Here is a 118,817-nt window from a genome sequence, read left to right on the forward strand (position 1 = left end):
ATCTATTTTTCTTCTATAGCATAGAATCAAGGATATTGATCAATGAGATTGACTAATGAGAACCCGCCTTAAGATAGTATTTTAAATAATTTTAAAAACTGAAAATCAGTGTCATATAAAATGGAAAAGCAGATGTTTTGAAATAAACTCAAAGGTAGAAAGAAGCTTGACAAACCATTAACAATCTAAGCAAAAATATAATGAAAGAATAAAAAATCCCAAATTAATCCTCCTTTACTCTTTTCTCTATCGTAAGGATGTAGTGGAGTCTGCAATTCGCTTGACTATTTCTGCCCAATTATCTCTCTCCTGAGCGTGTTTTTTTGCTTCGGAGAATCAGTAACCAGTCATGTCCTGTATTTGGTCCTATCATCGTACCTGGAGATCTTCCTCTGGATCTTTTGCCCGCTATGTTGCCTTTAACTATTATTCGTTCCATGTCTTCTCTTCTTCTAGTTATTTGTACACAATATATTAGTATATTTTGGTTAATAGCTGTAGTGAGTCTAGTGTTAAATTCTTCTAGTATTGAATTATTTGTGTGATGTGCGGTCCATGGTATGCGCAACATTCTATGGTAGACTTAAATTTTAAATGCCAGTATATCTACGCTTCGAATAGGCTTTTTGATGGTGTTTTTTGTAATGTCGATGTTCTTCTGTTCTTTCATATTTTTGTAAGTTTGACTGATCTGACCATTATGAGGTGTCGACGGATCTTGTTTTGGCACCGTCCACCGTTATTGATGATGGAGACCAAGTAATTAAATTGGATGACCTCTTCGTTCTCTACCATGTTTTTTATCTCTGTTTGGTTGTTTCTGTTTCTATCGATGATCATTACTTTGATTTGTGGTATACGCTTGTTCAATTGAAATCCGTCTGTGGTCAGGTTAGTTTTGGAAACAATTGTAATCATTCAACGAGGTACTGCAATGTCAGTGGCGTGCGGTGACTTTTTCGAAAGGGGAAGCGATTCAATAAAGATATAAAAATATTTTCTTAAGGGTCGAGGGTCGAGCAACTTTCCACCTGATAACACTCTGATGCGCAGGGGCTCTCTATCAGCAAAGTACTTAATTATGTGAGACTTCCTGCGTACAAGGACTCACACACTAAATCCGTGACGCGTGAATGCGTGAGGCACTCTATTCCCGCTATTTCTAGTGACTAGTGACCTATCATTGATCTGTATTGCTAGCTCGGGCCTTGAGTCCTTGCGCCGGGCTTGGTTTTCTAAAGAAGAATCCTATTTAAAAAAAATATACTCCGAGGCATTTTCCACAACACACAACTTTCACTAAAATGACACTTATTTATACTCGAGGTCTATTCTCCTATCAACTTCTGATAATTGTTGAATGCAGTCTTTTTTAATGGATAATAGGGCTAACTTTCAAAGTCTGTCTTCGCTTGTTGAATTTCTTTTAAACTCTTAATTTGAAACTTTTAATGCATCTTAATACTGCAAAACTTCGTTCAACTGATGCACTTGTGGCTGGGATAGTTAGTAGTACTAATTCACACAACTTGACCACTTCACACAGCGACTTGTTTAAACCAGTAGTTATAAAGAAATCCCAGATTTCTGGGTATTTCTTTATCATTCATGTCAGTTGTTTCATAAATGATACTTAACTGAGAATGCAAAGCTGGGATATCAAAAAATTTTCATTATTTAATCGTAATGACATAAATTCCTCTGTGGGAAATTTTGATGAATTATAATTAGAAATATTAAGATTATATATAATTCTACAAATTTTAAATCGTTAAAATTTTGAAAGCTAGAATTCATTTGTTGTAGAATATTATCAAAAGGTCTCTTTGTTTCCTCTGTTTTCTCTGTCTCTCTGTCTCCGAAATTATCAATCTTCATTATTTTTCTTTCATGTTCAAACCCCATATGTTCAGTTTTATCCCAAATATTTTTAAACTGCTCTCGTTTTTTTAATTATCGTATTAATAAAGTCATCAATTTGTCTTATACAAAATGCAATACCATTTGATTTCTGTAAAATGTCAAATAAAAGATCAATAAAAGGAAATATCTCTGCAAAAAATTTAAATCGAAATATTCTTTAAGCGAATGTATGTAATACCTAAGCACCCCTTAGCAGCAGTAACAGTCGGAGCATCTCACTTTCGGGAAGGCGATAGGACGAGCGCTTCCATAACATACCAAAATTCGCGCGACTAGTGGGTGCGGTCATTGAACCCTGACCAATTTTAAAAGGGACAACTGCATGACAAGCGGCGATTTTGAGATGCGCTTCTGCCAGGAGTGGACCAAATAGTTGAATTGTGTGTATATTGAGTTCGTTCGTACGCGATTATTAATTTTTAATATTTTTCAATGCCTATTGGCTAGGTAATATGTAGATTATTTGGATTAGGGAAAAAATTTTATTATTAAATATTAATTAATAATATATTTTTTTATATCGACGAATAAATAGGGAAGCGGCGCTTCCCCCGCTTCCATGGACCGCACGCCTCTGTGCAATGTTGATTATGTTTTTAAACTTCACAATGATTGGGTCCTACCATTTGTATTTGACTCCGATTTTAAGTATTGTGACAATGCGTATCCAACTGTCCAGGATTGGTGTCGAAAATTTAAGAGGGTAAGAAAAGAGACCAGTAATAAGCCGCGAACAGATTATTGAGTACTGTATTAGATGTATTGAGTACTGTATCAACAGAGAGAAATGTAGCATGTATGGAAGTTTGGATTAGAGAAAATCGTCGAATTTCAATTACAGCAGTTGGATCCCTCGTTTTTTGCGACCGGACTAAAAGAGCTTGCGAATGGGTTTATTTTTGCATACATACAGGGTGGGGCATTAGTGTGACAAAGTCCAATTACTCGTTTGTCGTAAGAGATATGAAAAAAAGTTATTCACACAAAAGTTGGGGAACGGATAGGACCATAATTTAAAAATATTTTCAGATATACAGGGTCACCGGTATTGACAGGGTGACACAAATTTATGTTATTTTAAATAGAACGCCCTGTATATTTTTACATTTTTGAATTTTCCTCGACGTCTTCTTTCTCAAAATATAGGGTTTTGTAATATTATACGAGGTAGTTTAAAAGATAGTTACGTTTTATTGTTAATTTCGTAGCAATATTCACACCCTGTAGAATTGTGCTGATTTGACATCAAAGTTTCTGTTTATGATCAAACGATTTTTAATATAGTCTACTGTTGTTAAACACTTATAATATAGCGGAAAGATTAATATTAACATACAGGGTTGGTCAAAACTCGGAATGAGTATTTTCTGAGTTTTCTTAAATGGAACACCCTGTATTTTAGTATTCTAATGAAATGACATTTCATGGTACTTTTTTATTTCTTAAGCATTCCCTATACCTAAGTGCTTTAATTTTTGAGTTATTCATGATTCTTTAATCCAAACTTTAATTGCAACAAAAATTACGTGAAATTGTATTAGGTGGCTGTGCAAATATCCAATCGAAAATAACTTTTTGAAAAAAAAGTAGATATTAACTTAGACTGATCCTAAATTTTTTAATTTTGGATGAGATATCCAAATACCTACGTAGTTAAGATTGTTGGTGCGTAAAATATAAATAAAAAGATACAAGATTCTACCTAGTTGGCTATGACAAAAAATTTGCTGAAACATTTGACATTATACTATCTTTATAGTTCCAGTTGCTTTGTTACCATTACTAATATGAATTTTTCTAATGAGTAACTGATGAGTAACTGATCAAAATAATTTTTGTGCTAGGAGAGTACAACAAAAATGTGTTACTAGCAATAAGAATTTTTCATTAGCAATTCGCTGATAGACGAAAACCAAGAAGAGAAACTTTTGAAAGTACACTAAAACGATTTTAACAGTCTAGGTCTAGATAGTTAGATTATAAGAACGTTCTTCCTAATATGCAGATCCTCAGTTACACTATGGATTGCACTTAATTCATTTTATTCATTTACAATCGTTTTTATTCGACCAGGTTTCTGGTAATTTAAATATCCAGTCCGTTAAAACCGTTTTAGTATTATTTCAAAAGATTCTCTGCTTGGTTTTCGTTTATCAGGGAATTGTTGATGAAAATTTCTTATTGCTAGTAGCACATTTTTGGTATACTCTCCTAGCACAAAAACTATTTTAATCAATTACTCATCAGTTAATTATTAAAACAATTAATATTAGTAATGGTAGCGAAGCAACTGGAACTATAAAAATAGTATAATGTCTAATGTTTTAGTAAATTTATTGTCATAGCCAACTAGGTAGAATCTTGTATGTTTTTATTCATATTTTATGCACCAACAATTTTAATTACGTAGGTATTTGGATGTCTCACCCAATATTAATAAATTAAGGATCAGTCTAGATTAATAACTACTTTTTTTTGAAAAATTATTTTTGATTGAATATTTGCACAGCCACCTAATAAAATTTCACGTAATTTTTTTGCAATTAATGTTTGGCTTAAATAATCACGAATAACTGAAAAATTAAAGCACTTGGTATAGGGAATGCTTAAGAAATAAGAAAGTACCATGAAATATCATTTCATTAGAATACTAAAATACAGGGTGTTCCATTTAAGAAAACTCAGAAAATACTCATTCCGAGTTTTGACCAACCCTGTATATTAATATTAACTATATTAGACTATATTAAAAATCGTTTGACCATAAATAGAAACTTTGATGTGAAATCACTACAATTCTACAGGGTGTGAATATTGCTACGAAATTAACAATGAAATGTAATTATCTTTTAAACTATCTGGTATAATATTACAAAACCCTATATTTTGAGAAAGAAGACATCGAGGAGAATCCAAAAATGTAAAAATATACAGGGTGTTCCATTTAAAAAAACATAAGTTTGTGTCACCCTGTTAACATGGGTTACCTGTCAATACCGGTGACCCTGTATATCTGAAAATATTTTTAAATTATGGTCCTATCCGAGCCCCAACTTTTATGTAAATAACTTTTTTTTGTATCTCTTACGAGAAGCGAGTAATTGGACTTTGTCACACTAATGCCCCACGCTGTATTACTTTCTATTGATGACTTCGTAATGATCTCTTTTAATAACTTTCTTTGGTCAGAAGTTGAACCTTCTGCAAGCAAGGTCATACTAACATTGTTTTCGACAATGAAGAACCCTTGCTCATAGAGTTTATAAAACTTAGAGTGCATATTAATCAAAAGCTGTATAATCAAGCTTTAAACAAGCTCCATTTAGCAATAAGACGAAAACTTCCAGGGTAACAATCACGTGTTGTCATGATCTGTGTCACTGTGTCTGTGGTTTGAATTCTCTTGCTAGATATTTTACTTTTGAGAAAAGTTAACTAGATTCTTGGCGGTCAGCATGTTCTAGTTGTGCTCAAACCCTTTAGTATAATTATTTTTGTCCCCTCTGCATAAGTGTTTTATAGTTCTATTGAATTTGATGTGCCACTTCTAAGTTTTCGCGTTTCTTCTACAAGGTTCAGAGTCTCTTCAGTCATCCAATGTTCTTCCTGTCTATTTTTTCTTTGAGGTTTGTGTTGTTGCTAGCTTGAGTGATCCAATTCTTTGTGAATTCCCACGTCTTGTCAGGGTCTATGGTAGTCACTCAGTGGCGTAACAAACTCCGTCGGGGCCCTCCCGCAGAATTGAAAATGGGGCCCCCTTTAAAAAATTACTAAATGCGACTAGTGTAACAAACACTTTACAGCCCAGAAAATGTACGTGAAATACGGCGATACCGTGTAATTTTCAGTGTCACCAAGTCACCACCGAAGTGGTCAAGTCAATACTTTTCGAGTTATTTAGGAGTGAAAATGTTTATTGTTAAAAAAAATACGTTTTCAGGCGGTTTTTCGCAAATAACTCAAAAAGTAAGTATGTATTTGATCGAAAAAAACATTCTCAGCAAAAATGTAGCTTATAAAAAAATGAAAAAATTAAGTCTATCGACCCAGTAAAAGCAAAGTTGTAGCTCATGAAAAATTGTTCTTATTCGTCAAATTCCAAATCGAATATTTAATATAAAATAACCAAAAAATGAAGCATTTTTCGGAGTAAGCTCATTAAAACATTTTTAAAGTGTTTAAAAAAACTTTATTTTTTACAAAAGTTTCTAGCATCAAAATTAAGCGAGCTGTGCTCAAAATACAGTTAAAACCTTTTTTGGTTGAAAAAAATTGTGAAATTCTTTCTCTATTTAGCACCCCAAATGAAACTAATCATTACTGCTTTACAAATTACTTAACTTTTTTTTATATGACTAGTAAGTTTCACCGGTTCAAAGTGCTATTTTTGAAAGGGCTTAAACGAGTCAGTAATCACGAGTGTATGCAAATTTTGAACAGCCACATCTTAACCAATTTTTGTCTTACAGAAAAACAAAATAAAGCACAAAATATTTACAAAAGCAAAACCTACATTTCTTTACTGTTTGAGTTTTTTCGTATCACTAATACTTTATAAGTTATTTTGTTTCGTATATTTTTATGTACGAATAAGATCAATTTTTCATGAGCTACAACTTTGCTTTTACTATGTCGATATACTTTATGAATACACCATTTTGTTTTTGTTTTTTTATAAGCTACATTTTTGCTACAAGCCGCTGGAAAACGTGTTTTATTTGTTGAAAAATAAACATTTTCACTCTCAAATAACTTGAAAAGTATTGACTTATATAAACTCTATAGAACAAAAATTGATTAGAATTAGTCAACTTATCAATTTCCGGACTTATTTAAACGTATGTTTTTCACCCGAAGATGGCCCGAGAGTCATCCCTTTAGCCCTCCCAAGTAAAAGTAACCAACGACACAAGTCCAACTTTGAAATTGAAGTTGAAATTTAAGTAGAACCTAAATCCAAATTGTCCAGCAAATCCGTCGTGGCGCTGATAATCACACTCCAAAACGGTCATTTACTGGGCTACTACTGCTACTAGTGTATTCATGCACTGTTTATGGCAACTTACATTTTTCATCTATGCGTAAAATAATATAATAACACAATTTTACATATATTACACGACAAGATGGGGCCCCTGACATATTGGGGCCCCCGCAAGCTTCATGCTACGGGGGCCTCTGTTACGCCCCTGTAGTCACTAGCAGGTGGGCTTTTGCTCATGCTTCTCTAAAATTTTCTGGGTGTTTACGAGACAATTTTTGTCTCTTATTTGTAATTTCCTTACTGTGTGATGCAATTCAGCTTATTAGATTTTGTGGACGGGACGCGAATTTACAAAACCTATACCATGTCAGTCACGGCAGCGACTGAATTCGAGTAGGGTTTGTATGCAGAATATTAGTTACATATCCTATGCTATTTCGGTCCAGAAATTAACTGTATTGGTGTAGGATTTGCAAACGAAATTTTTGGTTATTATTTAGCAAATGTCTATACTATTTCAGTCATGTAAGTAAAACTAATCAAATATTTACTAAGTGGATTTATTATTATATCATAAAATTTGGATATGTTTTGAAAATTAAAATGAATAATACATATTTGGATAATATTAAAAATTAAAAACAAATGAATAATTACTAATGTACGAATATATACTTTATATTCGTATATTGACTTTACGAAAAAACGATATTCTTCATAAAAAGTTCTGCATGGTCTAAAACCGAAGATGCAATCATCTGATATTAAGTTTTATTAATAGTATATGAGAGATGTCAAAAAATATGAATTTCTTTCAATAGTAACCTATCTTTATACAGAGAGGGGCTAAATTATGGAATAAATTCATTTTCTCTAAAATGGACGACTTGGGAGAAAAATACCGAAACAGGTCGATTTTTATTTTTAAATTATAATTTTTTGGCATATATTTCATAATAGTGACGTCGTCCATCTGAGCGTGATGACGTAATCGATGATTTTTTTAAATAGGAATATGGGTCGTGTGGCACCTCAATTGAAAGGGTGTTCAATTCTCTATTCAGTAATATAAACACAAATATCATTATTTATACAGGGTGGCCAAAAAATAATTTTTGAATTATATTAATTGACGAAAAAAGAAGAATGTATGCAATTTATTTAAATCAAAATACTTTCTATCGCTGTCAGAAAATAGAAAAACTCTTTATTTGGCAAATAAACATTGGTTTTTGGCTTAAATTAAATGTTCAAACTGCCAAGAGGTATATACGTGGGAGGCTGTTTGTGATTTAATTTAAGCAAGAAGAAATATTTATTTGTGAAATAAACATTTTTTCTATTTATTGATAGCAATAAAATGTATTTTGAGTTAAATAAATTACATACATTCTTCTTTTTGCGTCAATTAATTTAATTCAAAAATTATTTTTTTGGTCACCCTGTATAAATAATGATATTGTTTATATTACTGAATATAGAATTGAACACACTTTCAAATGAGGTGCCACATGACCCCTATTCCTATTTAACAAAATAATCGATTGCGTCATCACGCTTAGATGGATGACGTCACTGGTATGAAATATATGCCAAAAAATTGTAATTTAAAAATAAAAATCGAACTGTTTCGGGATTTTTCTCCCAAATCGTCCATTTTAGAGAAAATGAATTTATTCCTAAATTTAGCCCCTCTCTGTGTAAAGATACCTACCTACTTTACTCTTAACAGAAATTCATATTTTTTGACATCTCTCATATACTATTAATAAAACTTAATATCACATGATTGCATCTTCGATTTTAGACCATTCAGAACTTTTTATGAAGAATATCTTTTTGGCGTAAAATCAATAATAAAAAATTTTTCCATATGGTTCCAACTTACACGGACATACTGTATATATTCTTACATTAGTAATTATTCATTTGTTTTTAATTTTTAATATTATCCAAATATCTCACAATAAAACACTGAAAAACGTTTGTTTTCTATACTTCCACAAAATTTATTACAACTATGTTATTACTACAGCTGTTTCGGCAAAGTGCCTTTCTCAAGTGATATATTTTACAATGTGTTTGCCTTTTTAAGTCTTTAACTGAAGAGGTTGAGGAGTGGGGAGCTGTTTGTCTCGAGTTGGTCATTCAGAATTATATCTGTATTTTTCAATTTATTAATTTCCATTGATTCGAAAAGTGATAGCTTAAGGCCTTTATTTTGAATATGTAGAATTTGAAAATCTTCATTGAAAGAATGATTATGATCTAGAAGGTGAAGGGCGTATGTAGAAGTGTCTGTTTTTCTATTGTTGAAAGCCCTTTTGTGTTCTGCTATCCGTTTGTCAAAAGTTCTGCCAGTTTGACCGATGTAAGTTTTCGGACAGTCACCACAAGTTAGTTTGTACACACCACTCTGTAGTTGCTTTCTCTTTCGGCTTTTATTGTTTTTAATATGTTTGCTTAAGTTGTTGTTAGTTCTGAAAGCTGGTGTTATTCCTTTCTTTTTTATGTATCTGGCTATTTTTGTATTTATTTTGCCAGTATATGTGAGAGAGCAGAAGGTACTGGGTTCTTTCTGTGGTGGTGGATACACTAATTTCAAGGCTTTCTTATGGAGTTTTTGGTTTAAAATGTTGTTAACTGTTTGTTCGTTATAGCCATTGTTTACTGCTATTTGTCTAATGATATTTAGTTCTGTCTCGAAGTTATTTTTTGTCATAGGAATTTCTGTCAGTCTATGTATCATGCTATGGTAGGCTGCTAATTTGTGTTGTGTAGGATGGGATGATGAATTGTGTATAGTTGTGTCAGTATGGGTAGGTTTATGATATAGGGAGAACTCATGTTTGTTGTGTAGTCTGGTAATCGTTACATCTAGAAAGTTTATGGAATTATTCTGTTCTGTTTCTATTGTGAACTCAATATTACTATGAAGTGAATTAATGTATGATAGAAATTGGTCAAGTTGTCTGTTAGTTCCTGTAAAGCAGGCTAGTATGTCATCCACGTATCTCCACCAATATAAGAACTGTTTAAATACGGGGTGTTTAGAAATTGTTGTTTCAAGTTGGTTCATAAATATATCTGATAGTAATGGGCTTAGAGGATTACCCATAATAAGCCCTGCACTGTTGTTTGTGTAAATTTGATTATTGAATTCAAAATAGTCTTGATTTATGCAAATTTCAAGAAGGTGTAAAATTTCAGATGCAATGATCGGATTTGTACTATGTTCTAAAAGGTTTTTAAAAGGTTCTAAAAGGTAAAATTAGTGTATATTAGTGAAACAGTATTAGTATATAGACATTTGCTCAATAATAACCAAAAATTTCGTTTGCAAATCCTACACAATACAGTTAATTTCTGGACCGAAATAGCATAGGATATGTAACTAATATTCTGCATACAAAACCTACTCGAATTCAGTCGCTGCCGTGACTGAAATAGTATAGGTATAGGTTTTGTAAATTCGCGGACGGGACAACATTTTCTTTGTCATTGATTACTGAGATCCTTCATCGTTTACTGACAAACTAATAAAATAATAAAAAAGTGGAAGTTCTTTTCATTATTACAATAATTTTCTCTCCCTTTTCCTTAACTTTTATTTATTATTAGGTTTCTTAGGTATTCTTAGGTATTAGGTTTCTCTCAATTGCTTCCTTCTTTCTCTATCCTTCATCGAAAGTTTATCTTCCACGTCCACGCTCTTATGTCATCTACCCATCTCCTTTGAATTTTCGCTGAGATTATTCACGTCTTTCTTAGAGGCTCATTGACATTTCATGCTATCTTTTGACTTGTTCCTGTGGCGATGATATTATAATCTTTATCTATATTGCTTTTTCGAAATTGGTTGAAATGAAGCATATCTTTCGTTGACTAGTTGTTTGGTAATATTATATTATCGTCTCATGTTTTGATGTTCTTGGGCAAAATTTTTTACCTATTGTCTTTGCTGCCTTCTCGACAATTTCATTCGCTTCTTTAGAACTTTCTTTTTCATTTCTTCTCTGCTTCTGTTATGGTATTTAGTGCTTCTAAATTGATGTGTTTGTGGCATTCTATATTGTTCCACGTATCTCTAGATATACCGCTTATAACTATTTCTTCACGTATTTCTTTGCGTCCAGAAGGTTTTCACTTGTTTCCACAAGGGCATAATTTTTACTATTTTTGTCCTGCTTTTGTCCATTTCTGCTGGCAGTTCCCGTACGAATTCTACTTTTAAGGCAATTATCTCTAGGATTTTACTATTTTTAATAAATAATGAGGACAATGCAAAACTGCTTTATTAAAAAAACTTATAAAACAAGTGTTAAGCGTAATTAAAGTATTATTTTACAATACTGTAAAAATATATAAACAAGCACTACATCTAGAACGAAACATAATATACAACTCTGAAATATGTTATATAACTATAACATAAACATAACAAAGCAAATAAACCATACCACATTATATTTAGTTGGCGTCACTGATATATATGACGCCACCAATAGTTAACAAAAATTTGATTAGATAGGTACATGGATACGGCAATGAACGGATTGGTTCCAAATTTTATATACTTAGGACAAACTTAGAGAAATTGTAAAGTAGCACCTAAAGAACATAAAAGAAACTTTAACAAAAATATCATCGAAAACAATGATGATCTATTAACGATTTTAATGAATGTACATAGTAGGTAGACATGAATAGTTTTTTCCTACAAATATATTTTTTACTAAATAATTCTAAAAAATATTTAAAATCCACGTGTTTTTTGTAGTATAGTCGGTGTTGACCAAGTTTATTTCTAACATTACTGACATATTTTTTTATACCCAATACTTTGTTATCATTAATTATTCTCCCATCCAGAAGGCTAGATGTTGTAAAAAAGTGATGCATGTTTTATTTGTTATAATAAACAGATATAAAAATATTTGAATTTTATCCAAATCTAACTAGAAATAAAATCTGATTAATATTCTTAACGTTAATCAATACATTCTATATTCTAAAACTAACTAATAAAAATGATAAAAATACTTTAAGAAACAGTAATGTTAGTACTTCCGTGAATGTTATGTACTTCTTTAGATGTAAAATTGACAACAATCTTCTTAACACCTGCATTCTTAGCTGTGAAGCTAGCAGAAACAGTAATTGTTTCTTTTGCTTTTACATCCACGTGTTTAGTGCTGACTGCTTTCGTTACTCCTGGACCCTCCAAAACATAGGAGCATTGCGTCAGTGGTATTTCCAAAGGATTATGGAATCTAAAATAAAAAATTATTTCAACTTAACTATATATATTTTTTTTTAATATAAAACCTCTCTTAAAACGAGGGACAAATCAGACCCGGAGCCGGAGAATTACAGAGGAATTAATTTATTAAAGTATTAAACACAACATTAAAATTAACAACAATTGATACCAAACAAACTGAATGAAATTATTACATTAGCAGAAGAACAACAATATTTTAGGTTGGGAAGATCACGCACCTACGCTATATTTATAATGAGGCAAGTTCAAGAAAGAATCATTAGAATTCAACAAAATCAGTCCCAGTGGATTTAGTTCATACTTTGGGAAAATACTCTTTGAAGTATCCTGATAAAAAGTTCTCATGAGTACATCTCGATCGTATGGAGGATTTTCAAGATACAGAGGCACAAACTCGGAAAATTATAAGATTTACCGGGTATTCCAATTCCATGAGTTACTGGTTATCTGGCAACATGTAGAAGTTTAGGTTAAATAAAAGTACTAGTAGTCTAGGATTTTTTCCTGGCTATCCAATGGCTACTTTTACTTTGACCTTGACCTTCAACTGACGTCATCTTCTAGAGTTTCGAGGGTTTTCAGCATTAAATTGATATAAACAGATTACTCATGGGCTTTTGGGATCGCTAATCATGAATATGCCATTATAATTGACCTCCGGAGGACGTGGTGGCCAGGGCCACTGCAAGGGACGTCATCTTCTAGAGTTTCAATCGTTTTCGGCATTTAATTGATGCAAATGAATTACTAGAGGGTTTTTTTGAGGTCGCTAAACACGAATATGCCACCAGAACCTCCAGACTCCCGGACCACCTGGCTTTCAACGTCAATGAAAGGGGCTCCTGGAGTTTCGAGGGTCTTCGGTACTAGATTGATGCAATACTCATAGATATTTGGAGTTGCTGAACACGAATACCCGGAAGATTCGAAACATTTCGGTACTAAATGAATGTAAACTGATTACTCACAGGTTTTTGGGGCTGCTGAACGTAAATACGCCTTCAGATCCGACCCACGGAGCACCTGGTGCCTAAGGCAGGTCTTCTTCTGGAGTTTCGACAGGTTTCGTCATTAAATTGACGCAGATGGGTATTATTCATGGGTTTTTGGAGTTGCTGAACACGAATATGGCTTAGATAAAAGACTCTGGAGTATCTAATGACCACGATGAATAACACTATCAAAATAGAATATAGTAAATCGATCTTAAAATAAATAAAGGAAAAACATTGTCAGATATAAAATGAGTTTTTATTTGTAAATAATTAAAACAATTGAATAGCACAACATAGTTATTTTAATAAAAATCTACAAATAGCAAAAAAGCTTTTCACCAATTTGTAAGCTTTCTTTGAACAGCAACTTAGAAAACCTCCGAGTACTCGGTGTGTACCAATCCGTTTGCCTCAATTTAGTACCGAAAACTCTCGAAACTCCAGAAGATGACGTGCCTTAGGCGATAGGTGCTCTCCGGTGCCTGTTCTGATGGCGTATTCGTGTTCAGCAACCCCAAAAACCTATAACTAATCTGTTTGCATTAATGTAGTACCGAAGGCCGCATATGAAATGCCTCCCGAAATAGGATTTCTTACCTGTCGCTAAAATGGTCACATACGAATTGCCTCCCAAGGTTTAAATAAATTACATGGTTCTAATCTTTATGTGAAGGTGAGACGTTGCCGCATCTTCGTCCCTTTGTAAATTTTTGTCAAAATTGGTATTTTGTTATTTAATTTATTTTATTTTCAACCTTTATGTATTAAACATTATTGACACTAGGCGGTATTTATAAATTTTAACTAACTTATACATATATAACTAGTTTTATAACCATTATAATATATATATTTTATTATAACCATTATTTTTTATAATAAATAATTTAACAAAAAATACAAAAACATATTAAGTATTTTATAGATTTATTAAAAATAACATAACAAAAAAACTTATTTGGAAAATAATACAAAATGTGTATAGAAATATAAAATTACAAAATATTTTTCCTAAATGTATGTGATACTACTTTGTCAAATTCTAATCTATTTATTTTACATTCTCTTAATTCTAAAATTTTTTCATTTAGAAAATTTATTTTTGCTGTACTTTTCGCGACAATTTTTTTTTGGTGTCTAAACAGAATTCATTTTAATGTAGGTATTTATTTGAAATTGTAAAATTACATCAATAAAATTATTAATGTTATGATGAGGGCAGTAGAAAGAAGAATTATACTTGGAATGAAAACTTTCGCATGGGTTTGTGGTTCTTTGTAAGGATGAAGAGTGCTCAGCCCAAAGATGTGGAGGAAATGTCGAATTTTCAGATATGTAATTATCAACAAGATAATCACAAAACTGGGTGACTCTTTCATCGACTGGTTTAATTTCTGCCAAATCTATATAAAAAAATCGCTACCATCTTTAGGATGTAAGAATGAAAGACCAAAAATATAAATAAGAAAATGCGTAATTTCGGTTGAGTCAACACCTTCTTTCTGGTATTCTGGAGCTAATCCCAGTGCTTGAAACTTTCTATACCATGCCTGACCCAAATGAAAACGACATCCATGAAGATCTGCTTCAGGATATCCCATACGAATACCATTATGAATGGAAATTTCAAAGTCTGAAGTTATTACTTTAGGGGATACAGGACAATTAATTTTAAAAATTCGTCTATGATATATTTAAAAGCGAGATAATATGAAGATGACTTTTTATCTTGAAGTAAACAAAAGACAAGAGGAATATAATGTCCATTTTTCAAGCCATGTATACTAAACAGATGAGTGAAAAAACGAAGACTGTATTCAAAAGTTCCGTCAACATATCAATTGGAAACAGTCGAAAGAAAACGAAGATTTGAAAAACATGTTAAAATAACAATATGATAATCTTTGTCATTTTTAATTATAAAATTTTCATTTCTATTTGTAATAATAGAAGATGAATCAAGAGCTTTATGAAATTCTAGCATAATATAAATTTTGTCTCACCCTATTGATATCATTGATAGTAAATGTCTCTATATTTGTCTTCTTAAGTTCTTTACAGATGAGCTTCATTGGTTTTTCGCTGAGATCTTCCACGGCTGCTCTTTTTATTGAATTGCTTACGGCTTTTCTATTGTAAACTTCGGCAGACAACTTCTCGTGGTTATGATCTAATATTGATTCAATTATCGTATTTTCACATCCCTGTGTTTTCACAAAAATGCTTTGCAGGTTTTTTTAGTACATGTCCACCATTTTACTGTATCTTTGGCCAACATTTAAAAAGATTAAGGTAAAAGAGTAAAAGTACCTATTCATGGCATTGTTAAGAAGAGATAAGAATCGTAATTGGAATTACCCAGAAAATACCCAGAGAATATAAACAAACAAAAAGATTAAGGTAAAAGTACCTATTTATGGAATTATAAATATGGAAGAGATTAGAATCGGACTTGGAATTACCCAGAAAAGCTGGATATTAGATTATCGGGTAACAACTTTCTTTTCTAAAAAGAAATATGTCGTACTGTGAAATATTTATATGAAACAAATTTTATGTAGGTACAGTGCAATAAGAATTAGAAAAATCAAAATAAATAGATACTACCTATTTAAATTTTGATTTGGCAACATTCTGTCATTATACAGAGATTAAATAGACAAAATATCAGCCTAAATGATTAACGAAACGGAGGCATTTCGATTGTACCTGGGAGGCATTTCATGTATGAAAATATTTACCTGAAAAAGTGGGAGGCATTTCGATAACGCCGGTACCGAAGACCCTCGAATCTCCAGGAGCCCCTTTCATTGACCTTGGAAACCAGGTACTCCGGGAGTCGGTTCTGGTGGCATATTCGTGTTTAGCGACCTTAAAAAACTCCCCAGCAATTCATTTGTATCAATTAAATGCCGAAAACCTTTGAAACTCTAGAAGATGACGTCCCTTGCAGTGGCTCTGGCCACCATGTCCTCCGGAGGTCAATTCTGATGGCAAATTCGTGTTTAGCGATCCCAAAAACCCATGAATAATCTGTTTATATCAATTTAATGCCGAAAACCCTCGAAACTCTAGAAGATGACGTCCGTTGAAGGTAAATGTCAAAGTAAAGGGCGCCATTGGATAGCCAGGAAAAAATCCTAGACTACTAGTACTTTTCTTTGATCCAAACTTCTACATGTTGCCAGATAACCAGTAACTCATGGAATTGGAATACCCAGTAAATCTTATAATTTTACGAGTCTGTGCCTCTATATCTTAAAAATCTTCAATACGATCGAGTTGTGCCCATGAGAACTTTTCATCACTATACTTCAAAGAGTATTTTCCCAAAGTGTAAACTAAATCCACTGGGACTTTATATTACGTGGACTGTAAGAAGTAATTTGACAAGGTCAAATTAAAGGGCGTTATCCATTTATTTTAGGCAAGAGAGATACCTCTAGGAATAATTAAAACGATCGAAAATATCTACCAGAACAACACAATAAAAGTGAAAGTGGAAGAAAAACTATTTGAACTAATAGAATTTGACAATGGGATATGACAGGGGGATTCCCTGAATCTTCTGTTGTTCAAACTGATCATGGATGAAATAATAAAAAAAGTAAAAGCTAAAAAGAAGACCAAATTATGAGAGAAAATGAACTTTAAATCAACAATCTCTCAAAATGAAGATGATTTTCAACGTACGTTGCACCAATTTATCTAATATAACCGCCAGAAAATGTAACGTGTGGAATGAGGATTTTCCAAAAAAAAAAAAGACAAAATGCATGGTTTTAGCAAATGAACTAACACGTAAATTAGAGCTGGAGGCTCAGATAACAAAACAAGCGATGGAGTTGAAGTGAATAGAGTAAGTGAGTATAGCAAACAGAGCCGCAGGTTGCCTGAATGAAAAAATATGGAGAAATAAAAATATCGAGAAAAAAATAAAAGGCAGAATTTACAAAACAGTCATCAGGCCAATAAATACGCGGCCGAAACACAACCTGATACAGATAGGACAAAAAGAATGCTCGAAACAGCAGAGATGAAAACATTTCGAAAAATCGATAGTAAGACACTATGTGATTGAGCTAGAAGTAAGAGATGCAAGTGGAGAACATTAATAAATGGGTAAGAAACAGAAGAGTAGAATAAAACGACCACATAAGCCGAATGACAACAAATAGAGTACCTAGTAAAGACGGGGAGAGACCATGGGCGCCCATGCCCATGGGCAGGGGGCCGTGCCCCCCCTAGCTTTTCGGGTGCTGTTAACTATATGTAGTCCAGAAAGCCACTGCGCATCCGCTAGGAAAAATATTCTAATTCGGATTTTTTGCACAATCTTACTCAAAAAGGACTCCTTTTAACAAATTTGCTTGTTGCCAGGACCAAAAGGTGGTCAACAATTTTTTAAACGTTTTTTTTTTGTTTTTTTCCTAATATTATTTTTTTTGCATGGAAAAAAGTTTTTTAGATTTTTTAAATCATTCCAAACAGAAAAGGTCTTTAGTAGTCCTGTCGCCAGGGGGGGTACAACGGCCTTCTTAATTCAGATGGACTTACCCAAGTTTTTTTTATGTATTTTGGCCCGTAGAACACGAATTTTTTGGGTAACAGTTGATCCGGATGTCGATAAGATTGTTATAAACAAAGAAGTTGAGGAATTACATAACAGCGATTTCTCGCAAAACAAAACAATTTTTTGTATTTTTTGGGTCATTCTAACCAAAAAATGTTCCTACAAGTTTTTTCGTAGGATGCATAGTTTTCGAGATAAACGCGGTTGAACTTTCAAAAAATCGAAAAATTGCAATTTTTGAACCCGAATAACCTTTGAATAAAAAATAAAATAGCAATTCTGCTTACCGCCTTTAAAAGTTTATGTCAAATTTTATCTGTTTTGAATATTTGCATTGCTAAAAATTTATTTTTTGATTGTTAAAAAAAGCTATAAACACATAGTGTTTCCCGTGCCTAATACATGCGTTGTAATGCATGCTACGTAGAAATAGCCCCGCTTGCACTTTTATATCCTCTACCTACTCATTCGATTTTAAATGAGAAATCATTGAAAACATCACTCAAGCACTAGGTGTTTATAGCTTTGTTTTAACAATAAAATAATAAACTTTTAGCAATACAAATAATTAAAACCGATATAATTTGACTTGAACTTTCAAATGCGGTAAGCAGAATTCCTATTTTATTTTTTAATCAAAAGTTATTCGGGTTCAAAAATTGCAATTTTTCGATTTTTTGAAAGTTCAACCGCGTTTATCTCGAAAACTATGCATCCTACGAAAAAATTTGTAGGAACATTTTTTGGTTAGAATGGCTCAAAAAATACAAAAAAATGTTTTCTTTTACAAGAGATCGCTGTTATGTGATTCCTCAACTTCTTGGTTTATAACAATCTTATCGACATCTGGATCAACTGTTACCCAAAAGATTCGTGTTCTACAGGTCAAAATACATAAAAAAAACTTGGGTAAGTCCATCTGAATACAGGAGGCCGTTGTACCCCCCCTGGCGACAGGTCTATAGTGACTTTTCTATAAAAAGGATAGTTGACATATAAGCGATTAAAAATTGAAAAATTGCGAAATCGGCCATTTTTAACCCTCAAAAACTATGTGAAAAACTAAAAATTTGAATGTTGCCAAGGTAGACAGATATTCTTTAAACATCGATTGATGAGATCCCGAAGAGTTTTTTGCAATACAATATTCAAAACTCCTTTGTTTTGTAATTGCTAATCAAGCGTGCGCGACACTATTTTCCACCGACAGTATGGTGCAAATGAAAGGAATAAATTCGTTATTTCGTAAACCGGCGACTTTAAGGAAAAATCCCGAAACAGGTCGATTTTTATTTTTAAGTTATGATATTGTGGCATATATGGGATACTAGTGACGTCATCCATCTGGACTTGATGACGTAATTATGATTTTTTTTAAACGAGAATAGGGATCGTGTGCTAGCTCATTTGAAAGGTTCTTCAATTCTCTATTCAGTAATATAAACATTTACATAATTATTTTTATAGGGTGTCCAAAAATTTTTATTAAATTAAATTATTTCACAAAAAAAGAAGTAGAAGGACACCCTGTATAAATAATTATGTAGATGTTTACATTACTGAATAGACAATTGAAGAACCTTTCAAATGAGCTACGAAACGACCCCTATTCTCATTTAAAAAAATCATCGATTACGTCATCACACCCAGACGGATGACGTCACTAGTATACCATATATGCCACAATATCATAACTTAAAAATAAAAATCGACCTGTTTCGGGATTTTTCCTTAAAGTCACAGGTTTACGAAATAACGAATTTATTCCTTTCATTTGCACCATAATGTCGGTGGAAAATAGTGTCGCGCACGCTTGATTAGCAATTAAAAAACAAAGGAGTTTTGAATATTGTATTGCAAAAAGCTCTTCGGGATTTCGTCAATCGATGTTTAAATAATATCTACCTACCATGCCAACATTAAAATTTTCAGTTTTTCACATAGTTTTTGAGGGTTAAAAATGGCCGATTTCGCAATTTTTCAATTTTTAATCGCTTATATGTCAAAAACTATCATTTTTAGAGAAAAGTCACTAAAAACCTTTTCTGTTTGGAATGATCCAAAAAACCTAAAAAAACTTTTTTCCATGCAAAAAAATAATTTTAGGAAAAAAAACAAAAAAAAACGGTTAAAAAATTTTTGACCACCTTTTGGTCCTGGCAACATGCAAATTTGTTAAAAGGAGTCCTTTTTGAGTAAGATTGTGCAAAAAATCCGAATTAGAATATTTTTCCTAGCGGATGCGCAGTGGCTTTCTGGACTAATGGTAATCCGAAGTATACAAAATATAATGTGCAAAATCTTCACGTCTGCCCCCCCACCCCCTGAAAATTTTTATATGGGCGCCCGTGGGAGAGACGGTTCCCCTACAGCAGTGGTTCTCAATCTATTTGAGTCATATATCACCAAATTATTTTTATTATTTTTGGTACCACCTAACTGAAATACCTGTCTAGTTAGATAATTTACTTAATTATAATTTATAATAATATGCTGGAACTTTAAGTTTTAAAATATGTAGATGGCTTCAGAAAAAAGTGTAAAGTAATTCGTAAAGCAGAAAACAAATCGTAACGTATACGATGATTTAAGTTGATTTTTTCCTGTTCAATAAATCATTGATTTATCCAAATATCCTGGATAACAATATTCCCAAAAATCTTACTATTATTTATAGAAACACCGATGTTTGTGGAATGTGTGTCTGATTGTTGAAATATTTAAATCACATTTTCTATTTCAATCGACAGGACGTGACTAATGGATGAAATAACTATAATGCATTCAAAATTCTATTCTAAGAAAGCCATTTAAAAGACTTTAATGTATTAACAAAACAACAACTAAATTATATTGTCATGTTTAGTTTTGTGTGTATGTTTGTGTTTCATTGGCACTGGTTTAAGCAACCAACTGGCCAGTCAATATTTTTAGTCTTACAATAGAGTAAAAACCTAGACATAAATATAAATCCATAAATGAATCATTTTTATAAATAAATAAACTCCATTTTTAAAAGTACCTTGCTGCACAAGCCACAGTTTATCAAGAGTTCATGATTATTCTTATAAAGCTGAGAAACACTGAGTCAGACCTTTTTACAAATCTGGCACTACTAAACATTTACTTTTGATTTTGATAATAGAATAATAAAAGACAAAACAAGCTTTAGTGGCTGCAAATAGGTGACCTACCTAGAGTTAGACCAGGCTGTATCGTCCCCCCGTTACGTAAATTATTCCGATTCGTTTTTTTTTTGCACAAACTGACTCAAAAAGAGGTCCTTATAACAAATCCACAGGGTTTTGGGAGGGGCCGCGGTCGAAAAATTGTTTAAACAATTTTTTTAAACAAATTCAAAAAATCAATATTTTTACTGCGGAAATGTTTTTTATATTTTTTGGTTCATTCTGAACAAAAAAGATCTCTTACAATAATTTTTCTCTAAAATTGATAGTTGTCGAGTTATATGCGAAAAATGGCCATTTTCAAGAGTTAATAACTCGGTTAAAAATTATTATTATGAAAGTCAGAAAGTGACTAAATCAAAATTTAAAGCTCCCCCCCCCCTACAAGATCCTGAAGAAATTGTTGTCATTGTTTTATTACTAAGCTGTTATTTTTAATAATTACCAGTCAGATCTATGCACGTATTAGGCGGCCGTCAATGGTGAGTGCGAAAGAGATGCACCATTCCGGCAGTCCAATGGTGCATCTTACTCGCACTCACATTGACGTCCGCCTCAATACGCTCTTAGCGCTCATTGATAATAATTAAAAATAACAGCTAATTAAATTTAATATGACACATTAAAAATTAATGACACAAAGTTCTTCAGGATCATGTAGGAGGGTGGGGGCTTTAAACTTTGATTTGGTCGGTCACTTTGTGACTTTTATAATAATTATTTTTAACCGAGTTATTAAGCCTTGAATATGGCCATTTTCGCGTTTTTCAAATTTTAAATCGCGTAAAACTCGATAACAATAAATTTTAGAGAAAAATCACAAGAGACCTGTTTTGCTTAGAATGCCGCAAAGAATCTAAAAAAATTGTGCGAAGTGAAAAAATTGATTTTTTGAATTTGTTCAAAAAAAAATTAACGACCACGGCACATCACGGCACATCCCGGCACCCTGTGGATTTAATATAAGGACCTCTTTTTGAGTAAGTTTGTGTAAAAAAATCGAATCGGCATAATTTACCTAACGAGGGCGACGATACAGCCTGGTCTAAGTAGTAAAACGTCTAACTAAAGTAAAAAAACTCTGGGAGAGTATATGCGAAGAGTTCAATAAATATATAGGGTCAACAAGATCCAGAGTAGTATGGAAAACGCTGAAAATTAGGATGCGAGAAACGGTGCCAGCTATAGAAACCCCGTATTAATATTATTTATCTTATTATATAAAAAATATAACTCTAATATTTACTTACGTAAATTTAACGTCACAATGCTCTCCAACTTTTGCCGTATGAGGGGCAGTGATTTTGATATCAGGAAGTGTCAGAGTAAAATCATCTTCTTCACTCCAAACTTGTTTGGTTTCTTGAACATTTGCAACAGCATAAATCTTAACAAAGAAGTGATCTACTAACTTCTCCAAATAATCTTTGGGATAGACGTCCAACCTGACAGTTTGTTTTTGATGAGGTGCTAGTTTAAGCGCTCCTTTAGTTTTCTTTATATCATTCGCAGTGGTTCCCATGTAATATACAGAGGTAGCGGTAAGCATAATTTTAATTGTCCTTTCCTGTTCAGATTTATTCTCTATTCGGACTTGTGCCATGAATTTGTGTCCAAATGGAACAGTATCGATGTCCACCAATTCAAACCCGACATCTTGGTGCTCTTTATTGGGGAGTTCGTATATATGCAACGCTTTTGGGACTCCTCTAACTGCATTATATACTGATAATCTTTCGGCTTCGGTGCCTTCTTTGTTTTTGAAAAAGTGCGTTATATCCCACACGTCACTATCTCCGTTACTGTCAGTAGGACCTGGTTTCTTTGTTACTATCAGCCTTCCAACACTAAAACAATTTAAATCAACATTACTTTCTTATTCTACTGCTCTACTTTTTCTAATTTTTAACATAATTAAAGCAACTGTATTATGGACATGGACAACCTGATCAGATTATTCTACAATAGACCAGCAGCACACCCCTAATTTGAGGCTTAGAAATCGAAAAAGCGACCAAGATAGGTGAATGGCAAATTTTGGTGATTCTTTATGTTTTCGAGGTCGAAAAAAATAAAATTTATTTTTATCTAGAATTGGTGAACATGTTCAAAAATCAAATTTTATGCAAAAATGCGAAAAATCAATTTTGATGATTCTTCATATTTACCTCGCTGTATCTTTGGTCGCTGTAAATATTTCCTTTTGAAAAGTTTATTGTGTTATCTTTGAAGAATTTAGATAACAATGAGATTTGTCCGAGATGTTTAAACAAATTAAAAGAGGAGTTATTAATTTTTAAACAATTTATCGTCAGATTTAGTTAGTTTCATGTTTAATGAAAAAAGTTGGGTGACAAACTTTTTAGTTTATAATTTTAATCAATACAGAATTAAAACATAAGTCATGAAGAAGTTTTCTTAAAAAAATCAAGTCAAAATATGCAATAGGAAAAAAGTTATGTGACTTTATAGACGAGTGGCACTCCTCAAAAAAAACGCTTATTTCTCGAGATACTGACCACGGTGTGGTGAATGGCTAATTTTGATCATACTTTATGTTTTTGATGGTGCTGAAAATGAGAATGAGGTTTATTTTGAATTTTAGATGGGGGAACATTGTCAAAATCGCAATTTTATGCTAAAAATACAAAAAAAACAAGAAATTACGTTTTTCTTAAAATTGAATGTTGCGCCATTTTTTTTTCTTTAAAACATTTTGTTTTTGGTACTTTACGTTTTAAAATAAACTTGATTAAAAAGCAAAATGTCAAATTTTGTTACTCAACTTTTGCGATCAAACTTTGCAATTCAGGAATCTGCACCTTTTACTTTAAACAATTCATAACTTTTATTATAATAAGAGAGAAAGATTGAAACAGGTCACAATGTCTTCATAAAGGTAAGAAATATATACTGTAAAAAGTTCAGAAAAAAATATTAAAAAGAAACAGAATTTTAGCGAGTTCAACGCAAAAAAACGTGATTTCATTTTTGTTGATTTTTAGAGTAAAATTGCGATTTTGACAATGTTCCCCCACGTAAAATTCAAAACAAACCTAATTTTCGTTTTCAGCACCATCAAAAACAAAGTTTAATAAAATTTAGCCATTCACCACACCGTGGTCAGTATCTCGAGAAATAAGCATTTTAAAGTTTAAGTAAGAAATAAGTTTCTTGGGGTGTGCCGCTCGTCTATAAAGTCACATATTTTTTTTCGTGTTGCATATTTTGACTTAAAATTTTCCAAAAAGCTTCTTTATGAACCATATTTCATTGCTGTATTGGTTAAAATTATCAACTAAAAAGTTTGTCACTCAACTTTTTTAAGTAAACATGAAACTGACGAAATCTGACGACACAATGTTTAAAAATTAGCAACTCCTCTTTTAATTTGTTTAAATATTTTGGACAAATCTTGTTGTTATTCAAATACTTCAGAAATGACACAGTAAAATTTTCGAGAGGAAATATTTACACCGGCCAAAGATACTTATCGAAAACGAAAACTTATCAAAATTGATTTGTTGCATTTTTGCATAAAATTTGATTTTTAGACATATTCCACCAATTCTAGATAAAAATAAATTTCATATTCGGATTCAGCGACCTCGAAAACATAAAAATGACCAAAATTGGTCATTCACCTTAAAGTTGATTTTTGTGGTCGGTATAACGTAATTTTAGGGGTTGCTGCCGCTCGCCTATAAGGGATACAGACTGGAACATGCTGGAGAAATGGTAGAAGATATAGTTAATCAAAGCGGAGTTAAACAAGGATGCGTACTGTTCCAGATACTTAATCATAACGGACATTAACGGATTGGATCATGGAGAAAGTAAGCGATAAAAAACAGATATTAGGTGGAACACAATAAGTTTGAGTATGTACTTGGAGTTCGCAGAGGACATTTGTATCCTAACCGAACATAGCAATCATATGCAGAAGAAGATCGACAAGCTTGAAAAATACTCCAATGTAATGGGCCTTAATATAAATACGGAAAAAACCAATCTCTTAAAAAACAACAGTCAAGAAACTAAAATTAAAATAAAGAAGACAAATAGAGAAAGTAGATAATTTTACATAGCTGGGATCAATCATGAAAGATGTAGTAGACCAGGACTAATCTGTAAAAAAACGTGTATTTTGGATGTGAAAGGTGGCATTCGGATTTTTGCAGATAAAGTTAAGTGACACTTTCAGTAATAATAATTGACTTATGCTCCTTCTCAAATATATGCCCGGAACATTAACAAAAAAAAAAATTAATATATTTAAAAATTTCGAAAAACATCGATTTTTTTCTGCTTTCTTTGCTTATAACTTTAAAACGGTTCATTTTGGAACAAAGTCGTACAGAAATAAAATAAAGATAATTAAATTTTGTATGATATACAGCTGGTCAAAAATGTATTAAGGTATTACCTTTTCGGCAATATAGCAATAAATACAAAATGAGGGGGCAAAATACGCCTTTTGTTATTCAATGTTTCTTAACCACTTTGGTGGCACTTAGAACCTTGGTAATTCGCTTAGAAAATTCTTATAACTTACTTAAATGGTCTACCAAATTTCATTAAAATCGACCTAATAGATTTTGAATAATAAATTTTCAATATAAATGTTTTTAAAAAAGTTCAAATTTTTTAAAAATTTTCTGAACAAAAAGTAGACCATTTAGAAGTTGGCTAATTTTTTTACATATAAAGAGGTGCTCTACTTATCTAATACACTTTACAGAATTAAAATCGGATTATTTAAGGGGCCTCAGCAATGTTTTAAAATTATAAACAATTTTTTGGCTTATAAACAAATAGCTTTGTTTAATAATAAAAAAAATAATTTTTGGCAATGCAAATAATTAAAACCGGTATAATTTGACTTAAACTTTCAAATACTGTCAGCAGAATTGCTATTTTATTTTTTAATCAAAAGTTATTCTCGTTCAATAATTATTGCAATTTTTCGATTTTTTTAATGTTCCACCGCGTTTATCTCGAAAACTATGCATCCTACGAAAAAAACTTGTAAGAACATTTTTTGCTTAGAATTACCCATGAAATACAAAGAAAAATGTTTTATTTTGCGAAAAATCGATGTTATGTAATTCCTCAAGTTCTTTGTTTATAACAATCTTATCGACATCCGGATCAACTGTTATGCAAAAAATTCGTGTTCTACGGATCAAAATACATAAAAAAACTTGGATAAGTCCATCTAAATAAAGGAGCCCGTAGCACCCCCTCCTGGACACAGCACTAATTTGTTTATAAGCCAAAAAATTGCTTATTATAACTTTAAAACATTGCTGAGGCTGTTTAAATAATCCGATTTCAATTCTGTAAAGTGCATTAGATAGGTGAAGTGCTTCTTTATATGTAGTTGTGCAAGTCAGTTTTTGTTGTGCAAGATTTTAAAAAATGTTAATTAAAAAAAAAAGTTTAGATTGCAAAATTATTATGCAAAATCTAGCAAGTCAATTTTAATGAAATTTGGTGGACGGTTTTAGCACATTACAAAAATTTTCTAAGCGAATTAGGGAGGTTCCAAGTGTAACCTAAGTGATGGAAAAACATTGAATAAAGACAGGCTTGTTTTGCCCCCTTATTTTATATTTATTGCTATTTTGCAGCAAGGTTGTTAAACTAAGACATTTTTAACCAATCGTATCTGATAGAAAATTTAATTATCTTTGTTTTATTCCTATACGACTTTGTTCCAAAATGAATCGTTTTAAAATTATAAGCAAAAAAAGTAGAAAAAAAAACGAAATTATTTGAAATTTTTAAATATTTAATTTTTTTTATTAATGTTCCGGGCATATTTGAGAAGGAGCATAAGTCAATTATTATTAACGAAGTTATCACCTAACTTTATCCGCAAAAAACCGAATGCCACCTCTCACATCCACCTAAAAACAGATCCTTCTTGGTCTATAGATCAGATGTAGAAAAAAGAATAGTTAAGTCACACCCTGCATATTTAATTTAACCAAAATCAAAATATTCAACAGTTGAATTCACAGTATTTTATTGTATGGCGCAGAATCTTAGAGACAGGGAGAAACAACTACCAAAAAATTAAAAATCTTTATAAATAAATAATTTTGAAAAATCCTAAAAATATACTGGCCTGATAAAATAGCAATCTCAGGACTATGGAGAAGAACAAAACAAGAGAAAGGCCAAAATAATATAACTAAACAGGCACTCGAATACCAGCCAGACAGAAAAAGAAATAGAGGAAGGCTGGATAATAGCTGAAGAAGAACTGTAATAAGAGAGCATGAAAGATTTAGCCTGAGATGGTGAGAGATCAAGCAGAAGGCTAGAAATAGAGAGGAATTGAATAGATTCGTAGAGGAAATTTTGAAAGAATAAAAGAAGAGGAGGCGCTAGTCCAGTTAATCAACCATCTTTCACTTTTGTCAAAACACAAGAGCGGCCAATACTTCATAAATGGGAAAGACAGTAGAGAGATATTAGTCCAGGGTAATAAGGTTTTTTCCATGACACTTGAACAGCCAGGGTACTGAAGCGTTTTTTCGACAGGTAATACATATAAGAGCAAATTGTAACTATTTCCTGCGTAGGATCTGGCGGCCATTTTTATTTATAAACAATTAAGTGTCAAAAATGGCATTTTTCACTTTTTTTGAAATTAATGGAAAACAGGGAAACTTATGGTTTTTTAGTACAAATATCTTCGAGAATATGGAAAAGCTTTAAAATGGCATATTACAAAGTTTGATATACTCATTTATTGTTAATATAATTGCGAAAAAAGGTCGGAATTGCAAAAAATAATATTTTCGCAATAACTGTTGTAAAAATTAGTGTACAGCTTTGAAATTTTTATCAAAAGAGGGTTCTTTGGTGCTTAATATGTGATAACAATTTCAAAGCGATTTATTCAATTGTTTAAATTTTATTCAAATTGTTTATCCCAGAGAGCATTTTTTTGCAATAACATAAGTCAAAAGAAAATGACGTTAGAACCATTCCAAAGGTGTCAAATGAAAGAGCATGAGCTATATTTTCAACTTGGTTTAAAAAAGTGAATAAAAAATGCATTTATTAGTAATAAATAATTATGCAAAAGTATCGTAAATCTTTCCTTATATACTTTTTATTTTGTTATATAAGAAATTATACATATTTATTACAATTTTTTATCAATTATGATATAGATAACATTACTTGGTAGTTAAGCACTTAAAACAGGGTAAAAAAGTTAATTTTTTTGAAAGAAGTTATTCAAAAAGTTTATAAAGAAAAATTGGCGATACTTTTGCATAATTATTTATTATTAATAAATGCATTTTTTATTCACTTTTTTAAATCATGTTGAAAATGTAGCTCATGCTCTTTCATTTGACATCCGTGGAATGGTTCTAAGGTCATTTTTTTCTGACTTATGTTATTGCAAAAAAATGCTCTCTGGGATAAACAATTTGAATAAAATTTAAACAATTGAATGAATCGCTTTGAAATTTTTATCACATATTAAGCACTAAAGAACCCTCATTTGACAAAAATTTCAAAGCTGCACACTAATTTTTACAACAGTTATTAAGAAAATATTTTTTTTGCAATTCCGACCTTTTTTCGCAATTATATTAACAATAAATGAGTAAGTCAAACTTTGTAATACGTCATTTTAAAGCTTTTTCCATAATCTCGAAGATATTTGTACTAAAAAAATCGTAAGTTTCACTGTTTTCCGTTGATTTGAAAAAAAAAGGGAAAACGCCATTTTTTGACAGTTAATTGTTTATAAATAAAAATGGCCGCCAGATCCTACGTAAGAAATAGTTATAATTTGTTTCTATAGGTATTACCTGTCGAAAAAACGCTTTAGTACCCTGGCTGCTGAAGTGTCACGAACAGGGTATATTTTTGTCTTATTACCCTGGCCTATATGGAGAATGCAATTCTCTACTCGTTCCTGGTTAAAAAAAAAGTATAGCAGCCACGTTTATAATACATGCTTATAACTTACTGATACTGGTTGACAGATGTGGTACTGAATCCCCAATCAGATTCTTCGTCTTCTTGAAAATGAACAACATCGGCGTTAACTTCGGAAAATACAAATGGTGTGTCATACAAAAACCCAACCTCTCCCTTTCTAACCGCTTCAATAGATGCTGGGCCACATCGCATTACACTATCGCTGACTTCTTGTGGAGTAGCATCAATAACTTGCCAACCACCATAACCTGGTGACAAATCAGGACGTGACATCCAAACGTCATTCCAGACGTGGAAGTTCCAGCAGGAATCGTTGCAAGCGCCGTCTGGTCCTGATTCGATTCGTTCTCCAGAAGCGTCAAAATATCTAAAAATTTAAGATACAAGCTTTAAAAACTAATCATCTATACCTATAGGAATTACCATAAAAACAATTAGTCGAGGAAATGAAGCTGAAAAAATGGCAAAACCTCGCAATTTTTTCGCCCAGCATCGATTTGTACAAAAATTTGGGATTAGGCTCATTTTACCCTCTAGTTCATTTTCTATATTGAGCCGTTGTACACTTTTGGTTTTTTAAGGGTGAAAACTACCCCTAATTTTAAAAAATTATAAAATAACATTTTAAACTTTAATATTGTCAACATTTGCTTCTAACTAGTTACATAAGGATTGTTTTATGCTTTAAGATATACTATCGTAATATTTCAACCCTTAAATCCACCCTGGTTGGAGCTATATATAAAAAAGTTACTTATCCTTAAAAGAATAATTTCGGCTTATATCGATTTACATTTATATTAATAAATAAATAAAAAATTTGGGATTATGATCATCTCACCCTATACTTCATATTCTATAACATGCTCAAGGGCGTCGATTATTTTTAGGGGTGTAAACTACCCCTTATTTTCAAAAATTATATAAAAACATTGTAAACTTTAAGGTGGGTAAAATTTGGTTTTGATTGGTTAAATAATGATTGTTTTATGCTTTCGGATATAATATCATATTATTTCAACCCTTAAAGACCACCCTCAAGAACATTACAATTTTTATAAGTAGATAATTTAATAGATCTATATAGAAAAAAAAGTAGAATTAAAAAATTACAAAAACATTTATTTACACAAAAATACGAATTTAAAAATATGTAGAAGTACAAATACAAATAGTTTTTAAGTCATCTTCCAGTATACGAACCAGTTCTGTGGTATTATATACCTCGTCCAATTTACTTACCGTTGCACGTCATCCGCGCCATAGCCTGTGACACGATACCAACACGAAATATTTAGGCGGTGGGTGTGTTCTTTTTTAGAATCAAAATGATTCTAAAGGGGAACACACCTACCGCCTAGATATTTCGTGTTGGTATCGTGTCACAGGCTATGGCGCGGATGACGTGCAACGGTAAGTAAATTTGACGAGGTGTACATGCATTGAAAATGTTCCATAAGCGGACTATTCGAATATTTCGAAAAAAAAATTTGTTTTATAAACATAGCTCCTTCATTTTTGGCGATATTTTTTTTTTGAAAATGATTTTGTAGGATTTTTGAAGAACTATAAGACTGTGTAAATTAGATTCCGTTAGATCTCTTACTTTTTAATTGGGGTAAGTTTAAAGGGTTCGAATAAGGGGGCGTTTGCTCGTAAATAGAGGTTTTAAACAGCTATATCTCGCTAACTGTTCCCTGTAATGAAAATCTATGCACAATATAATTTTAGTTATTAAAAAATCTACAATTTAGTAGTCTATAATTTTTTTCGTATCTCCAGTAATTTCGGAGATATTTTGAAGTAAAAGGTGAAAAATACGAAATTGCAAAAAATCAATTTTTTTTAAACTCCAATTTTTCTAAAATTAGGCCTTAATAGGTCAAGCTTCTTGGGTGTATTGGCAATACAAATATACAAGGAATTACAGAAAGGTGAAGACCAGTTTTTAATTAGGAGGGTAGTTAGAGGGTTATTTTCACTGATTTTTTCGTAGAGAAAAGCAGGTACCGACCTTTTTTTGATCATAAGTCGCTCTATTTTTATGTTAGAAATGTTTTATTATTATTATTTGAAAGGTTTAACTGTATACTTGAAAAAAGATAATTTAAGTTTTTTTCGAAAAATGCAATTTTTTACCTTTATTTGGCTTAAAATATTTCAAATTATGCATTTGACGAGAAAAGCTAACTTTTAACATGCCGTATCTCGGTTTGTATTGGTCTTAAATATATTATAGAAAAAGAATTTAGTTTATGTTACTAAAAGATACAATTTTGTTATCTACAGTTTTTTTTGTTTAAATGCATATTTTTCGAGATATTTTCAAAAACCCTCTAAAAAAAGTCGATTTTTTCGACGGAAAACTGTTACTTTCAAGCGCGAATAACTCGAAAAATATTAGTTTTACGAAAAAAATGTAAAAAACCTTTTTTTCTTAGAATTAGTTTTTACATCGATTTACGTGGTTAAAATGTAATAAAAAATTACCACCCCCGAGATGGGGTGGCAACCACCCCCGAGATGGGGTGGCAACCACCCCCAAGGTTTTAGTGTAGAGCGGCATGATATATAAAATGATTCTTGGGCTATTCCCTACCTTCTGTGAAAATTTCAAGTAAATCCATGCTGGACGAAAAAATTGCGAGCCAAAATGCTTCATTTCCTCGACTAAATACAGTGGAACTTGGTTATAGCGTCATTGAAGGGTCCAGTAAAAAAATGACGCTATATCAGAGTGACGTTATAAAAGAGGTAGAAAAAAATGAAATTTTAACCAGGCAAAATGTTATTACAGCATTATTCGCACTATTTTATTACAGCAGAAAATTTGACTCTTTATGATGGCCCTGACAAATGATAAGAAATCATAAACTGCCAAGGTCACATAACTGTACACAAAAGGATAATGGGCCTTTCTCACATTCTTGGAAGGAGCAATGTTGCAAAGCTGGAAATGCATTGCACTTTATTCTTCATAAAATTAAAAAACAACAACCTACTGTAAAATTTAATGACGCTATAGACGAGAGTTACTTTATTTTTACCGCTAAAACCGGGTTTTTATTAATGTTATCGAATAGTTTTTGGCCGGACCTATTAAAAATTGACGTTACAACCGAGGTGACGTAACTACCGAGGCCGTAATATCCAAGTTCCACTGTATATAATTCGATATATTACTAGTAAGACACTATTTTATGGAAAAAGCCCCAAATATGAATACAGTATAATCAAAAATCTTTTATAAATGTCATGTACAACTTTTTCTTCTTTGACTACCGTGCCCAAATTTTAGACGTGAGTAGCTTCCATGACAATTTGCCGATGTCGTTCTCGAACTTGCGTATCATGTAACAATTCATCTTCTGATAAGCCAGTCTATTGACGAAGATTTCGGAGCCAAGAATATTTCTTCCTACCAATTCCTCTTTTTCCGTCGATCTTTCCGTTGACTATTATCTGCAGTATGCAGTATCTGCTACCTCTCATTATATGCCCCAGATATTCAAGCTTGATCTTTTTTTATTATCTTCATCAAGTCACCTTTGCCTTGACCTATTCTGTTTAAAACTTCTCTGTTTGAAATGCGTTGAACCCAAGATATTCGGAGTATTCCACATATGACCGCATCTCGAAGGCTTCTAATTTGTTCATCTTATTAACGTTCATGATCCAGATTTCACATCCATATACTTAGTAATACAGGATACACATAACACATAACATTTCAGGAACTTGATTCTTAGCTATAAGTTCAGCTGATAATTGCCCAGCATAGATCTGTGTTTCATAACTGCTCCTCTTGCAATTGCTATACGAGTTTTAATTTCTTCATCAGGATTTAGTGTCTCGTTTATCCAACATCGTAGGTATTTCAAACGGCCAAGTTTTGTTATCGCTTCATTATTGAAAATTAGGGCAGACCGCCGTCTTGTTTACTAACCACAAGTAACCAGGGCCGGATTTAAGGGCGGGCAGGCTGGGCAGCTGCCCGGGGCCCCCACATTATGGGGGCCCCCACAAAGTCCCAAACTTAAAAAAAAATAAGCACATAGAATGCTTTTTGTCAATCAATTAACTGTAATATTTCGTTATATGGAAGGTTTCTTTCCTATTAAAAATGTATTTTTGTCAAATTACGGTCATAAAGCAGAAGATATATTTAAGACATTCTTGCAAGAAGATGATATCGATTTGAAAAGCTGCAGGGAACAGTCCTACGAACTACGACAATGCGTCAGTTATGAGTGGAAAATACAATGGTGTTCAGCTAAAATTTAGATAACACAATATCTTGGCGTTGTAGATTCCATGTGTCGCCCACTCTCTAAATTTAGTTGCTAAAGCTGCAGCTAAGTGTTGTCCTGCTGCCATAGAATTATTTGATTTCTTGGAAGGACTGTATGAACCCTATGTATTTTTCACTTCCTCTTCATATAGATACAACTTGTTAATCGAATGTTTAAAAACGTCTTTAAGCGAGAGCAACGCCGACCATGACAGAAATATTATTGTTCTTAAAAAAGAGTAAATACTACTAGGTGGTCGTCTAGAAGTGATGCCGCAAAAGAACTAGTTAAAGGTTATAATCAGATTAAAGGAGTATTATCCAAAATTTCAGAAGACGATGGACAACAATTTGAAACTCGTAGCGATACAAATGGTCTGTATAATCGAGTGTGTTTGCTGAAAACAGGGATATTTGCAATATTTTGGAATGAAATCTTAGAGAGGACAAACAGCACAAGTCGTATTCTCCAAGATCCAAATATTGACCTTAATTCAGGAGTGGCAGCACTTAAATCAATTAAAAAATTTATATTCTTTTAAGGAATATTTCAGAGACTGAAATGACAACATCAGAGAAATTTAGGTCTCAAAATTTTATAGCTACTATAGATCACTTCATTTCCTCTTCAAGTCATAGGCTTTCGGGATATGAATCCATTCATTCCAATTTTGGATTTTTACATTATTTGGAAAATTTAACTTTCAATGAAATTGAAGCTCACTCACTAAAGCTTACCAACATTGAGAGCAATGATTTAGATGAAAACCTATATGTCGAATTGGTACAATTTGTAGAATTTTTTCAATTCATTTAAAGAGAAAATCAGCTCATCAAATATAAGTAAAGAACTTCAAAAATGTACTGACGGTTAAAAGAGAAAAATGTGAATGATGCGGTTCCAAACGTTGTAGTGGCACTTCGTTTATATTTAGTTCTGGTGGTAACTAACTGCAGTGGAGAGAGATCATTCTAAAAATTTAAGTTAATTAAAAATCGACTTCGGTCTATGATAGGAAAAGAGCGTTTGAACCATCTCTTTATAATGAGCATTGAACACAATGCCTTAAAGCAACTAGACATGCCCGACATAATCAAGGAATTTTCAGTTAAAAAATCTCGAAAAGTACCCGGACTTTAACCATACCATAGTCATAACAACAATTTGTTTAATGGTAGGAGGTAGGGCCCCACACCAATTCTGCCCAGGGGCCCCCACTGCCTTAAATCCGGCTCTGCAAGTAACTTTGTCTTTTTTGTATTTATGTTATTATGCCGATATATGTTATTAAGTCCGTTATTGGAGCATTCTCTAGTGACTCGATCTATAAGGAATTGAAGATCTTCGATACTTTCAGCCATGATCACTGTCTCATCTGCATATCTAATGTTAATAATAGTTTCTCCCCCAACTCCACATTGCCCTTCCAAGGGTTCGTTAATTATTATTTCTGAGTAAACGTTAAACCAAGTTGGGGATAACATAAAAACCTGTCGGACACCTCTTTGAATGCAAATTTTGTCTGTTTCTTTGCCATCTACCAGAATAGAAGCTTCTTGACTCCAATATAGATGCTGTAAAAAGGTCTCAAATATTTACAGCATTGGCAGATCAATTGACGAGACTTGTAATATCGAACACGGGCGCTACATCTTCACTTTATTCGAATACAATACAATGCAATAAAAAATGTAAGCAGCTCATAAATCAATTTATGAGCTGATAAATATATAGGAATAGAAAGAAATAAGGAACTTCTTTTGACTATCAAGGAAAGAAAGGCAAGCATTATAACATTCTTCTCTTGATACTCAAAGGAAAAACGCTGGACGGAAGGGCCGCCCGAGAACTTTATCGTGCCGATCTATTATCGTTATGGTACTAGATATTGGCATTCTATAAAAATAACAAAGTTACTCGTTATTTTGATATTTTAGAAACACCTACTGTACTTAAAAGTATTTTATGGTTCTACGCATCATTAATTCCTGCATTTGAGAAAATGTTCGATGCCATATTTCGGGGACACACTATAGATGTGTAGATTATTGCATAAATCAATAGAATATTATAGTCATACTTTCATTTCAAATTAGTTCATTTTTCTGAGAAATTAATAGTTTACAATATTTGCATTTCATTCTATTTCGATTACGCCAGTCAATGCGCGAGATTAAGAACAAGATATTATCTCCAAATTCTATCCTACTGCATGGATTTTAATGAAATTTGGGGAGTAGCCCAATCTCCTAATTCAAAGTCTATCCTATATACTATGGCGCTTTTATCATGGGGGAAGTTCCCACCACTTCTCAGGGGTGAAATATTTTTATTTTCGAATTACATGGAGAAAAAGGAAGATTTTTAAGGAAATTTAAAAATTCATTCTATAATTTAATCACAATTTTTAAAAAAACCATTCATTTTAAACCCGCTTAACTTTTTGAAAGTAGAAATAACACTATATTAAAAGGTATTGAGAAGAAAAACAATGCATTTAAATTATGGTGGATGGGGAGTTAAATGTATATACTTTTCATTTTTCCTTAAAGTACATTAGTCATTATATTTTTTGCACCATATCTCGCTTAGTTTGTAAGTAACCGACATTTAACGGTGCTCGTTTTAAAGGCCTTTCCAAACACTACAAAAGGTGTTGGTAGCATTATACACCTAAAACCTACCGTTCCTCTGTTATTTCAAGTTGAATACACCAATTTGAGCATGCACCAAAAAACAAACTATTTTCACCTACCATATCTCTTTTTGTATTATAAATAGAACATTTACGAAGGAACAAATCTCTTTATTATTTATAATCTAAAAAATGTTTTATATAGAGTTTTTAGTTCGATGCATAGTTTTTAAGGTATTCACAAAAAATCCGTCCGAAAAGGTGTCATTTTTCAATGAAAATGGCCAATTTTCAACTACGCATAACTCAAAAAGTATTGAGTTCTCAAAAAAAAGTATAGACCAGTTTTTGCTTAGAAATAGGTTCTTCAGCCACTTCCGTGCTTATTTTGACCAACAAATTTTCCACCCCCTTGAAGAAGTGGGAACCGCCCCAAGATAACAGCGCCATAGTATATAGGGTAGATTTTGTTTCTTGAGCTATTCCCTACTTACTGTGAAAATATCAAGTACATCAATGTAGTAGGATGGAATTCGGAGCCAAATACCCTCATTGACTGCTCTACAATAATGCTCTGCTATGAACGCGTGAGAGAGGACACACATAAGATTATAGCAAAATTTCTATTTACCGTAACTTTTCGAGTTTTTGAGCTACAGCAATAGATTTTATGTCATTGGAAAGGTAATTTTGCATTCTCTCAAAATGTGTTAAAATATACAGGGCGTATCAAAAAAATTAAGATTTTTTATTCATTTCCGGTTCAACCGGAAGCCATATTTTTGGTAAAATTTATTGTGATAATAGATAATAAAATACCATATATGTCTGCAAAATTTCAAATTTTAGTTTCTATTAAGAAGGAAGTTACGGGCACTCGAATATTTTTTTATAAAAAATTCATAACTCCCCTCCTATGGGGAGTTAAGATATATGACTAATGTCATTCAATTTACTGATAGGATATCAAAAATATATCAAAAAATAAAAAAATTCCTTGGAGCCATTTTTGAGAAAATCTAGTTCAAATTTATGTCAAAATTTGACCCCTTAAATATAGGCAACCCGTAACTTTTTCTGAAAAACGATAACATCTTTCTTATAGCCCCATCTTTAGGCTATATAACGACTTTTTCAAATTAAACTTATCTTCAAAAACTTTTTAGATAGATAGGGAAATGTGTCGGGGGGGCGGTCGGCCATGTTGGCCGCCATTTTGAATTTGGAAATGTCAAATTCCGTACTTTTATTTACCTATCGATGAGCTTACTTTGAGTTGAATTTCATTTATTTCTGTCAAAATTTGCAAAAATGGGCCCTAAATAACCCCCCTATTTCGGCCCCCCTTTGAGAGATTTTTTTTAAAAGCTTAGTTTCTCGACAAAATTCTCTTAAACTTACTCATACCGAATTTCATAAAAATCGGTCCAGTAGTTTTTGCTGGGCGGTGGCGACATACGTACGTACATACGTACGTACGTACGTACGTACATACTTCCGACATGTTTTTTTTATTTGCTTTTTAGACTCAGGGGGACTCAAAACGTCGAAAAAAAGTGAAATCTGAAAAAAATTTTTTTGCACGATCCTATAACTTTATCTATTATACTATACTACGTATATAGTACGATAAAGTAAAAATGAAAAGTAATCAGCCGAATGTCATATTAATGACTGAAATCGCTCTTATCTCTAATACAATGATAAACAATTGGATTGCCAACCTCCATAGAGAGACGTCATCATAAGAAATAGAAGAAGACTACATACTTCTTTTTTGTAATTTGTAACACTGGCTTTAACTTGATTAATTATATAAAAAATACAAATGTTCATTGTGGAATGCTGAGACATTCCTTTAAAACATGTAAAACAATTTTCAAATATGGAAATATTTGAATGAGAGTGCAGTGACAAAATCCCTTGTTTAATAATTCAACGTTTTTGCCATATTAGTTCAAATAAGTTCTATAACTACATAAGAATGTGCAAACATCCTACCTAGACCATAGTCTTCGCATATATTTATTCTTCTTGGGAGTGGGTCATTGAAAAAATATGTAAGTAATTAAAATTTAAAATTATTATTTACTCACACATATTGTTCGTCTGAAACCACTTTTAAAAATTTAGTCGTAAAAAGGTATTCAATATTTCAATTTTATTTATGTGCCGGGGGCCAAACTATTGTAACAAAAAATGAATATAAAAAAGGATAAAATTTACCCTATTTATATTTAATGTATTATGATAATAACAAACAAAACAAATACATACAAACAAAATACAAACAAAGATATATACATTTGGGTGATTTACCGATAGAAAGGGTTGAAAAATACAAATACCTGGGAACCTGGATTTCAAAAAATAATGAAAAATAATGATCAAACAATAGAAGTAGGGGCTAGAATAAAATAGCACGAAATGCGTTTGTAAAAAAACATTATGGGGTGGTTTAACTCGTTGCCATTGACGTTGATGCTAGATATTGACCAATCTGTAGTTTTGAAGACATTTAGGGATTTAGACGTCTAGGGATAAATTAAACAGCTTTGGTGATATTACGTCACCTTGTCGAACTCCTATCTTAATAAGGATGGGATTTGTATTTTCGTCTAGTACGAACTTGAAGACTGTAGATACCTCGGAGCCATTATTAAGTAAAGACTGGGTAAAATTAAATGAGCTGGAGTGAACAGGTGGCCAAACTCTTTCAACAACAATAATTTGCAATCAGGGGTAGAATCTCAGGCTGTGATATTCTGGAAGTAACCTATTACTATGCTCACATCATCGCCGCCATCTATTTCGATCGGCTCCGAAAATCGAAATAGACGGAAAATTATGAGGGAGATCTACGTCCAGCAGGGGACAAGCGAAGATTGAATTATGATTATCGCCGCCTACCTAAAAAACAAATTACAAAATTTCAACTTCACTTCCTAAATCCTAACATAATATACATTCGGTCATCACCCAAATAGGAGAAACAGAAGTAACAAATATTTATAAATCTTCCAATACTCTAAGTAAATTTAATAGCCATCATTGGAAATACACAACTAATGATATAAACAGCCAGACACTGCTAATCTGGGCAGAGAGTAACTATCTAGATTCTGAAGAATCATCAAAAGTGAAGAAAAAGTTAATGTGGACGAACTTCTTCTGAGTTTAGGTACAACTCGAACAGAAAGATAAATCCCTAGACTTTAAAAAATCTAGCTGTGAAGCGTGACGGCTTCTAAGTAAATTTGAAAGTGAAAAATCAGAGATACGACAAATTATTGACTTTAATCCCAATAAAATCGCCCAAGATGCTAGGCAGTGTTTCATAGTTTCAAAAAATTAATTCTTACTTATCGATTGTTAAAGAAGCATTAGTATCGTGCGCTGAAACATAATTCGTCGTAGATCGACAAGGGATACCCAGGGCTCGGCAGATAGTTACAGTGGCAGCAGAATATACCCAACACTGTCCATATTTGACCGATGTTCCATTCGACAATAAATATTGCTCCAAAATTGCAGTTGATCCTGTCCACGCAAATGGAGAAGTACCATCTGAATAATCGCCATCCCATCTACCTTCTAAGAGACCACCATCATCTACTGCGTTAACCTGAAAGTAATAAAGTACTTAATCACTTACATTTACACCCAACTATATTGGAAGATTTGGATTCCTTATGAAAAAGTAAATAACTTTTATTTGAGACATTTTTTCGAATTGATGGTGAATGGCGCTATAATCGGAAAATACGATATATTCTGATACCCTACAAAAATTCTGTAAACGGTTAAATCTCTCGAAAAATACAGTTCCATAGAAAAACATCTAAAAAACACGTGTTTAATATTTTTCTAAAACCTATCGAATGACACTAAACACGACCCTCTACCCCAGCCCCTGGAGATGGAGCATGGGGCAACTTTGACATCTTATATGGAAGTTTCCATTTTTATTGTAGATCTCACAATAAAACACTGAAAAACGTTTGTTTTCTATACTTCCACAAAATTTATTACAACTATGTTATTACTAGAGCTGTTTCGGCAAAGTGCCTTTCTCAAGTTGCCGAAACAGCTCTAGTAATAACATAGTTGTAATAAATTTTGTGGAAGTATAGAAAACAAACGTTTTTCAGTGTTTTATTGTGAGATAAAATGAACTTCCATCAAGTAACTGTCGAATCCATCAATTATTTATTGTAGATCTCGATTCTGTATTCGATACCATAAAAATGTCCATACCCACCTACGCCGGGGGTAATATTGTAATATTGTTTAATTATTGATAAATGGTTTTGTTATTATGAAAAATAAGATTCGTGAATATAAACCTAACAATGATAGTATTTTTATTTTTCAATATGAAAATATCATCGTTTAAATTATTAACATAATTAAATCCTTCAAATTAATAAATATGTAAAATTATTTTCTTTATTAATAAATATGTAAACAAGAACTGCATTATTTTTGCTGTAATTTTTTGTGCTTTATCCATCTATAATAAATAAATCCATTTTTTAAAATAATAATAATAAATTTCCTTTAATAAAAAAATGTGGCTTAATATGGCAATCAAAAGATTTTTGAAAAATAATAAACACCTGTTTTTCATTTTTTATTTGGAAGTGTATTTCTCGTAATATTAAGTCATTTCCATAATTTTTCTAGGGTACCTTTCAGAATAAATCGATTTTTTTATCGATTATAGCGCTATCTATTAAAAATTCTAAAAAATGCCTCGAATAAATGTTATTTATTTTTGACGAGGAATGCAAATCTTGAGTAAAAATGGGATTCCTATTTAAGATTTGAATACTCCCCGCCACACCCGCAAGGGGCGCAGGTGGAGGGTCGTATTTTATGTTATTCAGTAGATTTTTAAAAAATATTGAACATATTTCGATCCGATGGAAATTTCGCGAAATAAAGAGCACACAGTAGCGATCAACAAGTAGCAACAAACGCGGTCCAAGATTGCGAAAGTTCTGCGAACTTTCAAAAGTGAGGCAACAGTGCGTCGGTAATTCGACACTGACAGACGTTTATACTATCAAAAACAATAATTTTTATACACATAGGCGCGAAATGTTGCCAAGTCAGTGACGTTCGATTTCTTGTTATAAAAAAATCGATTTTTAGTAGTTCCAATGTGACACAAAATATAGGCACGGGATAAAAAAGTTTATTTGAAGAAAGTGTATTTTTTTGTCTTTCTTAATGGCGGTACAGGCTCCTTTTTTCAACATTTTATTTAGTTATAGAGTAATTTCCACATACTAACATATTTCTGAAATTGGGCTCTGTACCGCCATTCTGTATTATATTACGAATATGTGTGCCAAATATCTCGACAAAATATTCAAAATTAGAGCCGCAATCTTGGAACGCGTTTGTTGCTACCTGTTGATCGCTACTGTTTGCTCTTAACACGTCCTATAAAAAACATCAACGTCAACATAATATGGCAACAACGTTGTTGTTGAATAAGTGCTTGCTATTCCTTATTCGATTAAAAAAATCTTATCCCTTCTAATATCTATTGTTCTTTTTTCCTTTTCCAAGTGTGCCAGTTTTCTGGAGATTTTTAAAAACATATATTCACAAACAAATATTCGATTTTTTTTATCTCATATTTTATTTTAATTAGAATATCTATACAAAGTATTGTTGGGAAGGGTAAAAGGTTAACAAAATATAAATAAAATTTTCCATTCAATAATTAGCATAAATCATTTACAGAAATAAACTAATCAAAATTTTTAAACAATTTGAATATTATGACGCTTGTTATGTAATAAATTTTTGATTTATGTTTTCATATTATTATTTTTTAGAAGTTAGTTTGTAATGTGTGTATGCGAAAATAAGGAAACTAATTATGTTAAATATAAGATATTTTACAGTAACTGAAATGAATAAATTTATTTTAGAAATTATCATCATCCAGCCTCAAAATTCCACTGCTGAACATAGGCGTCCTTCCTTTGTTTCTAACTCTGTTATCCTGCGCTGCTCTCATCCAGTTTTTATTTATCCTTCTTAAATCGTCAATTTTGGTCTCCATTTCAATAACCTCTTTGTCCATCGCCCATCTGTCATTCTAGCTATGTGTCCTGTCCACCTCCATTTTAGTCTTGCTATCCTTTCGATGACGTAAGTTACCTTTGTTTTTCTCTTGATCTCTTCGTTTTTTTATTTTGTCTCGCAGAGTTATTCTCAACATGTACATGTAATGGACCGTTCCACTCAACTCTGTGTCACTCTTAATTTGATAGCTGTGGCTTTAGTTGTGTTTCTGCTCCGTATGTCAAGACTGGAAGGACGCATTGATCAAATACCTTTCCCTGTAGGCATGTGGGCAACTCACTTTTAAAAGTTTCTCTCAGTTTTCCATATGTTGAACACCGAAGACCGATTCTCCTCTTCAGTTCATGAGTCTGGTCCCTGCCAATCATAATTTCGTGTCCCAGAAAAACTCGTAGATAGATATAAATACCTGGGACACGAAATTAGAAATTATACACCTCAGGAAATAAACTTAGATAAGCAGACGATACAATACCAGACCTATACCAACATATCCTTGCGGATAGCAGAGAAGGGCTATAAATTTCCGTTGATCGCAATACGCCGTACTGCGAGAGCCATGAAATGGTTCTGAATACAAAAAAAAAACAAAAATTCTGATTGTAAATAAGAATAAGATTGAAGACGAAACAATCTATGTTAAAGGAAAAGCTTTAGAAAAAATACCCAGATACAATTACTTGGGATGTGAGCATAGGCGTAACCAGAGGAGGGTTTTGGGGGTTATAGCTCCCCCCCCCCCCATGGGATGTACTTTGAGCTAAATACGCTTAACACCATACCTCCCAGAGACTTTTCAGTAGTTGAACCCCCCCTCCCTTAGGATCATCCTGGTTATGCCGTTGGATGTGAGCTAAATGAACAATGGGACCACACCACGCATTGAGACGGTCAGAAGTGCTTTTAATACGATGAAAACTGTATTATGCACTGAAAAACTGGGAATCGAAATTAGAAGTAGAGTACTAAAACGCTACGTATTAGCCTTAGCAATCGGCTCTTATAGTTAGTTGAGGGTGAAGGTTATTGTTGTACATTAACTCCCCAACTTTCTGTAGTAGCTATTAGTCTATTATTTATTATTGAAGATTGAAGTTATACTTCTTTAGGCGCGTTTGGAAGTAAATGTATATGTGCGCGAATTCTTCAAAATTCTTGGTGCTACGCGCAGATGAGTTATACGTTTGCTCTGATTGGGTATTACAATAACCTGTCAAAAATTGTTCAATATGGCGGCTATGTGTAAACAAATGTTTTGTAGGTATATTAGTTTTTATTGTTGTGAGAACAGAGACAAAAGGAAGTTTATAATTGTATAGTGACTTATAGTAACTTTTTAAATAGTTTTTGAAAGCAACAGGTACGTAATTGTAAATGTTTTAGTATTGTAATAAAAAATTACATAACTATTTGGAAAATGTAAAATGTACCTAGTAGGTAATGCTTCGATTTACATAATTTGATTACCAACAAAATTTCTACCAATCTTCATCTAATATATTGTTTTCTTACTCTGTTTTGTTGTATTTTAATATTTTAATTCCACAAAAATCAAACTAATTTGATTAAATTCACACAATAAGCAGTAAGCAACTGTCAAAAAGTTTAAAACGTTCAGTTGGTGTGTCTTCCCAGATCATTGGTGTGTCTAAATGGCTGAATTTTAACGTGCCTTGATTTACAACCCAATTATATACACGAGTTCGATCCCCAATGCAAATTTTTATTTTTTTTAATTTTTTTATACATTTTATGATTGTAAGTATATTTATTAAATTTTTTTTTTCAGAAAATACGTATTTAGTTAAAAATTTTGCCTCCAATTAAGAAAGTAGTAAGTATTAAAATTAATTTAATATTTAAATAAAATATAAATAAACTGTTTAAAGTTTATTGATTTCGTTGAAATCATAGAAGTATAACTTCTTACGTGCGTACAAAGTATACACACATTCTTTTTTATTTATTATCATTCATTATTATTTATTATTATTTATTATTATTGGATTTCAACTTACTATTGCTGAAATTGCCCTAGAAACCATAATTGGATTTCCTCGTTGAGCAGTAACTAGTGCGGACTTTTCCAAAAGAAAGATTGCTGCCGGTAAAGATATTTCATCGAATTGTCCAAATATCCAATGCTTTCCTGTAGGTTTTTTGAAAGTGCCACACCAAATTTTGCCGCAATCATTAAGCACGTACTCCTTTCTTTCTTCTTCATTTTCCATGAATACTCCGTCTTCGGGACACCAGGGGTTAAATATGATGTAAATGTCATCTTCGAACTATAAAAAAAAAACAAGTTTGTCTAAATTTTCTGTATGAATCATAATATATTTATTTAATGAAAAAACTTAAAACGAAGTAAAAACTTCTTAGACTGTTAGTGTCTAAAGACACTAAACCTAATCAGTACATTTGAAAGAAGGATATTGAACAGGTTACTGGGACCCACCTGGGACCATCGTATGTGAAGAATAAGGTTCAACCACAAGTATCAATATTACAAAGAATCGTCTATAGCAAATTATGCAAAAATACAAATATTGCGCTGGGCAGGTCATCTTAAAAGAATAGATAATGACAGATGATCTAGTAGAACGCTTAGTGGAACTATGGTCGGACGTCTGGCAGTAGAAAGACTAAGGAAGAGGTGGACAGACGAAGTGAAAACATATACTGAAGAGATATTGAGCATGGATAACTGGAGGAGAACAACCAGTTACAGAGATACTTGAAGGCGATCCTCGATCCTGGGGTAGACCAGAGCTCGACTTGGGCTGTAGCGCCATAGAAGAGAAAGATAAAAAGAGATTCATTGGAAAATATATTAATCAACCAATACAAATCCAACAGAAATAATTAAAATTAAGAAATGACGTCTAGCGAAAATAGGCAAGCCGATACTACTCTAGAAGTGAAAAGAAGTACATACTATAGACAAAGGGAAACGAAAGAAGGGTCCTGGTCCTGAAGAAATGACTACAAAACTATTACAACTATTGTATAATGGAAGTGTTGTGATTATCACCTCAACTATTCCCAAAAAAAGTGACGCTAAAAAATGTTGCGACTATCGAATCATTAGTTTAATGAGTCACATACCCAAAACTTTTAAAAAATATTGCATTTTCTCTATATGTATATCTTATATTAATCTTTGTACAGTGTGTTAATTTGAAAAGTTTCCACCCCCTATAATTTGATCCCTATATAAAACCTAAAAATATGCAAAAACACGTCAAATTCATTTGTGAGGGGACATTTTGTAGACGAGTTTTCAACTAAATTACATCAACCCTCTAGCGGAGGCGGACACTGCCCCCAAAATCTTTAATGGAAAGGGGGGTTGAGTGATACCTCATTTTAGAGGTCATTCAATTACCTTTTCAAAAATACCACATACCTTATATTTCTTTTCAGTACTTTTGGAAAAATCTTGGACTCAATACTCTAAAAAAATTTTGGAGTTCTGAACTCGATACTTAATATCTTTACGGTTTTACTTGATTTTTCCAACAATACTCCAAAAAAATACTCTAAGTACTCCAATATCCAAAAAGAAATTCAATTTGGAGTTCAATACTCCAAAAAAGGTTTGGAGTTCTGAATTCGATACTTAATATCTGTATGGTTTCACTTAATTTTTCCAAAAGTACTGACAATAAATATAACGTATGTAGTATTTTTGAAAAGGTAATCGAACGATCTTTAAAATGAGATATCACTCAACCCCCCTTCCCATTAAAGATTTTGGGGGTTGTGTCCGCCCCCGTTAAAGGGTTTATGTAATTTAGTTGAAAAGTGCTCTATAAAATGTCCCCCTCACAAATAAATTTGACGTGTTTTTGTATATTTTTAGATTTTCTATAGGGACCAAATTGTAGGGGGTGGCAACTTTTTAAATTGACACCCTATATATCAAATATTATGTGTTGATATTAAACAAATGTTAAATATTAACAAAATATTTTTGTGTAGGTGAAACATTAACATAATTTAACATTTTTTAAATATATCGTACAAAATGATATTAATGAATAATACATTTTTATTAAATGAGATTTATAGCCACATTTTGAAGAAAATCTTTAAACTTATTTTCGTCAAGGTTTTTATAACAATATTCATGTATTGAATATGTTCTTTGTTATGTGCTTTATGTCCTTGAGATATTAAAAAAATTTATAGGAACTAAACAAAGGAATTTTAATCAAATAATATAAGAATATCATTGAAGTGAAAACTTCAGTTATACACTTACAATGTATTCCTGGTGTCTTTTCTGAGAACACATCTGATATTTTTAAAGACGATGGTGCAATGTAGTTTTAGTTGTTTTTATGATACAGATTCATCGCTAGATATATTCCTTGATTGTCTATTTCCAAAAGATATGTATTTAACAAACTAAGATTCCGCAGTTATAACAGGTAGCGGGTAGATACTTCTCCACAATCCCAGTGGAGGACAAACTTACTTTATGGATCCTCTCATATGCAAGACTTGATTCTCTCTCAACTTCTGTACTGGAGAGAAATCCTGTCCTAACCCCATTCCTACTCAATACCTATCATATCCTACCAATTTCCTAAACCATCTCAACAACCCACCTGGTAAGGTGGATTGTATCTGTATTTTTAATTTATTAATTTCCATAGATTATAATAAAGATAGCTTAAACTAAAAGGAAAAAAGGAGAGATTAAAAAGAAAATAAGATGAAGTGCGTACATAAATTCTCTTTTCTATTATTCAAAGCCCTTTTGTGTTCTGCTCTACGTTTGTTAAAGGTTGTGACAGTTTGACCGATGTAAGTTTTTGGACAGTCCAAATACAATTAAACCACTGTGTATTTATGTTAATCTATGTAACATGCTATGGTAGGCTGCTAATTTATGTTGCGTAGGGTGGAATGATGAATTGTGTATAGCTGTGATAGTATGGGTAGGTTTATGAAATACGGAGAAGTCATAATAAATATGTAAATCTAGATTTATGGATTTATTCGGTTCTTTGTCTATTGTTTATTCAATATGACTGTGGAGTGAATTAATGTACGATAATAATTGGCTAAGTTGCCTGCTAGTTCCTGTAAAGCATACCAGTATGTTGTCCGCGTATCTTAACCAATATAAGAACTGTTTGAATACGGGTTTTTTTTGAAACCTTTGTTTCTAGATGACCCATAAAAATATTTGGTAGTAATGGGCTTAGAGAATTGCCCATGATAAGTCCTGCACTATTATTTGTATAATATTTGTAATGGTCAAATCCATCACTTCTTTGAAAGAATTTCGAAACAAAAACAAAAAACCTACCTTGTAATCTTTTCTTACTCCCTTTTGTCCAGCAATGGTACTAATAATATTGCAGTTCCAAATTCCAACTTGAACTTGAGGTGGAATTCTAACATTCACAATCACAGAACTTCCTTTATTTTCTTTGAGCATAACACCCCATACATGGGGGTCCTTCGGAAAGTGATTTAACTTCGGATTGAGTGGTCGAACTGCTCTTGTGCCCAATATTACTGTGGGTTTTTCTCCTGAAAAAGATTTGAAAAACAAAATTATAATCGTTTGTGAACAAAAATATAAACTGAAGATCATTTACTAAAACCAGTGAAATGGATTTATTGATAGATTGAGTTTAGAATTAGAATAGAACGCAAAACTTCAAAGGCTTTCGGCGTAAACACCGGACTCAGACAGGGAGACTCACTGTCCCCATTAGGTACTATTTAATCTAGCATTGGAATATGCAATGCGAAAAATCTATACCAGAGTCAAACCAGGCATAACTGCCAGAGGAGCAAAGATTGTTCTCGCATTTGCAGAAGACGTAGATGCAGTAGCACAGACACCACTGGAAGTTAAGGATATAGTTTCGAACTTTGAAGAAGCAGCACTAAACGTCGGCCTGAAAATAAACTATCATCATCATCATCATCAGTAGCTCGACAACCCTTTTTGAATCCTGGCTTGTTTTAGGATTTTCCGCCATTCTGTTCTGTTCCTTGCTTTGTTCTTCCAGTGGGTAATCTCAAGTGTTTTCAGATCTTGTTCCACTTGTTCCATGTATCTAAGTTTGGGTCTTCCCTTTGACATTCTCCCTACTGGTGTTTGCCTCATTATATGTTTTGGTGTTTCGGTCTCAAACATCCGTTCAACATGGCCCATCCAGCGCAGACATCCGATCTTTATGGATGTTATGACGTCGGGTTCGCTGTATGCTGCGTATAGTTCAAAATTATATCTTCTGCGCCATACTTCATTTTCTTTCACCCCCTTATATATGTGTCTGAGGATTTTTCGTTCAAACGTACCTAATAAGTTCTCATCGCTTTTCGACATTTTCCATATCTCTGATCCATATACAGGGTGGGGCATTAGTGTGACAAAGTCCAATTACTCGTTTGTCGTAAGAGATATGAAAAAAAGTTATTCACACAAAAGTTGGGAAACGGATAGGACCATAATTTAAAAATATTTTCAGATATACAGGGTCACCGGTATTGACAGGGTGACACAAACTTATGTTTTTTTAAATGGAACGCCCTGTATGTTTTTACATTTTTGGATTTTCCTCGACGTCTTCTTTCACAAAATATAGGGTTTTGTAATATTATACGAGGTAGTTTAAAAGATAATTACGTTTTATTGTTAATTTCGTAGCAACATTCACACCCTGTAGAATTGTGCCGATTTGACATTAAAGTTTCTGTTTATCATCAAACGATTTTTAATATAGTCCACTGTTGTTAAACGCTTATAATATAGCGGAAAGATTAATATTAATATACAGGGTTGGTCAAAACTCGGAATGAGTATTTTCTGAGTTTTCTTAAATGGAACACCCTGTATTTTAGTATTCTAATGAAATGACATTTCATGGTACTTTTTTATTTCTTAAGCATTCCCTATACCTAAGTGCTTTAATTTTTGACTTATTCGTGATTCTTTAATCCAAACTTTAGTTGCAACAAAAATTACGTGAAATTTTATTAGGTGGCTGTGCAAATATCCAATCGAAAATAACTTTTTGAAAAAAAAGTAGATATTAACCTAGACTGATCCTAAATTTTTTAATTTTGGATGAGATATCCAAATACCTACGTAGTTAAGATTGTTGGTGCGTAAAATATAAATAAAAAGATACAGGATTCTACCTAGTTGGCTATGACAATAAATTTGCTGAAACATTTGACATTATACTATCTTTATAGTTCCAGTTGCTTTGTTACCATTACTAATATGAATTTTTCTAATGAGTAACTGATAAGTAACTGATCAAAATAATTTTTGTGCTAGGAGAGTATAACAAAAATGTGTTACTAGCAATAAGAATTTTTCATCAGCAATTCGCTGATAGACGAATACCAAGAAGAGAAACTTTTGAAAGTACACTAAAACGATTTTAACAGTCTAGGTCTAGATAGTTAGATTATAAGAACGTTCTTCCTAATATGCAGATCCTCAGTTACACTATGGATTGCATTTAATTCATTTTATTCATTTACAATCGTTTTTATTCGACCAGGTTTCTGGTAATTTAAATATCCAGTCTGTTGAAACCGTTTTAGTATTATTTTAAAAGATTCTCTGCTTGGTTTTCGTTTATCAGGGAATTGTTGATGAAAAATTCTTATTGCTAGTAGCACATTTTTGGTATACTCTCCTAGTACAAAAATTATTTTAATCAATTACTCATCAGTTAATTATTAAAAAAATTAATATTAGTAATGGTAACGAAGCAACTGGAACTATAAAAATAGTATAATGTCTAATGTTTTAGTTAGCCAACTAGGTAGAATCTTGTATGTTTTTACTCATATTTTATGCACCAACAATTTTAATTACGTAGGTATTTGGATGTCTCATCCAATATTAATAAATTAAGGATCAGTCTAGATTAATAACTTTTAACTACTTTTTTTTGAAAAATTATTTTTGATTGAATATTTGCACAGCCACCTAATAAAATTTCACGTAATTTTTTTGCAATTAATGTTTGGCTTAAATAATCACGAATAACTGAAAAATTAAAGCACTTAGGTATAGGGAGTGCTTAAGAAATAAGAAAGTACCATGAAATATCATTTCATTAGAATACTAAAATACAGGGTGTTCCATTTAAGAAAACTCAGAAAATACTCAGTCCGAGTTTTGACCAACCCTGTATATTAATATTAAACTTTTTTCTCTATTATTAATGTTTAACAATAGTAGACTATATTAAAAATCGTTTGACCATATATAGAAACTTTGATGTGAAATCACTACAATTCTACAGGGTGTGAATATTGCTACGAAATTAACAATGAAATGTAATTATTTTTTAAACTACCTGGTATAATATTACAAAACCCTATATTTTGAGAAAGAAGACATCGAGGAGAATCCAAAAATGTAAAAATATACAGGGTATTTCATTTAAAAAAACGTAAGTTTGTGTCACCCTGTTAACATGGGTGACCCTGTATATCTGAAAATATTTTTAAATTATGGTCCTATCCTTGCCCCAACTTTTATGTAAATAACTTTTTTTGTATCTCTTACGACAAGCGAGTAATTGGACTTTGTCACACTAATGCCCCACCCTGTATATAAGGACCGGTTTTATTAGGGTTTTGTATATTTTGCATTTGGTTGTTCTCGTGATGTTGTTAGATCTTAGATGTTTAATTAGTCCATTATATGCTTTATTAGCAATATGTATTCTTCTCTTAACTTCTTCGCTGACATTGTTATCTGCGGTAACTAGTGAACCTAGATATGTAAAAAATTTTACGCTTTCGATGTTCTAGTCTCCTATTGTCAGATTCTGTAGGTTTCTTTGGCCTGTCGATTTGCTGGCCTTCATGTATTTGGTTTTTATTTCATTAATATTTAGGCCACTGTTTTGTGCCGGTTTTTCTATCGCATTAAATGCTTCTATCATTTCTCTTTTGCTTCTAGCTATGATATCAACATCATCTGCAAATGCCAATATTTGTACACTTTTTGTTATTATTGTTCTTCTGGTGTTGACTTTTGACTTTCTAATATTTTTTCTAATGTGATGTTGAATAGAACACAGGATAGGGCATCTCCCTGTCGTAGGCCCGTTCTAACATGGATTGTATCTGTTAGTGCGTTTTGAATTCGAATTTTGCTTTGTACTTTAAGTGTTTCTTTTACTACATCAATGAATTGAGTTGGAATATTAAACTCCTTTAGGGCGTGGATCAGAAATTCTTGATGAATACTATTATAGACACTCTCAAAATCAATGAAAAGATGATGTGTGTCTATATTAAGTTCACTAGTCTTTTCCAAGATTTGCCTCAAGACGAAGATCTGATCTAATGTGGACTTCTGCCTGCAGAAACCACATTTATATCCCCCAACTATTTGTTCCGCATATGGTCTCAATCGGTCATACACAATATTTGAGAGTATTGTGAAAATAAACTGTAAAATAAATAAAATTCAAATACCTAGGAACAAAATTACCAGTGACAACACAGGAGAACGGGAGGTTGAACTACGAATACTGGCGGGGAATAAATCTTTTTTGCCGTTCAACATCTACTGAGGTCAAAGCTTCTATCAAGACGTGCCAAAATCCAAATGTACAAAACCATAATACGAGCAGCAGTGACATACGGAAGTGAAACATGGACATTGAGAAAGAAAGAAATCAATAAATTATTAGTATGAGAACGGAAAACCCTGCGGGTTATATATAGGCCTTGTGTGTGACAAATGAATGGAGGAGAAGATTCAACAATGAATTCGAGATTCTTTTTGGACAGGGAAACATCGTGAGATACATAAAAGCTAATAGACTAAGATGGGCAGGCCACGTGGTACGGAGTAATGACGACAGACAGATTAACAATGTGTTTTGAGAGAGACCAGCCGGTAGAAGGCCGGCAGGACGGCCTAGAAAAAGGTGGAAAGATGCAGTCAGAGAAGACCTGGAGAAGATGGAAGTGAGATCATGGTAAATAGTAGCACAAGATCGGAACCAATGTAAGACAATAGTAAATAGCAGTAAATAGTTGTAAAAGCCATAGATGATGATGATGATGCTGAGTGAGTTAGATTTCAATTATCTGAGGTGTTTTATTATATGGGGAAAATAAGCACGACAAAAACATGGAATTGAGTTGTTAAACTAGACGTTAATCGTTTTATGTACGTATAAAAAATACATATTCGTATGTTTATATAATAATGCAAATAATATTCAAAATAACACATCTATTAATTAGAATATTAGAATATTAAACGATTAACCCTTAAATGCATCGTGTTGCCGTTCGGCAACATAGGTAAACGATTGAATGAAATATCTATTCTGATTCGAATTTGAATTAACTGCATAGCGTTGCCTTTAGTCTATTTACTGTTAATATTAAATAGTTTGGCACTTTTTGTACAGATGGCATAAACATGCACTTCGACCCATTGAATTGTTTGGCAACCAACAGGTAACGTCGTGTATTATTTGATGAAGTTTGAGAGTCGTATCTAGTTAGAATATTAGTGATTTATTATTGAAAAAATATCCTAATTAGTAGGTAAGGTATATACTTTTTACTTTTATTATGCTCACCCTTGTTGTTTTTCCCGCATTCATAAGAAAAATAAAAAACATTTTTTGTTGCCGTTTTGCTACAGTGCGCACTCAAGAATCCCTGACACAGAATATTTACATCTGATTCTTTATTACAGAATGCATCGTCAGAATTATTTGTCGGAAAAGGATCTGCAGGAATATTGGGCAAATTTCACTGGCCTGACTAGTGAAGATGAAAGTGATTTCTCCGACACAGATAGTATTGCAGACCCTGAATTTGAACCTAACTATGGCGACAAATCTGATGAAGAAACGTGCAATGAAGCTAAAGATATTTCAGAGGAGATAGACAAAACAGAAAATATGGAAATGCTAGAAAGTAAGCAAATCATCCACGAGAATGAAAGCTTGCCATCTACCGATCTTGGACCATCCGGTATTATGGCTCGCTATTATATTTGGCTCGCATTATTCCATAGCATCAGAATTTCCGTCTTTATCATGATAATTATTATACAGATGTACCGCTGCCTGTACATAAAGCCAAAAGGGGAATATTACCATTGGGAACAGTCCAAAGGCAACGGATACCATATTGCAAATTACCAACACATACGGATAAGAAGAATTTCCTCGTGGTGATAGTCATAAATATACTGCAACGGATGACGGCGTAGATATCTCATCTACAATATGGAAAGATAATAAAAATTCGTCTGGCTTTCCACTTTTGCAGGTATATCTCCTATATACAAAATATAACGCTTTGATAAGTCCCTTTGTAATTAAAGAATATAACTGCCATATGGGAGGGGTTGATCTCATGGACAGTCATATTGGAAGATAAAAAATTTCTATCTCCGAATATTTTATCACTTACTTGATTTAACAGTTGCCAATTCCTGGATACTCTATAAAAGAGCGACGGTTGCTAAGAACCCACAGGCAAAGCTTTTAACACAAGCAGCTTTTCACACAGAACTTGCAGAGTGTTTGTGCAAGATCAGAAAACCACAGCAAAAAGAGGGAGACCAAATACATTGGAAGCTGACATCCAAAAAAAGAAAAAGAGAGGACCAGCTCAGTACATTCCCCCCAAAGATATTAGTAGGGACCGATATGGACACTGGCCGACTATAGAAGATAACAAACAACGGTGTAAATATCCCAAATTGTAAAGGGTTTACACAAACAAAATGTCAGAAATGTGGTGTATGTGTTTCAATAAAAATAATAATTGTTTTTATAATGTTCATGTAAATTAACAATGTAGATTTTATATCCTAACTTGACCTTGTATGCACAATGTAGAATTTTGGCAACAAACCTGTTATTGTCAAAAACAAGTGTTTCAAATTAAACTTAATTTTTTTTATTATTTTTTCATCATTTCTAAGCTTCCGCTAAAGACTTTTTTTGATATTTGACATCAATAAAAAAAATCATGCATTTAAGGGTTAAATGTTAACAAATGTATAATTACTATGCAAAGAGTTAAATTATACATTCATACAAATAAATTAAGACTAACAATCCTATGAGATTGCTAGTCTTCTACTAGGCGCCCCCTCAGGTGGTGCCAATAGCGTGTAACTGACTGAGCGGCTACAATCAGTATAAGATCCAGATTTAGAAATCCAAGATTATACGTTCGGGATGGCATCGGCAGGAGGAGCTCAGATTTGCAGGCCCTGCTAATTCTGACATACATGAGAGCCCGGTGCAGCCTGGGCCTCAGAAACGCTGAAAATCAGGTTCTAATAGACCTGGTCCGTAAGATAGGGGTGATAGAATGGACCCGCCGTAGGAGGTCTACGTGTCTGAAGGGCTCACAAGTGGGCCCTGCCCCGATGTACCATACCGTACCATACCATACCAAATCCAGACTAAGCGGCTCTGAATCAAAAGTTGCCAACCTGCATGGCAAGTGTGTCTATTTGCTATGGAGAGAAACTGGAATACAAGACTCTCGATGCTCGCTGGGCTAGACAAAGGGTGCTAATAATCCCCGGGTTGGACCAGGCTATCATAAAAAGACGAGAAACATTATGACAAGGAAATATGTGATCTGAAGAGCGATAGGTCAAAAATAAAGTAAGAGATTGTGGAACTATCAAAAACTTTAAAAGTAGGAGAACAACGAGTAACTCTAAATTATCAGTGTCATCACAGTTCATTAAAAAACAAAGCCTTCTTCAGAACAATACTCCATTCACCCCTGCCTCTGGTAACTCTTCTCCATGCTCTAACTCTAATAGATTTTATCGTTCTCTAGTTGTCTTGTTTCTGACTGTTGTACTTTCCTATCTCCTAATTATATGCCCTATCCATCTAAGGCGTAATACCTTAATGAATTTTGCAGTGTCAGGTTCCCGTTTCAATGCCTACGCCATAAACCTTGCTCTTTTACTCCTCCATAGACGTCTTTAACATTGACTAAATAAGGTAAATATAAAAGAAAAGAGACTTGATATTACGTGTAGACAATTATTATAAACTGATGAATGCTGTGATTTGGATAGTGATGAAAGTGAAACAGAGAGTGGATGAAGGCGGTAATAGAGCTGCAGTAGAGCAGTAGAGTAGACTTGATAGATAATGGATGAAGGAGTGGAGAACGTAAGGTAATGTATAACAGCTTATTCTCCGCACCAGCTAATTTGAGCCTTTTAGTTACTTTAGCAACTAAAAGCCTTTGCGCAACTAACAAAGAACAGATTCCAATTACTAGATCTAGCTCAGTGTTTTTCAATATTTTTGATTTTGCGACCCCTTTACAGGTTGAAATATTCTGGCGACCCCCTGGTGTCATAAAAAGCCAAAGAAATAATTTAATTAAAAACTGCATACGTTAGGTAATAATTTTTTCCTATTTTGTTACATTTATCTTTTATTTACGCGACTGGGCACAGTTTGTAGTATTTGTGCGATTTGAAGCAGATGACAATATCATGAAAGAAATCTTATTTTGCAAAGCACTTCCTGCAAACACTACTGGCCAGTGTTTGTACGATATGTTTTTAGAAAGCACTTGCAACTACAATATTGATTTGGAAAAATATATTGCTATTTGTAGCGTTAGAGTTAAAGCTATGAATTGTAAAAATACCTGACTCATTGCAAAATAAAATCTATAATGCCAAACATATCCTGGACACACTGTTTTCTTCATCGACAGGCTCTACGGTACTACCTTCTGATATAAATAACGTGCTCAAGGAGGTAATAAAAATTGTAAATTCTATCAAAGGTTCTTCTTCTTAGGGTGCCTGTCCGTTCCGATCGTTGGCGATCATTCTGGTTATGATGACTTTGTTAGTTGCTATACGGAATAGTTGTGTTGAGGTCTTTTTATACCATGCTCTCAGGTTAGCAAGCCAGAATATTCTTCTTCGTCCTGGGCTCCTTTTTCCTTTAATTTTACCTTGTAAAATGCACTGGAGTAGCTCGTATCTGCCTTGATTTCTCATTATATGCCCCAAGTACTGCAGCTTACGGCCCTTCACGATGTTGACTAAATCTGCGGTTGTGTTCATCCTCCGTAGTACTTCTTCGTTGGTGACTTTGTCTGTCCATGGTATCTTCAGGATAAAGCTTTGCAAACCCGGCTATTCAGAATCGTTTGTGAAGATATGGACTCGCGTCATCAAAATCTCCTTTATCACACAAAGGCCAGTTGGCTATCCAAAAGAAAGGTATTGACAAGGAACTGAGAGCTGAATTGTCAATGTTCTTAGTTTTTACAAGATACAAAATCTAAATATGCTTACGCTTCTTCTGACCCTATTGGCTCTTGAAATCAGAATTTTTCAGATCTTTTTAGCCATTAAAACAATTTGAACAAGAACCTTCAAGAAAGAGAAAAGAATATTTTAAAAGCTAAACATAAAGTATAAGCATTTCACGCAAAACTTCGTTTGTGGTCAACTTCTCTGCAAAACAAAATGTTTGAGTCTTTTCCATGTGTTCAGAAGATTGATGAAGATAATGCAACAGACCAAAGTTTTGCAGCATCGGCTCACATTCCTTGCATTATACAGAGCTTGCATAATTTACAAGAGCAACTTTTGACATACTTTCCAGAGTTGCACTCTGAAGCTGACAATAGGCGTAGATGGATTCTAAACCCTTTGTTGGGCACATCAATAGATCTGACTGATGCCAACAAAAAAAACAAAAAATAAAATGTCTTCTAGATTTAGCTGCTAATGGTATGCTTAAAATGGAATTTTATTCGCAAAGTGTCGACGTATTTTGGATGAAAAGAAAACACCAATATCCAGAACTGGCAAGGGAAGTAAGGAAGCTCTTAAATTATTAGTGCAATTAGTCACTGCATACTTGTGTGAACTGAGATTTTCTTCAATGATAGACATTAAAACTAAAAACAGAAATAGACTGCAATTAGAATATGATTTGATTAGTAACCTTTCAAAAATAGTACCACAATTTGATAAAATTTTGAAAAACAAACAAGCACATCCTTCCCAGTAAAATTGTGTTTTAAGAACCTCAACTTTTTCTTTCACTCGACGACCCCCCGAGTAAGGCTTCGCGACCCCCTTGGGGATCGCGACCCACAGATTGAAAAACACTGACTAGCTAATAATCTATTGTGTATATGTTATAGTCAAAGCCCGAATTTCAGGCACTCCTAGGTTTGACTAGGCAATCCTCAGGTCTGACTGACGGTCTTAGTCAAAGCCCGAAATAAATTACAGTTTCGGCCTTTGACTAGTCAAACCTGGGAGAGACTAAGTTGGTCAGGCAAAGGTCGAAATTTAATTTTATGAAATCGGGGTTTGACTAGTCAAACCCCGATCAGCTATTAAAATGTCGTAATTTGTTAGACTAGGTTTAAAAAACGTAATTTTTTTAATTTTAGTGTTTATTATTTTTATTTTGTCCTAATTAAAATTAAAAAATTTGTGTTTATTTTCACTTGTTAAGGCATTATCGCAATTAGAGTTGCACAATACGTTAGACTTTTTACACTTATATAATTTTGAAGAGCATTTCTTATGACAATAGCATTTTATAAAGCCTTGTACTCCAAATTCAGAATCTTTTGTACTAATTTCTCTTATAGACAGCTTAACGTCTGAAACATCTTCGAAATTAAGAGAATTCTCTTTGCATTCTCTTATTTGATTTCTTGAAAAAAAGTGTGTTTATTGTTCCGTATTTCATACCAACTCTATATAAACCGTTAATTTTTTTATCTTGTATGATACAAAAATTTTTTCGAGCAGCTCCTTTGACTCTATCAAAGCTGGAGGTAGATATTGTTGCCGTTTTTTCGATCGGAATTGGAGGACATTTTTTTCACTTAATTGTTTCATAGCATTAGCCTGGGCATGAAGACCTTCCACCGCCTTTACTTTATTTTTTTTTTAATTTTTTCTGTCTGTGTACAATGCTGCATATAACTTTTCTTTCAAAACCTTCATAGTATGCACCTAGTGTGCTGTCAGCACACACAACCTGATTACAAATTATGCACGTATGTGCGTCAGACCTTTTGGCAAATACAACAAACCAAATCTGAAGAAGTAATCTGCATTTTTTGACAATTTTCTTTCTCTCCTAATGACGACGGTCCAGGGGCTTCGTTAGTATTATGATGATCCTAAGATTTTTCTCCGATTGCAATATCTTTTTCACAGTTGACGATGACATTCCTGTTCCATTTGTTTGTGCTAGAATAAAATTCATATACTTAGTCAAATCAAATTACGTGTAAATAATAATCAAACTCCGTTCGCTCCACTCAGACGCATTTTGACAGATTCAGACTAGAAAAAGATTAAAATAAATGAAAGGCGATTGAAGGTCTTCATGTCCAGGGTAATTATATCAAACAATTAAGTGAAAATAAAAAATTCCTCCTAATTCGATCGGAAAAACTGTAACAATATCTATCCCCAGCTTTGATAGATCCAAAGGAGATGCTCGAAATATTTTGGGTATAACACAAGATAAAACAATTGACGGTTTATATAGAGTTTTTACGAAATACGAAACAATAAATACACTTTTTTCAAGAAATCAAATAGAAGAATGCAAAGGGAATTTTCTTAATTTCGAAGATGTCCAGGCTGTCTCTAAGAGAAATTAGTACAAAAGATTCTAAATTTGGAGGGCAAGACTTTATAAAATACTACTGCAATAAGAAATGCTCTTCAAAATTATGTAAGAGTAAAATATCTAACGTATTGTGCAACTATAAATGCCATAATGCCTCAACATATGAGAATAAACACTATTTTTTTATTTTAATTACGACAATATAAAATAATAAACATTAAAATTAAAAAATTACGTTTTATTAAACCTAATCTAACAAATTACGACAGTTTAATTATTAATAATTAATTTAGCCGAAACTGCAATTTATTTCGGGCTTTGACTAAGACCATCAGTCAGTCCTGAGGATTGCCTAGTCAAACCTAGGAGTGCCTGAAATTCGGGCTTTGACTATAACATATATAACTCAAACTAAATAAACTTACCAAACCCGAAACTGATTCTTATTACATCATGCTCAGGATCGAAGGTTCTATTTAAATTTATTCCCAACTGAAAAACTGCTCCTCTTCGTAAGACTGGCGTAGGTGCTTCAGCGTTAACCAACTCATACTCGCATGTGTGATGGTTATGTGCATTTTCTTTATGAAAAAAATCTACCCCTGTTACGGTTGCTGGCTCCATTTTGCTGAAAAAATATATATACTTTAGTACGAGATATAAAATCCTTAATAGTATTTGATAATGTAGTAGCAGCTTGAAAAGGGGTCTTATATACCGGGTGGTGAATGATCAAAAAGGCCATAGGAAATTCAATGGGAAATTCGAAACTGTTGAAATCCTGCTTCCCTGATTATTTTGCATCAAGAGGCATGATATACTATTTATAGAGAACTAAAATCTGTATTGAAAACAAATGTTGAAATTGTTCTACGAATTAAACACATTCCAAAATTTTGCAAAAATATAATAGGTACAAATTTGCCAAAGTATAGGGCATTCCAAGCTTTTGACGTTTATGAAAACGCTGGAAGGCAAACTGCCAAACATTGTGTTTGTTTATATTCTATGCATGATACTATAAATAACGTTATTTATAGTATCATGATTCTATGTACCACATGTTTCTTAAGTTTTTTAGCCATTAAAAGTTTTTTAGATGTATTTTCCGAACATTTTGTTGTAGATTTTGTTTAGTTTTTAGTTGTAGAAGTACTTGAAAGACTTTATTTAGTTGTAAGCAGTGAATGAGTAAACATGGATGATATAAAGTTGTTGGTAGACAATACAAATGTTGCTAGCAGGTACAAGCAAAAGATTGACAAAATAAAATAAATAATATAGGTCCAACTTCCCTCAATGGATCTGAGTTTACCGACATAGTTAGTTATTTCTCATTTTTATAGGACGTTTTATAGTATTTAATCATTGTTTTTGTCTCTCAGATAATAACTTATTTAGTTGTTTTAGGTTTTTGCCTCTCAGGTGATAATGTATTTAGTTGTTTTATGATGCTTAAAATGTAGCACTGATGGTAACCGATAAAACTGAACTGTATCATGAATGCTTAGCATTCCACACTTCAATACACAACCAAAAAGAGACATATCTTTTTAAATGGATTCATCTAGTGAACATGTTAAATTAATCCTTGTACAAAACAAAATTACAAGAAAACGCAACTAAAATTATTTAAAGCACATTAGGAACTAATAGAATAAAATTTATGTTTGCCTCCCGGCCGCCATATTGATTTAATTTTGACAGCATGTTGGAATGCCCTATTATTGTAAAAGCTAGGTCACACGTAGTGCAGAATGTGTGGGTTGCGTTTGGTCACAATAAAGTTGAATATTAACAATATTTGAATTGTCAATATTTTTAGTTTATATTATTTTATTAATTTTATTTTTATTTTATTTATTTTTATTTATACTTTATATTAACTAAAAATTACCGTTTAACATGATGAACTCTTGTAGGATGGCGTCTTACTGGATACGGTTTTTCCGATTGAACTTTGGAAGAATTCATGCTCAGTTATTTTTTATTGGACCACACCCCAAATATGAATAAATTATTTATTTACTATTTAAACGTAGAGTTAGAACGGGTCAAGTTGAATCTGATAATTTGAAATTATCGTATTATCATAATCAGTTGATAATATTATTATTGTTTGTGTTTATTTATGTCTCAGTTATTATACAGAGTGTGTTATAATAAATAGTACATGGTATAGCGAAAAAATAATTGGTGATTAAATAAACTAAAATAAAATTTTTAAAAAATTATCAACTGCTTGTCAAAAATTTTTATGATCTGCAGTTTCCTTTATTATTTTTTAATATTTTTTTCATTTCTTCTGTGATTTTTCCATCTTGTTTTTAATTATTAATGATTATTCTGTTGAACTTTATCTTATAACCTGTTTCTTATCACTGTTCCCATATTTACCTATTTTCTTTTAATATTTACACCCCTCCCTTAGTTGACAACAAAGTTTGTTTTTTAGAAGACGGTGTATGAATGTCATACTTTTCTACTTAATGGTCCCTAATATTAAGGCATTTAACGTATCGGAACACCAGCTTTTTTGAGCCAATCTCAAAGAAGGTCGCCTGATGCGGAATCAATTAGTAATCAGTCGGCGCTAGATCGGGACTGTACAGTGGATATTGTAATTGTTCCCAGCCAAATACAGCGATATGAAATGACTGATGATGCAATCATGCTGGGCAAGTGGAAAGAACAGTTCCATGAGCTACTAAATCATGATGATGAATGCAGAAGAGGTAAAAAGTGAACCCGTAGATATATCAACTGAGAGAGAAATTCATGGACCTTCCAAAGATGAAATTATACATAATAATGTTATTCTGAAGCTATTTCCTTGTGGCATTTTTATGATTAACTATAAGCCACAATTAAATTGAAAAAATAATTTTATTAACGTTTCGAAGCCCAAATCGGGTTTCGTTGTCAAAATACAAAATACTACTAAAATAAACAAAAATGTTGTTGCTAAGTAAAAAAATTCTTCTAATAATTTATTTAATCTGACTTATTTATATTGGCAATTCAGACGTATTTAAAGTAGAAGACTTTAAAATGATATCGCCAATATTTATGAGTTGCGTTCCTGGGACGACTTTACTAAAAGATAGTTCATTCGTTTACATGAAATCAATACCAACTCAATAATATCCGTCACAAAAAAATCATAGTATGTGATCCGTCTTTAAAAAGACAACCAAATGCAGCGATGACAGTAAAATTCTCGCGTTAGAGATTCCGTAGTAAATCACGAGGGAAAACCAGGAAAAAACCTCGTGATACTATCACGACATCGTAAGTACTTGGTCTGACATTTAATTTACTTTCAAAAAACTAATACCAAATTCTGACTTTAATATGTTTAAATTATAAATAATATTAATAATACATAGATATACAATAATTAATACTAAAATATAAAATTTTTACTAACTCGATATGTTATTGACTTACTAATCGTGGTATTTTCTTTCTATTGACTTCTTCTTTCAGTATGGGTAACCACATCCTACTGCATTCTACCGAGGAATTTGCGACACAATTGGTTTCATTTAGCATAATTAGAGCCGCTTCTTTGATTTTTCTCTTTTTACTACCTGATTCTATAATTCAGTGAAGAGATTCAAGTATAGTCCTGAATGAATCAGATAGTAAAAAGAGAAAAATCAAAGAAGCGGCTCTAATTATGCTAAATGAAACCAATTGTGTCGCAAATTCCTCGGTAGAATGCAGTAGGATGTGGTTACCCATACTGAAAGAAGAAGTCAATAGAAAGAAAATACCACGATTAGTAAGTCAATAACATATCAAGTTAGTAAAAATTTTATATTTTAGTATTACTTATTGTATATCTATGTATTATTAATATTATATATAATTTAAACATATTAAGGTCAGAACTTGGTATTAGTTTGTTGAAAGTAAATTAAATGTAAGACCAAATACTTACGATGTCGGGATAGTATCACGAGGTTTTTCCTGGTTTTCTCTTGTGATTTACTATGGGATCTCTAACGCGAGAATTTTACTGTCATCGTTGCATTTGGTTGTCTTTTTAAAGACAGATCACATGCTATGATTTTTTTTGACGGATATTCTTGAGTTGGGATTGATTTCATGTAATCGGATGAACTATCTTTTAGTAAAGTCGTCCCAGGAACGCAACTCATAAATATTGGCGATATCATTTTAAAGTCTTCTACTTTAAAATGTATAATATACGTCTGAATTGCCAATATAAGTGAGTCAGATTAAATAAATTATTAGAAGAATTTTTTTACTTAGCAACAACATTTTTGTTTATTTTAGTAGTATTTTGTATTTTGACAACGAAATCCGATTTGGGCTTCGAAACGTTAATAAAATAATTTTTTTAATTTAATTGTGGCTTATTTCCTATCTAAATAGTTATAGTATGGTATAACTAGACCCAAACCCAGACATCCAAAATGAAAGTTATCTTCCAACACCAAATTGTTTTATATGGTCCACATAATGTTCAGAAAAAAGTCACACCATTTTGAGCGTCGAGTTTGGGGGGGGGGGGAGAGGAGGGAGAAATCGGTAAATTCGTAGTTTTTTACGTTTTTCGTAAATATTTCTAAAACCATACGATTTAGCATAAACAACCTTCTATACAAAAATGTTCTACATTAAATTTGAAATAAAAAAAGCCCTATGCATAATCCTTCTAAAATAATCGGTTTCAAAGTTACGGAGATATTATAGTATAATTGGTCCAAAAAAAGGCCTAACCTAAATATCCCAAGTAAAAGTTTTCCTCCAACACTAAATTGTTCTATATGGTCCACATATTGTTCAGTAAAAAGTTACACCATTTTGAGCGTCCGGTTTGGGGGGAGATGGGGGAGAAATCGGTAAATTAGCAGTTTTTTTAAGTTTTTCGTCAATATTTCTAAAACTTTGCTTTAGCGTAAACAATTTTCTATATAAAAATGTTCTACATAAAATTTAAAACAAAAAAGGTCCCATACATAATTGTTATAAAATCAACGGTTCCAGAGTTACGGAGGGTGAAAAGTGGAGGTTTTCGATACATTTTATATTTTTTGGGCAATTTCCTACTGATTTTCTTTAACAGGATTGGGTTTTATAAATCAAATTTGCTATTTCAGTGGCCGATAGTATGTTAGTGATAAGCACTTGAAGAAACGTCAACCTCACCACCCAAAATCATCATCAATTGCCCAAAAAATATAAAATGTATCGAAAACCTCCACTTTTCACCATCATTAACGCTGGAACCGTTGATTTTATAACAATTATGTATCGGACCTTTTTTGTTTTACATTTTATGTAGAACATTTTTGTATAGAAAATTGTTTACGCTAAAGCATAGTTTTATAAATATTGACGAAAAACTTTAAAAAAAACTACTAATTTACCGACTTCTCCCCCATCTCCCCCCCCCCCCCCCAAACCGGACGCTCAAAATGGTGTGACTTTTTCCTGAACATTATGTGGACCATATAGAACAATTTGGTGTTGGGGGAGAACTTTCACTTTGGATGTCTGGGTTATGCCATCTTTTGAATCAATCTTATCATACTATCAATCATACATAATAATATAATGATTTCTTTAAAAAATAATGTTACCTTGTACTGATACAGTAACAGCCAAATTATTAAAAATGGAAGAGCAGCACTGAGAAAAGAGCTACGGATATAGCATCGACATAAACAGTCTAGTTATTGCATAGATATGGATATTTGGATACTTTGTATTCTTCATTTGTAAGTACAGCCAATAAAAACTATTTATTGATATGTAAATTAAAGAATTTAAATAACAATAGTTACTACCCAATTAGGAATTTGGAATAACAAATATGCTTTAAAAATAATTTTAAGACCTATAAATTAAAAATTAAGTACGTGATGATCATATTATAATCCATAGGAAACGTGAAATGGATTTTGATCTTTTCAATAATTGGAGATTGTTTTGTAGTCTGAAATTTTTTTACTATCTGGTCAATCTGGTGACAGACTAGTGAGAAATTATTTGTATCGTATTTTGCCCAGTTTGTAAATTAATATAATTTCTATGATGTTCCATTGTAGCAAAAGTTAATTTTGATGCTTCTTCTTCTTCTTCCTTCTTGTATGTAGGCTTTAAAGCCTGTTTCTTCTTCAATATTAGCCTCCTAAATTGTTTAAGTTATCGCACCATATTTTTCTTGGTCTGCCAATAATTCTTCGTCCATTTGGTGACTTATCTCGTGCTATTCGTACTACCCTATCCTCTGCCATTCTACTAATGTATTCGTTCCACTCCTGTTTCCGTTTTGTCACTCATCCATTTATGTCTTCTACATTGCATGATCGTCTTATGTTTTCGCTTCTCTCCCTATCCAACAGAGTTTTCCCTGATATTCGTCGGAGTATTTTCATCTCTGTTGTTTCTAGTAGTCGTCTCGTTTTAGATGTGTCAGGTCTTGTCTCCGCCGAGTATGTCAATATAGGTGGAATTGCTGCTATATAGATTATTGCTTTTGTGTGTTGTGTTAGGTGTTTGTTCTTCCAGATTGTGTCATTAAGAGATCCCGCCGCTTTACTTGCCATGAGCCAGAGATAGCCAGAGATAGCCATGAGTTCTCCATATGCGTTGACATGGTTTTCATTGAATCTTTGTTTTACTCCTGGAACTCCAGGATGGTTTGCAACTGTTCGTAGAATGCCTCTCGTTCCTCCTTAGGTTTACAGTCCTCGGGGCTATAGAACATTTATTTAGAACTATATGACATTTAATTTTTGATAGTCCATTGTGATGTTCATATGTATTATTTTTTCGGAGATGTAATGTTGATGCATTACGTAAAATAATGGGATTTAGGATGGCCACTACGTGACTCGTGTGTGAACTGGCGTGAGTGAAATTAAGTAACTCACGCTTCCATCAGTAGTGGAAAGTAACCCATTTTTAACACGTTGACGGACAGTGGGTCAAATGTATAAGCAGGTGTTGTGGCACTATATGTATTTTGCAAAGTAGAATAAGGAAAAATGCAACGTCTACAGACGTTGTGTCACATTACATCAATGGAAATTAGACATCTATAGACGTTCTCTCCGTCAACGTGTTAAGGAGGGTATGATCTGAAATTTTTTAAATTTTTTATTTTTTTATTATTTTAAATTAAAGGATATAACTTCAAGGATACTGTCCGAACTTTTCAAATTGATTGGAACAAAATTACCTGAAATACAACAGCTGTTGAGCTGTTAAATTACTCTTTGTAAATTACCTCGCGATTCAAACACATAGTCCGGTGTGTTTCACTTTACGATTCGACACACAAAAAAGAAATTGAAAATAAAAGTTGTCAAAACTTTAAATGCGTTTACGTTTAGTTTAAAAGTAACGCTGTCGAGATATTTTTTGTTATATTCTTATTTTTTGTTTAACAATAATAAATATGTTGATTTTCACCGTTTTTTTTTTACAAATAATTTCGTTATTTTGGCTTCTGAGTTCTGAGTGATACGAAAAACTGAAAAATCATTAAAACTAAAAAAATTCAACAGCGTTACTTGGAGAAACTCATAAGCTAATAAAATCTTTTTAAATTTTTTTGATTCACATGATCCGATGACGAGTTCTGATGTTCACCGCAAGATCCATTTTTTTTTTGGAGACGTCTGTAAAAATTTGCCACCGTTTTTTTTTTCTTTTTTGGCTTGGACTATGGTCATTCAGCCAGTCTCAATCAAAAGTAAATGTATTAAAGATATTGCCAATTAGTGAAACTTGGTTATTATAATATTATTACAATTTTTTACTTCTTATTTACCTACTCATTACAGCTAATGTACATACTATGTTAATAAATATAAATATATTATATTACTTAATGTTTATCAAGAACACATAGTGTATACATTTTACAAATAAAAATATTAATCTTAATATTAAAATAAATGCATTCTTTTTTGTATTTTATTTTAGTTTTTTGTTTGTTTTTTGTTTTGTTTTTTTTTGTCACTACGATAGGATGTCAACCCGGTTCATCCCCGCGGAGGTTTAAATCCTCTTAGTGATTTTTTCTTTAATATTTTTTTTAATTATTAATTTTTTTATTTATTTTTTTTTTGTTTCATGTTTTTATTTATTTTTTTTTAATTTTTTTTTTTAATTTTTTTTTATTTTTTTTTTCTTTTTATTTTTTTTATATTTTTTTAAGCATATTTTACAAATACTTATAACTAATTACAATAATATTTTACTATCCGACAAGAAAGATACCAAACAGTCAAAAATTTTCTTTTTATTCAGTGACAGAATAAAGAGAATATTTACAGGGAGTGGGATGTTCTGGTCTATAATTCTTTTAATTAGGTGATTGGTTAGGTGTTTATGCTTTTTGCATTCAAAAAATATGTGGTTCAAGTCACTTTTAACCTCACATTCTTGACAAATATTCGAATCTAATATGTTTATTTTAAATAAATGTGCAGGATAACATGCATGTCCAAATCTAATTCTACTGATGGTGGATATGTATTTGCGAGGGAGGGTGAAATTCTTATACCAAGGTTTTTCTGGAATAATCGGTTGTATCAAACTGTATTGTGTTGTTGAAATGTTACAGTACCTTTCCCAGCGTGTTTTCCAGCTCTTCATCTGTTCAGTTCTTAAACAAGCAAAAGCATCTAGAATGCAGGGCTGATATTTGGTTACTGTTCCATGGATGAGGGAATTTTTAGCTAATTGGTCTACATGCTCATTATGTGTAAGTCCTGAATGTGCTTTGATCCACATAAGTTTTATTTTTGGGGTGTGTTTATTAATTTCAAATAAGATTTTTTTTATTAAAAAAATGTATGGATTAGAAGTACTACAAGGTAGGTGAGGTGTTTGAATAGCAGTAAGCACAGATAATGAATCAGATAAAATTACTGCGGAATTATAGGATGCCAACTTGAAATAAATTAAAGCCTCATATACCGCCGCAGCCTCGGCAGTAAAAATGGAGAAATTTGAGGGCAGTTTAAACATTTTTTCTATAAATTTATCTGGAATATAAAAGGCACAACCAGTACCATTTGAACTTTTGTATGCATCTGTATAAATACAAACAGATTTTGACCAATTTGTAAGGTAGTTGTTTAAAACAATACTGTTTAATAAAAAGTGCTCATGATAACTGGGTTGTATAATATCTACTTGATTTAGTAACTCAAAGAAATCTTCGAAATCTACCACTTTATTTGCAACTGCAAGTTCAGTATTATTATCCGCAGTGTTTCAAAATGCGTCACATAACGGTGGCGAGTTTTTGTGAGCCTAATATTTATTTGTTAAATCAAAATAATTTAAAGTACTAATTTCTTTATATAAACAAGTGTTGTAACATCGGATATTTAGAAGAAATGTTTGACTGAGATATTCCCTTCTGAATTTAGTCGGCGGTTCCATTGTTTCAACATAGAGTGGTTCAATAGGGGTAGATCTCATAGCACCTATGCAACAGCGCAATACTGTGTTTAGAAAAACATCTATGCGACCTAAAATATTTTTAATAGCCGATCCATACAGTACTGAGCCATAATCTATAATAGATCTGATATATGAACGATAAAATAAAAGACATGTTTCAACATCTGCACCCCACCAAGTTTTTGCAATTGATTTAAGAAAATTTAGTGCTTTACTGCATCTATCAAGCATAAAATCAACGTGCAGTTTCCAGGTCAATTTGGTATCCAGAATCATACCCAGATATTTTACTGATTTACAAACAGGAAAGTAATCATCATTTAATTGTATTTGTTCTCTTTGAGGTACATTATGTCTAGTGAATATACAAATGTTAGACTTGTTGTTTGCTAACTCAAAACCATTTTTTTAAACCACTCACAGCAATGTTCATAGATATTTTCCAATGTGTTTAAGCCATCATTATATTTTTTAGATTCAGTATAAATATAAAAGTCACCGTTGGCTTATTTTTCAATATTCTGGCTTGAATTTGTTTTTAAATATTATTTGAATTATACTGAATATGTTTATTTAATTTAAAAATAAAATATTTCTAACATGGTTTCAAAAGAAATTAACAAAAATGTGATTGAAATGTTGATTTCAAGCCACCTTAAGTGAACTCTCCCCTTAAGTGAACATTGAGTATATCTGTACCTAATATTTCTCTGAGACTGACATATAGTGAATTTTGCTGTATTTTTGCTTATAAAAAATAATCTAGGTGCTTTTTTGCAAGAGTTATTCTAATACATTTTTGATACTCTCTTTTTCATATCCATTGTATTTCAAATGTTAAGATTGGCATACTTTTTGGGAGATATTTAAAATCAAAGTGTTTTGTTGGACCATTTTCCATTTTTAGTGACAGACAATTCAAACAATCCTCTCTCTCCACGTGCCATATCAGAATTATCCGATGTTGGACATAAGCATTGCGAAGGCTTCTCGATCTTCTACAATATGGAATAATTGTCCGTCCTGCATTTGATATTTGAGTCCATTCACGAATGTTTTTTAACCAAGAAACTTGTTTTCTTCCTACACCTCTACGGCCCTCTATTTTGCCTTTATGGATCAGTTTGTATTAAATAGTGTGTTGTTACTGCCTTCTGGTTCTAATTAATTAAAAAGACTAAACACGTCTTACTATACATTATATTTTATTCACTGGTATCCAATATCTAAACAATAACATTAATGATTCATAGCGCCTCGCCTTACTACATACTAACTTCTAATAATTATTTGTATATCTATATCCATACTGATTGCTCAGCGTGTTTTTATACCTATCTGAACCATAACAAATATAGTTCAAGTTCACTCGTAATAAACATGTGATACAAACTATAAGCTATTGTTTTTATGTATGTTCAATACCCTAAAGGTTCATAACATCATATTTAAATTATGATTTATACAGAGGGTTCATAATATACCACATCTCCGCCGTTTTTAAAAAAGAAAGTCCTAAGAAGAGAAGAAGAATATCTGACGGTATATTCCTCTTTCTCTTTTACAAAATGTTTATGGTTACCTAATACTATTTTCAAAAATTAAATTTCCTAACTATCCTAACTAACTGTAACATGGTACGTTTCAGAGTTTTTTTTAATCCTAAAAATTGTTTATTATTATCACTAATTCACTTTCTGTTCCGTCTTGCTTTTTGAGTCTTTTCTCCATTCACAAAACAATGTCCACATGAAAACAGTGACTAAACCTATCGGGATTTTTAATATAGTCTTTTAGTGCCTATATGCATCTCCTATAAGCAGGGGAATAATCTAATCTACCTAACTAAAAATCTCGTATCTAACTAAAAGTCCTAAGCTAAGCTAATATTACTCGAATAAGTAAAAAAAATGTATCCTTTACTCTATTAATAATTCCTATTTCAGTCTTCTTTTGATTTATTTATATATGTCTTACTAACTTTAAAATAATGTACCTATAATAAAAATGTAATCTCTCTAAAAAACTTCTAATGTGTCTCTAAAAAACTTCTAATAACTCTCTTGTACCTATAATAAAGATTTAATCTCTCTAAGAACTTCACTTTTTGTGTCCCTTTGCTTACTATCTACTAACACTATTGTAAGATATTGTCTATCCTTAATTCAAATACTTCCATTTTCCGCGAAAATTTAACCTGAATTCATTATCTACATTTAAAAATAAGTTATTTATAATTAACATTACTTTAGAGAAAAAAAATTTACAGCTTTAATTCTTAGACATATTTCAATGATTAGCTACTTATTTGCTTAGTATCTTCTTAATTTTGCTTCTTTTCTTGCAATTTTTATGTGTCTTCTTTCATTTTTCCCACATATTTTACTAAAAAATTATCTTTTTTTCTCTTCTTCTTCTTGTCTGGTACTACAACTATATTTCTTCATTTTCTCCACATAATAACACTTCTACAGTGTACATAATTCATCTTCATATACATATTTCATATAACAATCATATATCATTTATCTCATATATCATTTCATATAACATCATAATCATCACTTCATATACTAGCTCCGATACCTTCGTTTTACCTTAATAAAAGAGGTTTCACTCGGATGTCTTAGTTCTCCGCCAATATTAACCCGAATTTTCGCCCTGATCTGTACGCACCATGGGAGGTGGTATAGTTAACTCAAAACACGAAATAGGTATTTTATGCGGTTCAAATTCTTCTAAAAATATCACAACCTCAATCCCTTGCTTTGAGGCCGTTGTTTATTCACGAATAATCATGAGTAAAATAGGTACCCTTCAAAACACAGAGTGGGTCTCTAATAAGCGTTCAAGCTTCTATAAATCATTAGTACCTTCCTAATTTGACAAGAGCAGTGGGTTTCTTATTGTCTCTAGTTGCCTCATAATATTTAGCTTATAATATTGTTAGTTCTTCTTCTTATCTATATAGTCCTCCAGATTCTTTATCTCGACTCTTCAGGTCAGTTCGTTAAAAATATATCTCTTGCTTATAGCAATGTTTGTCTTAAAGCTCTTATATCAACGTATGTCATCACTAATCATTATTCATTAAAAAAATATAATTTATCACTCAAAAAAATATTAATTCAGGTTCATCTCATACAAAATTTAACACAAAATCGATGAAAATGTATCTATAGAATCAATAAATATCAATAATAAAAACAAAATGGCTAATAAAAATTCAATAATAGTATACATATTCGATACAAATTCAATTCAAAATTCAAAAACAGCCTATGCAAAAGTTAGATAAAAATATTCAAAATCAGTGCAAATCTCAAAATTCGATAGAATTTTTTTTGGAAAAAATTCGATATTCCATACAATATTTAAAAATAACCGTACTAAAAATCGAAATCGGATAGAGATTTTTCAAATAAATTTAATAACAATTCAAAATTCAATAAAAATTCAAGAATAGCATATATAATAAACTTCTATAAAAATATTCAATTCAAAAATCACTTCATATTTCAAAATTTATAGATATTCTTAAAAAAAAATCGATACTTCATAAATTATTCAAAAATCAGCAAAGATAAATATTCAATGTTCAATAATAATATAAAACGAGGGAAGCATTTTTAATAAAGATAGACATTCTTACTTACATTTTATTTCCACTTTGTCTTTACACTGTCGCTCACTGGGTTTCCTGTCCATCTTCGCCGTCTCCGTTTCCAATTTGTTACCGCCATCTCTGCTCCTTTCAGAAGACCTCCTCTAATCTGCAGGATCAGCCATGTATTAAATAGTGTGTTGTTACTGCCTTCTGGTTCTAATTAATTAAAAAGACTAAACACGTCTTACTGTACATTATATTTTATTCACTGGTATCCAATATCTAAACAATGACATTAATGATTCATAGCGCCTCGCCTTACTACATACTAACTTCTAATAATTATTTGTATATCTATATCCATACTGATTGCTCAGCGTGTTTTTATACCTATCTGAACCATAACAAATATAGTTCAAGTTCACTCGTAATAAACATGTGATACAAACTATAAGCTATTGTTTTTATGTATGTTCAATACCCTAAAGGTTAATAACATCATATTTAAATTATGATTTATACAGAGGGTTCATAATATACCACAAGTTGTAATACTTTATATCGATTTCCTCTCACTATGTCCCAGATCAGACATTTTCCGATGCCCTCCTTAGTACTTCTTCATTAGTTTTTCTTACTGTCCAAGGTATCTTCAGCATCCGTCTATAAATCCACATTTCCAATGCTTCAACTCTGTTCGTGATCGATACTTTTAGCGTCCCCACTTCTGCACCATACAAAAGTGCAGACCAAACATAGCACTTAACCATGCTTGGTCTTAGTTCTAGACTGAGATTATTATTGCAAAGAAATGACTTCATTTTCATAAAAGTAGTTTTAGTCATTGACATTCTACGTTTCATTTCTATGTCTGGATCTAGCTGGTCCGTTATCACAGTTCACAAATATGTCATTTCGTGAAACTTCTCAACCTGAACTCCTTTAATTGAAGCTCTGCATCTGGATCTGGGTCACGACTAAAAACTAAAAATTTGGTTTTGTTTGAGTTTATTTTAATGCCCATTTTCTCACCTACCTCGTGAATACGATCAAGCAGAATTGGGAGACCATAAATATTATCTGACAGAATTACTGTATCGTCTGCGCATCTAATCACATTAAGTAATTCTCCGTTGATTTTTATTCCATGTGGCTGTCTCTCAAGTGCCTTTTTAAATAACTGGTCCGAGTAAACATTGAACAATGTCCGAGTAAACATTGAAGATTTCATCGGCATAGTTATTTCCAATTTTTACGATAACAGATTGATTCCAGTACTTTTTAAGGACACGAATATCTTTGTCATCTATTCCTATATTTTTCAGCATCTGCATTAATTTTACATGCTGTATTTTATCGAATGTCTTTCACAGTCAAACAATCGTCACAATATAGAATCAAAGAATCTTATGTGCGTTTAATAGAAAAAAAAATCTGCATATTCTGTACTGTGGAAAAACAAATTTTATTATTAAAGATATATCTTCCAAGAAGAATGGAATCTTGCTTTATGTGGTTATGTAATTTTATTTATTAGTTAAAGAAGCGTATTTAAATTTTTATTATTCAAGAGATAAACACCTAATTTATGTTTTGCTACTGTCACCGAATAACTCTGTAGAATTTTCTTATTAACCTTGTGAATAAATATAGTAGCTACTATATCAGTAAACCCGACAGGTTTCTTTGTTAACAAATTATATGTTTGCTAACAAATTAATTTGTTAACAAATTAACGATTTTGGCAAAATCGATAGGTACGCGCCAGTGGCGGATCTACAAATTTGCCTTGGGGGAACCTCCAATGAAACGGGAACCAAAAAACATAAAAAAGATAAACCTAAACTACGGAAAAGACATAAATAATAACTTATATGCGTTAAGTTCCCTTAATTTTCCTAACTAGTGGGTTATTGTGTTGAATTTGTCTGTCTATTGTTTCATGTCAGCTACATAATATATCTATTTTTATGTTTTTTCTCCAACAATTTTTTTCTTTAATTTTGGAGATTTTGTTGGTGGAGATTTCCCCATCCCCCCCCCCCGTGAATCCGCCACTGGTAAGCGGTATTTAAAAAGGCGTATTAAGCGATAATATTTGAGGAATTAGACGGTAGGTATACGCAGATTGATACATGGATACCTCAGAATTCAAACGGTGTAACTCACATTCTCCCTAAAAATGACTTATGAGATTTAACACATATTGTTATATACAGAGTGTCCCAAAAGTAGTGGAACGGTCGAATATTTCGCGAACTAAACATCGGATCGAAAAACTGAAAAAAATATGTTTTCAATAATTTTCAAAAATCTATCCAATGACACCAAACACCAACCCCCAGCACACCCCCTGGAGGTGGGGTGGAGGGTAACTTTAAAATCTCAAATGGAAACCCCTAGTTTTTCTTGCAGATTTGGATTCATTACGTAAAAGTAAGCAACTTTTATTCAAGACATTTTTTTGAACTGTGGATAGATGGCGCTATAATTGAGAAAAGCCATTTATCCTGATACCATTGGTAAATTATCGAAACGGTCTAATATCTCGAGAAATACACTTCCAAATGACAAACCAAAAAAAAGGTTTTTAATACTTTTCGAAAACCTATTGAATAACACTAAACACGACCCTCCAACCTACCCCCTGGAGGTGGGGTGGGGGGTAACTTTAAAATCTTAAATAGCAACCCCCACTTTTTATTACAGATTCGAATTCGTCATGAAAAATTAAGCAACATTTATTCGAAACATTTTTTAGAATTGTTGATAGATGGCGCTTTAATTGGAAAAATAGGATTTATTAGCGCCATCTATCAGCAATTTTAAAAAATGTTTCGAATAAATGTTGCTTAATTTTTCATGACGAATTCGAATCTGCAATAAAAAGTGGGGGTTGCTATTTAAGATTTTAAATTTACCCCCCACCCCGTCTCCAGGGGGTGGGTTGGAGGGTCACTTTTAGTGTTTATCGATAGGTTTTCAAAAAATGTTAAAAACTTGTTTTTTGGTTTCTCATTTGGAAGTGTATTTCTCGAGATATTAGACCGTTTCTATAATTTACCTATGGTATCAGGATAAATCGTTTTTCCCAATTATAGCGCCATCTATCCACAGTTCGAAAAAATGTCTTGAATAAAAGTTGCTTACTTTTACGTAACGAATCCAAATCTGCAAGAAAAACTAGGGGTTTCCATTTGAGATTTTAAAGTTACCCCCTACCCCACCTCCAGGGGGTGTAGTGGGGGTTGGTGTTTGGTGTCATTGGATAGATTTTTGAAAATGATTGAACATTTATTTTTCAGTTTTTCGATCCGATGTTCAGTTCGCGAAATATTCGACCGTTCACTACTTTTGGGACACCCTATATAATAATATTATAATTTCTTTGTTTGTATTTTTGGATATAATACTTATATTATGATAAATAAAAATAGTTTATTTATTTTTAATGACTACTTATTTTTCTGCCACTACTTTCACAAACATCTTCTTATCTCATTTTAAGCATTTATTGACTTACACCGATTGGCTTCTGAGACATCGACATAATAGTATAATGACGGAATTACACGTAATATACAGAATAAATGCAGTGAAAATACTTGCTAAAAGGTATTGAATGTTCTGTGTGTATGTTCCTAAAACAGAACTGGGTGAGAGTGAAAAAAGCTTTATTATATGATGAATTAGGAGACATAGTGAGGATCAAAAGAGAAACTTATAAGAGGCGATTTTATTGCACATGTGGGTCAATCCAAAACATGATATGAAGTAATACATGGAGGACTAGGCTTTATAATTAGAAATGAAGCTGACATGATATACTTGAATTAGCAGTAGCATTTGATATAGCGCGATTGTTAACACATTCTTTCAAAACAACAACATAAGTGGTTTGTGCACGAAATGAAGAAATAAACAAGGTGATAACAAACAAACTGAATAAAATTATATCACTAGCACAAGAACAACAAGGTTTTATTTATATCAATGCTCATTTATAATGAGTAGACTTAGGCAAATATGCAAATAAAAGGGTATGAAATATGCGCATAAATATGCAGTATTTTACCCAAAAATATGCAAGTTTATCTAGAAAATATGCATGTAATAAAAAAATATTTACAACATTTTTTAAATTTACAAAAATATTTAAAATATCTTCACATGTGTATATATTTTATAAACTAAGCTTATGTAATTAAATATTTAAATATTTTAACAAATAATGATATTATTTCGAATTTTGGTAACAACAAAATTATCAAATGCTGTTTTTTTTTCTAACAGAAACATATTATGGCTTCTATCTGAGTACATAGAAAAATTTCCTTCGGCATCAACTGATGTAACTGGAGCATTTTTCAAATTCACCATAATAGTTTGCTCTAAATTAAGTGGTTCGGAAAATAATGTTCAAACTACTACTTGAACCATTTCAGAAAGAACCTGGTAACCACTGTTTTTTCCATGGTGGCTGGAAAATGTTTAGAAAGTTTTCTTTCAAATATGTATTACCTTTAACGTTTTGACACAATGATTCAAATTCTTTTATTAAAAATGTACTGTCTAGCAATAATAATTTGAAGGAATCCAATTGGGTAATAGTTTTCTGAACGAAACTATGGTTTGATTTTATGAATGAGACTGAACACAGGTGTTCACGGCTTATTTTACAACAAAAGTGAAAAGGACCATCAAACTAAAAATTTTTACCTAGTGATATAAACTGGCAGATTTTGGAACCCTTGTATCAAGGACAAAACGTGACAAAATTATGTATAATCCGCCATCTTTTATTAGTTCCGATAACAAAAATTTGAATACCAAGAGATTATAAAACAAAATTAAATATTGGGATTTCCAAGCTATTTGTTACATGCATATAAAAATATATTATATACAACCAAAATTTCAAATTATGTGCACGTTATGCACATTTATAAAAAATATGCAAAATTGGATATTTTTGCATCTTTTATGCCTAATATGCTAAATATGCAATTTGCATATTTGCTTAAGTCTAATAATGAGGCAAGTGCAAGAGAAATCATTAGAATAGAACAAACCGGCGGCGTATTTGTATTTCGTGGACCTTAAGAAGGTATTTGATAGAGAGAATTAAAGGACATTATCCACTTATTGTACGCAAGGGAGATACGTTTAGCAATAATCAAACGGTCAAAAATATTTAACAGAACAACATAAGAAAAGTAAAGAAGAAGAAGAACTAACTGACGCAATCTAAACTGGCAATGGGATGAGTTGGGGATCCCTGGTTCTATCTATTGTTCAACCTGATCATGGACGAAATACTAAAACAAGTAAGAGCTAAAAAATAGGAGAAAAACAACTTAAAATAATCTGCTATGCAGACGATGCAATACTAATCTCTAAAGTGAAGATGATTTACAACGGATGCTGCACCAATTTAATATAATCGCAAGAAAATTTAACATGTTAATTTTCCCAAATGCATGATTATAACAGCAAATCTACTAAGGATATTAGAGCTGGAGGGTCAGATAATAGAACAAGTGATGGAATTTAATAATAATAAACAATTTAATAATAAACAAAAGTAATGCATTGACTAAGAACAAGAAGGATTTTACCCACTGGTAAAATCAAAGTAAAGAACTAATTAGTTCACACGTTTACTCTAAATGAACGCGAGTTTGAACCTCTTTAACCTACGCTGTTTTTGGGAATTGTCTAGGAGGTTAAGTGCAAACTGGCTTTCATGATCCTCCAACTTATCAATGTATGCAGCGCTACGTTTCTTGATGACTTCTTGTACCATATTCATTTTAAGGTATCGATGAATAATTCTGTTGTTGATGTACCAAGGTGCATTAGTGATGGTTCTGAGGGTTTTTGATTGGAAGCGTTGGATGATTTCGATGTTGGGAGTGACTGGCTGTTCCCCATAGTTAGAACCCATATGTCCAGATTGGCATAAGTATTGCCTTATAGAGTAGCAATTTATTATCCAGAGATAGTTTTGATGAACGGCTCATTAACCAATACATATTTCTGAATTGGAGACCTAGTTGCTTTCTCTTGGTCCAGATGTTTTCTCCATATGAGACTTCTGTCCAAATCAATACCAAATATGAAACCAGGAAAAGAAATGAAAGGCAGAATTTACAAAATAGTCATCATACCAATAAGGGTAACACAGAGAGTACAAAAAGATTGCTAGAAATAGCATAGATGAAAACCTTTAGACATGTATGAAAGACTCTGTGGTAGAGAGCTAGAAGTATAGATACACGACGGAGATACAAGGTGAAGAACATCAGGGGCTGGGTTAGAAATAAAGGAGTAGAATAGAACGCTGAATGGAAAATATAAGCTGACTGAAAACAAAAAGAGTAGTAAAGACGGAGAGAAACTGTTCCGACAACTAATGGGAGGCACGGTGAATAACATGTCTACACAGAAAGAAGAAAAAGAACCAAAAATGAATAACCATTTTCAATTTCGTTGCAATACGAAACTACAGTCGCATCATTATTCCAGTTCAATCAGAGAGTGCAACAAGCACCTCTACCGGTTTCGAACCTTATTAGTCTCTCATCAGGAGGCACATATGCTGCTCTCTCTGACCCAACTAGGACAAACCCCGGCGTGCAGTGCGACGGATCGCAACGAACGAAGTGGCAGGGATGCCCTAGCGGCAACTACTAGCAAAAGACTAAGTTTTCAATCTAATAGCACATAAAACAACATCCAAAAATGTTACTCTACATCCAACCAGATTGAAAATGCTGCACTCTCTGATTAAGACTAGTTGGGTCAGAGAGAGCAGCATATGTGCCTCCTGATGAGAGACTAATAAGTTTTGAAAACGGTAGAGGTGCTTGCTCACTCTCTGATTGAACTGGAATATTGATGCGGCTTTAGTTTCGTGTTGCAACGAAATTGAAAATGGTTATTCATTTTTGATTTACATGTTTACTCTGATTGGAGTACAAAGGGAACCATTCTCGTTGGAACTTTACCACGCTAAGCAGATGAGACGTGAATTATAAATTGTCAAATTCCCTTATCTTCCTTAGTCTCAGCATCCGTTATGGCTTGCAAATTGTAGAAGCCTCGGAGGTGTTACCAGAGAAGGTTCCCATTGTTTTCAATCTGGTAGGATGTAGAGTAATATCTTTTGATGTTAATTTATGTGCTATTACATTGAAAACTTAGTCTTAAGTAAAAGAACATACATACTTTTTATGTAACGTATTTTTGTTAAAATCTCTATACAGGGCTACATCATAAAACAAACAGAACTAGTTTTCAATCGGTTGACCGATCATCATCAGTGTTTCTTGAAACATATCACTTGCTTCTACACATCCATGATGTGAACAAGTCAAATTTAGCTCAATGGTAACTCGAGCGTGAAACATTGGATATTTTGTACATCCATATGTAAAGTCACATCAATTTTATATGTTCCTATGACGGATTAATTATAAAGGGTTTTTACCCTAATATTTTTACTTTGGTGGTTAGCATGTATGATTCAAGAAGCACTGATGATGATCGGTCAACCGATTGAAAACTAGTTCTGTTTGTTTTATGATGTAGCCCTGTATAGGGATTTTAACAAATATACCTTTTATAAAGGATTTCATGGTTTTTTGTAATAAATGGTATACAGCCAACTACAGGAAAAAATTTTTTCCTCGTTGATTTTTTTAATTTTTATGTGATTTATATACCATAGTAAATTACTATTTTAAAATTAATTGATAACTTACCTTGTAGCTATATCCACTCGATAATCACAAAAGCTTCAATTCACCAAAAAACTACCGCACTATTTTTTATTGTCCGCTTACGAAGAAATGATATGGAAGATTTCACAATCGCGACTGGACCGCTGGCACGTTATCACACTATTTTATATAAAACAGAATTAAATTAATAATTAATTCTTGTTAGAATATCTATAGGACAAACAGAACCGGATCCATTAGAAACGTATGCTCTTTACTTGGAAATCGCTTATAACATATAAATTTGGAATATAAAAGATAGGTAAGGATAGAATATTCAAACACGTTGAGCAGAAGGGCAAAAAAAATTTTTTGTCATTTTTTTTTTGTGTAAACATTATAGTCAACGGCGCATCTGTTTTGAGATGGACGTTGAGAGGTGACTCATAGTTTTTTGCAGAAATTGCTTAGAATTAACTCATATAATAATAATTGAGTTATCCTCCCACTCAAAAAGGTCCGGAACATTGTTTAAATAATCAAAATGTCAAAAAATTAAGAAAAAATTAGATTTTTTTCTTCGTTTTTTAAATATAACTTTAAATATAGGATTGGTTAAAAATTTTAAAAATTGTCACCCTTGTTGCAAAATAGGAATAATTGAGAAAAAAACCATAAAAACAAGTATTCGCATTTTCCGATTTTCGACCAGTTATACTACACTAAGGACCTTCATGTTTTACCCAGAAAAACTTTATGATATAATAAAACAATACTGTAAATTTCATTAAGATCAGTAATCGGATTTCATTAAAATAAATTTTGCAATCCAGCTTTCGCAAAAAAAATTCATTTTTTTTAAATGTTGCAGGACTGAAAATAAAGCAGACAGCAAGTTGATTTTTTTTACATATAGAAGAATACTGTTCTTTTCATTTGCAATTTGCAAAATTAAAATCGGTTAACTACCACGGCGTCAGGAATTTTTTTAATTAAACATTAATTTTTGGTGCTACGCGCAGGACAGCGGTGTTCGATTCACACATCTTCAGTGGCGGCTCGTGATTTTTACCATAGGGGAGGCTATACCTAACTGTAAAATATCTAGACAAATTTGCACTAGCAAAAAAAATATGCCAAAAAATCTAATTTAAGGCCCCACTTTTTTGACCATTTTTTATTTAATTTTATATTATCATCATAATTCATAATTTCATAATATCATATCATTTTAAAAATAGTTAGTCAAATTGTAAAAGTGTATTACCAAAGTTTGTGTCGTTTATTTGTTAAAAATTCTATCTCTATAAGTAGATATGCATATCAAAATAAATACAGATTTGAACTTTTGCAGTCCATACAGGTTGAAGGTTCACATTTTTTAAGATGCTCAACTGAATTTTTTTAATTCTAAAAGCGACCTACTGCGAATCCAAAAACACGGTAAATTACCGATATTTTTATTTGCATTACAGATACAGTAGAACCTCGATTATCCGTCAGGGCACCGGACCAAGGGTATGACGGATAATCGAAAAGACGGTTAACAGAACATTAAAAAAAATAAAAATTCATAGTACAACTCTCAAATTTCATTTGTATGGTTTGTTTGACAATATAAGAGGGATTTGTGTTCATACAATCGAATCAATTTAAAATATTCTGAAATCTGTGTTTGTTTTACTGCTGCTTCATATTTTGCGACGGCTGAATTTCTTAATCGGCATTAGATCATGCAATATACTTTATTGGCTTCTTCTTGTTGAGAATACCACTCGATGAATTATTGCATATGCGATGCAGCTTCTCTAGATTATTTACGCAAATCTTTGTCAGTTACAATAGGTTCATCAATATAGCTACAGTCAAGCTTCCTTGTGTCCAAGCATCAATATAGCTACTGTGTCAGCTTCCGAATAGGTTTGGTCCGCCTTTGTTGCCATTTCAATGATTTCTTTATCTGTCAGCAATGGATAGCCGTTTGTGTCCTCATCACAAATCAAATTAACTTTTTTTTGTCCTCATCAAAAATATCGGCTGGGATTAATTTCAGACCCGGCCCGGACGGGCCCCGCCCGGGAAACGCCAATGTATAAATATACTCATAAGAGTACATATTGTTTTATTTTTGGACCGGGTCCTGTCTTAACACGGAACGGACACGGCCCTGATATGTATAAATGGGCCTTTATGCAGCTCTAAGGAGACCGGGTCTCCGTAAACGCTGCTGGGCTGCGCGGAGCATCAGCAAGTGAGATTTTCCGGCCAGCATCCTCCGCTCCAGTTTTAGGATCCTGACTACAAATAATGAAAAAACTAAAAGTGCGAATTTTGTGATGAAATTTGGTATGTGGGGTTAGAACATTATTTGGAACAACTTGCTCAAATAACTTTTTCCGATATCTCTAACGAGAAGCAAAATAGCAAAGTAAACAAAACAGTAGTAGCATGTGTCAAAAATTTATGGGGAGGCTAAGCCTCCCTTGCCTCCTCTGACCAGCCGCCACTGCGACATCTTGATTTCCACCAAAATTTCTTCCAATCTTTATCTAATATATTATTTTCTTACTCTATATTTGGTTGTATTTTAATATTTTAATTCCAGAAAAATCAAACTAATTTGATTATTGTTTGTGAAATATTGTTTAAACAATTGCATATGTTTAAAAATAATAAACTTTTATTCTCTAAGTTAAAATATATGAACAAAGAAAGTTTTTACTAAACAATTGTTATTTCAAAGGACAGAGTATGTGTTTTTATTTTGCAATAAACAGATTTATTTACTTATATCGAAATGTACTAAAAATTAAAATTTATCAATCATTATCAAAGGCTGGAATGCTCAATCAGAGCAATCCGCTGTCCTGCGCGTAGCACCAAAAATTAATGTTTATTTAAAAAAATTCCTGACGCCGTGGTAGTTAACCGATTTTAATTTTGCAAATTGCAAATGAAAGGTACAGTATTCTTCTATACGTAAAAAATTCAACTTGCTGTCTGATTTATTTTCAGTCCTGCAATATTTTGAAAAATGAATTTTTTTTGCGAAAGCTGGTTTGCAAAATATATTTTGCAAAATAAACTAAACCGATCTTAATGAAATTTAATGTATTGATTTATTATATCATAAAGTTTTCCTGGTTGAAATATGAAGGTCCTAGGTGAAGCATAAATGGTTGAAAAACGTAAAATGCGAATACTTGTTTTTGTATGTTTTTTTCGCAATTATTGCTATTTTGCAACAAGGGTGACAATGTTTAAAATTTTTAACTAATCCTGTTTTATAGCAAATTTAATTACGCAACTTTTATGTCAGTACAACTTTTCTTGAAAATAAATACTTTTAAAGTTATAATCAAAAAGCGAAAAAGAAAATCGAATGTTTCCTTCATTTTTTGACATTTGATTATTTAAACAATGTTCCGGACCTTTTTGAGTGGGAGGATAACTCAAATATTATTATATGAATTATTTTCAAGCAATTTTTGCAAAAAAATATGAGTCACCTCAACATCCAAATGTACTAATATTTTTACAGATGCGCCCTGGTCTATTAGCCATTTAGCCAGTCTCAACAATTTCTATAAAAAATAATCTTCCTTTTGTATAGTCATGACTCTTTTTGTTTTTTCAATGTGCCTACAGTAAGTTGTCACTCCGTCGTTTTCAAGGTCTTCCCACTGATCCTCTTCCTATTGGGGAACTGTCTCTCGCAGTCCTTACTACTGTATTTGTTGTCATTCGGCTTATGTGGTCGATCCGCTCTACTCTTCTCTTTCTTATCCAGTTATTAACGTTGTCCACCTTGCATATCCGTCGTATATCTGCATTTTTCTAGCTGTATCCCATAGTGTCTTACCATCGATTTTTCGAATAGGTTTCATCTCTGCTGTTTCTAGCATTCTTTTTGTTCTCTCTGTGTCAGGTTGTGTTTCTGCAGCGAATTTTTGCGGTCGCTTTAGAATTTGTAAATTCTGCCTTTCATGTCATGATCCATTGGAGTATGTAATGTTGCGATAGATTAATAACTCTCTGTATGTCTTCTTTTTCACTCAACTTAACTGAATGGCCTTCAGGACTGAACCAAATAAATTTCTATGGTGGAGCAGAACACACTTCAAGCTACGATTTGAGCTATCGATAAACACTCAAATTTTCCATTAAACTACGTACTATTATGCCAATACACAAATCCACTATCACTTCAAAAGTATTGTAGAAACGCACTTTCTTTTGAATAAAAAAAGGATATCTTAGCTCCCTTTTTAAATAAGTTTTTCTTTCGCAATCTTTAGACTTCTGAAGCTTTTTATAATCCTAAATCGTCCTAAATAGTCCTAAATCCTGTATTAAATATTTCAACTCTTGCTGATCAAATCACATCTATCGGAATAGGTTAGTGTCAGTAAATAGAAGAGCAATAATGCTTCCTTTGATCCATTCTATATTGTGGGGCAGAGAAAAACGACGTGGTAGAGAAAAACTAAATACAGTTTTGAAACCAGCATATCTTCATCATTCAACCCGGGTCTATCCACTGCTGGATATAGGTCTCCCTTAGTATTTTCCATGCATTTCTGTTTTGTGCTGTTTGCATCCAATTTTTAGGATGTGGCGACCCCACCGCTCAAAGGTGTTTTATCCTTTGCGGTCAGCCCAAGGTAGCAAGTAGATACTTTTCTACGACCCCGGTAGAAGACAGATCTGCTAAAGGGACGCTACCCTGCCTCAAGCAAGGCTTGATTTTCTCTGCAGTCCCCTACCAAGGAGAAGTCATGTCCTAACCAAACTTTTCCATCAAATTCGTACCTATCCATATCACATCCTAACCCACTACCAATACGCACTGGCCCGCGCGGTAGTGAAATGGCTAAACCCCCTCTTCTATTCAGGCATATCTGAATACCTATAAAACAACTCAAAATTCAAAATCAACAGAATTTTTTTCAAATTGTCCCCAAGTAATTATAGATTTGAATCCTCATATCGATTTAGCATAAACACAACATGTACTTTTTAGAGCAAGTTACGATTAATAGTCATCCCTAAATATTTGGGATATTGTATAAAAAGACTCTTTTAATTTATTAATGATTTGTATTTTGAGAACGATTTCCGAATTGCCAATCCAAACGTCATAATAAACTTATTTTAAAGTAAAATTGTGGATTATTCTCAATAAAAATAGTAAGTTAAATGTATATCACATTGTGGATTTTATCTAAAAAAAACTTAATATAGGCACAAACGTAAATATTAATAAAATAAATAAGTTCAATTTTGACTTACTTTTGAAAAGAAAAGTTCATTTATCTTATAAATACAACCCTGTAAAAATATCTGTAAAAATATTTTTAACTTTTGTCTAGAAATATTTTGTCAGCACAATAAATTTTTAGTAAATTTATTGAAACATAACACCCACTCTAATTAAAGTATTTTTCAGCTCAAATCTATTTTTCTCTAAATTTTGTTGTTTTTTATAAATTGGATTAATTTTCATACATTCAAATTCGAAATTCTATAATAAAAATCTATGTAAAACAATTGTTTTGTCAGATTTAAAGATACTAATAATGAGACTTTTTCTCCAGAAAAGAATTCTATATAAGTATACCTAGCAGGCTAGAATAAAAATATATCCATGATAAAAATTTAATATAAATTTCTGTGAACTGTTTTTATAAGTCACCAATCACAAAGTTATAATGATTTAATTTAGGAAATAGTTTCAGGGTATTCATCAAGTTTCAGCTCCTTACATGTTTCTTCTTTCAACCGTTCATTTTCGGTAAATTAGTTGGAAACTCTAGAAGATGATGTCCCTTGAAAATGATGTCCCAAGTCAGGTGGCCTAGAGCCACCAGGTGCTCCGGAGGTCAATTCTGATGGCATATTCGTGTTTAGCGATCCCAAAAATCCATGAGTAATTTGTTTATATCAATTTAATGCCGAAAACCCTCGAAACTCTAGAAGATGACGTCCGTTGAAGGTCAAGGTAAAAGTAAAGCTCGCCATTGGATAGCCAGGAAAAGATCCTAGACTAACTAGTACTTTTCTTTGATCCAAACTTCTACATGTTGCCAGATAACCAGTAACTCAGGGAATTGGAATACCCAGTAAATCTTATAATTTTCCGAGTTTGTACCTCTATATCTTGAAAATCCACCTTACGATCGAGTTGTGCCCATGAGAACTTTTCATCACAATGCTTCAAAGAGTATTTTCCCAAAGTATGAACTAAAGCCACTGGGACCTAATTTCCATAAGGTTTGTGCGGGGTACTTTCTGTGAATTCTTTTTATAAGTTACCAATCACAAAGTTATAATGATTTAATTTAGGAAATAGTTTCAGGGTATTCATCAAGTTTCAGCTCCTTACATGTTTCTTCCTTTCAACCGTTCATTTTCGGTAAATTAGTTTCCATCTCAATCCAAACTAGGATCTCATTCGTGGAAGAGGCTGAATACTGCCTATAAAGCAAGGAGCAGCGTTCCCTCAAAAAGAATTATTGTGGGATGGATCAGGTGGAACGGAGCAAGTGGTATGTTGTTTGATAGAAATTTTCCAATGAAACTGAAAGGAAAATTCTATAAAACTGCCGTAACACCAGCTATTAGATATGGTAGACCTAGAAAGAGAGACACATAGGCAGGACCTGTTGATAAAGGGGATTGATATGTGTATGACCTAAAATATAAACTTAAAAAAGTGAACTTCTTCATAAGTGGGAAGGAGTGAACTTCTTATGAAGTAATAAGGGATAGCGCATAAGTGGGGAAGTGCGCATAATTCACATTCATCAATAATAGTAGATTATACCACAAATATATTGCTCGACAAAAATGGAAATATTATAATGGAGACAAAACGAAAACTACGACGATGGAAAGAGTATATCGAGGAACTATTTCATGACCAGAGAGAAGCTAGTACATCCGTAGATAGCCAAACGGGAGATGTAGGCCCAGAGATAACCAAATCAGAGGTTAGTCAGGCAATAAACTCTATGAAAACCAATAAATCTGCTGGTCCAGATGAATTGCCTAGCGAGCTGATAAAGTTGGTCAACGAGAAAAACCTGGACATAATAGTAGAACTGTTCAACGCTATCTATACTACTGGAATCATCCCTAGAGAAATGTTGACATCAGCCTTTGTGTGTTTGCCAAAGAAGGTGAATGCAAAAGAATGCAGTGACTACCGAACCATAAGCTTAATGTCACATACCTTGAAAATTCTATTGAAAATTATCCACGCCAGAATACACTCTAAACTGGAGCTGGATATTAGTGTCACTCAATATGGGTTCCGCAATGGTATGGGTACCAGAGAGGCATTATTCTCCTTCAACGTGCTGACACAGAGATGTTTGGATGTTAACCATCCTCTTTACGTCTGTTTTATAGACTACAATAAGGCGTTTGATAAAGTAAAACATGATCGACTCATGGAAATCCTAAAAAATAAAAACCTAGATGAAAGAGATTTAAGACTAATAACACACCTCTATTACAATCAGCGAGCAATAGTAAGAATTGAAAAAGAAACATCTGAAGAAATGGAAATAAAGAGAGGAGTCAGGCAAGGCTGCATACTATCACCTCTATTATTTAACGCTTATTCTGAAGAGGTAATGCGAGAAACTCTGGAAGATGAAACAGTCGGCATAAGAGTAAATGGAGTCTTAGTTAACAACATCAGATATGCAGATGATACAGTAATAATAGCCGATAGTTTACAAGACCTGCAAAGACTCATGAGTAAAATAGTAAGGTGTAGTAGGGAGTACGGACTCTCTCTCAATATCAAAAAGACGAAGTTTATGAAAATTAGTAAAAACAACCATAATACTAACGAAATCTTGATAGTAGAGGGCCAGCAGATCGAAAGAGTAAAAAAGTACACTTACCTAGGAACACTTATAACAGAAAATAATGACTACACTGCAGAAATAAAAGTCAGAATCGAAAAAGCACGTTCTAATTTTATAAAAATGAAAAAGGTCCTATGTAGCAAAGATTTAACATTAGCTCTTAAAGTACGCCTAACAAAATGTTACGTCTACAGTGTTCTATACTATGGAGTGGAATCATGGACGTTAAATGTAGAGACAATGAGACGACTTAACGCCTTTGAAATGTGGACCTATAGAAAAATTATGAGGGTTTCCTGGGTAGATAGAGTTACAAACAATGAAGTACTGAGAAGAATAGGTAAAGAAAAGGAAGTTGAACTTACAATTAAAGAAAAGAAGCTACAGTATCTCGGACATGTGATGCGGGGCGAGAAGTATGGTATCCTACGACTCATAATGCAGGGAAAGATAGATGGCAGAAGAAGCATCGGAAGAAGACGAATTTCATGGTTGAAGAACCTGAGAGAGTGGTTTGGATGCAGCTCGAAACAACTATTTAGAGCTACTGCCTCAAAAATTAAAATAGCTATGATGATTGCCAACCTCCGTAGCGGAGATGGCACCTGAAGAAGAATACCACGAGTCAATAATGATGGCTATTATTCCCGAGGAATATTTACGAACCGAGCCGCGTTAGCGGCGAGGGAGTAACATTCCGAGGGAATGAGAGCCATTATTGCGAGTAGTATACTCTACTTTATCTACGACAAATTAATTAATTTAAGATTTTTAATGAACAACTTTATTTGTTAAAAACATTAAAATTAGTAATAGTACAATTAATAAACTGAATTGGTTGAGAATCATCATTAACTTTAGTAGAGTTTTTAATACAAATATTTGGGATCTCGATTGCTGTAGAACAAGAAGATGGTACATTAATGTTTATCTCTTTAGCGATAGTATTTTCATAGTATCTTCATTTTCGTCCATCTCAACACAAACTGTCAAATATACTATTCGTTTGACAGTGACACTTTTTGAGGTTGATTATTTTGTTTCCGTGGTGAATTTTGTGATTGTTGTGCCAGAGGGATTAATAGCTATTAATCCCGCATTATTAATCCCTAAGGGATTATTATATGGCATTATATTGCAAACACCACAAGTATAATACATATATTATGTATCAGTCGTAGATAAAAAATATTAAATTCAATTCAATTCAATAAAAAGATCTATTCATTATGGTGTCGCATTCTTTATATGTAGTAAAATAGGTATCTGTTGGAATGGCAAATTCGGGATACATTCAATTGGGATTAAAGGTACTTAAATATATTATAACTCACACTGATCCAATACTGTATTACATTTTAGTTTTTAGTTTGGTTATACATATTATATTGATGATATAATTTACATATTATTTTACACAATATCGGCTATAGACATCGTAAAAAAGTTGATAGTAATGTAATGATTAACATCAAAGTCAACACAGATCTAGTTTCATTACGGGTGCTGTAGCCTGTATTATCTGAAATAAGTGGAAATGATAAAAAGGACCATAAAATTTTGGCAATAACCAAAAACGTTCCTATTTGTTAATTAATAGGATATGGAAATTAAACACAACTGCAAAATTAAAAAAGCACTTTTTCGATTTCCATCTTAAACCTTTAGTTGTACTAGCATTTTTCTATACTATTCCTATTTCTAAAAATAAACTATTTTTTTTTAATAGATGGTAGTTTCTTAGAAAAGATTGGAATATAAAAGTAATATTTAAAACCGTTTTGTTGTTTGTCCTCAATATAAACAGTTCAACCTAATAGGTGAATATGTTATTGTATAACTGATAATTAAGTTATCATATAACTTCCTACAGGAACCAGAAATTAATTGTTACGAAATTTATCTCTACACACCGTGTCCGGTGAATAGACCAGAAAAGTAACGAATATTCCTAGACACTTTTTGACTCAAGTATCTAACAACTACTTTTAATAAATTTGGTGATAACAATGTGTTGCAAAACAAAACATGCAAAGATTAAATGTCTTTTTTACTTATAATCTATACTCCTATATAAACAATGTAAGACCGCTTCTGTCTAAAGTTCATCAACGTTTTCCATGCTCTCCTTGCCTTTTGCCTCCCTGGCCAAAATTTGTGTTTTCTGATCTTTATTTCTTATTGCTTTGTTTCATAAGTTTATCTACTATATTCTCTTCTGTCTTGTTGATCTCTGTTCTATGTTCTGATGTTGAACCTTCTGATGAACTTCTTTGTTGTCCACCAATATGGTTTTTGGTTTTTATAGTTTATCTGACATTTTCCCCTCCAACGGCTTCTTTTATTATATCTTTCGTTTTTGACGCAGACTCAATTTATAAAGAAAAGAGACGCAAGAAAAAGCTACCTAGGAGCCAACTAAAAAAAGATTTAGCTTTTACTTCTTTACATCCTGAACGCAGAAAAAGGTCTATCCTAGATAAAGTTCTCCAATTTTGACGAATATCTTTATTAAAGCAGCATATTTTCACTGAAAAGATTTATCAGTATATTTTTCTTAACTTGAAGGCAACTACGTTAAAAAATCTAAAACAATAGGAATTAAATTCAACATTTAAACAAAATTCAAAACAAAAAACACATTGAGATCTATTTTATCTAAAACTAAACCTAACAATAAACAAGAAAGAACAAAGAATTGTATTTATAAAATACCTTGTGAATGCGAACATTTTTATTTAGGTGAAACGTCAAGACCATTAAACGTTAGAATAAGTGAACATCAATCTTATATTAAAAATAGAAGATTTGATAGATTTCAAATATGTAAACCATCATCGGAAAATAAACATAGAGTTCAGTGGAGAGATTCAAGTATAGTCCTGAAAGAAACAGATGGTAAAAAGAGGAAAAACAATGAAGCTACTCTAATTATTTTAAATGAAACCAATTGTGTTGCAAATTCCTCGGTAGAATGCAATAGGATCTGGTTACCATATTAAAAGAGAAAAACAATAGAAATAAAATACCACAATTAGTAAACCATTAACATATCAAGCTTATCATTTATGTTTTAAGGGGATGGGTACGTATTTTCCGATTTTCGGCTGCAATGATATTCAAATGGGGATTCATTTTTTTCGAATCCGGAGAAAACTAATAAGTATTTTTGAAAAATTTAAACGCAGAATGAAAGGTTACGTTATTAGCGAGGGCCAAAAGTCCCTGAGAACTTCTATAATGTTTATTTTAATAAGTTACAGGGGTGAAAAACTAAGAGAAAATTTAGTGTGATTTTAATTTCAAATATCTCATTCAAAATAAACTTTTTATTTATTCTAAGGGACTTTCGGCCATCGGTAATAATTTAGTCTTTCATTCTAAGTTTAAATTTTTCAAAAAAATTTTTTGGTGTTTTCAGGATTCGAAAAAAATTACCACAATGTCCGTGGTAATATTTTCCAAATCTATCTTTGTCTTACAACGCACTCAGTCGAATAGAATATTGTCAGCATATTGTCAGTCAGACAGTGACAATCAGTGACAATTTTAAATATTTGACGTGGCATCGGGAATATTTTGAGTTGTTGATTAAATAATATTGATATATAGGGTATTTGATAAATAATTGATTTAATACGTGAACTTAATCAAAAGTTATTTATTGTGTATTATTTGTGGAAGATTCAAGCAGAGAATATATCAGGATAATATATTCTGTGATCCAAGTATTTTGTTGTTAAAGATGTTCAAAATTTTAAGCGTTCCATAGTAACAATATATTATTAAAAAATCACTTTAGCACTTTTCCTCTTTTCTCGATTGATTATTAGTTTTTGTTGTACCTACATATAAATTATTAAACTCACTGAATACATAGTGAAAAAATTATCAGTAGTAATTGCACAAGAGCTCTAAAATTATTGAATTTTTCCCGAGTGACACTTTGACAGTTTTAATTTCACGAGCCGAAGGCGAGTGAAATTATGTCAAAGTGTCACGAGGGCAACAATTCTATATTAATTTTAGAGATCGAGTGCAATTTGTTGCGATTATTTCATGAATAAAACTGTTCAAAACCAAAATTTTATTGTAATTTATTTATGTAAGTACAAATTAGTACAATTAAACACACAGTTGTTATAAATTTTTGACGGTTGAGAGTCATCACTTTTATAATTTTTAAACATTAATTGTCATTAATGTCACTGAATATATTTTTTCATAGCAACGAAGGGCATCTGACGTAATATACTTGACGACGGGCAATTATCAAAAATTATCGGTATAATTTAGATTTCTGTATCTTTCTATTGGTCAGAATCTCCTATGAATGAAATAATCACATTTATTAACTGAATTAATAATTTGCAATTATATCTACAAATAACAGTTATCCAAGAACATTCAAAAGCCATCTCTATAAGTTAATTATGACATTTTCAAGTAGAATGACATTCTAGTAAAGTTTACATATCCATACCAGTGTGAATTTTACTACACGTAATTTGCCGTGTAAAGACAGAAAAAGTAGGGATCGCCGTAAAATATTTGCGAATTATGTACCGACGGCCTTAAAATAGCATACATATTATAAAGTCAGAGTTTGGTGTTAATTTAGAGGTTAAACTAAATGTAAGACCAAGTACTAACCATATCGGGATAGTATTATGGGGTTTTCCCTCATGATTTACAATGAGATCACTAACAGGAGAGTTTTGCCGACGTCATTGCATATGATTATTTTTTTAAAGACAAATTACATTATGTATATGATTTTTTTTAAGGATATGGATATTCTTAAGTACCTAAAGTTGATTTCATCTAATCGAATGAAGTATCTTCCAATAAAGTCGTCCCACGAACTCAACTTACAAATATTGGTAATTTCATTTTAAAGTCATCTTAGCAAAATAGCTTCAGAACTCCATTAATATGCGCTGCATTAGGAAAGAACCCAATTTACTGAAGATTGTGGAGTTTGTAGTTTTTGCCATGAATCTTTAACATCATGGGAAATGTAGGTATGGCCTGACGAAAAAAAATCGTTTCGATGTATTAAAGTATTTTTACTTATTTATTTATTTATTTAAATTGTGCATTTTCGTCAAAGTGCCAGTTCCACTGAATTGAAAGATAAGATTTCATTTAACATTTTTTTAAATCAGTTTCATCAAAATGCTAAATAAAAAAGTATATTTTTATTAGCTAATAAAAATTTTTTTTTAACAAACACATTTGGCAACCTTCTCAAAGTGTAACACAAGATATATTCGTGTGTTGCTGTTGGTCTATATGTAGGGGAAGGTAACCATAGCAACAGTTTCAAGAATGTCAACAGTTTGCACATAAATATAAACAGAATATAACTTTTCATTGAAGGAATTAAACCATGGTAGTTTTAGAAATATTTACACAAACTGTGAAAACAAGGTACAAAAGTACGTTATGTTCAAAAGCTACATTTTTAGCGGTGATCTCCTGGTTATTTAAAATAATTGTTCCATACATAATTTGTTATAAAACTGGAGGTAAGTAAAATTAATCATTTTCCTTCTTCTCTCTTGTCTCTCTTGTCTTGTTACCCGCTCTAAACTATTATTATTCTTATTAGTACCTATTCTTCTTCCATATTCTTCTCCCCGTTCATTTATTTTTCCTGGAATTTACAAAATAATGTTTACGAAATTTTTGTTAAATTTTTATTTATTTTTTATAATGTAGATGGGTATTTAGACCAGGGCAGATCTGTGAAAAAATGTCTATTTTTGGATGTGCGAGGTGGCATTCGGATTTTTGCAGATAAAGTTAGATAACAACTTCAACAATAATAATTGACTCATAGTCCTTCTCAAATATGCCCGGAACATTAATAAAAAAATTAAAGTATTTAAAAATTTCGAAAAAAATCGATTTTTTTCTCCTTTTTTGCTTATAACTTTAAAACGATTCATTTTGGAACAAAGTTGTAGGGAAATAAAATAAAGATAATTGAATTTTGTATGATAAACGATCGGTTAAAAATGTCTTAAATTATTACCCTTTCTGCAAAATAGCAATAAATACAAAATAAGGGGGCAAAATAAGGCTGTTTTTATTCAATGTTTTTCAACCACTTTGGTTGCACTCAGAACTTTCGTAATTCGATTAGAAAATTCTTACAACATACTTAAATAAATCGTTCACCAAATTTCATTAAAATCGGCCTGATAAATTTTGCAGAGTAATTTTGCAATCTAAATTTTTTTATAAAGTTCAAATTTTTAAAAACTTTCTAAAGAAAAAGTAGACCATTTAGAAGTTTGCTAATTTTTTACATATAAAGAAGTTCTCTACCTATCTAATACACTTTACAGAATTAAAATCGGAATATTTAAGCGGCCTCAGCACTGTTTTAAAGGTATAAACAATTTTTTGGCTTATAAACAAATATAGTGAGAAGTCATTTTCTCGAGAATAGGCGTCTCTGGAGATAGATCCCGCAACAGGTCGATTTTTATTTTTAAATTCTAATTTTTTGGTATATCATAGTAGTGACGTCATCCATCTGGGGGTGATGACGTAATCGATGATTTTTTTAAATGAGAATAGGTACCGTGTGATAGCTCAATCGAAAGGCTATTCAATTTTGTATTCACTAATGTAAACATTAACATAACTATTTATACAGGGTTTGAATTAAAAAAAAAATTGGATTAAATTAGTTCCAATATTTAGATTAAGTCATCACACCCAGATGGATGACGTCACTAGTATGATATTTATGCCAAAAAATTATAATTTAAAAATAAAAATCGATCTTTTTCGGGATTTATCTCCAGAGTCTCCCATTCTCAAGAAAATGAATTTATTCCAACTCAAACGTCCTCACTGTATTTGTTTATAAGCCAAAATATTGTTTATAACTTTAAAACAGTGCTGAGGCCGCTTAAATAATCCGATTTTAATTCTGTAAAGTGTATTAGATAGGCAGAGAACCTCTTTATATGAAAAAAAATTAGCAAACTTCTAAATGGTCTACTTTCTGTTCAGAAAGTTTTTAAAAAATTTAAACTTCTTTAAAAAAATTTAGATTGCCAAATTATTATGCAAAATCTATTAGGTCGATTTTAATTAAATTTGGTGGTTCTAAAGTTAGGAAGTTAAGTTTAAGTTGGAAGGTTCTAAGTGCAACCAAATGGTTAAAAAACATTGAATAAAAACAGTCTTTTTGCTCCCTTATTTTCTATTTATTGCTATTTTGCAAAAAGGGTAACAATTTAAGACATTTTAAACTAGTCGTATATTATACAAAATTCAATTATCTTTATTTTCTTTCCCTGCGACTTTGTTCCAAAATGAATCGTTTTAAAGTTATAAGCAATGAAAGTAGAAAAAATCGATATTTTTAGAAAGTTTTAAATATTTAAATTTTTTTATTAATGTTCCGGGCATATTTGAGAAGGAGCATGAGTCAATTATAATTATTGAAGTTATCACCTAACTTTATCTGCAAAAATCCGAATGCCATCCCTCGCATTCACCTCAAAACAGATACGTCCTGGTCTAATTATTGAATAAGTGAAAATAGGGCAGCAACTACCTAAAATTCGAATTATTTATCATCTGTGCTTTTTTAGATGGAAAAAATAAAGCGATTGGTGAAATACTCGAAATTTATAATTGCATTCACGACCTGTCGTTCACCGTGATAATAATCTTTAGCGAACTAGTTCCTTTTATACCCACAAAACTGAAAAAAATATAAACTAAAAGTAAAGATGATTTAAGTAGATTTAAACAGATCGAAAGATCTCCAAGAAGTAAAAGAAGAAGAAAAAGAAGATTATAGAACAGGGCCTCCACTATGTGCTACATACGTATTGCAAATTCAACTTATTCTCATCAGAGCACCTGTATAGAAGCACTGAGCTGGAATTAAATCTTTTCATCTCTTCGGTGTAATTAATAAAATAATTAAAAAAGATGCAACTAGCACCATCTATGAATCGTAAGTCAAAAAGAATGTTTCATTTTCATTTAATTCCAGTTCAGCTGTGGGAGCACGCCAGATAGAATTCTATTTTAGTGACGTCACGTTGCCTAGCAACCGTCAATTCTGCCATTATGAAATTCTATTTTGTGACGTCAGCAAAATAGAATTCTATTTGGCGTGCTCTGGGCCCTGTGCCTCTACACAGATGCTCTGATGAGAATAAGTTGAATTCAAAATACGGTATACGCACTTAGTGCAGGTCCTCATCTGCAGTTAAATCTGAATCATCTTTACTTTGAGTATATTTATATATTTAATAACTTAAACTATTTATTGTTAATTTTAGGATTCTGGTTAAAAACTGATTTTTACTATGAGCAACCAAAAGTGAACTTAGAGGGGGATTACTTGATCACTGCAGTCACTAATAATTTAAGTAATCCAATTATTTGCAGTACATATTCCTATTACAAGAGCTATTTATCAGATTTGGACTTTTGTTCGTCCATTAAGGTAAGTTTTAGTTGATAGGGAAGTTATTTTGTACCTATGAATTTTTATAAACATCGTTTAGACCAGGGGTTCTCAATCTGTGGGACACGTACCACTGGTGGTACATATCATTATTTGCGGTGGTACACAAAATACAAAAACACATCCAAAATCCAGCATATTTGTATCATGTTATTTAAATTACCTAACTTGATAGGTATTTCAGTTAGGTGGTATGGTTTGTTCAACAGTAAATGGTTTGAGTTCAATTAGTGCGGTCGTAAATATTATTAAATTTATCTGACCTGGCCCATTGTAAAGACCCACCCGGAGCGATAAGCCACCAAGGTAGACAGTGTTGGTCTTTTGCAATTAACACTGACTAGACGGTACTCCCATAATAAAGCCTAAAATAAATTTTACCTGAAACCGGGCCTTTTATCCTATTATCGGTTAATCCGGGCTGTTTATAGTGGTAACTAATTGAACTTAACCATTTACTGTTTAACATACCATACCAAAAATAATTAAAATAATTTTGTGGTACATGACTCAAAAAGGTTGAGAACCACTGGTTTCTGTCTATTCCCAAATTATCCCCACCTACATCCCTGACCACTCGCCAACCCTCTCGGTCAGCGTGGCGTTTTACATATGTGTATGCTAAAACCTCTTAACTGAAGATGTCGACTATCAATACGAAATTACTCCAGGTGAGTAGAGTTAGATACAACACTGAATTGGAGACTCTCTTCGGGCAGGGAAGCATCGTGAGATACATAAAAGCCAGTAGACTAAGATGGGTAGGCCACGTGGTATGGAGTGATGACGACAGACTGATTAGCAATGTGTTTTGGGAAAGACCAGACGGTAGAAAACCGGCAGGATGGCCAAGAAAAAGGTGGAAAGATGCAGTCGGGGAAGACCTGGAGAAGATGGAAGTGAGACCATGGGACATAGTAGTACAGGACCGGAACCAATGGAAGACAATAGTAAACGCGGCAAAGACAGAAGAAGAGTTGTAAAAGCCAAAGATGATGATGATGATGATGGTGATGATGAGTAGAGTTAGATACTCAGAATCTTACACTGAGCAATCAGTCAGCCTCGTGGATTCTGGGAAAGGCAAATATTCGATTGGATCTAAAAAATTAACCATAATTTCTTCGTATCGCCACTTACAATATAGGAACTATCCGAAGAACATCTTGACGAATTAGAACAAGAGCTCTCAAAATTTTAAACGGGATATACCTACTTGGTCTGAGTGAAAATTGATTACCAGAGTAGGCATATACCATCTTAAAATCAGGTCATAAGCTATACCAGAAAAACTGTTCATCATCTAGATCAAAGACTAGATAATGAATATTTTTTTAGAGACTTAATTTATATTTTGGTTAATGTTATTTTTTAATTTGTCTTTTATTTTTAGCTTCGAGAAATCGATAAAAATTTTGATGCAAAAAACGACGAATTACGTTTTCAAGTTAATATAAATCTTCATTCCTACAAGATCAACTCCATCAACATTGTGCTTCCAATTAAATATGAACTAAGCGTAAGTAATAACTACATACTATAAAATACAATTGTGCAGAATTATATGAAACCGGGAAGGTCACTCAGGTAGCAAATAAACGAGAAGGGACTTCAGTTGAACGCGTTGGCACAGCATAGAAAACGTTTCGTTTATTATGCTGTGGCGTTGGTACAAAGAGTAAACATCCATTTAAAATGCGTTATACACGAAATCAGTGGTTTGCAACGTTTCCAGATAAAATCGTCGAATAGGTGTTTATTTGGAAAACATTTAATATTTTTTAAATAAACATGAATATTACTTCTTCTTCTTTAGGTACCGTACCGTGTCCGTATTCAGCATCATGTTTTCAAGTTCTTGAAACCTCTCTCTATCGGCAGCTGTTCGAAATACTTCTTCTGCTGTGGAACCATACCATTGTCTAATATTAAGCAACCATGAAAGTTTCTTTCGACCAATCCATCTCTTTCCCTCCACTTTTCCTTTACGATGTTTGGGGCTGTCCATTAATCACGTGATGTTTTTTTGGCATTTTTTAACCTTCTCCTCAGGTTGCAGGTTGTTTTTGACTGACATAAAAATAATGAAAGAAATGCGAAAAACTTGTTTGTACTAATACATGAACATTATTTAAGATACGATAGAAGCGTTGACACTGAAGAAAATTGACGTGAGGAGACTGGAGGCATTCGAGATGTGGATGTACCGAAGAACACTGAAGATTTCATGGGTAGATGGACCATCTACTACTATAGTCCAAGTAATGAAGCTTACAATAGAACAAAACCTCGCAATTTTTACAGAATGGATCGATTTGCTTGAAAGTTTAAGAATAAGTATAGTGGATAGTCCAAGGATCAAAATCTATATGATGTCGAAAGGCGCTTTTAGCATGGGGGTGGTTGCCACCCCATCTCGGGGTTGGAAATTTTTTATTATATTTAGACCGCAAAAGTTGGTAAGAACGTTTATTCTAAGCAAAAAACGTTCTATACATTTTTTTGATAAAGTCAATACATATTTATCCATTTATTCGCCATCGAAAATGTTAGTTTTATATCGAAAAAATCAATGTTTTTAATCAGTTTTCTGCTAATAACTCAAAAAGTTTTCGTTTAATCAAAACAACTTTGCTTAATAGAAATGTACCTTTTAAAAAAATAAACAAATCCGGTTTTTTTTATTTTTTTTAAAACCAATAGTAATCGAGCTATACTTTTTTATATGTTAGCTCTTCTTCGTCAAATGCTAAATATTGTAGATTCAAAGTCAAACGACGGGAAAACTATGCATATTTCGAGGATAACTCGTTAAAACTAATTTAAAGTATTTAAAAATATATATCTCAAGAAATAAAATAAAAGTCTCTAGCTCAAAAATTAAGTAACTTATAATGCAAAGAATGCCAGTCCCTATTTTTTTCAGCAAAAAATTTATCGAAAACAACCCCCTTATCACCAGCCTAATTAACATTAGTCATTGACCCCATTTGGCCTTCTTTATTTATGTATTATTAATAGGTTTTAGAAGTTTGACCGGCTTAAAATTATTAGTTTTTAATAAAATGGAGTTAAAAGCGAATAATTAATTCTAACAATAAAACACTGAAAACGTTTGTTTTCTATACTTCCACAAAATTTATTATAACTAGGTGACTACAGCTGTTTCGGCAGAGTGCCTTTCTCAAGTGATATAGTTTACAATGTGTTTGCCTTTTTAATAATTAATTGGAATAATTAATTTTTGTAGGTTGGTAAAAAATGCCTTTTTCTTCGGAATAGAAAGATTAGCACCAGAGATACGAAAAAATGTTTAAATATGAAATTATGGCTTATTTAATTCCCAAGAACCTAGTTTGAAAAAAATTTTCCTACGGCAAAAATTAAGTGAGCTATTGATAATTAAAACTTGTAATAACATGCAAAAACCACATTTACCATCCCTTTCAAAGTCACCTCTTTTTGAGACTGAGGATTTTAAAAAGATTTAATATTAATAGCCTTATAGATATCATAAAAACCTATAATATTCTTTATCACCAAACTTTCTAAGATACAAAATTAAAAAGTTACGGTTAAAAAATCAATATATTTTTTTGAAAAAAAAAAAAGAGAAATCCAATTGGAAGCATAATAATGTAAGTTAGCGGTATTTTTAGTCATTGGCCTTATTCATTCTTTTTTATTTATGAATTATTAATAGATTCTAGACGTTTGACTGGCTTATAATGATTCGTTTTTAAACAACTGGAGTTAAAAGCGAATAACGAATTTTTGTAGTTTGGTAAAAAATGCCATTTTCTTCAGAATAGAAAGATTAGCATCAGAGATAAGAAAAAATGATTCAATATGAAATTGTAGATTATTCAATTTCCAAGAACTTGGTTTGAAAAAATTTTTTCTGCGGCACAAATTGAGTGAATTGCAAATGAGTACCTATACCGAAAAAATGTGATTTCTTAGATATAAAACTAACACTTTCGATAGCGAATAAATCGAAAACTATTAATTTTATCAAAAAAATGTATTGAACATTGCTTAGAATGAATGTTTTTATCAACTTTTGCGGTCAAAATATAATAAAAAATGTCCACCCCCGAGATGGGGTGGCAACCACCCCCATGGCAAAAGCGCCTTTTGGCATCATATAGATTTTGATCCATGGACTATCCACTACTTATTCTCAAATTTTCAAGCAAATCGATCGATTCTGTAAAAATTGCGAGGTGAAAAGCATCCAGGTTCCTGGACTACTAAGAGAAGTGCTTCTCTCAATTAAGAGAAGAAAACTGAGATATATGGACACGTGATGAGAGGAGATAAATATCTAATAATCCAGATCATTATGCAAGGAAAATCCAAAGAAAAAGATTCATGAGAAGGAGACGTAACTCATGACTGAAAAACTTTAGGGAACGGTTTGGATATAACAACAACGAATTATTTAAAGCCGTGTTCTCAAAAGTAAAAATCGTTCTGATGATTGCCAACCTTCGAAGCGGACAGCGGAGACGGCACCTAGAGAAGATTTAATATACAGACAGTATCCTCGGACCACGGATTAGCAAGATTTTGTTCAACACCAATAACTGGATAAATACACGTGATATATTACTAAACCCTTCTCCCCTTGTGATATTTCGTGATTTTTTATGGACTCCTCCCCATTTTTGAGCCTCACGTAATTAATGCAGACGTTCTGAATTCATCATCTGAAGAACATCTTCATTGGAAGTGGAAGTCTGCAAAACCCACGATATCTTTAGGATTCGTCGATAACACCACAATTCGAATGCTTCTAATTTGTTCATGTCTCAAAACCATACAATAAAATAGTCCATACATAACATTTCAGGACCTTCTTGCGAATATTTATAGATAGGTTTCTGTTACAGAATGGCTGTATCGTCAGTGTATCTGATATTGTTGATTACTTCTGCACCTAGTCCTACTCCCTCTTGTCTGTGATCCACATGTCTGTCATGAATATTACAAGTGCCGTGAAAAATAGGAGATTAAGTACACAATCCTGTGAAATAATACACAATGTTGTAAAATTTACGCAGAAGGAAGCAGAAAATTTTACTGTGAAATAGCTAACAAAATTAAAAACGAAAAACCTTTGAAATACAATTGATCTGACAACGTCGCGTAAGTTTTCGATCGGTCTAACCTTGGCGGTTTCAGATGTATCTGTCGACTTGTATGTTACCACAAATTGGTTTTTAAACTAATCATAGTGTTTTTGTAAGATTTGTGTTGGTTTTAGGACCTGTGCCAATTAAAAATGCAATCACTAATATACTATCAACACAATTTCCACCAGGAGAGAGCCACCAAATTGCGTATTTTTGCTAATTTAAATTTTATCCAATCAAGTGCTATTCCATGCAGGAGAAAACATTCAGAAGATTTTAATAACCCGCTCATCAAGAATGGAGATGAGAGTAAAAATTTTCTAATTGAAAATATAATCGCTGCCTATTTAGAAAGAAATGGTAAGTTTTGGTGCGCATGTTACTATAAGGGATAATATTAAGCACAGTTTTTGAATCCTCCGGTCTCTTATATTCTCCAATAATCCTCTTCTTCTGTGAATAATGTTGGTAATTATCATGGCAATCTTCATTTTATCTGCAGCAGCGCGGAAAAGCTGCACATATGTTGTGTTAAACCAGGTTCTGAGCTTCTTTAATCAGGATGTTCGTCTTCTTTCTGGACCTCGCTTTCCAATTATTTTTCCTTGCAGGATGGCTTGTAGAAGGGCATATCTGAATTCATTTCGCATAATGTGTCCAAAGTATTCCAACTTTCGAGATTTGATCGGTTCTTCTTCATTCTTTTAAGGACTATCTTTCTGACTGGGTCAGTCCACGGGATCTCAAGTATTCTCTGAAATATTCACATCTCAAATCTTGATTGAATTTCGGTATCTTTAAATAATTGTTATATAATCGATCTGATATCTTATGACTTTATCTTTAGTATCTACTCGTGACTCTAAATGTACTAACCACGCTTGAGTAGTTTAAAGAATGTACCTACATATGTGTCATACATAAATTGCTCTCTACTCAGAATTCTGCAAAACGATCTCCTCTGTAATTACGTTGTCCAAGCCCGAAAATGCCTACAATGTTGTCTTGTCTACATTTTCCTACTTTGCAGTCCTCTATTGTTAGAATAGTTTTTATTCTATAAAGTTCTTATATAGTTTTTATTATTAATTGTTTTTATTTTTCGGACGACTCATTGCCCTCTTTATATCATAAAATTTCTCTCCGTCATCTTCACTAGGTACTCCTTACTGTGGGCACACAAACTTGGACAAATTAATATCTACTGGCTTTGAGTTTAATTTCATCATAATGACTGTGTCCGAAACGTAACTTACAGAATCAACTAGAGAAGTCTTTATGTACAATGAATGCCACGCCATTCCGGTGGTTAGTGCCTTCTTCTCCGGATTAGAATATACGTATATACACGACGTACGTCGTGGTCGTCTATACTACATTTACCAGACCAGCATATCTCGCTTATCCCAAGAACACCTAGAGACTTCTCACATTCCATGTGCCTATTCTAAGGCCTGATTATATTCTGATTTCTTTTTTACTGTCAAAGAGATTTTGCTGGATAATGGTATGGAAAGCTCTGTGTGCTTGTATTCTCCTACCGGACCTGGGTGTCCGAGGGCCATGATCGGGAGATCTTTTCTTTACATTAGTCACTGACATTATGAATCAACTAGGGAATAATACTGGGGTAGTTTATTTCCCCTTGCCTTCCATATCGCAGTACCACAACTATTTAAACTGCCCCAGTTATGCTTGTGATAATCCAGTTTCAATCCAATCCAGGATCATTTGTTCTGCGCCTAATCTGGTACCTACTATGATGATCGGTGATGCCCTTCATCAGGGAGGGATGGGAAAAAGATAACAGATTTTGAAAGGGATGGGACATTTTATTCCTGAGTGAGGGATTGAGAGAAAGGCGCGCTTTCCTGAAGTAGACCAATTCACTACTGAGATCGTTGAAAAGTGTCTAGCCGCTACCCCTATTTCTTTCTCTAGGATTTTCTTATGTTCTGGAGATGTTTTTCTGAAAGCATATCTTGTCTTCGAGCTTCGAGATTCCATTAAGTTAATCGTTCTTTTCGTCATCCAGTGTTTCTTTTTTATTGTTATTGGTTTTTGTGGTTTAAACTGATATATCAGGTTACTCAAAATAGTTATCTTCATATTAACTTCTGGCACACAATTATAACCTATCACTTTTACGATTTTAGTGACAACACATTTATCGAACATCAATACATTTGTTGGAACCGAAAGCTCCACGTCGTTTGTCCTAGAACTGAAGGTGAAATATCCAGAAAATCAAATTTATTATCAGCCCAACTTTTGGCATATCCTAAAATTCGCATGGATGCAGTACCTTGCAGTTTACATAATAACCGCTTGGCTTTCGAGAAAAGTAAATAAATATATATTTCGTCACAGGTTGGTGTGGTATTTTACGGACAATCCTTTCAAAGCAAAATAAAGTTTTTGATTTTTGATTTAACCAGTGTTTAATTCTACCTGGACTGAGACAGGGAGATTCGTTGTCTCCATTGTTTAACCTGGTCTTAGATGTCATGTGAAAAATTTATACAAAAGTCAAACCAGACTTAGCTGCTCGGGGAGCAAAAATCTTACTCGCCTTTGCCGATGACGTAGATGCAGTTGCACAATCAACATTCGAAGTTAAGAACATTTTATCGAGTTTTGAAGAAGCTACATTAAATATCGGTCTAAAAATAAATGAAAACAAAATAAAATGCATGATCGTCTCAAAACAAAAGCGACGGCGAATAAGGCAAAATACTACTTACTATAAACGATCATAACTTCGAAGTGGTTAAAGAATTTAAATATCTAGGAGCAACAATCACTAATGACAACAAAATAGATCGAGAAGTTGAAACGCGAATAATGGCAGGAAACAGATCTTTCTTTCCAATGCAACATCTAATGAAGTCAAAACTTCTCTCACGAGATGCAAAAATCCAAATATATAAGACCATAATACTACTAGCAGTCGCGTATGGAAGTGAAACATGAACGCTAACAAAAAGAGAAGTAAATAAATTACTGGTGTGGGAACGTAAAAATCCTTCGAATGATATATGGCCCTTGCAGAGACAGTGTGACAAACGAATGGAGGCGCAGATACAATAACGAGTTAGAGTGTTAGAGTCTCTCTTCAGAAATCAAAATATAGTCAGATATATAAAGGCCAATAGACTCAGATGGGCAGGGCATGTGATACGCAGTAACGACAATCGCCTTATAAACAATGTGTTCTGGGAAAGGCCAGATGGAAGAAGGTCTGTTGGGCGGCCTAGAAAAAGACGGAAAGAGAAAATGGAAATGGGAAATAGTGGCACAAGACACTAGAAGATATTTCTACTATTGTCAGATTACAAACTCGACACGGAAAATATGAGGCACACATCTGCACAAATTAGGAATAGTTAATTAATCAGTCTGTTTTTGTGATAATGTTTCGATTAGAGATTTGAACCATATTTTCTTTGAATGCCAAATTAACGAGAGATATATAAATCAATTATATTACAATTTACGACAAACACAAGTTCATTTTCCAATTAGTATAGAATATCTACTAAGTTGTCATAAAATGGAAATATTTAAATTACTCATAAACTACTTGAAAGAAACAAATATAATCATTTAAGTGAAATAGGTATAAATATAACATAACTAATAAATTGAGGTAAAAATAAAATAAAAATCTGTGGCTAAGGGACCCGCATCCAAGCCATTTTTTTCACACACACACACACACACACACACACAACTTCATTGTTCTTCTCTCCTGTCAACAAATATAGCAGATACATGGAGATTATGTTGCCACGATCTATATAAAGATGATCATTGCCAAGAACTTGAGCAATGAAAAATAAGACTGACGTTTAGTAAACACAAGTATAACAAAGCACCAGGTTCAGATATTATAAGAGCAGAAATGCTCTGTAAATGCTCACTTGCTCTGTAAAAAAATATGGCATTTCAACCAATGGCCTGACGACCCAGCTTCCTAATACAATTATAGAACATCTACCTTATCTAACATGCAGCAAAATAATGCTACACATAATCAACGAGAGAATGAAATAATTCAATTTTAAATGAGCTAAAGTTCAGCAAAAGGCTATCCAGCAAAGTCCATTATCATTCTCTTTGCATTATCCCCATGTGGGGTCGGCTTCCCTAATTGCATTTCTTCACACAATTCTATCTTCGATTATATAATCCCCTTTACCAACATGTCCTGCCTTATCGTCTCCCCCCAGGTCTTCCTCTCCTACTCCTTCCAGGAATCTGTGCTTCAGCAATTCTTCGTATTGGGTGATTAACGTCTCGACGTTTAACAGGACCAAACCATCTTAACCTATTTTTAATGTTATCCTTTTTTGTCACTCCACTCATCCATCTAAGCATTCTCATTTCCGCCACATGCATTCGTTGCTCCTCTTTCTTTTTCACTGCCCAACATTCAGTTCCGTACATCATAGTCGGTCTTATGACTGTTTTATAGAATTTTCCCTTCAGTTACATTGGATTTTTTCTGTCACACAACACACCACGCGCTTCCTTCCACTTGATCCATCCAGCCCTAATTCTACTGCATGCATCTCCATCTATTTCTCCATTACTCTGTAATATCGATCCTAGGTACTTAAAACTATTGCTTTTACAATCACTTCACCATTAAAAGATACCATTTTATTTGTAGTAACTCCATATTTAAATGAACATTCCGAATACTCCGTTTTTGTCCTACTAAGTTTTAAACCTTTTTCCTCCAGAGCGCGTCTCCACCGTAAAGCCAAATTGATTATTGGATATTTCGGTTTCTTCACGTATCCGTCTATCAATTACTCTCTCCCATATTTTCATGGTCTGACTCGTAGTAGTTTTATAGCCCTGTAGTTTGTACATTGTTGTATACCTCCCTTGTTTTGCTATCCAGCTCCAGTTTTGTCTCCAAAAATTAAATTACTTTGGACATATTATGAGAGTAGACACAGAAAACATGGAGACTTATTATCCAAGGAAAAGTCGAAGGCCACGAGGTAGATCCCTAACAACATGGATCGACCAAATTACAGGAATATGCAAAATATAGTCGGTTCGCTAAACTCAGACACAACTGGCTAGTGATTTTAGTACGTAATTTTGCCAATTTGGTAAAATTGACAAAAATAATGTGTGTGTACTTTGTACGCACGTAAGAAGTTATATTTCTATTATATGATTTAAACGAAATTAATATACTTTTTATTTATATTTTGTTTAAATATTAAACTAATTTATACTTACTACTTCTCAAACATTTTTATTAGAACAGTGCCAAAAATTAAAATAATAAAAGAATAAAACACACACAAACACATTAAACAAGCCACAAATGATGTCTGAACATTAATTGTCGAAAATTTTTTTAACTAAATACGTATTTTCTGAAAATACAATTATATAATAAATATACTTACAATCATAAAATGTATTAAAAAAACAAAAAAGAAAGTTTCTATTGGGACTCGAACAAGCGCTGATAAGCGCGGTTGGTATTGGAATTCATTCGCCTTCAACGCTTAGCCACGGACACTATGTGTCATTATTTACGAAGATCGACTAACTAAATGGATTAAACTTGTGATATTTTGAAAATTGATCAAATTATTTTAATTTTGAATTGAAATGATTTAGAATTGAAAAAATACAACAAAACATAGAATAAGAAAACAATATATTAGGTGAATATTGATAGAAATTTTGATGGTAATCAAATTATATAAATAAAAGTATTACATACTATGTATTTTGGCAGATCAAATAGGTAGGTTTATACCCATGATACATTAACAATTATTACGTACCTGTTGCTTTTAAAAACTATTTAAAAGTCACTACAATATTATAAACTTTTTTGTTTCTGTCCTCACAACAATAAAACTAATATATTATACATTTGTTTACCTTTACCTCCAAACCACAGCTGCCATATCGGATAATTTTTGACATGTCATTTGAACATCCAATCAGAACAAAGTTATAATGCGCATGCGCCGGGCTGATAGGTTTTAACATATAAAAATCACCCTCTATCGCCGGTAAAGAAGTATAACTTCAATAAAATAATTACTAAATAGTTAATAATTACTAAATAGTTAGTAATTTTACCAATTTTAGCAAAATTGGCTAGAAACAAAAACATTACCTACTAAAATCACTAGTCAGTTGTGTCCGAGTTCAGCGAACCGACTATACCTATGCATGAATTAAACGAAATGACCAGAAACAGAGATCTTTGGAGATAGACAACAAACGACATCACATGACCACTACACTACCTCCTGGGGGGTCAGGACTGAAGAGAGAGGGACACAATAAATCTTAAAGAATATAGAGTTTCGAGAATAGTGCAATATTTACAGTTCATATATAATTTTGTACGACAGATTAATTTTTGATGAATGAAAAAACCGGTTCTTGAAATGAAACACGATAAATTAGTAATATCAATAATATATTTCAGTAATTTTGTAGCAATATATAACAGCGAATTCAAAAACAAAGCACATTTTTATATTTTAACAGTCTGAAGTATGTACACGTTTATACTCTGAAAAAGTTTTAAAAGTATTAGTAAACATTTATGGTATATCACCGTATGTAAATCAATGTACAAAAATAAATATATATTTTTATTAACACAAATCTATAAATAACTTAATTTCTTACTATCAAGAATCAACATTTCCATGATCAAGTTCTCAATTCGGATAAATACAAACAAAATATTCCGGAAATAGGTGACTTTCATGATTTCGGCAGATCATAGATGAGTGGATAGCAAACAATACGGGTTCAACCACTACTTTCAAAAGAACGGCCTTCCACAGGGAAGTGTTTTAGCACCAATGCTCAAACATATATACAAACGACCAACTTACGCCGACTGAAAGCAAGCACTTCCTCTATGCTGACGATCTCGCAATGTGTGCTCAAGGAAATAGTTTTGAAGAAGTGGAGGAGAAACTCGAAACTGCCTTAAAAACAATGACAGCGTACTACCTGCAGAATTCTCTGAGATCCAATCCCTCTAATAATTAAGCCTGCGCCTTCCACCTTCGCGCGCAAAGGAAGCCAAGCGAAAACTCCAAATTGCGTGGAATGGTACAATCGGACAAACGATAGCTGGCGGCTGACCTTGAGCGAAAATACACAATACGAGAAGTTCAGCCTCCACGTCTCGCTTGTTGGATTGTAATATATGAGAACAGCATATACAGTCGAACCCGCTTATTACAGTACCGGTTATAGGAATATCCCGGTTTATAGAATATAAATTCGAGGTCCCGAAACGTTTCCTTTAATAAATTTCTCCGTTTATTGGAATATGGTTTGGTAAAATAATACCGCTTAATAGAATAATTTCAAGTCTGATTTCAAATCTATTAATAGAATAAATTTTTACGTACAACTTCTTAAAAATTTAAAATTTGCCTGGTATAATGGTTTGTCGGTAAGAGCTTCGAAAGTCTGCTGTTTTGTATATTATTACGGTTTGTCAGGTACCTAATAAACACTTTATTACTGTGTTATGAGCAACGATCTATTCCCGCAGAAAATTCAATCGTTCGCCGACAAGGTCAGAAAATAATTTCATTTGTCTACAAATTTCTGTAGGTACATATTGTCATCCACTTGACTGTTTTTAGAAACAGCATTTTTCTACAAGATTATTGATTACCAATAGTTGATCGTTTGTTCGGAAGTCTTTTCTAAAACCCAATTCCAATTTATTTTCTAATCGTTTCGTAATTATTTTTGTAAATAGATTATAAATTTTTATTGATATAAAAAGGCCTAAAACCATATGCATATACAAATTGACATAGTATGTACTATATAACGTTTATTCGGTACACTTATTTCAACTTGCCACCCATGGCCGGTTATTAGAATATCCCGCTTATAAAAATATTTTTGCTAGGCACGAGGGCTATTCCAATAGCGGGTTCGACTGTAGCTTGGACCAATCCCTCTCCTACAAACAACATTTCATAAAAACGAGAGGGAAAGTAGCAACTCGGAACAGCATACTCGGAAAGCTAACGGAAAGTAAATGGGGTGCATGTCTTTGAGTCTTAAGAACAACGGCACAGGCATTGTGTTTCTCAACTGCTGAATATGCGTGCCCTGTTTGGGACAGATCTGCCCACACCAAACAAGTTGATAGTGCGCTAAATAATGAGACATGCAGGATAGTAACGGGGTGCATGAAACCAACGCCACTATCAAATCTATATAAAGCAGCAGGTTTTGCAGAACCGTCGACACACAGAGGCGTTGCAGAGCACATAGAGAAAATTAAACAGATTGCGGACGAGCGGCACACGGTGGTCCTTTTTCATAATCTATGATTGCAAAAGGTATAAAATTCATCTTCAAATAATCGGTTGTAATGACACTCATTGAATACCTAGATAACTAGGTAAACAAAATAAATCGTTCTTAGAACTCAACTCCCACCTCGAAGTGAACAATTGAAACCGAAAGTTGTACTTCTTTACCGAACTTACGCTCAGTAGTTTCAGGCAATTTACCAATTTACCAGCGCCCGTGCCCTTTCAAAGTGAATTTAAGTGTACCTAAAACTGTTATTTTAATATTTTTTTGAAATGGAAGTAAGCGAACAGGTATATTTACAATATTATAAAACAATAGTTGTACCTTTGTTGATAAAAAAAATATTTGATTGTAAAGATGATGATAGATTAGCACTAAAATAAGAATTTGTAAAGATTTTAATAGAGTAGAACTTTTGGGATTGTTCGGGATTGTTGCTAAACTATTTTTTTATTGTTACTTTATTCATTTATCTCTCAGAAAAAGTTACTCTTGTGTGCTCGAACGTGCTCTTTCTATATTTTTTTAATTTTTGTAGGTTCTTGTATTTTACATATACAACAATGTTTTACCTGTATACGAATTTTCAGTCCCTTATATTTAGTCTAAGAGCTGGGAGCGGATTTTGTGCGTGATAAGCAATATGAAAAAACTATACGGGAATATATTGAATTAGTTGTGCACATGACTTTCTCCAACAGCCGGAAACCAGAGTGGGGGCGAGGGTAGTTATAAGGGGTCAAAGTCGCGGTTTTTATTATTTTTTTTGTGACGCCCATGATGGAGATAGTGCACCAAAATTTGGGAATAAGTAGATCATGACATTACTAAGTAAAATCTCCAGGGGCGGAATGCTGCGTGGCGGTCAAATGTTGTGATGCGTCACAAAAAAAAATAATACAAACTGTGACTTTGACCCCTTAAAACTACCCTCATCCCCAACTTTGGTTTCCGACCCTGGAGATTTTGCTTAGTTACGTCATGATCTACTTACTCCCAAATTTTGCTTCACTATCTCGATCACGAACGTCACAAAAATCCCTTATAATTTTTATATTCACCCCTGTCCCCACCCCTTTGTCGGCACGCAACGTTCCGCCCCTGGAGATTGTACTTACTTACGTCATGACTTACTTATTACCATATTTTGGTGCACTTTCTCGATCATGAGCGTCACAAAAAAAATAATAAAAACCGCGACTTTGACCCCATATAACTACCCTCGTCCCCCACTCTGGTTTCCGGCTCTGGGGATTTTACTTAGTTATGTCATGGTCTACTTATTACCAAATTTTGGTGCATTATCTCAGTCACGAAAGTCGCAAATAAAACCCTTTATATTTTTTATATTCACCACTACCCCCATCCCTTTGTCGGCCACGCAGCGTTCCATCCCTGGAGATTTTACTTAGTTACGTCATGACCTACTTATTCCCAAATTTTGGTTCACTATCTCGATCATGAGCGTCACAAAAAAAAATAATAAAAACCGCGTCTTTGACCCCGTATAACTACCCTCGTCCCCCACTCTGGTTTCCGGCCGTTGGAGAAAGTCATGTACACAACTAATTCAACATATTTCCGTATAGTTTTTCCATATTACTTATCACGCACAAAATCCGCTTCTATCTCTCCGACTAATTGTGGTGTAATACTTTTGCAACCATAGATCGTCAGAAAGGACCACTGTGCGGCATGCCCTATAAAAAGCTCGAACACAACTAAAGCGACTAAAATCCAGGAAAACTCTTACCCAGGTTCAATGGGTAGTCTCTAGACTTTAAAATGTGGAAAACTACGAATAGACGAAGCAACGAAGCACTAAAAAGCCCAAAACCTAGGAATTTTGTGCAGTAAGATGAATCGTCATGCAACTTTTTGCATTCAATTCGAGAGAGTGTCAGGCAATTTTGTGAACTAAATTGATCTCCGGCAAAAAAATTTGTGCATGAGAAAATGCATTTTCAAAGTGCATCTCGAAGAGATGGAAAATGTAAAAATTTAGAACTCAGGAAATATTGACGGAAATGAGTTTATTTTTATATTTGGGGTTTTTGGAGGTCAGTGAACACAAATTTTATGACGGCGATGGTCTCCGAGGTACCTGGTGCTCAGGGTGTAGCTCGTCGCCTGGGACGATCGAATAAATCGCGAAATGAAGATTGGATCGAAAAGCTGAAATATACGCGTTTAATATTTTTCAAAAATCTATCGAATGACACTAAAGACGACCCCCCAGTCCATCCCAGGAGGTGGGGTGGGGGTAACTTTAAAATCATAAACGGAAACGCCCATTTGTTATTACGGATTTGGATTGCTTACGTAAAAATAAGCAACTTTTATTCGAGAAATTTTTTCGAATTGTGGAAAGATGGCGCTATAATCGAAAAAAAAACGATTTATCGTGATACCATAGGTAAATTATAGAAACGGTCTAATATCTCGAGAAATACACTTCCAAATAAAAGACCAAAAAATACGTATTTAATTTTTTTCAAGAACCTATGGAATAACATCAAACACGACTCTCCAGTGGGGATTAACTTTAAAATCTTAAATAGAAATCCCCATGTTTTATTGCAGATTTGGATTCCTCATGAAAAAATAAGAAATATTTATTCGAAACATTTTTTAGAATTGTTAATAGATGGCGCTAATAAATAGTGTTTTCCGATTATAGCGCTATCTATCCATAATAGCGCTATCTATCCATAATAGCGCTCCTATTTAAGAATTTAAAGTTACACCCCACCCCACCTCCAGGGGGTAGAGTGAAGGGTATTGTTTTATGTTGTTCGATAGGTACTTAAAAAATATAAAAGACGTATTTTTTGGTTTTTTATTTGGAAGTGTATTTCTCGAGATATTAGACCGTTTCTATGATTTACCTATGGTATCACGAAAAAATAGTTTTTTCCGATTATAGCGCCATCTATCCACAATTCTAAAAAATGTCTCGAATAAGAGTTGCTTACTTTTACGTAAGCAATCCAAATCTGCAATAACAAATGGGGGTTTCTATTTAAGATTTTAAAGTTACCCCCACCCACCTCCAGGGGGTGGAGTGGCGTGGTCGTGTTTAGTGTCAACACGTATTTTTCAATTTCTCGATCCAATCTTCATTTCGCGAATTATTCAATCGTCCCGCGAATTATTCGGTCGTCCCAGGCGATGAGTTCCACCCTGGGCACCAGGTACTTCGGAGATCATTGCCGTCATGAAATTCATGTTCAGTGACCTCCAAAATAAAAATTGAACTCATTTCCGTCAATATTTCCTGAGTTCTAAATTTTTCATTTTCCATCTCTTCGAGATGCACTTTGAAAATGCATTTTCTCATGCACAAAATATTTTGCCGGAGATCAATTTAGTTCACAAAATTGCCTGACACTCGCTCGAATTGAATGCAAAAGGTTGCATGACGATTCATCTTACTGCACAAAATTCCTAGGCTTAATGCTTCGTTGCCTCATCTAGAAAAGGATAAGAACATGGGTTGCTCCAGTTAAATCAAATATGGTAAAATGGGGGAAGATTTGGGATTTACAATGTATATACATTGTAAATCATGATTTGGGAGTGCTCCTCATAACATTCAAGTGTCTTGGTTTGTTTATTTCTAGTGCATCTTTATTGTGATTGTAGTATAGGTACATATTATGTCTTGGTCCTTGCGATTCCTCTTGAATAAGGGAAGAACCCTACAGTATTTGGGGTTAATAGGTCAACAACGTCCAAGAAAGTCGGGCTCAAAAGACGTAGAAATTTGAAACTGAATATATAGTATCTAAAATTCATTATTAGTTTCTTTTCAATTATGTACATTTTCTTTTCATTTTATTTCAATTTCATTTTTATTTTTATTTTCAAAATTCATTTGTACCTGTGTAACAAGAGTGAACAGGAATTTTAAATCCATTTCAGCTAGCCGAATGAGCTGTTTTATTCGTAATTTTCCAGGTGAACACATTGATTGCTACACTACATAACTACACCTATTTTAGGAAATTTATTCGCATTTAACCGAATGTTATACTGAAAAAACCCTTCTGTCACACTTGTAGGAAAATACTTACATTTCCATTCCAACTAGCCATGCAGTAGTACACAGTAAAGCCGGATTTATCTTAGGAAGGGGCGTGTATTACACGGGTCGTAGAATAATAGACGGCGCCCGTCCCCGTTGTCTCCCCGTTCCGCTGTATTATAAATTAGCCAATTGAGGCTCAAAGTTATCGGCAATTCACTGCAAAAACTCGTATAATACAGACTATAGGGATGAATAGGATATCTGGCCTTCAACGGTCTAATAACATTAGGCCATTGAAGGCTAGCTAAAGTTGTTAATAAATATGCTAATGGTGGACTTCAACGCAGAATTATTCCTTTCCACATGTATTTCAATAGCAAGTGGTTTTGTTTGTGTCCCACAGGGCTGATTGGAATGGAATAACAAAATTCTCCATGAAGTTTGTCTCGATTACTAATCAAATATACCTAATGTGATGTTTGCGTTCAATTATTGGGATTTAACTATTACGTTATTTTTAAACCTGAGTCTCTAAATTGATAATCTCACCAAATAGTCAATATATCACCATTTTTTACAATTTAGGAAATTATTAAGATGTGTAACTGGATTCTACTTGATTGGGATTAAAATATACGTCAAAATTTTCTAAAAAAATTTAATTTGGTTTAGGCACAACAAATTGGCACATTTTTTTCAATTGGATAGATAAGCTTTAGAAAATAATTTCAGATAATAATAGTGACGATTCACATTACAGAGGCTGCGCAGAGCTGAAGTCAGTTTATTTGAAAATTATAATTTTTTCTCTAATATTTGTTGTTTTTGTTTTATTTTCTTGCAATTTGGCGTGTCAGTGTGCTAGTTTGCGTTAAAAATTCCCGAACCTTCCATATACAGGGTGTCCCAAAAATATTGGTCATAAATTATACCACAGATCCTGGGGTCAAAAATAGGTTGATTTAACTAACTTACTTTAGTACAAATGTGCACTTAAAAAAAGTTACAGCCCTTTGAAGTTACAACATGAAAATCAATTTTTTCAAATGTATCGAAGACTATTAGAGATTTTTTATTGAAAATAGACGTGTGGCAATTCTTATGGCAGAAACATCTTCAAAAAAATGATAGTGAAATTTGTGCACCCCATAAAAATTTTATGGGGGTTTTGTTCCCTTAAACTCCCCAAACTTTTGTGTACGTTCTAATTAAATTATCATTGTGCTACCATTAGATAAATACAGTATTTTTAAAACTTTTTTGCCTCTTAGTACTATCTCGAAAAGTCAGTTTTATCGAGATATTTTGAATATTTGACAAATCCACCACATATTTGTATATCGTTAAGTACGATTAGAGACCTGGTAATAATATGAAAATTTATTTATAATTTACACTTTTAGGTATATTTTGAATCATATTAAACAAGATGCCATATCTCGATAAAAGGTGCCTTATCGAAAAAATACTAACAGGCAGAAAAGTTTTAAAAACAATTTGTTTAACTAATGGTGCAGCAACAATAGTTTAATTGGAACGTACACAAGCATTTGGGGGGTTAAAGGAACGAAACCCCCATAAAATTTGTATGTAAACATATTAAAAAAGAAGCCGAATCTCGATAAAAACTGGCTTATCGAAAAAATACTATGAATCAAACAAGTTTTAAAAATATTGTGTTTAACTAATTGTACCACAACAATAATTTAATTGGAACGTACACAAAAGTTTTTTGGGGGTTTAAGGGAACAAAACCCCATAAAATTTTTATGGGGTGTACAAATTTCACTGTTGTTTTTTTAAGATGTTCCTGCCATAAGAATGCCACATGTCCATTTTCAATAAAAAATCTCTAGGTGTTTTCGATATATAAAAAAAAATGTGCGTGTACTTTGTACGCACGTAAGAAGTTATACTTCTATTATATGATTTCAACGAAATAAATATACTTTCAACAGGTTATTTGTATTTTATTTAGAGATTAAATTAATTTTTAATTACTACTTTCCAAAAATTTTTATTAAAACAATACCAAAAATAAAAAATTAATAGAAAACACACGGATTCGAACCGGGGACCTCTCGATCTCCGGTCACACGCTCTACCACTGAGCTATATTTCCTTTGCTGTGACAAGTTACAATATTTCTCATACATACTGACAAATTTAATAGACCAAGTGAAGTATACAAAAATACTTGAGTGCGCATGCGCCAGGGAATGTAAAAATTCACCCTCGTGCCTAAAGAAGTATAATAAAAAAAAATCGATTTTCATTTTGTAACTTCAAAGGGTTGTGAAACTTCAAAACTTTTTTTGTGTGCACTATTGTATATAGGTAAGTGAGGTTAAATCAACCTATTTTTGACCCTAGAATCTGTGGTATAATTTATGACCAATCTTTTCGGGACACCCTGTATATTTACTCATCCCATCCTTGTGGAACTTACGTCCCGCAAGTTCTAATAAAGACTCCAAAAAGTGAGTAGAAAGTTCGACACAGCTGGACGAAAATTGAGATAAAGAGAAAAGGGATAGACAATATTTTGAGAACTGTAACAAATATATGTGAAGGAGAAAAGCGAAGTATTGGGACTTGCTCCTAGAGACTATAAAAATGTTAATACATCAAAAGTGCGACATTTATCAACAATACTTAAACTCGAATTGCCATCAAATTGTCTTTTTATTGTCATGGATGGTCTCGTTATCAGTATTGTAAAATTTTTACTACCAAGTATGCCGTAATTAGAGCATATTTTGTAATTTACGTTTAAATGATTCAATTCAGCCATTTCACAAATCATAAATGTCCCAATTAAGTAGAATCCTATGAAATTTGAAAAAATATTTAGCAAGTTACTTCTTAAGAATTTACAAACCGCTTAGTTGTTCTAAATTATTTTTACGTTACTAACGCATTTTCTTAACATTCTCAAAAATAAACTAACCATGACCGCGCATGACCAGTACCAAACACTTCTATTCTTGGATCAGGTATCCCAAGATAAGTGTCTCCTAGTGATTGGATGTTGTAACGATATGCCTTCCGCGCGGCATTCAGCGGCTCGTCAGCAGAGTACCGAACGCGCATCGATACCAACGCAACCCCACTAAGTTCCACTTCCACTCCTAGGGATCCAAGGAGGGCCGCCGAGAGTTTATTTGAAGAAAGCAGAGGATCGTAAAGGCAGTTCCAATCAGTGTACTGAACTGAAACGGAACTCAACCTGGCCCCTAATTCTAATTCAAATTTCGACTCAAAACAAGTCGCAATCAATATGGCGACGTTGAAATGCGACTGTGCGAGCCTTGTGGATTTTAGTTGAACTAACGAAATGATGTCATGAAATAGCGACTTATCGAAATTAATTGCGACTCCAAAAAAGTGGTTGATATTATAATTTCGAGTCGAAATTATTGTGACACGGACATGAATGAATGGCCGAAAACGAGGTTAGGTTTAGTTTAGGAGATGTGTTTTGTTTGTTTCTTGCAAGGAAAACTAAAGCAAAAGGTATTAATATGGCCGGGTTTTATGGAAATTTGCTGGTTTTGGAGGAATTAGATAGAGTAGTATTAAATTAGAAATATAATAATTGAGAATGTTCGTGAATTATTAACTCAATGAAAGATGTAAGGTAATAATCTGGGAAAATTAGTATAAAACAAGGAAAATTATGTACCAGCTATTTTATTGCTGGACATGCTGGAATTAAATCTCAAGATTTCATATATTAGTAATATAGCTATGCAAAGTCCGCAGAAAGTGTGCTATTTGGTTTATAAACAAATTAGCGCTCCGAAATCTTTTTTCAATTATTGCTCTGTAACTCAGAAGATTTTAACGTTAAACCAAAAACACTCACATAAAAATTCACTGTAATTATTCGGCACATATTTTTTTTCGATTTCCTTCGGCGGAAATTTTCCTCGGAAAATTCGGGTTTTCCAAACAAAATCTTTAATTTTCAACTAAAATTTTAGGGAAGTAATTATTTATCAATAATTAAATAACTTGGTGACATAAATCTTTTTTGTTATGAGTGTCTTGAAGATATGAAAATTTGTATGTACAAAGAGGACCGGAATAAAAAGGTAACGGTTCAAAGATTGAAATCCTGTTGTTTATAACTCTGTCGCAAATGCCGGTCAAATTTGACCGGTTATACCTGGAACCACTCAATTCGATTTTTTTTTTCGAAGAAGAAGAAGCCGTGTCCTTTTCAACAGCGTTAACTTAATTTAATTTAATCTGATATTTTCTGAGTGGTTCCATTTGTTTATAAGCCAAAAAATTGTTTCTTTATAACATTCCTCAGACCGCTCAAATAGTCCAATTTCAATTCTGTAAAGTACGTTGAATAGGTATATGTAGTGCTTTTTTATACGAAAATCATAGTTATTTTGGTGTATCATAATCTTTCTGGTTATTATTTCGACCGAAATTTTTTAATTAACATTTTAATTATTGCTAAACTATTGGTTAGATTGTCGCCGGCCTCCTGATATATAATCTACTATAAAAAATCTTTCATGTCACCAATTTATTTAATTATTGATAAATAATTACTTTCCTAAAATTTTAATTGAAAATTGCAGATTTTTTGGGAAAGCTCGGATTTTCCGAGTAAAATTTTTGTTGAAGGAAATCGGAAAAAGAATAACTTTGTGCAGAACTAAATTGTGGTGAATTTTTATTTGAGTGTTTTTGGTTTAAAGGAAAAATTTTAGGAGTTACAGAGCACTAATTGAAAAAAAAAGAAGATTTAGGAGTGCTAATTTGTTTATAAATAAAGTAACACTTTCTGCGGACTTGTCATACCCCATATTGAGCCCATATACCCAATCTTAAAATTCGATTTTAGCAATAAAATAGCTGGTAAATAACTTTTACCAAAAATGGCATTTTTTCGATAATTTTCCCAAACTATCAACAAATGTTGCTGTGGTTGCGTAGCCAATAAATCCAATAAACCGGAGCGCTAACCAAAATTTTGAGCAGTGTCAAAATGATAACGTTAATATCCCCAGCTGTAACGAATATCGAAATGAATAAGAATCGCTAGAAATTGCGACCATCATGGCGGAGTCGAAATTAAATTGCGACCTCGAAATGAAATAGAATCAGGCCCCTGGTCGCCAGCAGGCGGCATTTTTGCCAATATTTCCCAATGGAATAAATAGAAGTCTATAGTTATTGTCTTGGATCACAGAAACATAGAAGCCTCCATTTTCTCTCATCCAAAGTAAATGGCGCCTACATACTCGCATCTTCTGCGCTTGATAGCTAACGTGCTCTAAGCGGATACACTTCTGCAAGAAGAGAAGATCCTCAAATGGACTTCAGTGTTAAACATCTAAGCCCAAGATCAGAATTTCATTTCTTGATAAATTTAATGAAGTAAAAATAAGTCACACTGCTTTAGCGGTTTGAATTCTAAAGTGCAGGTTATACAAAAGTGAATACGATGTATAAAAATAAATTTGTCCAATATCTCT

At 32.7% G+C, this 118,817-nt stretch overlaps 2 protein-coding genes across 2 annotated transcripts; one reads left to right on the forward strand and one right to left on the reverse strand.

The window, feature by feature from the left end:
- Nucleotides 1-11,184: 11,184 nt before the first annotated feature.
- Nucleotides 11,185-79,598, reverse strand: LOC114324610 (hemocyte protein-glutamine gamma-glutamyltransferase-like). The gene is made up of 8 exons (XM_028272477.2): nucleotides 79,444-79,598; nucleotides 59,037-59,239; nucleotides 47,277-47,503; nucleotides 43,972-44,241; nucleotides 39,211-39,473; nucleotides 28,950-29,288; nucleotides 22,198-22,794; nucleotides 11,185-12,180 (listed from the first exon to the last, which is right to left on the reverse strand). Exons 2-8 carry the CDS (start codon nucleotides 59,233-59,235, stop codon nucleotides 11,952-11,954), a joined length of 2,124 nt encoding a protein of 707 aa, XP_028128278.1. The 5' UTR covers nucleotides 59,236-59,239; nucleotides 79,444-79,598; the 3' UTR covers nucleotides 11,185-11,951.
- A 12,961-nt stretch (nucleotides 79,599-92,559) lies between these two features.
- On the forward strand, nucleotides 92,560-103,362 carry LOC114324611 (transmembrane protein 231-like). Its single transcript, XM_028272478.2, has 5 exons — nucleotides 92,560-92,812; nucleotides 95,603-95,769; nucleotides 97,184-97,309; nucleotides 101,060-101,288; nucleotides 103,085-103,362. The coding sequence occupies exons 1-5, from the start codon at nucleotides 92,674-92,676 to the stop codon at nucleotides 103,339-103,341; spliced, it is 918 nt and encodes a 305-aa protein (XP_028128279.1). The 5' UTR covers nucleotides 92,560-92,673; the 3' UTR covers nucleotides 103,342-103,362.
- The last annotated feature ends 15,455 nt before the right edge of the window (nucleotides 103,363-118,817 follow it).

The sequence above is a fragment of the Diabrotica virgifera genome, chromosome 1, assembly GCF_917563875.1.
Source record: "Diabrotica virgifera virgifera chromosome 1, PGI_DIABVI_V3a".
NCBI classification, from domain to species: Eukaryota; Metazoa; Arthropoda; class Insecta; order Coleoptera; family Chrysomelidae; genus Diabrotica; species Diabrotica virgifera.

Excerpts from the sequence above, each read along its gene's own strand:
- LOC114324611 (XM_028272478.2), top strand. The coding sequence starts at position 92,674 with ATGGTAGTTTTAGAAATATTTACACAAACTGTGAAAACAAGGTACAAA. Across the intron at positions 95,770-97,183 it reads ACTTTTGTTCGTCCATTAAG|CTTCGAGAAATCGATAAAAA; the intron begins GTAAGTTTTAGT and ends TTTTATTTTTAG. Across the intron at positions 101,289-103,084 it reads TGCCTATTTAGAAAGAAATG|TGACAACACATTTATCGAAC; the intron begins GTAAGTTTTGGT and ends TTACGATTTTAG.
- LOC114324610 (XM_028272477.2), bottom strand. The coding sequence starts at position 59,235 with ATGGAGCCAGCAACCGTAACAGGGGTAGATTTTTTTCATAAAGAAAAT. Across the intron at positions 39,474-43,971 it reads CTAGGGCAATTTCAGCAATA|GTTAACGCAGTAGATGATGG; the intron begins GTAAGTTGAAAT and ends TATTACTTTCAG. Across the intron at positions 29,289-39,210 it reads GCTTCTTTAACAATCGATAA|ATATTTTGACGCTTCTGGAG; the intron begins GTAAGAATTAAT and ends TTAAATTTTTAG.